Consider the following 144,179-nt stretch of genomic DNA (forward strand, 5'->3'; position numbering starts at 1 on the left):
AGTGCAATTTAACGATTGGGGAACACCGGTAGTTCCATTGCGAAAATCTCCATTACCAGGTCGGACATCTGGTAAAGTGAGTTTGTGCGGCGATTACTTGGTGACGGTTAATCCCCAACTAGACACACACCGCCAGCCGCTGCCGTTACCAAGTGCAGCAATTGTGTGGAGGTCACGGATTTACCAAGATATACCTGGCAGATGCATACAACCAGGTTAGGCTTGGCCCCGAAAGCCGAAAGAGATTAGCGCTTAGCACTCATCGAGGTGCTTTTTTTCAAAATATTCTGCCATGCAAAGCGTCGAATTCCTTGGGCATTGCCAAATGTAGTAAAGTCGACGATGTCATTAAAATGCCCCCACCAGAAACTGTTTCGACGCTTAGATCATTTTTGGGTGCTGTTCAGTTTTACAGCAAGTTTCAACAGTCGCAGAACCGTTGTACAGGCTAACGAAAAAGGCAGTTAGATCTTCTTCAGACAATGTTCTTACACATTTTGATCCAAACCTTCCTATTGGAATAGCATGCGATGCAGGAATTGGTGCAGTTTTATTTCATCGTTTCTCGGATGGAAATGAAAGGCGTATCGCAAATATTTCATAAACACCTACTGAATGCCAGAGAAGGTACAGCCAGATGCCCGCGGACGCGACAGCTATTTTCAAAGAAACGGCCAAAGACCGGATTCTGTCCGACATCATGAGGTATACTCAAGTAAAGTTCGCTCAATCGTTACAATTAGATTGCGGGCTACCTTAGCATCAGTCATGGTTGCTTACTGTACGGTTGCAGAGTTGTGAGACCTGCAAAACTTCAACGTGAAGTTCTCAAGTTGTTTCATCAAAGTCACTTGGGTATGCAAAAGATGAAGCAACTGGCTAGAACAGCTGTATGCTGGCCAAATATCGAGGATATTATGGACATGTGTCGCTAATGTAACAACTGTGCTGAGCATCAAAATGCTCCTTCCAAAGCTTTATTGCATCCTTGGGTCTTACCCGAAAAACATTGGTGTCGGCTACATGTGGATCATAAATACCATTCACTTTATGGGTCAGAATTGGTTCGTGATGGTTGACGCTTACTCACGGTATCCATGCATCCACGCTACACAGTCTATCACAGCAAAAGCTACTGCGGATCTTTTGGAGAAAGACTTTTCTCAATCCCTATACACTAGTCACTGACAACGCCCCGGCGTTCACCTCTGACGAATTCAGAAACTTTTGCAAGGAGAGAGGGATAGTTTACCTCACCGAAGCTCCATACCACCCAATGGCAACTTGCGCACCTGGCAGCATCTTGGCTGTTGAGTGTATCTTATACTTAACTCAGGGAGTTCCAAGAAACGGTGTTATTACCTGGTCGATAAAAAATAGCAAGTCATTCCATTACATCATAGCATAAACGTTACAGGTGCATTGCCGCTGTTTTGAGCAATCTCCTAATACTTGTGGAGTGTGTTTCCCGTTGCAACGGGGTTTTCGCGCCATTTTTGCTGTTTCGAGTGAATTCCTTTGCTATTCTTCCGCCCCTCGAAGTATGTTTTTGTAGGCTTTTGCAGAAAAACCCGAGGATAGGTAGTCTTTATCAATTTCATTTGCACTGACCGTTCTGGGAACATAGTCTGACTCCTACGTTGCTGTTTAAACAAAAACCATGGACCTTTAAGATTTTTCCTTCAATTAAATTCATTGAAACAAAAAAAAAAACGTCGACAACTTTTAAACAACGCACCAAATCGGTTTCCAAACAATAGCTCGTAAATATTTTATATAACAATGCAGTAAAATTGACTGAAAAGCACACAAAACTTAAATCCACAATACCTTTACGACAAGCTAAAGAGCACATCGAAAAAAATTGTTTCTTTTATTTCAAGAAAAGTCTGATCGAAATTTGTTATACACGATGTATCCTAAAACATACAAAAATGCCTCAAACAGTTTTGACATGCCCCAAAGCCAAGCAGCAATGCTATTTTTAATCACTTCAGCAAAGAAAGCCATCAAACTACGACTTAATCTGGAATCAACACGTGACACAGGTTGGTGAAATTTCGTTCAGTCTGTGATACAAGTACATGCACAATGTTCCTTTAACCATTTACCTGTTTTTAGTTATCCTGGAAAATATTGTGAGGGATTTCTTCGCAGGGGGTTTAAAAAATATAATGAAACAAAGCATGAGGATCTGTTTCAGGCACTATGCCAGGAAAAAACAAACGGGAAATTTTTGTGGAGAAAAAAAAGAAAAAGGTTACTGTGCCCTTTTCAAATTGTATCAGAAAAGATTCACTAAAAATTATTATAGAGTCGCTAACTGATAAGATTACTTTACCTAGAGAAGAAATGTTGGGTCATAATTTTGCAAAACTTAAATATAACTTCCTCATCCTCTAAAAATGTGGGGTTAACAAAACAGTGTATCTGTGATGTTGTGGTGATATTTTTTTGTTAAGTGCATGTATTATTTATTTACTTTGTGAATTGGTTCATGGCAAACTTTGGCCCATGCATTTTTTATCCAATAAGTTGTATTTCCACCATGAACTCTTTTTATGGCTTTTCTTGTGTGATGGTGGTTATGCCAAATGCAGCTTGATTGATGTCTGGGTTCATATTCCTGTGCATCAAAGCAACAAGAAATTACAAATGAAATTAACCAAATTGCCAAACACTGCCTCCAATACATCTTGTGTCAGCATTCCCAAACACGCGGGCTTTTTTGTCGTTGCACCTGTCTCAAACCAAAAAAACTTGCTTGACATGGTTATTTCTCTATCATATCAATAAGTACAGTATAGCTATAGGTGGGAATTCCCACCTACATCGGTGTTTCACCGATTCTACCCAATGCACCTTTGCATATGGTGGATTTGCTTTTCCACCTCTCCTGTGGGTAGTTTGTTGTTTTCACCTCGACTTCATTTGTAATTTTTCAGGTTGATGTCACAATGGTTCACATATACTGACAAATTGCAGGGAAAAAAATATTTTGGGGCAACATTTTATGGAACAGAACAAAAACACTTTGAAGATAACGTTTTGGAACAGAACAAAAACAATAAAGTGCATGTGACATTGTTATGTTTAAACCATTGTGAACAAAATTTTGTATGATGTCACAGCTTGTGCTGAGCTTTCGAGAAAACATAATTTGTGGGTCCCATGTTTAAAACTATTCAATATCTACAATATAAGGCGCTTTTTTACCCTAACTTTACCCAAAGTTGTCATAGCCGTGTCACATGCAAGAATAGACCAAAAATACATTAAAGGGAACATCAAACACAACACTTTCACAACTTGTTAATGACATGCAATACTGATGCAAGGCATTGCCATGTTTTTGATATTTGCAACAAATCCAGCTAAAAATGACTGGGTCCTGTTTCCATTGGAAGGGAAGCAAATGTTAAATATCCAGTAGCACGCCAAAATTACCGTGATCCCTGTTTTTAATGTGTATATGTCTGTTACGATATTCCCATCAACATGTACATTGAATGTGTTGCTGTGGGAGTTACGCAAAAATGTCAAGTTTTACCACTTACTTGTCTGAAACAAATGTATGAGTTGTAAAGCAATTTAGATATTGACATTCAAAGCATTTAAAGAATATAAAAAAGTATTCTTAAGAACTGCAGCGGAAAGATATTGTGTTTAAGACTTACCTATTAATTCCATTACTTGTTTAGGAAGTATTTTTTCATTTTATCAACCTTCATGCTCTGGTTAGTATTTCACATTGACTTTTTTTCAACATCAATATTGCTTCATGTCGTTCAGTCCGGCATATTCGCTGACCAATGCATAGGCTGAACCTTGTCCGTTGTTTCTGCGTAAAACTGCTACATGAGCCCGGCCACTGAAGGTTGAGTTACTGCTTTCACACTTATTTGTGTCCAGTCCAGTTCTCATTCTGGAAACATTTACAGTGGAGAAAAACTTGTGGACTGTTTTCTTCCACTTCAGTCGGTCATCATCAAACCTCTGTTTCGAGCAAAGAAGCCTTGCTTTCGTACATATGAGTCGACCTTGCAACCTGAATGGTTTCCATGGAAGCATTCTGAAACAGCCTTGGCACCTGCATTCATTTTTCTGCTGATATCAGCATGGTCTGAATCACACTGCTTAAACCAGCATATTCTGCCATGTGGCGGGTTTGTGTTTCCTCTGCAAGCCTCTTGAGTCTTGGTTGCTGGTCAGGAAAGAGCTGGTTGAACTTGGTCTTGCAAACAGCGCGGTACAGAGATATTGCCCTGTGGACAATGCAGTGCCTTTGAACAGGGTCTTGCATTTGTTGCAGTGATGTTGAAATACCATCAAAAAGTTTGCTGTTGGTGTCAGTGGTGACTTCTGCTACTTGGGAGGTATTCTTTCCTCTCACAACTTGCAAGTAGCAGAAGTCACCAAGATCCCATTCCATGTTGCCAACCAGCAGGTGTTCATCAAAGAGTGGTTGCCTTGATTTCTTGTGTTGAAACAGCCAGGATGTCCTTGCTTGGAGTGCTGTTATCAGCTACAACACCCACAATTTGGCCTAGACGAGCTGATTGCGCAGTGCTTGCATGTTGCTCTCGTTGACATGTTCAGACTTGGGTCAACGCCAACAACGACGATATACTGGAAATAATACACAAAACAACGCGTTAGTGACATAACAATATACCTTTATGCATCGTTTCATGTTTGGCCACTCGCAAGCTTTGTACCTCAGCTGCAAACTCAAATTGAGTTTTTCACATGGTGAGGACTATTGCCCACCAGAGGGAAGTTAATTTTTCCTTTATTAATCGCTTGAGAAAACACGCTTCGCTTTTGAACAGTATGTTTTGCACAAAACACGACACCACCTCACACACAAACAAAATGTATTCAAAGCGCCTGAGAAAATAGTTAAGGGCCTCGGCTAAACCTTGACCGCAGTAAAATAATCCAGATGGGTGTCCCCATAGTCAGCGCTTAGCATATTCCAATTGTTGTTCGAAATTGCTGAATGTTGTCAAACAAATGTTTCAAGATTATGTTAGACACACACAGGTATTGCAATAGTGTCAGTCACCTTAGATTATTTTGGTTTAGTCTGCAAAACAAAATAGGACTGGTTAAAATATTGTTTAATCCTTTTAAGTCGACTTATTTGTAGTGAATCCTTGATATGCATTATTGTTGGCATAACCCTGAGGAAGTCTCGCCGGATGTCAGACGAAATGTCGGAAACTTAAGTGCCAGAAGAGCAATTCCCATTAAATAGTGAACAATCATGATGCTAAACAGGTAATAAAGGTCAGTGATCGGCGCACCGATGGTTGTTTGTTTACGACCTCTCGCTGCGTGTGATTGGGAATTTGGTCGGAGGCCGGTCATAAACATCGGAGTGATCGACGTCAGAAAATCAAACATTCAAAATTGTGTCGGTGTTTATCATAGCGGGTACACGAGTAAATCAAGTCCTCCAAAACAACACGCCTAATTTATGTTTCACTAGGACTAGTGTGCTATTGAATATTTCGTGTCGTTCCGATATAGCACAGTGAGCGGAACACACTTGCTGCAGGTTTGTTGTTGTTACTGCGCAGATTACAAAAAACGTGTTCTTTTCACGTGTGTTCTGTGTTGCCTGAAATGTGTCACAAATTACAAAGCCATCAAACGAATTAATTTATTGCATGAATTAAAAAACAAATCCAGCCCCCTTCATTTTTTGATAAAGGTCCTCAGTTTTTGTTGACCTGGTGGTCTGCCGCAGCATGCTGGCGGAAACAAAATGTGCAAAGGTCTTGTTGCGTTTTGCATATTCGATGTTGAAGTTGGAATGTGCAGCTATCCACAACTGTATTGTCTGGAACAAGAGTTTCCGAGAATAACTCTTTGTCAACCGCAAGGAATGTTTGACTAATTGTGTTTCCAGAACCGCTCACTACAAGGTTGCTTGGACAATTCCTACAAAAATATATAGTTATTTTATCTTGGCTTAAAGCCAATGCACTTAAATTAAAACGGTTTTCACAGTCCGATTTTGAATAGACGGTAATATCACGTTGCAAAATTTGCTTATAATTGCTGTTAACGTGTTTGTTCTTTGGTCACGACGACCGTCGCCACGCCGCATGGAAAGCAGCGATTTGAAACACGCCTATTCGTTGGCTACTTTAAAGAAAACGGTTTTCACAGTCCGATTTTAAATAGACGGCAGTAAAAAAAGCAGTAATTTAAACAAGACTTTTATTACAAACTTTTTGGGTTATTCCTTTGACATTCTTGTTTACCAAATGTACTTCGTAAATATTTTATTCGGGCAACGTAGTAAATACAACGGCCACGAAGGAACACAACATAGGTCGCAAGCGATAAAGGAAAAACGGATTTGGGAACACAGGGTTGCACAAAGGGACACATTACAATGTCACGTTGAAGTCCTGCGGGATGCGGATACCGCACGTACACGTCTGCGGTTCCGCGATCGCGTGGTAGCGTCCGCACGTGCACCGTATATGCAATCGTTGGCAATTGGTGTTGGGGCATCTAGCGCCTTTACAAGATGCGGCGGTGCCACATGGGCATCGACGGTGAAGTTTTTCACATTTGCAGGTGTGGGTTGTTTCCTCGGTCGGAAACATAGAGCGGCAGCACTTTGTGTGTTGTTTCCTCGGTGAGGAGCTTTTCTTGCGTTTCTGCTTTCTTGTCCCCACCGACTTCCACGGGATAGACGTTGTGGGTAGTGGTGTTTCATCGCTAGGGTGATCTGGTTCCATGTCTTGGGCTTGGAGTTTTTGACGTGCTTCTAGAATAATAGGTATGTACTTTGCTGGAAGCATGGCTACAGGTACAGCTGAAGATGTAACTGCTTGTCCGACTTCCATGTCAGTTGGTGAGTCTTCGTCGGAGGAAGATGAAGATATGCCTCCATTATCTTCAGTGGAGTGAGACTTTTGGTCGTTGGGTTGGTCCTTGTTTTGGTCTTTTGCGGGGTTCTTGTTAGTATCCTTCTTCTTTCTTTTTTCTGCAAGGATTGCGCAGTTTTCTTTGTCGTGACCATCGGCCTTGCAATGGTCGCAGTGCGGTGGCTGCGATACATGGAAGGCCGATACCATGTGTTCAGGGGCGTATCCAGGAATTTTTAAAGGGGGGGGTCCAAATTTTTTTACGGAATTCCCCGATTTTCAGGTATAAACTATTGTGGGCGAGAATCGCAAAATACGAACGCCGGTGTTCGCGCCAATCGTCACATAAACAGTGGCTTTCTGGCTTCCGCAATTGTGTAACGCTATGGAAAGTTTACCAACTAAACTAATTGACTTTCACGCAAGTAAACCGCTTGTCATTACAACGTGGCCACTAAAAAACGACGTTTCGTCCGTGAACTGACGAAAAATAACACTTGTTTCGTAACAATGCAACATGTTTGGTAACAATGTCAAGTGTTCGGTAACAATGCTCCCTGTTTGGAAACAATGGCGAATGCAACACGATGCGGTTTTTAGGTCAACGTCAAAGAAAATTTCTGGTTTTCACGCGGATTTTGACAAAAAAATACAGTGGCGTTTGTTTAGTTATTAAAAAAGACCAAAATATTTTACAAAAGGGGGGGGGTCCGGACCCCTCGGACCCCCCCCCTGGATACGCCCATGCATGTGTTCCCCGAGCTTGAGCTCTCTGGGGATGGGGTTATGTTGTAGGATGGACCTCTTCATGATGAATGCTCTTTTACCATTGCTGATGCGGTACTGATCGTAGAGTCGCCAACCCCGTGACACTGGCGCATAGTTGCTCAACAGTGCCTGGATCGGCTGCTGTTTGATCTTAGGAGGTACATAGCTGATGACGACCTTCTCCTCGTCTAGCCAATTGTTTCGCTTACGCATCATTGATGGTATAAAATATTACTTTTCCATTGGGAAGAAGGTTAATACCATTTAGGTTTCTTGTTGCAAAGTTCATTGTTTTGAGGAGGTTATAGATCGCCTCCCGGTTCAGCCCGGGATTAAATCTCGCTTCTACCTCTCCATCTCGTTCAATGCGGAAGGGGTCATCGTTAAGGTTATCAACGTTTTGGGCCGCTACTGCAGCGTAAGACGTGCCTGCAGGGTTTGTAGCACCTGCCATACTTCAGTCCGCAATATTATAAGACCGCTTGTCTAGCTTCTCACCTTGGGTTTGTGGTCCTGGAATATGTTCCGGAAGATCCCAGATGATATAATCCAATGTCTGTGTAATCCAAGGGCTAAGAGCCAGATTCTAACTTGCCTTCTTTGCTGTTGTACGTAACGTAACTGAAGTAAAAAACTGAAGTAAAACCAAATGTACTTCAAATGCGCAAGACAACAACATAGTCTACTATGCAGCGCAAAAAAAATATGTTTTGAAACTTTTAGATATACCTGGTTATTTCTTGCTTGGTGTGGCAGCTGAAGCAGAATCTGAGTTTCTGCGCATTCTTTTGATTGGAGACACTAGAAAAACTATTTATTTTGGCTAAATTAGAGTATCAAATCCAAAAGGAGTAAAAGACGATCACACCAGTATAAGATCTTTATCAAAGAAATATTAATTTTGCCTATTGGCATCTTATTGTTTTATGCATTGGTACTTTCGTATTTTTCTTTTTTTTTTTGTGAATAATGTGGCCTGTTTATTACATTTTGGTGTGGATTTTGGAGACACAAGGTCGTTCTTGCTGTTTTTAGTTTTAAAACCAGTGATCTAAAACGTTTTGACCAATTTTAGTGAAAAGTTTCAATTTTTCAAATATGGTTTGCCAACAAAGTTTCTGATATACCTAGTAATTTCTTGCTTGGTGTAGCACAATCTGAGTTTCTGCGCATTCTTTTGATTGGAGATACTAGAAACACCACAAATATATTACATATGTTTCAGGCACAACTACACACCATCCTAACTCTAAACAATTTACCTTCACAAGGGACTACTTTTGCCTCATAAAAAAGGTGGTTCTTTGGCCATCTAGCATAAACAAGGTCTCCTGGTTCAACTACGGTGAGTGCTTTAATTTTTTTTCGATTCGACATTTTTATGTCCTTGGGGTGGTAAATATAACATGTCAAGTTATCATCAACAAATTCCACTTTGATGTATTCACGTTCTGCAAATTGTTGGAAGGAAATAAGTTCCATATTCTGTGTTTTGCAGTCAGATTACATAAAATTTATACTTTTTATTAGTAGTAAAACCACAAGAAACTGATGACTGACTTACTGCGTTCATAGCAACTATTAGACCATATAAGCTATGAAAACAAATCCGAAAATTGCGTACCCATTTGTATTATGTTGGTTTTGAAGAGTTCAGGTTCACCAACTGTGACGGCAACACCTCTGGTTCACATGATGATGATGTTGCATCAACAGCACCAAGCTTTACTTGACCACTAGTTTCAATGTCAGAATAACTTGGCAAACCCCAAATACCTTTTGGTCCATTTGATATAGTTGGAATTTAAAAACAAAATGTACAACGTAAATTTGTGAGAAAAAATGTTATTACAACATTCGCTTGTTTTTTCGACTGGTCTCTGCATGCGATTTATATGCTAAGACATAGCCAACCCGATGCTATTCTATCCAATACAATTCGTGCAGATTCAACAATTTTCCCTGGGTCTGTAATATCATAGAATTTATCTTGAACCTCCACTGAATGGCCTTCAGCTCTAGCCACAGCTCTTTTTTGCTAGTTTCTCTAGCAATCAATTTTCTAGTTTCAGTCACTGTAATTCGTCTTTCAAAACATCTTGCAGATACTTCCTTATAGATTCATCTCTTCCCCAATATTTTTTCCAAAAAATGATGGAAACATTCTTGGTTCAGTATGCCCATATGCTCAGATAGTTTTAAAGCATCTCCACATTCTGGTTTAGTGAAAACAATGCAACCATGGCGCCTTTTCTCTTTTTGTTCACTGATCAAAACTGAGAAGTTTCCTTGTGATGTAGTTTCTCGGTTTTGGAATTCACTTCCAACATTCCAGTGAAAAGAGATGACCTGCACCCTTGGTGGCAGATTACCCTAGCAAACAAATTACCAGAGAGCAATTTTAGTTCACTGCATGAAAGTGAACCAATTTCTTTTTGTCGCAGGGCCTTCATCTCTTTTCCATTTTGCTTTACGCATTCCAAAATAACTTTTCCTGGAAAACTGCAGTGGGAAAGTAATCTTCTCGATTGGTCTTTCTTGGTTGGAATATTTGCTCACTCAAACCCTTCCCGTTAAGAAAAGCTTTCTTTCAGGATTGTTGTACCATCTGAATGGTACGAGTGACAACTGTTATTCCTGCCCTTCTTACCTCTTCTCCAATTTTCCTCGAAATTATATCAATAAATTCGTTCTGTGTTTTCCAGTTTGAATAGGTCGCATTTCTAGGAGCCTGGTTTACATATGCTGTAATCTTGGAAACTCCTCTTGCTGTTAGTAAATTAAGAATTGCCTTCGTTTTGTTTATGGGGAGACGTCAATGAAAGTGGGCCACTGTCACGATTACCGCGAAAGGCAATGTTTAACAAGAAAATGTATAACGGAGGCAAATTCCCCAAGTAGTCATTTTTACTCTTAACGCCTTCCAACCGCGTAGTGTTGTGCCCCGGAAAAAGCTATTTCCACAGGCCAAGAGTCGATCCACCGAGAGATTTTGGTTCAAATAGCATACACAAATTATAAAAACTATCGTTTTTTGCGTGAATATACACCAACCAATTAAACACTCGCGTTGAAATGTTAACAGGGGGTGTCCATGGTTTTCGAAACAGTTCTGAAAGACTGAACCTTGTTACATTAGAACTACCAATTTGGTGGTACCTGCATCTGATTTTTGAGCCTGGAACCATCACTTGTTGAAGCAACGTAAATATCGAAGCACCATTTGCAAAGTGGTCGAAGGATTTATGAAAGTATTGGCTTCGGAGGTGTCCACTTCAGCAGCTTGTGGTAAATCGCCAGTTAAACCTGACTTTTAAAAAAATGACGTAACTTTTCTCATTTTCTTCGGTAGACAAGACATTGTTATTGAGACACGAAAGTTGGTCAAGCAGAGTATACTGTAGTAACCTATATAGACCCGTCGAAAGAACGACATGCGAGAAAATATGGTCAAGTGTGCTAAAGTCTAATTGTGACAAAACAATACCTCTAATGATAGAACTGTTCCAAAAAAATGTTTCTGGCTTACAACTGAACTATTATTTTTACGCAAAGTGGAGCTAATAATAATGATATCTGTCTCCGTTGCCTGCCCTTTAAATTCCGCTAGTTGTACCCACTGTGTACAACATACAGTTTTCACAGCTCAGGTACGTATTACACTAACTTTTGCCTAAGCTTTTCCCTGTTAAGAACTTATGAATGCAGTTTTGAATCACATCATCATCCAACCATTTTGAAGTATTTAAGCACTCAACTGACATTTTAATTGACGTAACAAGACTGTCGAGCCTGGCATAAATTTCAACGTCTGCGCCATGCGTAAAATAGGATATATTCATATCACCAAACTAGCCGTGACACTAACCCTGTTTACATGGCCAAGTCGACTCGTGACCGGGTCACGTGATTTTCAAATTCGACGCGCGCAAACGACGAATTTACATGGGGCTTTTAAGTCAGCTTAAGACTCTTCTGATCTAAGCATGCAGTTAGTTTAGGCAAATGCTTGCTGAAAATTGGTTCTTGATTATAATGTGAGTTTACTTTGCCAGATATAATAGATGATTTAACTAGAAAGCCTGCTGCAACCCATATTTTTTTAATTTCTGATTAAACTAAAAGGCTGCATTTTCCTGGAATGTGTTCACAACAACACCATGGTGAGTATTGAAGTGAAAATTTCATGTTTAGTGGTATTAATTATCTCTGTCCTTCTTCACAGGATCCTTTTCAGAAGCTGTCTAATCCCGTAATCCCATGTACAATTGAGTGTCAGAAAAGACTGAATGGAATGTTTCATACCAGCCCAATGTTAATTAATTTGAAACGAATATACAGAAGATGTGATAGTTACATAACATAAACTTGTGTCATGGCATTCTTGTCATATTTGTTTGTGTTTTTGACAAACAGAAAAGGTTTACATAAGCCTGCTTTTGTATTTTATGGTTGATTGTTGTTCACATAATCCTTGCATAAATAAGATGCAGTAGCCTAAATATGAATAAACAACCAGTTTGTATTGACTTGTTATATTATAGCACATCCAGCAGCAAATGAAAACAGTTAACACAAGTGCAAGCATTCCTGCAATGCATTTGTTTCCTTCAGGTCTCCAAAATGCAACTTAGGTCCTCAAATAAATCTTGCTTTTTTGTATCTTGATGTTTGCACAATTCATTTACCACTTGCGCAGTATTTATCAAAATTAACTCGAGTAAGCACATCCTTCTCTCCGCTGCAGCATAGAGCATACTCACGTAGTTGTACTAAAACTCGTTTATTACTTTTAAGGTTTATTGTAAACAGCAAACCCTCAACGCACAACCTCCTAAACAAATTACCTAATCCTAACTTCTTCGCGGCACTTGTCGCAACTGGGTTTAAGCTGACTTAATCGCTTGAGCTGTCCCGTAAACCACTCTCCGCGTTAGATCGAAGGCCGAGACGGCTTAAGACGCTTGCCTTTTTCTCTTCGCCGAAAACGAGAGAGTCGGATCGGCGAGTCAGCTTCGCCGTCTTAAACCGTCATGTAAACGGGGTTACTGTTGGCCCGCCCTAACACGCCTGGTGGACACCTTTCGACTTGTGCTATGCTTTAAATGGGCCACATTGGCTTGCACTCGTCATTCCATTTCCTGTGGTTTCAATTGGACTACTGTCGTACGTATTGTGTCATCTTCAATAAAATATTGTGATTTCTGATAGGTGTCAGATATACGGGGATTAAAAGGAACTTTAAAGCACAGAAAGAAATGTGTTTATTGTAGCTTAGCAACCCAATGACGAATAACAGACAAACCTTTTTGTACCACCATCGCATCCTAGTGGTCACCTACACCATTTATTGCATTATGAGTGGTAACTTATTGTTTCTACACTTTAATAAGTACATGACAAACATCATATCATTTTAGCAACTAAAACAGCCGAAATTATAACAAATGTACCATTGTTTATCAAGTAAGTAAAGATAAAGTACTGCGCGGTTGTCGCGTTGCAAAACAGGCTACAATTACCGTTTATCGTCATGTGAAGGTAAGCATTCACGCAGCGATGGACCATCATGGACGTCGTCCACCGTTAACCTATGGGATCATACGCACTAGAGCGAATATGAAAATATGTTTTGCGGATGGTAAACATGGTGCTGATGAGTGTGGATGACATTTTTTGGTACGCGGAAGGCGACAGTGGAAACCAAAAGCCATTATAACCCAAAGAGCTGTATAGGACAGTCCAGCAAACCTGCCCTTGAATGCTATCGTCATTCCATCAAGAGAAACATTTTGTCCCGTTATGTAATATTTTTCAATATGTGGGAGAATGATGTTCAGCATTGGCCTGATTTTAAATAGCCGGTTCTAGACATGTGATATATGTTGACTACCAGTAGTCTTCGAAGTTCGGTTTTTGACACAGCCATCGCAAAACTACGGCCGAAAAAAAACCTTAATTCGTCGTATGTGACTGGACGCCATTTCTGGTACCTGGGCTCAATTTATCAACAAAGGAAAGTTAATTTTTCCTTTGCAAGTGAACGGATGCAGAAAATTCATTTGAACAACCGCGTGTACACAGTGAAATTGTCACAAAACACGCTTCTCTTTTAATCAGATTATTTTGCACTACACACGACACCACCAAACACACAAACAAAATGTATTAAAAGCGCCTGAGAAAATAGTTGAGTGCCTTGGCTACTTCAGGTGTTGTTACAAAATCTTGTCCATTGTTGCGCAAAAGAATCTCGCATCGAGGTGAATGACGGGCGTGCTCCACCCACGGGGAGTCGATTGTTTCCCAATGCAATAAACCTCGACCACAGTAAAAGCATTTCACTTTGTCATCACGACCGGTGAAGTAATAACTCGTGGTGATATGGAAGGGTCACAGCCAGCTTTGACACGACCGCGAGCGCCTTCTTTCGTCCGCCATACACGGCAATCGTAGATGTAGAGAGGGGATATCTTCTTGCTCGTTTCCAGATGGGCGAGTAATTAAGTCAGCGCTCAGTATATTCCAATTGTTGTTCGGCATTGCTTTGTTGGTCGTTATCTGTGTTTTTTAAGAGTTTATGATCCTTGTCGCTTTTAGGCCTGGGCCTTCAGTGTCATAACAATATGACCTGTACGCATTAATGAATTTCGTTGATTATAAATTCGGTTGCAGCATACGCAAGCTTTCCTTCTACCACGATGCTTCAGATGCGTTTACCAAGGCGACTTGCTGCTTAACCGTTGGTAAGCCCGTTTGTTCAGCAACACTTCAGGCATGTGAACCGAAATGACTAACGATAACTAATCTAAATTATTTGCAGGTTTGCCATCAGCCCCGAATGTAAAAAGTTGTTTTTTTCCTTACGAGTGAAGCATGAACCGACAACCGAATCATTGTTATTCTGCTACTGAAATAACGCGAACATCCCAATTGATTTTTAAATAAACCAGTTGTTAACCTTGTGTCCACGCGACGTTTGATTGTACGTAAATACTCACACTACAATTCACGAAAAGAAAAAAAAATGGAGAAAGTTGACAGTTTTGCAGCAGAAGCTAAAACACGTGGTAAAACAGCAAATATTTAAGTTCACGCATCGGTAATAGGGACGGGGCAGCTTTTGAAGTTATAACAGTGTTTCTTCCACGTACATGCCATAATTTAGGAGGAGAGTTGAAAGCACTGTGTTAACAGGGCCAATGCATACGCAACATTCCGTCCCCCGCAAATTCACACGACAATGCAAGTTATTGTCTCAGACTCCGCAATTCTGAGGAAAGGAATATTTACTGATCATCCAAACCCACAACTTCCAAGTGAACAAAAAAATTCATTTCATTCAATTGAAAACATATTTCCATGTAAATATAAATTTAATAAAATTCTTACTGGGTTTTTCAGTTTTTTTATCTCTTCTCTCAAGACACGAATAGATTCGGAATCGAATCCGCATCCAAACAGCCACAACAACGTATGCACTTTAGGGAGGATACGACAAATATTTCCAACATCTTTTCGTTCAAACTTGTTATCACCCAGGTTGAGATTTTCCAACTATTTGAAATATAAAAATGTTTATAAAAAGCATAGATCTCCCCCTGACAACTTGGATTGGTTTTGGAATGAAAGAACTGAAATTCTTGCAAAAAAGTGATTTCTAGGACTGGCCTAGATTGCTGTTAAATCATCCAACCAAGATATGTTTTTTTAAAATATATATATTTCACCTATACGGCATCATCAGTATTCTAAAAGTTCAAAAGCACACATCTGTACTATCATACATTTAACATCCAAATCACATTCCTGCACGAAACCAAACAAAAAAACAATCGTTGCGTCAGGGGCTTGCTCACGAGTATAAAAATACCATTTGCAGGCACTTCACCAGTGGCTCAATGGCTGGATTGATAAAAACAGTTCCAAAAAATGTAAACGTAAATATAAAATAAAAAAAGAAAACGTTGTATTTATCGCACCCTGGGTAACACCATGAGTTGAATGTTAATTGTTGCTTTGGTTATGGCTTGCTAGATGTATTGATTCTAATCATTACGATTACTCTTGTTTCATTTGTTGCTTTTAGAATACTGACAATACCGTACAAGCAATATATATCTATATTCTAAAAAACAATATCTTGGTTGGCTGATTTAGTAGCAATTTAGGCCAGTACTAGGAATCACTTATTGAGATTTTTTTCTTGAAACCGAATTAAAATTGAAACTTCATGTTTCTTATCCTTTAATTTTAAGTAAGGTAAGTTTTATAAAAAGTCCGTGAATATGAACAAATCCTTATTCTTAAAATAATGAAAACCAACCTTGGGTCCCATCTTCATAATCGCTTCACAGATTATGTTTAAAGCTTCGGAATTTAGTTCGCATCCCTCCAACCACAGCTCCAAACCGTTTTTTCCAATCCAACCAGGTTTTGGAATCCAACCGGGTTTTTGAATCCGTTGGAGGAAATCCGCGAGAGCGAAAACATCTGAAATCTTCAGTGGGATTCTGATTAAATGCAACTCCCCAGGACAAAAGAGGGCGATTTCATCCCTGAACATTTCGTCAACTTCTTGTATATCTACGAGGAAATCTGAAACAGGCACAAGTTTATTAAAACAAGCATGGCGAATTTTTTTTCGATAAATCACTAAAACTTTTTATTGAAACTTCCAAACAAGATTTCTTCACTCTTAATCGGATTCAAATAAGACAAGATCAATCAAAAACATTGGAAGGGAAAAATAAACATTATTAGATAAAAAATATGCGACCTTCCTCAAAAACTTTTTACTTGAACTTAACACTTTTATTCCATTTTCATTCCACAAACTGAAAATAAATACAAACCTCGTAACTCGTATCTACTTAAATAAAATCCGTCCGACCTTTTTTCTTGCAGGTATTTCGAAAGTTTCTTCAACAACTTTTTCGCACGTTCGTCTGAAAATAACACAAGATCAACATTTACGGCAAAAATAGAAGCCACGTATTTGGATGGGAGAATTATTTAAACTCCCAATGTGCGTTTTCCACAAACATAACCTGCGTATATTAGATGCGCAATGAGGTGTGAGACTTTCTAAACCACGATGCCCGTTTACCCAATATAACGGTAACTTACTTTGCTGGTTACAATTATTACAGCAGAGTGATTTTCGTATGTTAGATAAAGATTGTTTTTAATGTAGCTCATGGCACGGTTTTCAGACTGGAACGGCGAAGGCCTTACTTCATAATTTTGACAATAAAAATATTAGGCTGTGGCTTAACCACCAAGCTGGACTTGGGCATTCCAGGCCACTGCTGTCTATGGTAGTTCGCCGGTTAGACTTTATCTATAAATAAGGTTCTTATTGACTGCATCAAGTACAACAACGGCAAAATCTGTACTTGTAAAATTGGGTAAAATGCATACTCTTTACATGTCCCAGCTCACCACCATCAATTTGATGTATTCTTGTTGCCTCAAGTTCAGCTGCAGCAGTGGAAGTTTCATCAGCTGTAGAAACATGTGTATTACAAAGCAGAAACAAGATATACTGGGCTATCAAAAATTGAAATATTGGGATCTACCCAAAACTGCAGATGCAGGCCTAGCGATCACTGTAACTTATTTTATAATACTAAAAAAAGCAGTAGCTTTTTATACAGGATCAGCCTGGAACTGAAGATGCCCATGGGGCGAAATATATATTCCTGATTTATAAGCCAGGCTGATCCTGTATAAAAAGCTACTGCTTTTTTTAGTATACTGGGCTATCATCTGTTTACAAGTGCCTTGATGAAACAGCGTACAAACATTTGTTGAAAATCTAGTAAAATACTACATATTGTTCCTGTGTTTTTCAACCTGTGAAGGCTTTTCTAGTGGTGTGCAAGTGTCTTTTGACTCGTACAAAAATTCCAATGAAAACTGTTTTTGTTAGCATTGTTGTGAAATTGCATGCAGCGACATGCGTCATGAACTTTCAATGGGCATTAAATTCTGGTTCTTGTCGTTATTTAGCATTTTGATATTCAGTATCATCATCGTTCAGCAAACTACTTATTGTCAAACACCAGATCAAGCACAGTGACAATAAAAAAATCACTTTAGGAAACTAAGAAAAGCAAAAACACACAGTTTCAAAGTCAAACACGATCTAGCTTTAACACATAATACACTCAAGTCTATGCAGCGCATTTTATAAAGGGAAGCATTGTTGTTATGTAATGTTTCGCTCAAACGGTATTCTGCTGAAAACATTTACTACCATTTTTCGGCGACTGTTTTGAATGTCGGGCCTCAGAAGTTGTTGCGCCACCTACTGTTTTGGATGAAGTCGAATTTACATTTGTTGATGCCAAACGTGTTACAGTATATAGTAAAGCTTATATTATTATGTTTATTTCAATTATATTTTAGTTTGATGCTAAGTAATCTGAAAAGCTTTGTCTGCAAAAAAAACAGAATCACATTTTTAACACAAATATCAAATAAATACAGTACTGACGGAATTTATGCGTCTAGGAAATTGTCATACCGCTGACAGCACTATTGACAGGATCAGATTCCGAACTGGTTTCTCTACATCCACTTCCAGAGGCTTTGATTGAAAATTATAAAATAAAAATAATGGTCATTAAAGCACAAACTTTCCAATGCGCTGCACATACCTGGTTTGTGTCCGAGCAAAAGGCCACACACAAAACGACGAACCATTGCCCAATGGGGTTCATTAATCAAATCGTCCACGATTAGATCAAATTCTTCATCTGACATGAACATAGAAATGTAGTATGCACCAAACATTTCCTGCAAAACTTGATGAAGGTAGTAGAAGAGAACATCTCTCCCATCAAAGACTCTACGACTGGGAAGCCAGGAGAACTTTGCCATTTTGAACACTACATCCTGTACTTTTACATCTTCTAAACCTACTTTTTGAAGGTCGTCATGTGTGAACACAACGGTTTTACGAAACATGCCTTCATATGCCATTTGGCTAAGTGGCAATTTGAGGTTATCTAATTTCTCTCCTTTTGCATGCTGAGAGTGACCAAGTTGTTGCAAAACGGCATCAAATACATTAGTTATGGTGGAAATACTGTGTACCTCACCAAATAACCCAGCATAAACAATAAATTGTAAAAGCATTGGATTGCGGCATAAATCAAGCAATTGTGGAGATTTAGTTTCAAGCTTATTCCACAGTTCAATTGCTTTATCACCCGAGTAAGTATCACACAGTGTCTTTGCATCCTCAGGAGAGAGTTCACTGACATAAATTGTTGGCTTAGGTCGAAGTCCTAATGGTATTGATAGCAATGAGTGGGGTCGAGAAGTAAAAATCAATGTAGATTTTGGAAAAAATTGCCTGCTGCAAAGGTTAGCAACAAGTTGTTGTACTGGCAAGGAAGTGTCATACTTCACATTTACAGGTGCCATTTTTTCTAGTGTCCAGGTTGCCTGATCTAATCCATCAAAAATAAAAGCACACTTTTCTGGGTTCTTTATCATCCATTGGAAAACCAAACTGAGTGTTTCCTGTGAAACATGGTTGAACTGGTTATCCAGCAGAAGCTCCTGCAAAGTAAGCTTTCTATCGCCATAGTTTAAATACATGAGCCGAAAATGAAGCACCAAGTGATCTTCTGTTTCTAGTTGCCTGCATAATCTCTTTGAAAGAGTAGATTTTCCGCATCCAGCCGGTCCAAGAAAAGCTATAAATTTGCCTTGCTTGTATGTTTCTTTAAAGCTTGAAACTAGTTTCTGAAATTTAATGTGTTTGCCAACAAATCGATCATTGTATCCCTTGCTTGTTGATGGCTGAAACTCAGTTTCCTTTTTAGGATCAATTCCTTTGTAAATATCAGTTTCTATCAGTGTTGGTTGAACCTCCGGTATTTCAACCTTTTGCAACTCTTCACTGTAAGGGACAACATCTGGATCAAGATTTTCCAGTTGATATTTTTTGATTTCATCAACTGCCTGTTGCAACTTTTCTTCTTCAACTTTAAACAAGTTTTTCAGATAATAAATCTACAGTGAGCTCTACCATCTATATTTAGCTGGATCATTTTTAGTGCAGCATGCTACATAACCATAACGCAAATTGAGCATTAGCGTTTATCAGTAAAATAATATTGAGTTAGTTAAGTTTAATGCCATAGAAAAATTCAAATAAAAATTTCGTCTGCTGTTGTGTGCTGTTTATCTTCAAGTAATCTAAATCTTATTTTTCGTCAATTTGTGGAATTATTTTGTATAATTTCAGATGACATCGATAAACATCACAGAGTATGTTTAGTTGTAATACTTTATGGAGGATAAAAAAATATCTGCTAAAGGACGTATTAAAGCGGTTGATGCTTTATTGCGAGAGTCAGAAAGGGGCGAGCAACACAATAAACACGTGTATATAAGGCGGCAATCGCGACACGGGAAAAAGGCAATAGCACGCTTCAATGCACAGGCGAACACTACAGTTCGGTCGCCACAGTATATTGGTATTTCTATTGAAATAAGTTTGCCGGCAATTTTACGGTTGAGTGAGAACACGCTGTTGTTAGGGTGAGCCAGTTTTGGGCGTTTAAGATCAGGTAGCTACTTGGTGCCAGGTGCTGTGAAAAATTAATCTAAAATGGCGGTTCAAACTTCTGGCCTTATTTACAGAATATTGGAGAAAGAATTACAAAATTGAAATTTGTTGTATGAAGTGACATGCTTAAATACACATTCCATATGGTGACGTTGACAAAACAATGGAATATCGCTATATGTAGCAGAGTGATTTGAAAATTTCTTTATGGAAAATTCGACATAAATTCCACAAGCGGTCTGTGGACAGTTCAAATGGATTTTTATTGAGAAAAAAATGTATTTCGCGCAAAAAGGCTTCATCAGTTTGTCCAACTGCGAAAAGGAAAAAAAACAGAAACAAAAAAGTTAAAATTAAATAAAAAAAAAAATAATAAAAAGTTTGAATTAGCTGCATAGGGCTAAACCCGTCTGTACTCCTGTACTAATAAAGCACTCGCGCTGACACCGAGTGAGAAACAGAAACAACTGGATGAAAACAGAAAAAAACACAAGGTAGTGGACGTCGCGAACTACAGGCATGTAAGCGAACAGGTATGACCGATTAGACTCGGTGAATAGTAATTTGATAAAAACAGGTTAACGACAAACAACACAAGTAAAGACATCAACCCGTTGCGACAAAAACAAGCGCAAGCATAAGCCTACGGGTGTGAAATAGTGAATCAAGCTATTTGCATGATCGTGTTACCATATTTGGCACATTGATTTGAGCCCGTATTCTGGGTCTTTGCTGAAAGGTTTGGCTGTGCTTGTTCAGGTAGTGGTTTCCTAGTGCCGAAGCATCACTGTCTAGCGAGCACTCGAACTGGTACCACGTAGACCCGTGAGCATTTCAGTGGGTGGAAAACTTGTTTTTTGTCTGCCCAACATGCTGGGCTCTGCATGTTTCGAGGCCACATATAGTCGTGACATTTTAATCGCTGACGCAACATTATTGTGCCGTTGGGGGTACACAGGAAGGTAGTCGTAGGCACCATTTGCTCGTGGTTACCATAGTGCCCACATGGCGCAGAGTAGCCACAACGGGCCGACTGGCCAGTGTCCATAGGCTTGGTGTGATGTGCAAGCTGCTTGTAGTGACATAGTTTTTTAAATGTTGTTGGTCCTTTCCGATAAACGATGAAAGCATTGGCCTGCTGGCTCAAATCCTTAGGCGAAAAAAATCTAGAAGTGCAAGTCGTATGGTTTCGGAAAAAACAATTGATTTAATTGGGTGGACGGACTTCCCATTAAGAAAGCAATGGTCAAGTGCTGTGGGCTATAGTTGGTAGTTTTGAAGCCCGCCAGTGACATGGCGTCGGTGATGCGGCACCCATCGCGAAATTCAACACTGGTGCATGGCTTTTGAAGAATAAAATACTGGATCAATCTGGCAGGCTGTCGATCGAACACCGTATCCGTAGCAAATTCGGCTTGTCATAATTATAAACTTTTTAGCAAGTTGTAATAGGAAACTATGTCTCCTTTGTGCCGTAGTCGCAGAAATCATCCCTCTGTTTTGCATCGTATTTGATATCGCCCTATATATTTGCGACTCTTTTAACAATTAAACAGATGAGAACATTTGGTCTCACACATCATCAATTTAAATGTCGGCTTTGGTCTCAGATCTCGAAATTCTGGGTCCAAGAACAGACCATCGGGACCTGCATTTTCAGCGATTGTATGAGAGTGTTTCTGTTCCACAGTCAGCAAAAAAGCTTCAAGGTAGATAGACCTATGGTGTTTGCATTACATGTTTGCCAAACAAGCGTGAAAATTCCTTACTTTCCAAGCTTATGTGATCGGTGTGAGTATGCCTTGGTAACTTACTTGCACCGAGGCTACATAAAGTGGAATATTCCGACACGGAAAAATAAAACATAATAATAAAACCAAAAGATAGTCATAACTTTAAATCATTTTGGGCAAAAAAGTAGCTTGATACGGCGACTGGTTTCTGAAATACAGCGTAAAATTTCTGTTTAAACCGTTGCGAACCAAATCGTACCAAAGCGAGATTATTGTTGCGTGACGTCGTAGAAAGCACTTAAATCGTGCGAGTGCTGGCAGCAAGCCTTATGCGTAGAATGGAAAACATTGTAAAACTGGTTTAGTGTAGTTTTACATTTAACAGGGCACAAAAAGTGCTACAAACTAATTTTGATGTTGATTTGAGATGCAGACAGATGGCCGCTGTTTCGACCTATTAAGTCCTATTTACTTGCGTAATAACAAAACGTTTACGGGGACAGGGTGTTCATGTGGTTAAAGCATTTATGATCGCCTACGTGATACATGAAAAGTCAATTAAGCATTGTCGTTTTGTCCCCTCACAGCAAAAGATTAAAGTAATTAAATTTTGAGCCTGGCAAAGACCACCGAAAAAGCCGACCAAATTAGCTGAATATGCAACACAGTTATTCTGTCGTTGTACCACGTTTGTCTGGCAGCGATTCCTACGAGTTCGTGTCATAAATTATTTAAATAATTCGCCATAATCAACCACTAATCTATTTTTTGATGTTAAAGTTTGACGTAATGTAATGTCACTGAGCTAAGAATCGCACCATCACCGTCTTATCGAAGTACAGAGTAATGTACGTAACTTGTATTCACTAACGTTTCATCACTCAGGGAACACAAGTTACGTTTTAATGTGCCAGAAGAACAGACTATTAAAATAAAAATCTGCATGGCAGCAACAGCAACATTATAGCAGTAAAACATTATCTGCAGTGACAATTTTAGTCAGAGGTTAACGGTCCAAGTCACTGCATGTTGTCGCTGGGGCAAGACACAAACATTATTAAATGAGTCGCATTAAGCTAATAATTTTGTCATCTCCTAATGATCGAATATAAATGCGATATCAGTTGGGGTTCGACTTGAATGCAAGTATTTGTGTTCCAAACTTCCTTAGTAAAACTCCCATACCTCGTTTATCTTCGGATTTTGTAATGGTTGATTGATGATAATGGGTGTGATGATGATGTTCTTCCACAGTCTGATGACAATGTACGTCACCAGTATGTAGGTGTAAGTTCTGGAATGGAACCAGCAAAAGTTACCAAACACACAAATATTAATCGTAAAAAAAGACAGCATGGTCGTTGAAATATTCTAAAATAAAAAACTGTTTCCAAACATTTTGTGAAAAAAAATCTGTCAGTCACAAATTATATTCTCCAGCCCCTACCACCAGTATAGCAAATCTTAATATTCAAGAGCAACAAGCTTACCTCGGCAACAATGTTTTGTGAGTTTTCTCCTTCTGTTTGTTGTTCGGCCATTCCTGGATTAGCAGGTGTAGCTTTGTATCGCAAGTACAGTATAGAAATATATTAACATATATACAAACTGTGTGAAAAACAAATTAAGCAGTTAAGATATAAGGATGATGTGAATTGTTTTTTCTCCAATCCATTGTTTGCAAGATATAACACGCAGCAAAGGAGTGTCGTAGAAATGCAACACTCTGTGCAAAATGTCTGATGCATGACTCTGTGTACTGCATTGTATGCCGCAATAGGTAGCGTTTGGTATTAGCATAGAGTTCCCAGGTGAACCTCACTTTAGAGTTTAGTGTAAAAAAAAACTATAAAAAGGCCTGGGCCTTGGGGCCAGAATTTGGTAATTTCCTTTCTTCTGGTTTCGAACTAATCAATCTTCCAATTTGTATGTACAATTTTATTCTTACCAAGTGCCAATATGAAGACACATGGCAAGCAATGTTAACTTCGATTCTTTTCACAAAAGCAGTTTGAGTGGCAACCGATAGAGTTTTGAATAGAATGCCCCATCCTGGTCCTTACGGTGAACCGTGACAGGCAAATCGTGCACTTGTCAAGGGACATAGACAGACACAATATAAGTGTTCGGCGAAGTCTGGTTCAAGAAAACACAATCAATAACATGAAAAGACGCACATACGTTTCAGGGAAGATCAACTGAAAACGTTACACATTGATGCACACGAAGGAATGCAAGCAACAGAAAGCACTATTTTAAAGTTGTAATTTAGCTTTGGTTAAGCTCATGTCAATGAATAATCTTTACCAAACTTCAAAACTATACGCAATATTGTGCAGTCAGAAGTGGCATGCTTCAGCAAGCCAAACCCTAACTATAGTGCAAGGCGTTTTTCCTGGGACAGTAGTAAGACAGTATGTGACTCGGAAACGGAAAGCCAAAGCTAGAATGCTATTGATCACATTAAGTTAGTAAACGTTTCGTACTCTTACTAGGTTCATCATCAGTACTAAAGTCCCAGTAAGAGTTCGAAACGTTTACTAGCTTAATATCATCCATTGCATTCTAGCTTTGGCTTTCCTTTTCAGACTCATTAACTCCAGATATTTTGCTCCCAAGTGTGTGACTCGATTCGTAGGAGAGATGACCTTGCAGCACCAAAATAACACAGGTCCTTGTCTGTAGGCCTCTATTTGAGGGCGAGTTAAGGCTTTTTGCGCAGGAAGAAAAATGTACTAACATTTCTGTGACCAGACTCAATAAAATGTAAAAAAACTTTTAAAAGGTGGTGAAGTAAAGCCACGAAATGTTGTACATTTACAGCGACTGCGTGAGTTTGTTAAAGCTAAAAAATAATAGTCATCAGGCTAAACTATTAGGTCGTTGCAGTACCCATGCAAACGGTTAAATTTCGGTCCATATTATTCCGCAGTAGTTATCAAATATTGTTACTATATTATATGTTTGTTAAAAAAGTAATAGTTTCCAATAACAGATCTGATGTTACAAAAGAACAGGTAAAAACTCATCACATATAACAATTTAGACCCTTGTCTATGCTTTCTCCTATATAAGTAACACAACGCTTACTGGACTTGCACAAAACTTTCAAACAATTCACTCATTTCTTACTCGCGTACATTCACTTGTGCACGACACGAAACACAGACAAAATTACGCACGCATCTGCATGGCATCCACGTAACGGAAACTGATCAGCAGAGTGACCTGAAGTAACCCCGACAGACCGTACAGTTGCGGGGGTGGTTTTGGATAAAACGTCCCGTACGAATTTCCTGGTTGATACAGGGGCTGAAATTTTCCACAACGAACTAAGTGGGTTTACAATTTTATTTTGGATAACAAATCATATCTTTAGCACTGCCGTTTAATTTGTATAATTAAACGGCAGTGCTGAAGATGGATTTGTATTTAAATATACTTTGCCCCGATATACTGTAGTGTAGCGACTAAACTTGGTCAGAAATGAATAATCACTTGTTCGCAGGGCTGTTTTTTGCTTCGCTTGTAAATCTATCCATAGATCTCAAAACTATTGAACAATAGCGTATACCGCCACTGAACAGCAACTTACAGCTAGGTTTAAGGCAAGGAAAATGTTTAAACCCCTCTGGACTCATGCAAGCAAAGAAAAGCGTACAGAGCATTATGGATTAGCGATCCATCGCCTTAACCACTCGGCCACCTCGCCGTCCCAAACCTGTAGTTAAATAAAATATTTATGTGAGAATTGTTAGAAGTAGTTGTTTTTTAAGGCGCAATTACGCCTACACTGACAAATAGACATTCAATTTTGAAACGTGTTTGAAAAAAAGCCCAGCATTCCAGTTTTTACCTTTGTGACTAAACCTGCTGAAAGTATAACAACAAAAACAGAACTTTTTAACAACCAGTTTGTGGTGAATTAACATCATGTACCAACACTTTTGGTTCCCAGTTGATTGCTTGGCCATAATGTAATTTCTACTGTGGTTCGTCACCATTAGTTCCTACCTAGTTTGAATGTCACGTAGATTCGTTAGGGAGCAACTAAACAACAAATTGGAAAATTCCCTGCTTAGTTGAGCGGCAAGACCGTATCGCAAGCTACAATTGGGACGATTACGCCTTGTTCTCTTTGATTACGGTTGTAGAGATCCCCTACGTAGATGTGAAGGTTGTCTTGCAAGTTGTGCGCTAGCTTACCAGTGTATCCTGACAACATTACGCGCTTCGGTTTCAACAAAAATTCCTCTCATTTATTCAGAGGACAGCTGCCGGAAAAGGAACATTAACGAAGCGACGCTGGTTAGTGCATACCGGCTCTTCTGGCATAAAATATACGTGCTGTATTTCTTTAACGTTTCGTCTGCCTTGCGGCAAGACTTCATCAAGTATGACGCAATTTCAAAGTGGACTACACTAAAACACGCAAGGGCACTAAAAGAAAAAAAGGGGCACACTGATACCGCTTATCAAATTACGTGCTAGAGGCAAAAACACTCGGCCACCTCGTCATCCAAAACCTGTAGTTAAATGAAATATTTATGTGAGATTTGTTTGGAAAAAATATTATCATGTAAAAACTACTTTGGTTTGGTTTAATATTGTCGGATGCGATAAATTGCACCTACATAAACTTGTTGGATGGTTTGCAACATCCTTCGATAGTTCATTTTAAGTAAATAGTACTTTTGTAATAGAACGCGCCAGAATAACAAGTTTTACATGATTTGTTTTTTCCTGAGTATTACAAATGCCTTCACTATTTTTTGTAAATGGAATGCATGAAAGCTTTTCCATTCAAGGTTAGCAATTGTTACGGGCGAGAAAAAATCTTGATGTTATGTGAATATCACATATCTTACACACTTGCACAGAATGTCACCATCAGTTAACTTAAAAGTGTTACGTTTGATGTTATAACACATAAATAATTTTAACCTGCTGACATTTTAGGCAAACAAGTTGCAGGATTTGTTAACTTTAAAATTGGTTTAAAACATATATTTATAAATCAAAACCTCACTGTTTTGTAACAATTAAATAATAATGACTTATATCAATGGTTGGAAAGGCCAACTATAAAAACATAACCTTGTCTCAGACAATTTATAAAATATTGTTTCATGTAAAACTTTTTGTATTCATAAAAAGCAATACTGCTGACCGTATGTTTGTCATCTTTCATTGTCATTTTTTGTTATGAATAAGATTGCACTTCTAATATTACAATTTGGGTGTTTTTTAACCAGGATGTCCTTGCAGAGAAGTATTGGTGTTTACAACAACTCCATTATTTCCAGTCGTTATTTTCCAATCCTCAGGTTGGCATCGCTCTGAATCACAGGTATTTCATGACTTTGCAATTAAAGTGTCTGTGTTTGTAAAATAGTTTTAGAAAAAGACCTTTTTCTTTATGGTTCTATTGCTTTTAAACACTGGTAAACATTAAGTTCTTTCGTGATTTTCTTTCAGAAACAACAACTACAGTCAGACCTTTTTAATCTAAACTACTTGAAATTCCTGTTGCTGCCAGGCATATTGCAATTTAAAAATGTACTGCTCTTCTGGCATAAAATATACGTACTGCATTTGTTCGACGTTTCGTCTGCCATGCGGCGAGACTTCATCAAGTATAATGCAAAAAGTAAACCACACCAACACACGCAGGGGCAAAAAAGAAATAAGGACACGCTGACAACGCTTGTCAAATCACGTGCTAGAGGCAAAAACCAAATACTGCAGGAGACGCAACAGTTACAACATATTATTGTAAACTGCCGGAAAGAAAACACGTTGTTCTTTATTTGACGCATCCACTATTTTTGTGAATGTAAAGCGACTCAAGGAATAGCCGTTTGGCGTGGCCCAGCTCCATTTCCAGGACTTGGGCTTTATAGAAGGCAACTTTGTGTCTCAATGTCACCTCATGGTTGGCCAACGCAGTCTTGCTGGCATCTTTCGATGCGATATCACAGCGATGCTCTTTCAGTCGCGTCTTAAAGGCCCTTCCGTTTTCGCTGATGTATATACCATTGTAATCCTTGCATGGTATTAAATAGACCACTACCTTTGGCTCGGAAGCCTCGTAGCAATAGGTCGTGAAATTAGATTTGCCAAGCGTTGTGTGAGACTTGAGACGTGTAAACTTTTTTGCCGTAATCCGACATCAATCTTCGCAATGTTTCGGTAAGGCCAGAGACGTAGGGAATTACAACTGTACCGCTAGTGGGCGTTTTATGCTTCTGGGTTTATGACGTTCTCGCGCTTAACATCCAGGCAGGATGTTGCTTTGTTCGCAGCGCATTTTTGACGACACTAATCTCTTTTGCTTGGTCTTCTACTTTCGAAATGTGGGTCTTGGCTCCATCCATTAGTGATCTTACAACCGCCCTTTTATGTTCTATCGGGTGTGCCGACAGAAACGAAAGGTAGCGATTCATATGTTTTGGTTTTCGATGTACACTAGTATTGCATTATACCTTATGAAGTCTCGCCGCATGGCAGACGAAACGTCGAACAACTACAGCACGTATATTTTATGCCAGAAGAGCAGTACCTTTTTGAATTCCAACCACAAAGCTTTTTTACCATTTTGCTTTAAAGTTCGGTTTTATTCGGTAAATATTATGTCGTTGCAGCTGCCAAGAATAATATGATCAATCCGTTATTCTGGCACAATTAAACGTACATTTTTATTCACTGACGTTTCACCTGCTATCCAGCTAGGCTTACGTTTAATTGTGCCAGAAGAATGACTTTTTGACAAAGGTTTGGGACAACTGGCCACCAGCAACTAGAGTACCACCGAAACTCGGTAAATCTCAAACAAATACAAAATTATGACAGGCAAACATAAGTACTTGTGTTAATACAAGAAAATTTATGCAGCAAAATAATGGTATCCAAGCATAGTTACACACACACTTGTGATAGTATATTAATATCAACACATCTAGGTAAAAGTATCACAGAAGTTTTCTGTATTACGTTGGTTGAAATTTACGTACAACAAAGTTAAATACCACTTGTGGGGCAACCCAACTTCTTTGCTTGCGACCTTTTTTTTCAGATCAAAATATCCTGGAATTCGTTGCGTTGGTCAATCATCTGATTCAGTGGCTCTAGACGTCTTTCTCCTGGCATGTATAGCTGTCAGAAAAGTCATTGACCTCTTTCATGTTTTGATAAATCTGTTCCTCCTGTCAAGATTAAAGTATGAAGTGAAAGTCACAATGTGTTTTCCATAAAGCCAGGTTGTTACTTGCTTCTGCTCATGTTGTAAACTGCACAAACATTTTTACAAAAATAGGGGTTTATAAATCACTCGAGTGTAGAGGTTATGGCAGACTCCCTGGCAACGCTCGAGGGGTTAACAATCCCTGGCTAATGAGGTTAAAATTCATGGCATGCTAAGTGATTTATAAGTTCATACTTCAGTACTTTACCGTGCGCTCGGGATTGGCTTGCGTCGCAAAGATATGCCATAGAGATAAAATGTTGAAGAATTGCACAAATTTACAAAATAAAATTAATATGTTGATATAAGTAATGAGGCGGTGGCAACACAGTGGTAACATGATAAGGGCAACATACTCTGGTTTGCACATACAAAATTCAAAGACACACATGTAATGGTTAAAATGTTGCCGACCCCTGCTGCACTGACACTGGTTAAGAACCACTGGTCTAAGTTTAGACTTCCCAACAAAATTTAGCTATTTTTTGCAGAAAAATTCACAAGCCTTACATACAAATATAATTTACATGGACATAGGGTTTTCACCTCAATTGTCTTCAGAGGTTTGCACCCAGGTTTTTTGGCGAGCAAGATTGTCAAGAGCCAACATCTAGTTGCACTGATGATTAAAACATTGTCCGGTCGTCCAGTCTGCAACTCACTTAATGTGATTTCTGTTGATGAAAGTTACGAATTAATTTAGTTTGGGGTCAGCATGATGACTAGCACTTCTTTCAGCAACAATTCATTGCATGGATTAGTGATGTTTTTCAGAGCCAATAACATTGTTCTCATTATTTTTTTATTCGGATTTCCAATAAAATTTATTCTGGGATTTTTTTTTAATCGGGTTTGACTCAAGGATTAATTTTTTGAAAGAAACCCAGCAAATATCTTTTTCACAGCGCACAACTAAACTGCAAATAAGTATTTGTGTACAACAAACCAATACAAGAACATATTCTCTTTTAACTTGATTCATGGACGTTGTAGGTTTGTGGGAGTTGAACTCTTCATATGCAATGAGATTCATTGCATTTAAAACCAATACATTCAAAAACCAGATATTTTGAGACAGTTAAAGTTTTAATTTGATTTCCAATACCAAGTAGATCCGTCTGTTACGTTCCTACAATTACAAACAACTCCTGGTATTCTTTTTTCTAAAAACTGGAATAAAAGTGTCGGAAAACTATCGTCTCTCTTTCTACTCCAGACATATTTCCCTTCATATATTTTGTAGCAGTTTGAAAAACAATTATTTTCAACAACGCAGTAATATTACACGCAATGGCATGATCGCCCCACTGCGCAGGTCCTTGCTTGGCGATCACAGCTAACGTATCGCGATCATGAGGTTTTCGGGTTTGGCAGCCTAGCTAGAACAGCCACTTATTCCTGACAAGTCGGAGCGAGATTTGAAAAATCATGCTCTCGGTGAGGTTTGAACTCACGACCCATGAGGTTTTCGGGCCTGGCAGCCCAGGCAATGCAGCCCGAAAACCTCATGATTATTTTGAACAAATCACAAAGAAAACAAATAGTCTCGCGTTTTGATTCAATCCAGACCACTGGAGTCTGTATCGGATAGGAGGAAGGACTGATCATCCAAATCCTGAACTTTCGGCTAAAAAAAATCGCAAAACTTTTAATTTCATCAAAGTTAACGAAACCATGTTTTTTATGCCCATGTAAATTAAACAAATTTCTCACCGGGTTTTTTAGTTTTTTAATCTCTTCTCTCAGGACTCGAATAGATTCAGAACCAAATCCGCATCCAATCAGCCCTAAATCCTCATCCACATCTTTTCGTTCAAACTTGTTTAAATTCAAGTAGAGATTTTTCAACTATTTAAAATATAAAGATTGGTCGGAAATCTTGTTTCAAAAGTTTTTCTAAACAGAAAAAGAATAATTCCATGTATTCAATTTTAATTAAAAAAAGTAAGTTTTTTCAAAAATATAATGGATTCTAAATCTTTCTAAATATAAAATCGCCAGTTGACAAAAGTTTGAATGCGGGTTACTCGACCACCTTACGAGGTAGCGACTTACTTTTTTCACACAAAAATAAATCACAGGCTGAACTTTCCAACGATAGAAGAATTAAAAAAAATTAGCATTAATATTCGAATATGAATATGATAAGTATGCTGTGTCATAACCATAAGTAAACATCGATTTCCGCTGAAATCCTTGAGGGTAGATATTCTTTGACGTCCATACTATCTAAACATATTAAACTTTTTCGCGAGAACCCCCCCCCCCCCCACACACACACACACTCCACAAAAGAAGTTTATCCAAATAATTAATGTTCGTAGTACCCATTGGATAACAGTTGCAAATATTTTCTCTTTAAATAACCATACCATTTAAGTATATGACAGTCAGCCGGCCAAGTATAAATCGGAAGTTCAGGTAACTGTGGGGTGTACGCCATTGCGTTTGCGGTCGCTTTATGTTATAATCACCATCCACAACATCTAAATTTTAACGAGCCATCGCTGCGAACGGATATAGAAAGCATCATAAGTGTCCTTAAGTTGACCTAACAAATCGGCGCTTTAGATTCGCCGTGCAGGCAGCGTGTCTGGCAATGCGACTTACGCCTGTGGATTTACTGCGCACCTCAGTATCTAATAACTGCGCTCCTGGCGTTAATTGCGTGTTTGCTTTGGCTATAAAACCTGCGCACCACTTTGTAGGAATACACTTGAACTGTTTGCGACTGAAGAATACAACAGTTATTTGGCAACGAGGACGGGATTTCTGATCATGGAGAAGCTTGTGGAGATGATAGTAGCAATTCTGGGGAAGCCTCACTCGAGTGAAGGATCGACGGAAGAAATGACATCAACAGTAACTCAATTTTTTCGACTTTAGAGCTGTGGGTTGACTACTGGTCCCGGATTTGCACGTTTGCCAAAGCTCATTTGGTACCCGACGATCGACTGGCAGAGGCAAACTTCAGCTGTGTACAAGATGCTTTTTGATTTGGCTGCACAGGAATCGCCACCAAGAGATATCTACGAGCTCACGTTAGAAGAAATCGTCCAACACATGAAGTTTCAGTTTGACCCCAAACGTTTCATAGTCCGGGAAAGGTTCAAGTTTTGGACTTGCATGAAGCGCAAGCCGGGTGAAACCATTCAAGAGCTCACTGTTCGCATTCGACAAAGCGCAGCAATTTGCTACTTTGCATCCATTACAGATCCATTGGATGAAGCTTTGCGCACTCGTTTTATCTGTTTAATTGAAAACGAAGGGGTTTTGAAAGCTCAGGATGACGAATTGAATTTTGCTCGTGCAATTGACATTGCGGTCGAAACCGAAGATGCTGCCAAAGTGGCTAAAGAAACTGTTCACGGAACGCAGCCATCGACTTCGCTGTTCAAGGTACGTGCTACAGCTAAACCGTTGGAAAAACGTAAAGTGGATTCGAGGACAGTACAATTACCTGATGGGAGGAAATGTTATCGATGTGGCAAGACTTCCGAATGTCGCATCAAGCTTCCGAATGTCGTTTCAAGAATGCAACATGTTATTTTTGTCACCTAACTGGACACTTGGAATCCGTTTGCCGCAAAAAGGTTCGACAGCGCACGTCCCATGGCGTTAAAAGAATTGAGAAACTGAATTGCATTTCTAGTATTGAAGCAGCCACGCTCAAGTTGGAAGTTTCAATTTGTATCAATAATCATTCGCTGACCATAGAACTTGATACTGCTACCGGCGGATATTTTCTGTCAAAAGAAACATGGAAGAAGATTGGTTCTCCAAAGCTGCACAAAGCAACGTCGCAGTATCAGTCTGCAAGCAGCACATTTACGTCTGTTACCAGTTATGAAGATTCCGGAAAGGTAGCTTACCTTCATTTCAACGTCTGCGACATTCCAGGTTTGAATTTGGAAATGGCATGTTATTGAGTTGAAAATATGATTCGCTGTGCTGTTCAGAAGTGTTTTAGGATTGTTTTAATGCTCACTACTGGTGAATAATGATTTAAGTTTATATAAAAAAAAATTGTTTCTCATTTTTATAATATTTACAGCAAATTTTTAATGATTCATGTGTGATTAGTGAACATTTTTCATATTAAATCAATCTAAAAACCGATTTAAACGTTTTCACAAACACATTTACTTCCCGTATGTGTCCTCGAATGGTTTGTAGTAGGGTTACGTAGGTTATTTGTGATGTCACGAGGTTGTGACTATTATATCAATTCATGGCTTGATGCCACATTATCAAAATGTTTGCAGTGGCAACATATAAGCGCATGTGTAGAATGGTTTCATTATTGCCGTCGAAACTCTTTCATTTTTCGCGGCACCAACAGTTTGCGAAACCTGTTAAATGCATTTTTCTGACAAGCTGTAAAGTGCACTATTCGTTCAAGTAGACAAAAATGATCGCATGCTTGTCATGATTCTACAAAGGAAGTGAGAGCTCCCGGGCATCTGGATCCAAACACAAATTACTACACACATAAAAGTGTCTGAAAAATTAACTCCCACGCAAAAAGGTCACGGACAGCATGCTTTCGTCTTAATCATGTGCATTCTTGTAACCAAAAAACAATTTACTTTTGGATGTAAATTGTTTCCAAAAAAGATAGGCGCCGTTTTCCTTCAATCCGTCCAGGGATGGTTGGGTTCTTAAAGTCTATCTTGTGTGTTGGATTGGCCACAAGATGTTGACAAACATCCGAAGAAGGGCTCGTCATGTGCTCCTTGAGCCTCGTGACAAGGTTTCGTCTTGTCTGGCCAATGTATGTTGAACCACAGGAACATGTGATACGGTGAAACAACGTTAGATCGTGTTAGCGTTGGTTCCCGGTGCTTTAGAGGAAATAAGGTGCCAAGTTCTCTACCATTGTATGGGCGATCTTGTTTATACAAATAACATGACCTTGTTGCAACTAAGAGAATTTAACTTGTGTCACTTCTCAAAGCAGGCACCGCATGTAAGTAGATGCTCTTTGACCATCTCACAGACGGGCGATATGGATTTTTCCGTTTTATGCGTGGCTACTTTAAGAATGGTCATCGTCCTTTCAAGTAAACGAGACGGGATATGAGTCATGCGATTGGCAACATTCAGTCACAAGTAAATACATGTGGAGTTATCAGTTGTGTTGGTTGGGTAATCCCCCGCTCGACCCACGTATACAATGTCGAACAAAAATGCGCAACCTGAATATTTATCACAAAATCTATTCCCCAAGGTGACAACTCTATGTATTAAAACATTAACAAACTTCTGTCTACGGCACAACACATGCTTACATCACAAATTCGTTCCATTCCCTAATGACGCAACAAACAAAAAACTACAGCACGCCATACAAAAACATAGCAGTGGTGACGTCACAAAGCGCTACGTTTCGCTTTCAGTTTGTCGTGATTCGAATTCCATTATGAAACTGAATCTGACGACGAAAGGGAACGAATAAATTTAATATCTTTATGCATGGACTAAACTATACTTTATACCAAATACTGATGGTAGTTTAGCATTAGAAATGTTTGTGCGCAATCTGTCAGGATGTTGTTGAGCTTGCATATTATAGCTGAATACTGAGTTTAAAACTGGTCTACCATCTGCACGGACAGTGTGAAGTTCTTAACAGAGCAATTCACAAACAACATAAATTTCGGACACAGCTATTTCAGTTACGTTAATAAATTTTGACTACAAAAAGGCATTAAAGACCTTTTAGACTCTCGATCGTCACAACTAAAGAATGATACTTAGTTCAGATGTTATTATAAGAGGTTGAGAGGTACCGTCTTCAAAATTCCGGGAATTAAACCGCCAATTTTCGTAAATGTCCGGACGACTGGGAACTCTAAACATACAGGCTACACAATTCCTATTCATGGTTTCGATTATGCGTCATCAATGGTTTAAACATCACAATGCTGTAGGTAAAGATTGGCTGAAAATGCATTGGTTTTATTTACTAAAAGGCGTGTAGCGCAGCCCTAAATCGTTTTTGATTAGGCAAAGCAGGAATTTGTCGAAGAATGTAAGTGCCAAGAACCAAAAACAAAAAATTTCCGTACAGGCGAAGAAAAAATATCATCACTTAACGGCAACCAGCGCGCGTGACACCAACTTTCGCTGTTGTATGCGTTTTTACTGCTGTGAATAAATCTTAATCGTATTGAAACTAAAAGTAGACGGGCACTAAAGCTTATCTGTTATGTTTTTTTGTTGGTGCGTACAACTAAGTTAGGAAAATTTCGTAAATTTTAAAATCTTTTGCAAAACGTTCTTTAGTAACCTAGGGCAGGGATTACCAAACCGGGGTCCACAACGACTGCACTGGGGTCTGTAACGATACCTCAAAAAACAATTGCCACGTTTTATACAGTGCGTAAGCAGTAATCACTGCAGTGATCATAACTGCGGTTTCGTAAGCTTTACAATACGTACATTTCACAATTACTCCACTTTAAAATGGATCTTACACTATCCTTGTATCTTACGATTTCAAAGTTGTTTTCTTTCTTTCGTTTCTTTTACTACGCATTGTTGACGTAAGAATTCACCCTAATCGCTAGTGTTGATATTGTTTGTGGTATTCTCAACGCTGATTACGTTGCAAAATGAGGTGACGAAAGACAGGGGGTCCGAGAAAAACAGGTTCACAAAATGGGATCCGCGGCCAAAAAAGTTTGGGAAACCCTGACCTAGAGAATTAGGAGAACACATTTATGATTTTATTTTCAGTCTTTTGTTTCATATGCTGCGATTTTGCCAACTAACCACACAGTAAACGTGCACATCAATGCAATGCAGCTGCTAGATGCGCTAGTTGCGGTTAATTTTTTCGTCGACTAAACAGAAATTTTTGTTTTTGGTGCTTGACACTTACATTCTTCGACAAATTCTGCTTTACCTAAACGTAATAGTTTTCCCACAAAAAGGTTTAGGGCTGCGCTACACACGTTTTAGTAAATAACTCCTATCTAAACCATGCGTTTTCAGCTAATCTTTACATGTTGTGACGTACATCCAACTGCAAATTAGTAAAACCACTACGAGTAGCAAATCTACTCCTTCCTAAACAAGTTTCTAAAAAAAGGGGCTTCTGTAGTTGCGAGATTACAGCGAAGAAAACTGTTTCATCGCCTACATCTGGAACTGCCAAGTGCCTGTGGTTTTATTATTTGTAATCCAGAATATAGCTGGTCGGTGTTGCCCATGCACCTTGCTACTTATCAGGGAAACGAAACGAATCGGCCCGACCGCATCTAGCTGCTGTAGCTTCCGACATAAGTAACAGCCTGTTTTACTTGTGGGACAAAATGTCACGTACGAAATTCCTCGATGATACAGGCTGAAATTAGCGTTTCACAATAGACTACAATTTTGTTTTGATGATAATTTTTTCAGCACTGGCGTTTGATTCAAATACAATTGGTCAGCAGCCTGGTATTTCAATATATACTGTAATGTAGCGAATGAACTTGGTCTGAAATTAACAATCACTTGTTCGAACGGCTATTTTTTGCTTCGCTTAAATTTATAGGCTACCAGTGGTTCTCAACCTTTTAAGTTTGCGGACCGGTAAACTTTCAAAACAAATTTTGCGGACCGGTAAACTTTCAAAATCAACCCAAAATGTAATTACGAAAAAAATATGCAATTCAAAAGAAGTATGAAAAATTCAATTTAATGAGAAGTTTGGTCTAAATCAGTTTAAAATTGGATGTTTTATTACTTTAATCAATGGACAAGCCTTCAACTTCTTTCATTTTGCAATTGAGATATAAAATTGTAATATATATGGCGGACCGGCAGAAAAGTTGGCGTGGACCGGCGGTTGAGAAATAGATGCCAAAACTATTGAACAATAGCGTTTTCCGCCACTGAACTGCAACTCACAGCTAAGTTTGAGGCAAGGAAAATGTTTAAACCACTTCGGACTCGTGAAAGCAAAATAACAAACTTTAAACGTTTTAAGGTTGGTCATTTGCGAGTCCATTCATACGTCGCATAGTTCCACAAATTTCCTGGTGATATCAATGCTTGTGAATTTTCGGAACAGGAAATCCGTGCAGAGCCTAATGGAATAGCGATCCATCGCCTTAACCACTCGGCCACCTCGCCGTCCAAAACCTGTAGTTAAATGAAATATTTATGTGAGAATTGTTAGAAGTAGTTGTTTTTTAGGCGCAATTACGCCTACACTGACAGATAGAAATCCAATTTTGAAACGTGTTTGAAAAAAAGCCAAGCATTCCAGCTTTTACCTTTGTGACTAAACTAAAAGTTAACAACAACAACAGAACTTTTTTAACAACCAGTTTGTGGTGAATTAACATCATGTCCCAACACTATTGGTTCCCATTTGCTTTGCTTGGCCATAATGTCATCTCTACTGTGGCTCGTCACCATTAGTTCCTACCTAGTTTGCATTTCACATCGATTCGTTAGGGAGCAATAAACAACAAATTGGAAAATTTCCTGTTTAGTTAAGCGGCAAGATCATATCGCAAGCTGCACTTCGGAATGGGACGATCACGCCTTGTCATACAAAAGCATAAAGCGTTGTCTGATTACGGTTGTAGAGATCCCCTACGTATATGTGAAGGTTGTCTTGCAAGTTGTACGCTAGCTTACCAGTGTATCCTGACAACATTACGCGCTTCGGTTTCAACAAAAATTCCTCTCATTTATTCAGAGGACAGCTGCCGGAAAAGGAACATTAACGAAGCGACGCTAGTTAGTGCATACCGGCTCTTCTGGCATAAAATATACGTGTTGTATTTCTTCAACGTTTCGTCTGCCTTGCGGCAAGACTTCATCAAGTATGACGCAATTTCAAAGTGGACTACACTAAAACACGCAAGGGCACTAAAAGAAAAAAAGAGGCACATTGACACCGCTTATCAAATTACGTGCTGGAGGCAAAAACACTGCGGGAGGCGCCACAGTTACAACAAATTTTTGTAAACTGCCGGAAAGAAAACACATTGTTCTTTGTCGTTGACGCATTCACTGCTTTTGTGAATGTGAAACAACGCAAGAAAGAGTCGCTTGGTGTGGTCCAACTCCTTATCCAGAACTTGGGCTTTATCGAAGGCAACTTCGTGTCGCATGTCACCGCATGCTTAGCCAACGCGCAGGTGTTAGAGATGCTTCCATATCGGTTTGTGGAAGGATTTGGAAAAAGGAACTTGAAGTTTTTAAAAACCCTTGTCTAGGTACAAAATACTGAAGTGATAAGCTAAAATGTTAAACAGACATTTCAAACACGACATGTGTTTATCATCAGTGTTGTACTACATGATTATAAACTGCATCGAATGCATCGCCTACATTGGCAGGCAGTCAGTTGGAAAGACAATTTTGAAACGTGTTTGAAAAAAGTCCAGCATTCCAGTTTTTACCGTTTTATTCAAAAACCCTTATCTAATGACGTAACTGTCGATAAACAGAAAAACATAAAAAACTTACAGTGTCTGGGACCATGCGCCCCCCACCCAGATATTCCACATCGAGATTGTGGCGAAAACTGGTTTTGTCCGAGAGGCAAACATGCTGGCCGCACAAATCGACTGCAACCATAGAAATAAGTTTAAAATGAAACACTGATATCTCCACATGATATTTAATAACTCCTTGCTTCGGGCGTATTACGTTTACGTTGTATAAAAACCAAGGCAATGCCTTCGAATTTGGAATGGACCAGGTCTCTTGCGAATTTATCTTACTTGAATGAAACGCATTGTCTCAATTTAATCAACGCCAAGTCGTTGGTTGGACTCGAATGATACGAGTAGTAAGGATGTCTGTAAACCTCTTCAATATCTAGGTCACGAGAATTCTCTACGCCCTCTGATTGGCTGAATTGGAGTCCGTCACGGTTGTAGTAATCGCCCACCCGAACGATCGTCTCATTGGTGAACCTGTAACCATGGAAATGGTTCCCATGGTAAATTGTTTTAACTCTATGGCACTCCATACCAACAATGAAATTTTTTAAGACCTTATTTCATGATATCCTATGTACAAAATGAACTTTATAGCTGAAAGCATTATTGTTTATAGGAGGTCTGTGGACCCCAAATGGAAAACTATGTTGTCGGAAATCAATCTTAAAATCGACACCAAATTCACACAACGTGCACCGAAATGCAAACTTTATACGAGCCTGGATCCGTCTGGAACTTTGCGCTAATTTATTCCAGCATGAAAGAACTTCGGAAATTACTCACGATTTCGAACTGGATTCGACACAATGTGCGGCTGTGAGGACGTAACATCTGTTGATGAGAGTTCCTCCGCAAGAGTGAGGAGTGCGGCCTCTTAATGGATACTTCTTACGTATAGAAACCTGTTAGAAAGACCAAAATACCTCGTACACTTGATGTAAACATGAAGATAATAAGGTTATAGTGGTTCTTAACCGATGAAAAAATTACTAGTAGGGGGAAATTATGGGTTTGTGGGTGATTAGTCGGCACCGAAATATACAAAAGTAGTTACAAGAGAAATATTATCATCTGTATTCACTGTGTGTCGTGTAGTTATTGACAATTGGTCATGCCATGTGGCCGAAACAGTGAAAAAAGGATAACAGATATAGCGAAAAAGCAAATCATTAAATTCTACATTTAAAAATTTGAATACTGGTGGGAAAAAGGGATCCCGATTAAATTTAAGCTGGGAAATGAGATGAAAAATGGTTAAGAACCAGCACTGTTACAGACACACGTGCACATGGAAGTAAGCTTTTATGAAAGCCGGCATCTGACTGACAGCGAATATACGACATGGATTTAAATGAGCTCTCCTATAATTGTACGTTTCTACATAACTTTGCAAATCTCCCATAAAATCATTTACCTGCAACGGCTGACTCCCGGGGTTGGCGTTGACCCCTTCCACTATTCTCAATCCGTCTTTGACCTCAGGACAGAAAGCCGGAACAGGAATATCGGTGGTGGCTCCTTGCAGTTTGCTACCTGGGAATATACGAACAAAATGTACTAGCTGTTGATAAGACGTTGAATAAAGTTGACAACACAAATGACACATTTGACCGAGTTGTGCATCCCCGTAATAAATTGTGGAAAACTTCGTACAGCTAACCTAAATCTTGGTCAGTTAAAAGCCGAAAATGTTCCGTCCTTTGCGAGTTGTAAACAGCAATGTGGTTGGTTTCTCTAATGGAAGGCAATCTTCACGTAATTCTAAACAGCAGAGAGCAACTACATGAAAATCTTTTAAAATCTCAAACTTTTTCCGAAAAGAGTTAACATTGTTGAATATTCATCAATTAGTATTAGAAGTATTGAATATAAATTGTCTTTACACATCACAAAGCCAGTTATCTTTTGGTAGAAAGCATTATCCATTCTTTTCTAGTTACAAATGCATTACTTTTTCGACCCAACATTTAGGCATAGGCAATACATATATATTTTGCACTATATTGTATACAATAACAAACTAATGTTAGCTTACGGTAAGACGTAGGTAAGAGCTCCGTTGTAATATATCATGATCGATATGGTGTGAATACGAATAATGATTTGAAACTTAGTTCCTCTGCTTAATCTTGCCCTGCCCAGACAACAAAAGGGCCTTGCACTCCATTCATTTCCAGTTGGTCCGTTCTTGATGATTAGCTGTGTGTTACATACAAAGCGAAACCATTACAACCAGCAAGTTTATCCAATTCAATGTTTTACAGTAAGATAGTTTGTATTATCAAAATCTCCTGATAGCAATATACCCAACAGAAACACATTCTACTTGAATAAGCTATACTTATGATGTTTAGAAGCATAGGCGATACATATACATATATGAAATATAGCAATTGAAAAGCTTGTGAAATAACGATTCAGGATTTATTACAGAACTTGCTACAGTAAGTTGAAAGTTCGTTCAATTTATTGTAACCTTTTCCACCGACCAATGGCATATTTAATTTAGAATGGCTTGACAGCGCCGTCTAGCGGATGAACCAAAAGAAGGCACTAAAACATACGAACTTTTAATTCTTGCTGATTCTTTTTGAAAATGGTTTGTTCATACCAAAATAATGTTTTTGAGAAGTACATTGTTAGTTATCTAGCGGAAATTTAAATTCCCAAGGTTCATTAGAAACTTTTCCAGCGACCAACGGTATATTTAATTTAAAATTGCTTCGCAGCGCCGTCTAGCGGATAAATTGCCCGATAGCACTAAATGAATTTATGTTCTTGTAAATTCTTTTCAAAATGGTTTCTTTATGTCAAAAATATTGATTTTGTGAAGTACATTGTTAGTTATCTAGCGGAAATTTAAATTCCCAAGGTTCATTAGAAACTTTTCCAGCGACCAACGGTATATTTAATTTAAAATTGCTTCGCAGCGCCGTCTAGCGGATAAATTGCCCGATAGCACTAAATGAATTTATGTTCTTGTAAATTCTTTTCAAAATGGTTTCTTTATGTCAAAAATATTGATTTTGTGAAGTACATTGTTAGTAGTTATCTGACTTAATCTTGCATGCCTCGTGTTGTGACACAAGTGACCTGGAGCAACCCCGACGGACTGTACCATTACAGAGGTGGTTTCAGTTTCTTCTCACTAAAAGATATGCTGGGGTGATAGTTTGCTTATCAAGCTATTAACGGTCGTTATATTGCTGCTTTTCTATGTCGCGTGTTTAATTTACTAGTGTAATAACACGAGGCATGCAAGATTAAGTCAGATAACTAACGTGATTAATTTACAAAACTATTGAACAGTAGCGTATACCGCCACTGAACCGCAACTCACATCTAGGTTTGAGGCAAGGAAAATGTTTAAACCCCTCCGGACTCGTGCAAGCAAAGGAAACTTTCGGCACAGGAAATGCGTGCAGAGCATAATGGATTAGCGATCCATCGTCTTAACCACTTGGCCACCTCGTCGTCCAAAACCTGTTGTTAAATGAAATATTTTTTGTGAGATTTGTTTGGAAAAAATATTGTCTTGTAAAAACTACTTTAGTTTGGTTTGATATTGTCGTATACGATAAATTGCACTTACATAAACTTGGCCATCCTGTCTATGCACTGTACTTTGTTATATTATTTAGAAATGTTCAGAAGTAGTTTTTAGGGCGCAATTACAAACCTTGTAAACGATGATTTGTTTAAAATTATATCATCCTGGTCAATTAAATGCCTTGTTGGTTTTTGAAACTATAAAACTGTCAAAAGCACAACAAAAAATTCAAAAAAAAACACACAAACCGGCGCAGTCTCCATCAATAATGTTGGTAATATTTACCAAGAATCCAATAAGATCAAACATAGCTTGACACCTTCGTGTAAATCCCAGGTTTGTTTACGTTTCCACAACCGATTCCCCAACTTGTAATATCCCAGATTGTGTGATGGTTTATGTTAAGGTCAACGCATAACAAGAACCCCCACTGTTAGTGCCGTCGTTCTGAAAAACAAGATTGGAAATTGTTTGTGGAAATATGTTTAGATAAACAAGAACGACTCGATTTAACCATACAGTAGCTAACAGTGGAAAAAGAAAATTTCCACTCTTACTGCAGTAAACATTGTCAGGCTCAAACAGCCAAGTAGGCGACTGCAATTCTCATTGACGAATATGCTCACAGGCGCCACTGGTGGCAATTTATTGGAAAATAGTGATTAGTTTATTTTCGTAAAAATGAAATACGATTTTTCCTTTCATTACTGTTGTCATGGATGTCACTTGTATCTTGGGTAGTGTTAATACATAAAGTTAAAAGAAATAGGGTAAGTTTGTACCACACCGAAAAGTTTTCAAGTAACATGTGCTTTGTATTATTTCATCTTTAGCATTACCCCAATAAATCATTATATCCAGAAACATAGAAAACTGCAACCCACATTCCCCAACCAGATATTCCATACTCATATTGTGATGAAAACTGGTTTTGTCCAAGAGGCAAACATGTTGACTGCATAAATCCACTGCAAACATTGAAATAGGTTAGTAATGGGACAGAAAAGTCCATGGATTACATTTGAATAAAATTGTGATTCTGTACTAAAATCCAAGCTGACATACTGCTTATGTGGGAGAATATTCAAATTTAGAAAAAGTGAGATCTTGTGAAAAACGACATTGTCCCCTGGACTTTCCACTTGAATGATTTGCAACAGTATATAGTTGGGAATAATCACATAGTGAGGTTTTCCTCTTCAATAATTAGGTCATGTGAATCCTTTGATTTGTAGTAACCTGTAACCACCCACCCCAGGCCCCGATCGCTGGTTTCATTGGTTAACCTGTCACCATGGAAACAGCTCAATAATACTATTTGTTGTTTCAAAAGATAATCAAGAAAACATGAGCAAATCAATGCTCTTTATGAAACAGATTGCACACAAGAAACACTTACATTTGAGCTGAATTTAACATAATGTGAAGCTGTAAGAAGGTAATGTCAAGTGTGGGGTTTACAGCATCTTAATAGAGGTCTCCAATGTATGGGAACCTGTTGAAATTGAAAAAGTAAAAATTTAGTTTTCTTGATGTTATGTGAATATCACATATATTGCACACTTGTACAGAATGTCAAAATATAATCAATAATATTATTCATCAATACTTCATTATTTTGTAACAATTAAATAACAATGACTTATATCAATGGTGGGGAAGGTCAACAATAAAAACATAACCTTGTCTCAGACAATTCATAAAATATCATTTATGCAAAAGTTTTTGTGTTAATTAAAAGCAATACTGCTTACCGTATGTTTGTCATCTTTCATTGTCATTTTCTGTTATGAGTAAGATTGCATTCCATCGGAGTGTGTTTAACTTCTAATATTACAATTTGGGTTTTTTTACCCAGGATTGCAGAGAAGTATTGGTGTTTACAACAACTAAATTATTTCCAGTCGTTATTTTCCAATCCTCAGGTTGGCATCGCTATGAATCTGCAAAAACATCACAGATATTTAATGACTCTGCAAAAACATCACAGATATTTAATGACTCTGCAAAAACATCACAGGTATTTATAGGTTTCCAATCAAAAACGTTTATGTTTGTAAAAGAGTTTTAGATAAAGACATTTTTCTTGATGGTTCTTTTGTCAATAAATTCGAGAAACAACAACTACAGTCAGACCTTTTTAATCTAAACTGCTTCGTTTCATCTAATATGTTTTAGTCTGCATAAAGAGCCATCCAGCACATACTTTTATTAAATTCCACTTAACATATGTAGGGGTCAACATAAAATCAAAAATGTGTTTGCTCTTTCTTTATTGACAAAGTCAATCTAACCTTTTTTGCACCAACTACAAGGATTCAATGTAGGGCAGGCATGTTGTTGGTGACCTTATGAAAATTAGAGGTCATGACATTCTTTTTTTGTGTGTTTGTTTTGACCACACAGGGATTTGAATATTTTTGATGTTGCCTTGGTGATGTTTTATTCTTCAGTGCAACCTGGTGGATAAATGAAAAATGAAAGGTTTTGGGACCACTGTCGACCCGCAACTAGAGTACCACTGAAACTTGGCAAATCTCAAACAAATGCATAATTATGATTGCCAAACATAACATGGTTTTAATGTAATAAAACTAAAAAAATAGTTGTCTAATAATGCTACAAGAAATTACTGTTGTAAAGTTTATGCAGCAAAATAATGTTATATAGGCATAGTTACACACACTTGTGATAATATAGCAATATCAATACCAAGGAAAAAGTATCACATAAGTTTTCAGTATTTCTTTCATTGAAATTTACATACAACAAAGTTAAATACCGCTTGTGGGGCAACCCAACTTTTTTGCTTGCGACCTCTTTTTCAGATCAAAATTTCCTGGGATTCGTTGTGTTGGTCAATCATCTAATTCAGTGACTCTAGACCTCTTTGTCCGGGAATATAAAGCAGTCAGAAACGTCATTGACATCTTTGATGTTGGTAAATCTGATCCTGCCAAGATTAAAGTACGGGGTGAAAGTCACAATGTGTTTTCCATATAACCAGGTTGTTACTTGCTTCTACTGTTTTTACATATATCCATGCTCATATTGTAAACTACACAAACATTTTTTTGAAAAATAGGGGTTTATAAATCACTTAGAGTGAGTATTTGGAGGTTGTGGAAGACTCCCTGATAATGCTTAATGGAGGGGACAAGAACCCCTGGCACATTAAGTTAATATTCATGACATGCCAAGTAATTTAGAAGTTCATACTTCAGTACTTTTACATGCATTCGGGATTGGCTTGCGTCGCAAATATACGTCAAAAAGATAAATGTCAAAGAATTGCACAAATTTACACAACAAAATTTATATAATGATATAAGTAATGTGTGGTGGCAGCACACACAGTGGTAACAAGGTAAGGGCAACAAACTTTGGTTTGCACGTATATAATTTAAAAACACACATGTAATGTTTAAAACGTTGCTGACCCCTGCTGCACTGATACTGGTTAAGAACCACTGGTCTAAGTTTAAATTCCCTAAAAAATTTAGCTACGTTTTGCAGAAAAATTCACAAGCTTTGCATATAAATATAATTTACTGTGACATGGAGCCCGACGGCACCACTTTTACAAGGACATGGGGTTTCACCTTCGGAGGTTTGCATCCAGTGTTTGTAAAAATCTTCCACTGGTTGTTTGGCGAGCAAGATTGTCACGAGCCAACACCAAGCTGCACTGATGTGATCTAACAGATCAAAACATTGGCCCACTCGTCCAGTCTGCAACTCACTTAATATGATTTCTGTTGACAAAAGTTATGAATTAATTTAGTTTGGGGTCAGCATGATGACTAGGACTAATTTCAACAACAATTCATTGCGTGGATTAGTGATGTTTTTCGGAGCTGACAAGATTGGTCTTACTAATGTTTTGTAAATTTTACAACAAAATTTATTCTGGGATTATATTTTTTATTTGAATTGACTCGAGGATTCATTTAAAAATAAACCCAGCAACTAACTTTTAAACAGAGCACAACTAAACTGCAAGTAAGTATTTGTGTACAACAGACCAACACGAGACATACACTTACTTCATTAACCAACATATTCTGGGTCTGGTGTACTTTTAGCACCACACCTAATATCTCAGCTATCCGTAGCACTACAAACCTGAAACTTCACACGAATGTTAAATGACACCTTACGAGTTACCATGCCAAAAATGACGTCATCACCTATGACGTAACGAAATTTACAACACTTCGAAGTTTACCTCTCTATACGCGCTACGCCCGTCAACGAACTGCAATAGCATACTCCCTAAGGTACAACACCCACAAAACAAAAATTTTGTTTGATGAAAATTTAAAACTCTCACAAGTAACCTGCTTGCGTTGTGTGACTATTACTGATTTGTTAAATGCCTTCTTAAGCAAACACGCCAAAGTAGACCGTGGTTATTACGAAAAAACACAACAAACAACATGTACTATTTTTACCACGACAAATTGTCAGGCTCATAGAGCAAAAACCACTGGTCCAATAGTGTCCATTGTGGGATCATCAGAAAGGTCTGATCCCATACTTTACACCAAAGTTAGGTTTAAAGACATATTTCGATTGTGCGACACCTAGTGTCGTTTAGAACAAGGACGATTTACGAAACATTGTGACGTCACAAGCAAATTACTTATCGAATCGAAATTTGGAGCGATCGAAAGACATGTCCTTTGTGAAAAAGCGTACCAAATTTCAGCTTGCAGCAGCCTTCACTTTTGAGTTGGGAGCCCATCAAAGACCCCCAGTTATTTAGCTCGTATACACGCAAAAAGGCCGAAACCGACCATGTGTACTTTTAGCACCACATATTCGATGGGTCGTAGCGTGGAAAGTAGAGACCCCATAGGGTCGGTTGATGCATCGTGTGGAAGGTCTATCTTTCTACTTTACCGTCCACCGAAATTCAAGTACCTACTGTGTTTGTGCGACACCTAGTGTCGTTTAGAACAAGGACGATTTACGAAACATTGTGACGTCACAAGCAAATTACTTATCGAATCGAAATTTGGAGCGATCGAAAGACATGTCCTTTGTGAAAAAGCGTACCAAATTTCAGCTTGCAGCAGCCTTCACTTTTGAGTTGGGAGCCCATCAAAGACCCCCAGTTATTTCGCTCGTATACACGCAAAAAGGCCGAAACCGACCATGTGTACTTTTAGCACCACATATTCGATGGGTCGTAGCGTGGAAAGTAGAGACCCCATAGGGTCGGTTGATGCATCGTGTGGAAGGTCTATCTTTCTACTTTACCGTCCACCGAAATTCAAGTACCTACTGTGTTTGTGCGACACCTAGTGTCGTTTAGAACAAGGACGATTTACGAAACATTGTGACGTCACAAGCAAATTACTTATCGAATCGAAATTTGGAGCGATCGAAAGACATGTCCTTTGTGAAAAAGCGTACCAAATTTCAGCTTGCAGCAGCCTTCACTTTTGAGTTGGGAGCCCATCAAAGACCCCCAGTTATTTCGCTCGTATACACGCAAAAAGGCCGAAACCGACCATGTGTACTTTTAGCACCACATATTCGATGGGTCGTAGCGTGGAAAGTAGAGACCCCATAGGGTCGGTTGATGCATCGTGTGGAAGGTCTATCTTTCTACTTTACCGTCCACCGAAATTCAAGTACCTACTGTGTTTGTGCGACACCTAGTAGCGTTTAGAACAAGGACGATTTACGAAACATTGTGACGTCACAAGCAAATTACTTATCGAATCGAAATTTGGAGCGATCGAAAGACATGTCCTTTGTGAAAAAGCGTACCAAATTTCAGCTTGCAGCAGCCTTCACTTTTGAGTTGGGAGCCCATCAAAGACCCCCAGTTATTTCGCTCGTATACACGCAAAAAGGCCGAAACCGACCATGTGTACTTTTAGCACCACATATTCGATGGGTCGTAGCGTGGAAAGTAGAGACCCCATAGGGTCGGTTGATGCATCGTGTGGAAGGTCTATCTTTCTACTTTACCGTCCACCGAAATTCAAGTACCTACTGTGTTTGTGCGACACCTAGTGTCGCCTAAAACGAGAACGATTTATCAAACATTGTTTATTTTTATCCAACATTGTTTCACTGTTTACATTGTTTATCAATCCCACCTAATACGCTCGTGATCAAAATGGGGGTCTAACTTAAACTTACGAATGAACTTCTACTTCTGTGATTCAATATTTAGATGCATCCCCTGTAACATTTTTATGTTTTTTAAAATTAGTTACGTGCCGCCTTTGTTTGTGACGGAGGAATACAGGGTGGGCATTCCCCGTAAACAAAACCTTTTTTATTAGAAATGCTCATATGCGTTGTAACGGTTGCTACGAATGGCACCTTTTTTAAATGAAAGGAATATTGCTTCAATTGACCATCTTAAAACGGTACATAATATAGATCCACCCCACAGCTAATTTGTCATGTGTGGCTGTGTGAGCCTCACATAAGCTGATGAAACATAGAAATCTATGCTAAAACGTTTGTTGTTAACAAACAAATATTTGAGTTTAAATACTGCACTAAATTGTGCACAATTTGTACCGTCTACATTCGCGCATATTTCTTTGTTACAAAATTATATTGAGGATCACAAATGCTGATCCAGCTGTAAGGTGGTTCTTTAGCATTCACCTCTTAAAACCGAAGACCTGTAATTTCTATGAGCAGTAGCAATTAAGATATCAACCTCAATTAAGCCATTTCCTCACTTACCTGTTGTTATTTTGTATGTTGTCATTCTCTTGCCGTGCCGAGGTGGTGGAGCGGGTGTTTGTAACACAACCCTAGGTTTTTTCAACCCTAACCCTGGTTTTTGGTTAAACCCACTATTTGACAATATTTACCCTAATGATTTGTTTTCGATTGAAACCACTCACTATAACCTTTTTGCAAACGTAACTCTAATGTATTTGTGCCTGTGCAACTGATGAATGACGGCCGTCTTGCCCAGTCAGACAGAGACTTTCTACTGTGTAGTGATCGTCGTCAGCCACCACCAGCAGTGATGACGGGTCGTTGCTCTCACATCTCACTTCAATCGAACAGAGAAATGTCAAAAACAACACGATGGGATTAAATCGCTTACAATATGTTTTCATTGAAAGGGTAAACTCTTTACAATTGTGTATTGAATACCAATTCATTCTGACAGAGTTGTTGTTTCGTTTAACCCAACCCATGCGGTGGTGCGTCCATTGTACGATAGCGCGAAGATTTGAGGTTGGTCACGTGGATAAAGATCTTTTGACAAACGGCTTATCTGATCGTCGAGATGTGTTGTGTCCTAGCATCCCCGCCTGATACTTTCCTTGATATTGCATTTCTTGTACCGCAGCGTTCAATACGAGAGTAAGACGGGCCGTGACCGAAGAACAAGTGCGATGACATCAATTGCGAGACGACATTGTTTCAACCTATTATGCCATCAGTGCTGCAGGTGACTGACGACAGTCACCATAAAGTAGAAAAGTCTCTGCCTGATGTTGCACAATCCAAAGCTTCGTTACGGTTGTAAAATGATTATGATTAGGACTTTCAACTGAAAATAACACATTAGGGTTATGATTTTCAAACAAAATAACAGGGTTAGGGCGAAAAAAACGAGGGTTAGGGGTTTTTGGCCCAAACTTCAGGGTTGGGATTCCCAGACAGACGGCAGCGATACATTAATGAGTGAATCCAACCGTAATGTCCTGCAACCGGTCATTTACACCTGCAGCTGGAGCCAACTTCTACCAGTACGCATGCATCCCCCAATTGTAGATTTACCAGGCCACCATGGATACCCCCTCTCAACCCTCAAAGAAATTTTATCACACATCCACCAATTCTTCGTAACCCTTTACACCGACCAACATCTCCCTGAAGACATTGTACTGTACATTTTTCGGTTCGATTCGTTGTTGGGGGTATTGCACTCATGTTTCCTTAGCCTTGATCTGAAAGCATGACCTTCCTCACAGTGTGGGTATGTAGAACAGAATATTTTGCTTTTGGGAAAATCGTCCTCAATGTCTATTTAAAATGGAATCCATTGGACTTGTATTACCCATGTTTGAACACATCACCTGCACAATACTTACGATGCAAAATCAGGGACTGTAGAAAAACATACAGGCGAAAAATCATGACAGCGGTCGAAAAAAAAGCAATTTGCCTAAAGCGCTTTCCTCACTGGAGAAAAAGAAATTATCCCCACAAAGGATTACGGCACTCCCACCATCTTTGACATTGGTTTTGGAATGAGTAAATGTTATCTTTCCTTGTTACTAATAACCTTTGCTGGAGGCTCATTTACTATCATCAAACCCAATAAAGGCGCCTTCTACAGTTCATGTGATAGCGTAAATTGTTTCGTCTAGCCTGCCTGCGTTTCGGTCTAGCGTTTGGTCATTAATTCATTCAATATATTCTATTCTGATTTAATTGTATACGAGACTCATGCAATGCTAGCTCTATAGCACTATACTGTTTGGATTCACAAGGCTTAAAAAGAAGGGACAACTGAGAATTTTTTTTCTGGTTTAAGTACAAGGGAGCCGGGTCTGCTGACTCGAGGCATATTTGCCTTGACGGACGATAAACTAATGTGAGGTTCACCTTAGGGTCTTTAGCCTTCATCATGTCGTGTTGAAGTGTACGAACAGCGACTCCACGCTTACATTGCATAATTACAAAGGGTTGATCTACACAACATCAGCACGTACGACTAATATATAAACAATATATTTTCCGTGTAAGGTACAAACAGGTCTCATCAGTGCAGTTCGTGTGACTATCAGACGAATTTGCTGACCGAATATGTTGATGACGGTGATCACCACAAAGTGGAAGTCTTTGCTTGGCCGTTTGGTCAGCAAAGTCGTCTGATAGTCACACCAGCTGCACTGATAAGACCTTCCAGATCGAAACACTGGCCATCTGTATTTCCCGAAACTACCCCAACACGATACCCCCTACTCGTCGACCCTATCCGCTCTACTGAAAACCTCTTTAACCCACATAATTTGGAAGACAAGAAACCGCATCAAACACGACCAGCGCCCTCTGAAATACATCCCTAATCACCTCATCCGATCATTTAAATCCTCTATTGCTTTAAGACTTGCTATCCAACGTCACAAGGAAAACCCCTCTCTCGAAAGCGTCCTGGCCGACGTCAAGAATAATATAACCCAATTTTGGTAACCCTCTCTCCTCCCCCCTTTGACAAACAACCAAAATGCGTTGTTAGATGTAAATCTACGCGAGCTTGCTCGATTAGGGGTTTTGCATGATTTGGAAAAGGGAATTTTATTTTGTAGAGAGCAGGGAATTTTATCCACCGAGGCTACATGCCCGCAATGTCATTCACAAATGCGGGAAGTTCAGTGGGAGCGTTGCAATGACAGACGAATTTGGAGGTGTCCAGTCAGGGTAAGATGTGTTTTAGGATTATGGTAGTGTTCTTCCTAGGCAATCAGTAAAAATTTATTTTTAACCTAAACTATTTCAAAGGACTGTCGACGAACAAGTTCTATAAGAAAGGGCTCATTTCTTGAAAAGAGCCACCTATCCATTAATCAGGTTATTATCATAATGTACTTTTGGACGTTAGAAGTACCTCAAGACGTGATCATGAAAGAGGCTTCGATTTCAAATAAAGTGTGCATTGACTGGTGCAACTTTATTCGCGAGGTAACATTGACAATGGAATTGTGACATGGCTGCTGGCAGTTATACTGTGGTATTAACACACAAACAGATTTGTACGGAAGACCTGCTACGGCAACCAAATGTGATTGAGGGCCGGGCCACATCGTTGCTATAGACGAAAGTCTGGTGGCCAGAAGAAAAGCAGGTTCGAACGCCCAAGCGCGACCTGTCAGGGAGCAATGGTTTTTTTGGGGGGTAGATCTGACAACCAAGTAAGACTACCATACATTCACCCTTCTTTGCTTTAAATGTTTCTCCTGTCAGGAACTGTTTCATTGAGTTGGTGGCTCAACGCGACCGGGCTACGCTTGAAGACGTAATTACCAGGAAAATAGCGGCTTGCACCGAAATTAGGTATGACCAGTGGGCTGCCTACAACAACATATCTCGTATGTTACAAAAAAAAGACCTCTTGTTCAATGCACTTACACTAAGTTTTATCTTGCAGACTTGCCTCAGCAATATGTACATCGCACGGTGAACCACTCGTATTTGTTTGTGGCGCCTGACGGGGTTCATACTAATGATATTGAAAGCCTGTGGTGCGATTGCAAAAGAAAATTGAAGCGTATGAATGAAGCTTATCGGGACTTCATTCCTTCGTACATTGATGAGTGGCTTTGGCGACGAAAAAGGGACAAATCTCTTTACTTCGCTGATTTAATTCGTGCCATCGCATCGAACCCACGTTACCAAGTGTGATTCTATATCACATTTGCTCTATGGAGCAACATTAAACTCATCCTTACAGAAAGAAACATAAATACTTAAACTAGTTTTTTTTCGTCAAACATTTACGTATTACATTGCTTTAGGTGCAAGAAAAAGACGAAGAAAATGAAGCAGCAGGCAACGGCAATTGACCAAGAAGATATGCAGGCAGATAAAAAATCGTACTTTTTAAAAAAAAAATAAATAAATAAAATCGAAGTCAAGCATTTCAAAAAATATATATCGTGATTAGTATGAGATGAAGGGTATTTACACAGGAGATGTCGCCGATGTAAAACCGAAAATTAGTCACCAAAAATGATTTTCTGCGATGCAAGGTATTTTCAAAATTTAGTGTAAATCCTAAGCCAGTAGATGTCGCGCAAAACAAAGCCAAAAGGCGTTGCCCCAAAACAACTAATTGCGAAGCCCCATCACTGTATTTCTATGCAAGCAATTGTCTTTATCGGGAAATGCCCTTCTCGAACTTTTGCGTAACAGAGCATATTTGTGTGCAACAATGCAAAGGGTGCCGGGGTTTCGTTGCGCAAATCGTCCTTGTTCTAAACGCTACTAGGTGTCGCACAAACACAGTAGGTACTTGAATTTCGGTGGACGGTAAAGTAGAAAGATAGACCTTCCACACGATGCATCAACCGACCCTATGGGGTCTCTACTTTCCACGCTACGACCCATCGAATATGTGGTGCTAAAAGTACACATGGTCGGTTTCGGCCTTTTTGCGTGTATACGAGCGAATTAGCTGGGGGTCTTTGATGGGGTCCCAACTCAAAAGTAAAGGCTGCTGCAAGCTGAAATTTGGTACGCTTTGTCACAAAGGACATGTCTTTCGATCGATGCAAGTTTCGATTCGATTGGTTGTTTGCTTGTGACGTCACAATGTTTCGTAAATCGTCTTTGTTCTAAACGACACTAGGTGTCGCACAAACACAGTAGGTACTTGAATTTCGGTGGACGGTAAAGTAGAAAGATAGACCTTCCACACGATGCATCAACCGACCCTATGGGGTCTCTACTTTCCACGCTACGACCCATCGAATATGTGGTGCTAAAAGTACACATGGTCGGTTTCGGCCTTTTTGCGTGTATACGAGCGAATTAGCTGGGGGTCTTTGATGGGGTCCCAACTCAAAAGTAAAGGCTGCTGCAAGCTGAAATTTGGTACGCTTTGTCACAAAGGACATGTCTTTCGATCGATGCAAGTTTCGATTCGATTGGTTGTTTGCTTGTGACGTCACAATGTTTCGTAAATCGTCCTTGTTCTAAACGACACTAGGTGTCGCACAAACACAGTAGGTACTTGAATTTCGGTGGACGGTAAAGTAGAAAGATAGACCTTCCACACGATGCATCAACCGACCCTATGGGGTCTCTACTTTCCACGCTACGACCCATCGAATATGTGGTGCTAAAAGTACACATGGTCGGTTTCGGCCTTTTTGCGTGTATACGAGCGAAATAACTGGGGGTCTTTGATGGGGTCCCAACTCAAAAGTGAAGGCGATTATTTTATTCGAGGCACCAATAGTCCCCACGAATATCGGACGATATCGAAAAAAAATACAATAGTAATAAAAAAGTTTCAGGTACTTGATAAAGAAATGTCGATTAACAATAACAGGCGATAGAAACAACAAGTACAGGTGTGTAATAAAGAAATATCGTTAACGAACGTTAACAAAAAATAAACAACAACACAACGAGTGCATGTACGTAGCAACGAAAAGTCGAACATTAACAGAAGATAACAATAACACAACAATATACAAAAAACAAGAAAGAAAAAGGGGTATCGATCATTAAGGAAATTCGCAATGACACAACAAATACGGGTACACAAAAAAAATTGACGGGTACTGACATAAGGTGGTCAAATGGCTCTTACAATAAGGTCCGCAAGTGGGCGCTGAGGCGAGATTTTGTCCATTTTGCCGGGAGAGTAGTTTTCATGTAGGTACAATTTACAATATATACAATATACAATACAAAAGAACAGGGAGGTGTAATTTTGGGGTGTCATCCGGGAGAGGGCGGTAGAGCACGGTTTTTGCGATTCATTGGTTGGGTATGGCGTTAACAACATCAGCCAAGACTTCCTCGAGAAAAGGGTTGCCCCTGTTCCGTTGGATAGCTAGCTTAAAGTGTACAGAGGTTTTGAAGGATGATACCAAATGCCGGGAAATGTCGTTGATGGGTCGTATGTCGTGTTTAATTCTGTTCCGTGTTTTCCAAATAGTGTGTGTAAGTGAGGTGTTAAGAGAAGAGGTTGAATAGAGCGACAGTTGTGAAAAAGGTGAGAGAAAGTTTCTAATAAGGAATTACAAAGGTAGCAGTGGGGTTCTTGATCCAGGGCAAGATAGGTTCGTTGGCATTTTAGCGGAAGAATTTTAAGGGTAAGGCGATAATTAAAAGTTTTAAGGTAGTTGGGGAAGATAGGGTGGTGGATTTGGGACCAGTCGTTGAAATGATGGGGTGTGGTGGATTCGTCCACGATACGGTGATAGAGGGGCTTTAGTTTATGGGTCATGAGTTCAGTTTCGGTAAGGTTTAAAGATTTGAGGAGGTTTAGAATATATAGATAGTGGGGAGAAGGTGTTGTTGCGTGTGGTAGGTAATTCCTAGTACGAAGGTTGAAAAGTTTGCTGAGGGGGAGTCCAAGATTATAGAAAGATAGACCTTCCACACGATGCATCAACCGACCCTATGGGGTCTCTACTTTCCACGCTACGACCCATCGAATATGTGGTGCTAAAAGTACACATGGTCGGTTTCGGCCTTTTTGCGTGTATACGAGCTAAATAACTGGGGGTCTTTGATGGGGTCCCAACTCAAAAGTGAAGGCTGCTGCAAGCTGAAATTTGGTACGCTTTGTCACAAAGGACATGTCTTTCGATCTCTCCAAATTTCGATTCGATAAGTAGTTTGCTTGTGACGTCACAATGTTTCGTAAATCGTCCTTGTTCTAAACGACACTAGGTGTCGCACAATCGAAATATGTCTTTAAACCTAACTTTGGTGTAAAGTATGGGATCAGACCTTTCTGATGATGCCACAATGGACACTATTGGACCAGTGATTTTTGCTCTATGAGCCTGACAATTTGTCGTGGTAAAAATAGTACATGTTGTTTGTTGTGTTTTTTCGTAATAACCACGGTCTACTTTGGCGTGTTTGCTTAAGAAGGCATTTAACAAATCAGTAATAGTCACACAACGCAAGCAGGTTACTTGTGAGAGTTTTAAATTTTCATCAAACAAAATTTTTGTTTTGTGGGTGTTGTACCTTAGGGAGTATGCTATTGCAGTTCGTTGACGGGCGTAGCGCGTATAGAGAGGTAAATTTCGAAGTGTTGTAAATTTCGTTACGTCATAGGTGATGACGTCATTTTTGGCATGGTAACTCGTAAGGTGTCATTTAACATTCGTGTGAAGTTTCAGGTTTGTAGTGCTAGGGATAGCTGAGATATTAGGTGTGGTGCTAAAAGTACACCAGACCCCATATTCTCTTGTAACTTGATTCATGGGCGTTGTCAGTTTCAGTTTCATTCTTCATTTGCAATGAGATTTCTTGCATTTAAAACCAATACATTCAAAAATGAGATATTTTGAGACAGTTGAAGTTTTAATTTGATTCCAAGACCAAGTAGATCCGTCTGTTACGTTCCTACATGACAACATTCTATTCCACAAACAACCCCTGGTATTCTTTCTTCTGAAAACTGGAATAAAAATGTCGGAAAACTTTCGTCTCACTTTCTGCTCCAGACATATTTCACTTTATATATTTCGTAGCGATTTTATTTACAGCAAAAAACATTTATTTTGAACAAATCACAAAAAAAAAAATAATTCTGAAAGTCTCGTGTTTTGTTTCAATCCGGACCACTGAAGTCTCCATCGGATGAGAGGAAGGAATATTTACTGATCATCCAAACCCGAAACATTCGGCTGAAAAAAAATCACAAAACTTTTAATTTCATCAAAATTAACAAAACCATGTTTTAATGCAAATATAAATTAAACAAATTCTTACCGGGTTTTCCAGTTTTTTAATCTCTTCTCTCAAGACTCGAATAGATTCGGATTCGAATCTGCATCCATTCAGCCACAACTTCTCATCCACTTTAGGGAGAATCCGACAAATATTTCCAACATCTTTTTGTTCAAACTTGTTGTCACTCAGGTCGAGAAATCTCAACTATTTAAAAAAAATGGGTCGGAAATATTTGTTTCAAACTTTTTTTGAAACAGAATTTTTTTCTTAAAACCGGATTAAAATTAACTTCATGTTTTTACTTTTGATTAAAAAAAGGAAGTTTTATAAAAATATCATGGATATATTTATTCTCAAAATAAGGAAAACCAACCTTGGGTCCCATCTTCATAATCGCTTCACAGATCATGTTTAAAGTTTCGGAATTAAGTTCGCATTCCATTAACCCCAGCCACAAACCGGGTTCTCGAATCCGTGGGAGGAAATCCGCGAGAGCGAAAACATCCGAAATCTTCAGTGGGATTAAGTTTAAATCCAACCTCCGAGGACAAGAGAGGGCAATTTCATCTCTAAATATTCCGTCAACTTCCTGTAAATCTACGAGGAAATCTGAAACAGGCACAAGTTTATTAAAACAAACATGGCGGAAGTTTTATTAAATCACTAAAACTTTTTATTGCAAACTTCAAACAAGATTTCTTCACTTTTAATCGGATTTAAACAAGACAAGATCCAACAAATTACCGTATTTTACGGACCATAAAGCGCACCCGATTACAAGGCGCACTGTCAATAAATTGCTTTGATTAGTTTTTTGTTCATACATAAGGCGCACCGGGCTATAGAACGCAACGTATTTTAAGGAGTATGGGTTACCGTATAAAGCTCATTAAACAAAAACTTGTTACGTAATAAATGTAAGCAAGTCACAATAGTATGAATATCACAGTTGTTTTTACCGTAGTTTATTGTGTAAGGCGGTGGTTTATTTATAATAGTATCGGTACTGGTTTTGAGTGTAGGCAATAAAGCACTACTTGATCCATACATTAGGCGCACCGGCCTATAAGGCGCACGATCAATTTATGAGGAAAAAAAAGGATTTAAGTTGCGCCTTATGGTCCGTAAAATACGGTAATCAAATACAAAAACATTAACTTACTGGAAGGAAAACATAAACTTTATCCGACAAAAAATATGCGACCTTCCTTTAAAACTTTCAACCTGAACATTTTTATTCCATTCTCTTCTATAAGAACAATGGAATTGCGACGTCACAATACTTACTGTGACGTAACAGTTACGTTTACAAACACAGACTGGAAATAAATACTAACCTCGTAACTCGTATCCACGAAGCCTTTTTTCTCGCAGGTATTTCGAAAGTTTCTTCAACAACTTTTTCGCACGTTTATCTGAAAATAACAAGATCAACATTTGCGGCAAAAATAGAAGCCATGTATTTGCATGGGAGAATTATTTAAACTCCCAATGTGTGTTTTCCACAAATATAACCTGCGTATATTAGATACGTAATGAGATGTGAGACTTTCGAAACCACGATACCCGTTTACCCAATATAATGGTAACTTGCAGTGGAAAGTATGTGAAAGTTCAACAGCAAGCTTTTCGCGTAAAGCAACGTTGTGTAACAAATTGTAAACATGGTTTAGCAAATCGTTCAGGGCCTGTCAATGCAGACAAGTGAAACAAAACAAATATGTTACATAACAGCAGCATCTTAACTTTGGCAATAGTTTCTTTGTCCCAGCTTTTTACACCTAAATGCCTTGTATTACTTTGCTGGTTACAATTATTACAGCAGAGTGATTTTCTTATGTTTAGATGAGAAAAAAAGGAAAGATAGTTTTTAACGTAACTGACTACCATGCTTTTGTTCCTCATTGTTAAGTGTGGAGGATGCTGGATCACTGAAAGCAGTCTTGACTGCGGTTGATGGCAAGGTTTTTGGACTGGAATCACTTCCATCACCTGTAAAAAAACACCATCAAGGTGATAACTGCAATTTAATGCCACTTATGTACACCATAAGGGTTAACCCAATGCAAAGGCCTTACTTGATAATTTTGACAATAAATAAATTAGGTTACAGCTGGACCTGGGCATTCTAGGCCACTGCTCTGTCTGTGGGAGTTCACCAGTTGGACTTTGCAGCAGGGATGCACAACACGAAAGTCATATTTGGCTTTGGAAGTGGCTTTGCAAACAGGTTTTCACTTTATAAAAATACATTTCTCTTTGAGTTGTGCATCCTACTTTACTGGGAAAAGGGGATTTAATTCAGCTATGCTGTGTTCATAGGCTAACCACTGCTTTAAACCACAACGGGAGTCCATTTCAAAAGCAAATAAAAAATGAGGCATTTTTGGAGCCATTGAGATCTATAAATATTGTTACTGACTGTTTCAAGTACAGCAACAGCAAAATGTTTAAAAAAAGCTATAATAATTGAGAGCTGCAGACAGGGTGCACACTAGTAATGTGTTGCGCCGGATCCGGGTACCCGTACCCGGCCGGATATTGACCAATTTTCAATACCCGGACCCGGCCGGATAATACACTTAATTTTACCGGATAGTTGGGAAGGCATTTTCGTCCTAAAAACGCACAAACATTTCGCAAATTACTCGTTTTTGGGACCCAGTCTGTGATACTCGCCGACGTAAGATTTTTCTGTTATTTGTTATTAAGGTTTTTCGTGACGTGTTATACCATATTAATAAATGCCCACGTTTATTTGTTTCACTCATGACAGGCTAACCTTAACATAGCATTCTGTTTGGCAATCAAACATTTTTGTTATACCGATAAAATACACGAATCGGTGTTAACAAACTGCCGGATCCAAATTATCCGGCCGGATTTGATTGATAACTATCCGGATCCGGCCGGGTCGGATAATTTGGAACTGGGAACATCACTAGTGCACACGCACTGTTTCGGCCTATGAGGTCTCATCAGTGCAGCTGTTGACTGTGGCACTGTGCTAGCTTTTACACAAGCAGGCACATTGATTTTCCAAACCACCGGTGGTTTGTCTATTTTGTTTGGTACCCAGTATAGGGTACCCAATGGATTGACGTTGACCGAAAGGTACCACAAAGTGGAAATCAGTGTGCCCGCTAGTGTAAAAGCTAGCACAGTGCCACAGTCAACAGCTACACTGATGAGACATCATAGGACGAAACAGTGCATGTACACCCTGTCTGCAGCTCTCAAAATGTTTACATATGTGAAATGCTGTAATATTCATACCATTTGACAATTAATTTAAGTGCCCAAAACCACAGGTTTATGCAAAACAATGGATATAATAAATACGAAAGTATTTTGTGTTACAAAAATGGAATAATTCAGTACTTGCACTAAAAATCAATTAAGCAATGTCGGTATATAGGGCAGAACTTACTTTTTAAATGTCCTAGTTCACCACCATCTATTTGAGGTATTGTGGTTACCTCAAGTTCAGCTGCAGCAGTGGAAGTTTCACCAGCTGTAGAAACATATGTATTACAAATCATAAACAAGATATACTGGGCTACCATCTGCTTACAGGTGCCTTGATGAAACAGCGTACAAACATTTGTTGAAATTCTAGTAAAATTTTTAAATAATTGTTCCAGTGGTTCTCAGCCTGTAAGGGCTTTTTAAGTGGTGTGCACAAAAAATTGTAACATAGACAAATTCTATTCAAAAAATGCAAATTAAACCTGTGGTTTGTTAGCATCGTTGTGAAATTGCATGCTACGGCATATGCCTTAAACAGTTCCAAAAAGGAAGAATTATTGATATGTTATGTTTCACTCAAACAGTTTTCTGCCTTGAAAACTTTCCCACCATTTTCCGGCGACTGTTTTGAATGTTGGGCCTTGGAAGTTGTTGCGCCATCTAATGTTTTGGATGAAGTAGATTTTACATTTGTTGAAGCCAAACCTCCTCTGCAAGCTGTAAAACAATTAGTCACAATATATAGTATATAATATATCTTTCTTTTTCTATCACTTATATTTAAGTTCAATGCTATGTAATCGGCAAAGTTTTGTCAGCAAAAAAGATAACAGAAACACATTTTTAATACACAAATAAATATAGTACTGACGGATTTTATGCATCTTGGAAATTGTCGTACCGCTGACAGCACTATTGACAGGATCAGATTCTGAACTGGTTTCACTACGTCCACTTCCAGATGCTTAGATTGAAAATTATAAAATAAAAAAAAGGTCATTATTTTTCCAATGCGCACAAACTTTCCAATGCGCTGCACATACCTGGTTTGTGTTCGAGCAAAAGGCCACACACAAAACGACGAACCATTGCCCAATGGGGTTTGTTAATCAAATCGTCAACCATTTGATCAAATTCTTCATCTGACATGAACATAGAAATGTAGTATGCACCAAATATTTCCTGCAGAACTTGATGAAGGTAGTAGAAGAGAACATCTCTCCCATCAAAGACTCTACGACTGGGAAACCGGGAGAACTTTGCCATTTTGAACACTACATCCTGTACTTTTACATCTTCTAAACCTACTTTTTGAAGGTCATCATGTGTGAACACAACGGTTTTACGAACCATGCCTTCATATGCCATTTGGCTTAGTGGCAACTTGAGGTTTTCTAATTTCTCTCCTTTTGCATGCTCAGAGTGACCAAGTTGTTGCAAAACTTCATCAAATACATTAGTTATGGTGGAAATACTGTGCACCTCACCAAATAACTCAGCATAAACAATAAATTGTAAAAGCATTGGATTGCGGCATAAATCAAGCAATTGTGGAGATTTAGTTGCAAGTTTGTTCCACAGTTCATTTGCTTTATCCCCTGAGTAACCATCAAACAGTGTCTTTGCATCCTCAGGAGAAAGATCACTGACATAAATTGTTGGCTTAGGTCGGAGTCCTAATGGTATTAATAGTAATGAGTGGGGCCGAGAAGTAAAAATCAATTTAGATTTTGGAAAAAAATGCCTGCTGCAAAGGTTAGCAACAAGTTGTTGTACTGGCAAGGGAGTGCCATACTTCTCATTTACAGGTGCCATGTTTTCTAGTGTCCAGGTTGCCTGATCTAATCCATCAAAAATAAAAGCACACTTTTCTGGGTTCTTTATCATCCACTGGAAAACCAAATTGAGTGTTTCTTGTGAAGCATGGTTGAACTGGTTATCCAGCAGAAGCTCCTGCAAAGTAAGCTTTCTATCGCTGTATTTTAAATACATGAACCGAAGATGAAGCACTAAGTGATCTTCTGTTCCTAGTTGCCTGCATAATCTCTTTGAAAGAGTGGTTTTGCCGCATCCAGCCGGTCCAAGAAAAGCTAGAAATATGCCTTGCTGGTTGTGTTCTTTAAAGCTTGAAACTAGTTGCTGAAATTTGATATGTTCACCAACAAATCGATCATTGTCTCCCTTGCTTGTTGATGGCTGAAACTCATTTTCCTTTTGAGGATCAATTCCTTTGTAAATATCAGTATCTATCAGTGTTGGTTGAACCTCTGGTATTTCAACCTTTTGCAACTCTTCACTGTAAGGGACAACATCTGGATCAAGATTTTCAAGCTGATATTTTTTGATTTCATCAACTGCCTGTTGCAACTTTTCTTCTGCAAATTTTAAACAGGAATTTCAGATAATAAATCTATGTTACTGTGGTTTCTTGAGAAACAGTGGGCTCTAGCATCTATGTTTGGCTGGTATATTTTAGTGCAGCATGTTGCATAACCACAACGCAAATTGAGGATTAGTATTTATCTGTCAAATTATATTGTAATGGTAACGTCTAATGTCACAGAAAAATGATAAAATCCCAAGTACAAAAACGGAAACATTTTGTCTGCTGTTTAGTTTTTTAGCCATCCGTATTATGTATCATCATATTTTCATTTCACATGCTTGTTTACAAAGTTTTAGTTGATCTAACTCTTATTTTAGGTCAATTTATGGAACTGCTTTGCTTCGTAGGAGTAGGAACAAACATAATTTCAGATGACATCAATAAACATTGCAGAGTATATTTAGTTGTAACCGGCAAATTTCGAGTTGTAACTCTCTGATTGGTTGGATTTTTACCTACAATGCAGTGTACATTATGGAGGATAAAGCAAAATCTGCTAAGGACGCATATTGGAACTTCTATTAAAATAAGTTTGGCGGCCGAAAATGTCCACTTGTATTTAATCCTCTGTCACCAAAGGAGGACGTCACAAAGCAATCAGTAATGCATGGGGTTCAATTTTACGGTTGAGTGAGCACATATGCAAGTGCCGTTGCTAGGACGAATTTGAGCCAGTTTTGGGCAGTTTTAAGTAGAGTTTTTGGCGTTTTAATTCAGGTAGCTACGTGGTGACGGGTGCTGTCTAAAATTGAGCTAAAAAGACGGTTCAAACTTCTGGCTATATCTGCAGAATAATTAAAGACTTATGTCTGCGATGAATTACAAAAAATCTGGTCCAAGAACAGACCATTGGTGACGGGACCTGCAGCCAACATGGTGTCTGACGGAAATCAATGTTCATAACGACAGTGATGTTTCAATCCTGCTATAACTAACAAATCGCATCCTAAAAGCATGAGTAATCAGTCATGTTGTGTAGCAGCCTACTGTTAATGCCACAGTTCTAACCCGCTTTATAGCCAAGTTAAATAATGTGAGTGATATTTTTTATTATTGTTGAAACTTTCTACTAGTTATGTTCCCAGTTCTAAACTATCCGAAACCTACTGTAAAAAAAGAATAGAATAAAAATTCTGGGAATAGAGACTTACTGATAATTGTAACTGATTATGGCATTATAGCACTTGACGTTTCAAAAAAAACATGTCAATCTTTTTAACAGGATGGGCCAGTCTCTTTATTCTTAGAAAATACACAAAAATGTAAATGTACGTGCCCCCTCTATTTTGTGCATCACAAACAATTCTCTGTTTATGTTAGATACAACCTAGAAATGTCGTCCCTTCAACTTCCAAGTACCCAAGCTCTCAGCTATCTGGCCTACAAATATGACGAATCGGAAGACTACGTGAGGTAAATACAAAACTCTTGTGCACATAATACTAAACACAGTGTTACTCAACCCGCCGGTACCCGTTGTTTTTTTACTACATATTTTTCCACATGGAACTCCTCTGGTGCGCGGTGCATTCTTGTGTTGTATTAAATTCCTGTCAATATCTTCCGTTCATTACATTTTAGTGTCAATTTTAGAAAATCACCCGGCCGCAAAAGTTGTTTATCTTGCTATTACATAATGATAAGTAATGCACAAAGTCACAAAAACAAGATGATGCTTTAGGCAAGGGTGATTGGTTTTTCTGAAGCCACTCATTTACCAACCGTAAATATTTAACACACATGAAGCGTTGCGTGAATTAGCAACCGAATTACAAAGCGTTTGCCTCACCGCAAACGAAATCAGCATATTTGCAAGTACAATAATTGCACGACTAACAATTTATTATTGTTTTAATCACAATCCGTAGAACACAGACTCAAACGTCGATATAATTATTCATGTATTAAAACATCATCTGAAGTTGAAATAATAGTGTAGATATTTTCCTTGTTTTTGCACCAATATACGGAAAAAAGAACATAACTGAAATGTCCGTTTGCAAACCGCATGTTCAGTCAAAAAGGTCGGACGCCCCTGTTTAAGGGATTCCCAGCAACAGCAAACGGCTACTTTTTAAAGGCCACATACATTAAATCAGTCCAGTGCCACATCAGTCCTAATAGACCTTAATGGAGCAAGAGTTACGCAGATACCTTAATTCCCCTAAAACTTTTAAAGCTATAGTGTGAAGAAAGTGGGCAGAAAAAGTGGACGCGAACACATGAGCGGGAAGTAAAACAATCGAAATCATAATCACTCAGCAAAACATGTGTTTTTGTAACAAAGTTGTATATTTTCTGTTTTTTCAGAGGAAGAACTTTTAACGATTGTATGAGAGTGTTTCCGTTCCACAGTCAGCAAAAAAAGCTTATATAGACGAATTGCAGCGTACAAATAGGATTCCCTGTCGTTGCTTTGCTGAATCTAAAGTCTGCTTGCGTGTTCTTGCTGTTAATACTACTAAATTTTAAAACTCCGTGGCAGACTTGTTTATTATATTGAAAGTCACGATTGCAATACCAGGAAGTTTAATTTGTTCCAAGCGCGTCAGTGACGGTCTGTCGTCGAGCCGGATCCCAGAAGGCTGTGCGATTTCTGCCGGAAAGCCTAACACCGTCTGCAGCCTTCGGTCCGTCCGTGTTTCAAATGTGTGAGTAATTAAGTAGGGAAACATGCGTGTTGCTACAGTATGGTGTTTTAGCTAAAGTGTTTGTTTTACATGTTGGCCAAACAAGCGTGAAGAAAATTCCTTACTTTCTAAGCCCATGTGATTGGCGTGAAGATGCCTTGGTAACTTACTGGCACCGTAGCTTCATTTGACAGTTTGGCTCAACACTAGATACGGTAAACTGGAATCTTCTGTCCACTGTAATCCATATTGGACATAACTGTCCCTGTACTGTCGTATCTACCAACTGATTTAAACGTTTTCACAAACACTTTTACTTCCCGTATGTTTGCACAGTTTCGCTTGTCACAGCTACAAAAAAATGTGCCACAATTGTCCTCAAGTGGTTTGTAAAATGGTTACGTAGGTTATTTGTGATGTCACGAGGTTACGAGTTGTGAGCAAACTATTGAAACAATTCATGGCTTTATGTCACATAACCAGAATGTTTGCAGTGGCAACATATAAGCGCATGTGTAGAATGGTTTCATATCTCCGTCGAAACTCTTTCATCAATTTTTCGCGGCACACACAGTTTGCGAAACCTGTTAAACGCATTATTCTGACAAGCTGTAAAGTGCACTATTCGTTCAAGTAGGCAAAAATGATCGCATTCTCATCATGATTCTACAAGGGAAGTGAGAGCTCAAGAGCATCTGGATCCAAACACAAATTACTAAACACATAAAAGTGTCTGAAAACTTTTTTACACCTTTTACGCAAAAAGGTCACGGACAGCATGCTTTCGTCTTAAAAGTTGAAGTCAGGCACATTCTTATTTCAATCGGAATATTACTTTCTTTAAAAACAGAGGTCGGTGCTATGACAACCAAGACATGCACGCCCACAGCCTTCAACAACTGCTGTAACTGGAACTCAAGGGCTCTGCAGAGTGTAACATGTACACCAGACGCAGCTGATATTCATGTACGGAGCGATTACCTACGATATATGTACTATTTGGTTCGCTTCTACTGTTGGAACAGCAAATGACAATGTAAATGGCACTGATCTATAAAATTTTGTGATCTACAACAAATTAAACTTTTTCCAATGTCCAAAAATTAGTTACCACAAAATAAATTGCGCCATTGTCAACAATAAATATCGGATAATTTCAGATACCTTATCACCAAACACTCAATATACAAATTGAATTACTAAAAACCACCTTAAATAAATCATATCCAGCTATAAACCCTACGAAAACAAACTTCGGTTCATTGTGGCTGATGGCAAAGTTAAATCAGATTTAACTCCGCCGTCAGACGCTTCGAACGAGAAAATCACGCCGTCACGGCCAGCGTTTGGTGTGAATCATGCTACAGGCAGTCACTATCTCCGTGGTATATGTTAATTTCTCCTGGTCAGTAACTTAATACATAAAAGCCAACGATGTACATTTACATGAACTTGCGTTTCGTGACATAGAACCAGATTTCCATAGCAATGCATCATGCATGGCAACCTAACTGATCATTGGTAGCAAAATTGCTGACAACCATAAACAAGAATGTAGAATTCAGTGAAACATTATCTGTAGTGACAATTTTTATGTGAAGATGTCCACGTTATTTAATCAGAGTCTAACGGTCTAAGTCACATAATATGTTGAATTGGATTCTATGTTATTGTCGCTGGGGCAAGACAAAGATTAGTAAATGAGTCGCATTTAAGCTAACAATTTTGTCATCTTCAAATGGTCGAATATAAATGCTAAATCAGTTGGGTTTCGACTTGAATACAAGCATTTGTATTCCAAACTTCCCTAGTAAAACTCCCTACCTCGTTTATCTTCTGATTCTTTAATTGTTGATTCATGATAATGGGCATGATGGTGATGATGATCTTCCACAGTCTGATAGTGGTGATGTTCTTCCACAGTCTGATGCAGATGTTCTTCCACAGTCTGATGCAGATGTTCTTCCACAGTCTGATGCAGATGTTCTTCCACAGTTTGATGCAGATGTTCTTCCACAGTCTGATGCAGATGTTCTTCCACAGTCTGATGCAGATGTTCATGATGATGTACGTCACCAGTATGTAGGTGTAGGTTCTGGAATGCAACCAGCAAAAATTACCAAACACACAAATATTAATCGTCCAAAAAGACAGCATGGTCGTTGAAATATTCTGAAATAAAAACTGCTCTAAGCTACCCACATGCGTTTTGTTACGTGTAAACAAAACCTGTCACTCACAAATGATTTTCTCCAACCTCTGCCACCAGTAAAGCATACCTTAATATTCAAGAACAACAAGCTTACCTCGGCAACAATGTTTTGTGAGTTTTCTCCTTCTGTTTGTTGTTCGTTTCTACCCTAGTTTATTGTTTGCAAGTAATTACACGCTGCAAAGGAGGATCGTAGAAATACAACACTCTGTGTTACATCACCACGTTCATTACGCGTAATTGATAGTGGCGTAACAATGATCTTAATGCGTAACACTTCTTTTCGAATGCCATTGTTGTCTGTTACTGCTGGTAGGGTGAAATACTAGTTTGCGTCAGTTATATTGTTTATTTACCAGTTTCAGGAGATAATTTTAGCTTAAATGTTAATGTTCTTTTGTTGGCTACAAATTAAGCTGTCATAAGGAAACGTGACCAGCTAAAAAAACACTTGGTAAGTGGTTGCTAACGTTCATTGTTGGCTGTGGTGTTGATCGTAGATTTTTTATAGATAACTGTCGTTACTGCCTGTGACGTCAAAGGAAAAAGGAGTGTTTCAACAAAAGTAGGCTCTACCCTTTACTTAGCCCTCGCAGGCATAGGCGTCGATTTAGATGACTGGGGTGACATGTCACCCCTCACCAACAAACAGGGGTGACAACATATGCATTGTCACCCCTGGATTTCGTTTAAATTAAAAATTGTTGTCAGAAAAACCACATACATTATACTATGTGTTAAGCTAGTTTCAAACGACCTGTATTATCACCGTCACAATCATGACAAACACAAGTGCCTCGTGGATTGTTGCATAGCGCAGCAATTGTTGTAGCAAAATGGTAGGAATCGGCATTGTTACGTAATAGATTTATAAGTTTGCAAGCTGCAGACAGGGTGTGTGCGTGTACACACCGTGTCTGCAGCTTGCAAATATTGTTGCTTTTTTTGCACATAGGTTTATAAGTCATTTTATAATTACTACATCTGCATTAGACCGAGTGAAACAAAATGTGCCGGTTTCAGTAAGGGGTCCGTAATTAGTGTTTAAAACTTGCTACAACGACATGATTCGGTGTAAAAATAAAGTGACACGAAACGGAATTTGCGTCGTTTGACTATGTTTAAGGCGATACGACTGACGAAATGTTTTGTTGCGTGTTTCTGAAACCTGAAAAAGTCACCCTTAATATGTTACAAAACGTTAAAAAATCGACGCCTATGCTCGCAGGCCAGGAGTTCAGAGTCTACACTCCATGCAAAATGTTCCATGCATGTGTGCTTTGAGCAAACCTTGTTTACCCATGCGAACGGTTAAGTTTCTGTCCATATTATTCCACTATAGGCATCAAACATCGCTACATACACGTGCCAGTAAACAATATTACTAAAAGTAGACAAGACATTTGCAAAAGTTTTCCGAAAAAGCAGTCATGGCCTAGGGGAGTTAGGTAGTTGTCTAGCAAATACCTATGCAAGGCGACCAATGTGCTTGGAAATTAATATCACATTGGAAACGAAATCGAATCGCGTGAGAAAACAATTGGCAGCATCTGTGTACTTTGAAATGAGATACATCGCCCTAAACAAAAATGGAAACGGGGTTCCGAACGTCAATCACGTGATCTGACTGTTTCTGTTCCAAATATGCCATGTCACGTAGCTGCGTAACAGATGTGTAGGTTTATTTTCCAGTAGAAAACACTCCTGTCAAATGTTCTCGCTTGCGCCTGGATGCCTTTCGTCTACTATTGTGGTTCGCGTACCACTGGTTGGGAACCACTGGCGTAGATGAACCGCCAGAATAACAAAAAAAAACTTAAATGATGAAATGTCCTGTTGTTCATTTTTTTACACAAAATTTCCCTCAATATTTTGTTACTTTTTCAGCAAATTTCCAACAACACTCACCAACACCAACTGACTTGTAGACTAAAAACCCTGAAACATACTAAAACTGCCTGAAGGTCGCTCAAATTTGCCTTAGCAACAGATCGTACATCTATTCAACCTTAACATCGCCACCCATGCATAAGTAATTGCATTCGGATGAGGTTATAGTGCAAACTGCTCACCTCCGCACTAATATTGTTTGAATCTTCAGCCATCCTTGCTTTACATTCCAAGTTCAAAGTAAAAATATATTACAGACATACAAGATTAAAAGTAATCCAAACTGTATGCAGAAATCGGTCACTGTTATATGTTTGTTAAAAAAGTAAGCATTTCCAACAACAGATCTGTCGTCACAAAAGATCTGATGGTAACGTATTCCACGCCAGTGGCCCGTTGCTAGGCAACAGTAATTTACGGAACAAGGACCTTAGGGAATTTGACACTGATTTGCGGCAAAAGAAATGCTGAAAGCTTTGCCGCTTGTTTTTAGCTATTGGGTACCTTTTTGTGTTTAGATAGGCTGTAAACATTTCATTATATAATCACTTCACATTTTAATCAGGTTTTGTGTAGTCATGCTCGTGTCCAAACTATTTTGTCAGCACTACTGATTTATGCTCCTGTTTTTAGATGGAGATTTTGGTCAAGATTTATTCACGTATGATCAATTGTAATTTACATATTTTCTTGGATTTGGTCGAGTATAAAAACAACTTTCGAACATTAGATATTGACGTTTTCATCTTAATGCCAGGTTTTTAATAAAATATCACGCGTGATGTACATGCTTTAGTTTTTGAAGCACAAATAAAAATCTTAATATTCTATGGGTAAAATATTAATACAAGAATAGCAACGCACACAGACACAATCAGTAATGTTGGCAATATTTGTCAATCACTCGGAAAGATCGAACGTCGCTCATAAACTGTTCATCAGTTGGTCTCAGTCGCATTTTGAGGTAAAGCCAACGAACATAGCTTGACACCCTCGTATAAATCCCAGGTTTGTTTACGTTTCCACAACCGATGCCCCAACTTGTGATATCCCAGATTGTGTGATGGTTTATGTTAAGGTCAACGCATGACAAGAACCCCCACTGTTAGTGCCGTCGTTCTGAAAAACAAGATCGGAAATTGTTTGTGGAAATATTTTTAGATAAACAAGAATGACTCGATTTTACCATACAGTAGCTAACAGCTGAAAAAGAAAATTTCCGCTCTTACTGCAGTAAACATTGTCAGGCTCAAACAGCCAAGTAGGCGACTGCAATTCTCATGGACGAATATGCTCACTGGCGCCAACTGGTGGCCATTTATTGGAAAATAGTGATTAGTTTATTTTTGTAAAAATGAAATACGATTTGCCCTTTCATTACTGTTGTCATGGGTGTCACTTGTATCTTGTGCAGTGTTAATACATAAAGATAAAAGAAATAGGGTAAGTTTGTGCCACCCTGAAAAGTTTTCAAGTAACATGTGCTTTGTATAATTTCACCTTTAGCATTACCCCAATAAACAATTATATCCAGAAACATAGAAAAGTTCCTGCATCCCTCATGCACCAACCAGATATTCCATACTCATATTGTGACGAAAACTGGTTTTGTCCAAGAGGCAAACACGTTGACTGCATAAATCAACTGCAAACATAGAAATAGGTTAGTAATGGGACAGAAAAGTACATGGATTACATTCAAAATTGTGATTCTGTACTAAAATCCAAGCTGACATACGGATTATATAGAGAGAATATTCAAATTTAGAAAAAGTGAGATCCTGTGAAAAGCGACATTGTCCCCGTAGACTTTTCACTTGAATGATTTGCAATAGTATATAGTTGGGAATGATCACATAGTGAGGTTTTCCTCTTCAATAATCAGGCCCTGATCGCTGGTCTCATTGGTTAACCTGTCACCATAGAAACAGCTCAATAATGCTATTTGTTGTTTCAAAAGATAATCAAGAAAATATCAGCAAATCAATGCTCTTTATGAAACAGATTTCACACAAGAAACTCTTACATTTGAGCTGAATTTAACACAATGTGCAGCTGTAAGAAGGTAATGTCAAGTGTGGGGTTTACAGCATCTTAATGGATGTCTCCAATGTATGGAAACCTGTTGAAATTAAAAAAGTAAATTAGTTTTCTTGATGTTATGTGAATATCACATATCTTGAACACTTGCACAGAATGTCACCATCAGTTAAGTTAAAAGTGTTACGTTTGACGTTGTAACACTTAAGTCGTGTTAACCTGTTGTCTTTTTTGACAAACAAGTTGCAGGTTTTTAACAACTTTTTCACAGTTTTTAAACTGGGTCAATAATTTTAATAATCAACACTTCATTATTTTGTAACAATTTAATAATAATGACTGGTGGGGAAGGTCAACTATAAAAACATAATCTTGTCTCAGACAATTTATAAAATATCATTTATGCAAAACTTTTTGTGTTTATTATAAGCAATACTGCTTACCGGATGTTTGTCATCTTTCATTGTCATTTTCTGTTATGAGTAAGTTTGCATTCTACCAGAGTACATTTAACTTCTTATGTTACAATTTGGGTGTTTTTTGCACAGAATCTCCTTGCAGAGAAGTATCGATGTTTACAACAACTCCATTATTTCCAGTCGTTATTTTCCAATCCTCAGGATGGCATCGCTATGACTCTGCAAAAACATCACAGGTATTTAATGACTTTGCAATCAAAAGCATCCATGTTCACAAAATAGTTTTAGAAAATAACTTTTTTACAAGGGTATTTAAATATGTTTGTAAAAGAGTTTTAGTTAAAAACCTTTTTCATTATGGTTCTTTTGCTTTTGAACACTTGTAAACATTAAGTTCTTTCAGGCATTTCTTGCAGAAACACCAACTTCAGTCAGACCTTTTTAATCTAAACTACTTGGTTTCATTAAATATGTTCTAGTCTGCATAAACAGCACATACTTTTTTGAATTCCACTTGACAAATGTTGGGGGTTCTTTGTACCAAGTTATTGTTACAAGGATTAAATGCAGGGCAGGCATGTTGTTGGTGACCTTGTGAAAATTAGAGGTCATGATATTCTTGATGTTGCCTTGGTGATGTTTTACTCTTCAGTGCAACCTGGTGGACAAATAAAAAAGGGTTTTTCCAAAAAGAAATATAAACAATGACTTTTTGACAAAGGTTTGGGACAACTGGCAACCAGCAACTAAAGTACCACCAAAACTCGCCAAATCTCAAACAAATACATAATTATAACAGCCAAACATAACATAGTTTTGATGTAATGAAACGAAAAAAATTTGCTGTCTTTATAATACTACAAGAAATTAGGCTAATACTTGTGTTAATACAAGAAAATTTTATGCAGCAAAATAATGGTATCTAGGCATAGTTACACACACACACTTGTGATAATACAACATCTATGTAAAAGTATCACACAAGTTTTCTGTATTTCATTCATTGAAATTTACATACAACAAAGTTAAATACCGCTTGCGGGAACCCAACTTTTTTGCTTGCAACCTCTTTTTCAGATCAAAATTTTCTGGGATTCGTTGTGTTGGTCAATCATCCAATTTAGTGACTTTTTGTCCTGGGTGTCAGAAAAGTCATTGACCTTTTTCATGTTTTGATAAATCTAAACTGCACAAACATTTTTTGAAAAATAGGGGTTTATATGGCAGACTCCCTGACAACGCTCTATGGATGGGTCGACAACCCCTGGCATATGAGGTTAATATTTATTGCATGCCAAGTGTTTTAGAAGTTCATACTTCAGTACCTTTCCGTGCGTTCGGGTCGAGATTGGCTTGCGTCGCAAAGATAGGTCAAAAAGTTAAATTTCGAAAAATCGCACAAATTTACACAATAAAATTTATATAATGATATAAGTATTGTGCGGTGGCAACACAGTGGTAACAAGATAAGGGCAATATACTCTGGTTTGCACGTACATAACTTATAAAAACACATAATGTTTACAATGCTGCTGACCTCTGCTGCACTGACACTGGTTAAGAACCACTGGTCTAAGTTTAAAATTCCCCAAAAAATTTCGCTATTTTTTGCAGAAAAATTTACAAGCCTTGCATATATATATATAATTTACTGTGACACGGAGGCTGACGGCAGCACTGGTTTTAGCTTTTACAAGGAACTGGGGGTTTCACCTTGATTTTCTTCGAAGGTTTGAACCCAGTTTTTTTTTGGAAATTTTCGCCTGGTTGTTTGGAGAGCAAGATTGTTAGGAGCCAACATCAAGCTGCACTGATGAGATCAAAACCGTCCAGTCTGCAACTCACTTAATATGATTTCTGTTGATAAAAATTACAAATTAATTTAGTTTGGGGTTAGCATGATGACCAGGACTTCTTCCAGCAACAATTCATTGTGTGGATTAGTGATGTTTTTCAGAGCCGATAAGATTGTTCTCATTCATTTTTTTTGAGATATTGAATAAAATTCATTCTAGGATTTTTTTCTTATCTGGATTCATTTTAAAATAAACCCAGCAACTAACTTTTCCACAGAGCACAACTAAACTGCAAGTAAGTATTTGTGTACAACAGACCAATACGAGACATACACTTACTTCATTAACCAACATACTCTCTTGTAACTTGATTCATGGGCGTTGTCAGTTTGTGGGAGTTTCACTCTTCATTTGCAATGAGATTTTTACATTTAAAACGATATTTTGGGACAGTTGAAGTTTCAATTCAATTCCAAGACCAAGTAGAGATCCGTCTGTAAAGTTCCTACATGACAACATTCTATTCTACAAACAACCCCTGGTACCTGGTATTCTTTCTTCTGAAAACTAGAATAAAAATGTCGGATAACTTTCGTCTCACTTTCTACTCAGACATATTTCACTTTTTACATTTGGCAGCAATTTTATTTACAGTAAAAAACATTTATTTTGAACAAATCACAAAAAACACAAATAATTCTGAAAGTCTCGTGTTTTGTTTCAATCCGGACCACTGGAGTCTCCATCGGATCAGAGGAAGGACTGATCATTCAAAAATAAATTCTCGGCTGAAAAAAATCATTATCTATCATCTTCGAAAAAATTATCTACGTTAACGAAACCATGTTTTTATGTAAAATTTAACAAAATTCTCACCGGGTTTTTCAGTTTTTCAATCTCTTTTGTCAAGAATCGAATAGATTCGGAATCGAATCCGCATCCACGCAGCGCCAACCCCTCATCCACTTTAGGGAGAATCCGACAAATATTTTCAACATCTTTTCGTTCAAACTTGTTGCCCCTCAGATCGAGATTTCCCAACTATTTAAAATATAAAGATTGATCGGGAATCTTTCTTTCAAATTTTCTTCAAAACAGATTAAAATCAACTCCATGTTTTTACTTTCAATTAGAAAAAGTAAGTTTTATAAAACTATTATGGATTTGAACAAATATTTATTCTCAAAATAATGAAAACCAACGTTGTGTCCCATCTTCATAATCGCTTCACAGATCATGTTTAAAGTTTCGGAATTAAGTTCGCATTTCCCCAAACCCAGAATCAAAACGGGTTCTCGAATCCGTGGAAGGAAATCCGCGAGAGCGAAAACATCCGAAATCTTCAGTGGGATTCTGATTAAATTAAACTCCTGAGGACAAGAGAGGGCGATTTCATCCCTGGATATTTCGTCAACTTCCTGTAAATCTACGAGGAAATCTGAAACAGGCACAAGTTTATCAAAAACAAACATGGCGGTTTTTAAGATTTATTAAATCACTAAAACATTTTATTGCAAACTTCAAACAAGATTTCTTCACCTTTAATCGGATTTTGAACTAAACATTTTTATTCCATTCTCTTCTATGAGAACAATGGAATTGTGACGTCACAATACTTACTGTGACGTCACAGTGAAGTTTACAAACACGCATCACACCGACTGGAAATAAATACTAACCTCGTAACTCGTATCCATCAGACCTTTTTTCTCGCAGGTATTTCGAAAGTTTCTTCAACAACTTTTTTGCACGCTTTACTGGGAAAGACCAGAGGGATGTTAGTTGACAAAAAAAATCGCCAGTTAACAAAACTTTGAACGCGAGTTACTCGGCCACTTACGAGGTAGCAGCATGATTTTTTCACACGTAAAAGTTCAATTCTGCCAACCTTTTTTATTTAAAGTGCATATGACACGGCCATGACAACTTTGCGTAAAACTAAAGGTACATCTACAACAAACACATATCCAAAGTTTTACGGTTCTACGTCAACTAAAAAATGTAGAAAACTGCACGAAAAGTAACGGCGACCAAAAATCGTAAATCTTTTGCCCTGAGGAGAAAAGGACATCACATAAGGCGCTTGCGTCGAAAAAATGCATTGTTTAGATAGGAGAAGGCACCTTTTTTTGCAGATATCGAATAGTTTCAAACATAGGAGAATGTACAGATTACGCTACCTTAAAGGTCAGAACAGGGTTTTGCATGACAAAAAAATTGTCATTGTGACGTCACGAATCAAAGGCCCTTATCAGCGGAAGACCATGGGGTATAGCAGAAACGACATAACTGTGAGTGGGCAAAACGACAATGCTAAACTAACGGTTTGTCTCTGTCGTGTTTTCAAAAGTTCATGTATCACGTTAGCGATCATAAATGCTGTAACAACAAGAACATCCTGTCCCAGTACCGTATTTACTCGATTGTAAGCCGCGGCTTATAAAGTTTTTTAACCTACCGTTTGTGCGGCTTACAATCGAGGGCGGCTTACAATCGAGTAAATACGGTAACTGTTTTATTATTACACAACTAAACAAGACATAATAGTTTGAACTGCGGCCATCTGTCTTCAGCTTAAATTAACATCAAAATCCGTTTATTGCACTTGTTCACTTTTTGTCCCCTGTTTAATGCAATATTATGATTAAACCAGTTTTACAATGTTTTCTATTCCTGCGCATAAGGCTTGCTGCCAGCACATAAAGTTATGAACATCTCTTAGTTTGATTATTAACATGTTTTATTTTTACGTGTCATATGCACTTTAAGTGTCCAAAACCACAGGTTTATGCAAAACAATGGATATGATAAATACCAATATATATGTTACAGAAATGGTATACTTCAGTACTTGCACTACAGAGCAGAACTTACTTTTTACATGTCCTAGCTCACCATCATCAATTTGAGGTATTCTGGCTGCCTGAAGTTCTGCTGCAGCAGTGGAGGTTTCACCAGCTGTAGAAACATGTGTTAAAAAGCAGAAGCAATATGTACTGGGCTACTGTTACATCTTACAAAAGTTACCAAAAAAAATACAGCAAACAAATAAAATGTAAGGTTTTGAAAATTTGGTAAGACATTTCTGTCAAAAAAAAGTATGAAATGTGTATTGTAGTATGAATATAAATTAACATACAATTTTTTTCATTAACAATACATGATTGTTTAGATTAACACACCAAATGGATTGATCTACTGTGGCATGCTTACAGCACTAAAACGTTGCACACCAAGTAACAGCGGCATCACAGCCAAGCCGGGTAAAGCTTCCTTTCCTGAAAGCTCAAGAGATAAAAAAAGCACTGCAGTTTGAACTCATAACCCTTGTCATTAGGAACCATAGTTCTACCAACTAAGAAAAAATGGAAACACCCAGTTTGGCTGCGATGTCACTGCCAATAAAACTCAATAATTTAAAAATTTAACCTTTTTCTGCATGTTTTGGATATTTCTTTGAACGTCTTGAAAAAAGTCTTGCAAAACCTGTACGTTTTTGTGTGGCAGAATTGGAATAAACTAAAGAAAAGCAAAAATACTGAGTTGATCAGCTCAAGCATAACCATGCTGTAACACATAATACACTGTCAAATCTTATGCAGCGCAGTATGAAAACAAAGGATTGTTGTTATGTTATGTTTTCTGCTTTGTAAATATTTATCACCATTTTCCGGCGACAGTTTTGAATGTTGGGCCTTGGAAGTTGTTGTGCCACCTGATGTTTTGGATGGAGACGATTCGATACTTGTTGAAGCCAAACCATCCCTGCAAGCTTTAAAACAATGTGTTGAAATATATAGTATAGCATATATATATACATATATATATATATATATATATATCATTTTTTTTCCATTTTTGTGGACTTTAGTGAAGTGTTGCAACATACATACCATTTAACAATTAATTTATGTGCCTTTACCACAGGTTTATTTAAAAAAAACGATTATAATAAATATCAACAAATATATATGAATGCAAAACATGGTGGCAACAATACACTCCAGTTTGTGTTGTAAAAATGTGATACTTCATTACTTGCACTAAAGATCAGTTAAGCAACGTGTGTATGTAGGGCAGAACTTACTTTTTACATGTCCTAGCTCATCACCATCAATTTGAGGTATTTTGGTTGCCTGAAGTTCAGCTGCAGCAGTGGTGGTTTCACCAGCTGTAGAAACATATGTATTACAAATCAGAATCAAAATATACTGGGCTACTATCTGTTTACAAGTGCCTTAATGAAACAGAGTACAAACATTTGCTGAAATTCTAGTAAAACTTTAAATAATTGTTCCAGTGGTTCTCAACCTGTAAGGGCTTTTTAAGTGGTGTTGTTGCGTTTGAAGTGTTCGCTACAGTGTGCATAAGAAATTACAACATAGACAAATTCCACCCAAAAATGCCAATCGTTGTAAAATTGCATGCTGCGATATGTGTCATGAACTTTAAATGGGCATTTAATCCTGTTTCTGATTGTTATTTGGCATTTTGATATTTAGTTCAAAGTACAACACAACCATGCTTTAACACATAATACACTGTCAAATCTTGTGCAGCGCAGTTTAAAAAAGGAAGCATTGTTGTTGTGTTATGTTTCACTCAAACAGTTTTCTGCTTCGAAAACATTTACCACCATTTTCTGGCGACTGTTTTGAATGTTGGGCCTGGGAATTTGTTGCGCCATCTAATGTTTTGAATATAGTAGATTTTACATTTGTTGAAGCAAACTCTCCTTTACAAGCTTCAATTCAGCAAAGTTTTGTCAGCAAACAAGAAAACGGAAACACATTTTTAAAACACAAATACCAAATAAATATAGTACTGACGGATTTTATGCATGTTGAAAATTGTCATACCGCTGACAGCACTATTGAAAGGATCAGATTCCGAACTGATTTCACTACATTCACTTCCAGAGGCTTTAATTAAAAATTATAAAATAAAACAATGGTCATTAAAGCACAAACTTTCCAATGCGCTGCACATACCTGGTTTATGTCCGAGCAAAAGGCCACACACAAAACGACGAACCATTGCCCAATGGGGTTCATTGATTAAATCGTCCACGATTTGATCAAATTCTTCATCTGCCATGAACATATAAATGTAGTATACACCAAACATTTCCTGCAGAACTTGATGAAGATAGTAGAAGAGAACATCTCTTCCATCAAAGACTCTACGTCTGGGAAGCCAGGAGAACTTTGCCATTTTGAACACTACATCCTGTACTTTTACATCTTCTAAACCTACTTTTTGAAGGTCGTCATGTGTGAACACAACGGTTTTACGAACCATGCCTTCATATGCCATTTGGCTAAGTGGCAAATTGAGGTTATTTAATTTCTCTCCTTTTGCATGCTCAGAGTGACCAAGTTGTCGCAAAACGGTATCAAATACATGAGTTATGGTGGAAATGCTGCGTACCTCACCAAATAACCCAGCATAAACAATAAATTGCAAAAGCATTGGATTGCAGAATAAATCAAGCAATTGTGGAGATTTACTTTTAAGTTTGTTCCACAGTTCATTTGCTTTATCACCCGAGTAACTATCAAACAGTGTCTTTGCATCCTCAGGAGAAAGATCACCGACATAAATTGTTGGCTTAGGTCGGAGTCCTAATGGTATTGATAGCAATGAGTGGGGTCGGGAAGTAAAAATTAATATAGATTTTGGAAAAAATTGCCTGCTGCAAAGGTTAGCAACAAGCTGTTGTACTGGCAAGGGAGTGTCATACTTCACATTTACAGGTGCCATGTTTTCTAGTGTCCAGGTTGCCTGATCTAATCCATCAAAAATAAAAGCACACTTTTCTGGGTTGTTTATCATCCACTGGAAAACAAAACTAAGTGTTTCCTGTGAAGCATGGTTGAACTGGTTATCCAGCAGAAGCTCCTGCAAAGTAAGCTTTTTATCGCCATAGTTTAGATACATGAACCGAAGATGAAGCACTAAATGATCTTCTGTTGCTAGTTGCCTGCACAATCTCTTTGAAAGAGTAGATTTGCCACATCCAGGCGGTCCAAGAAAAGCTAGAAATATACCTTGCTGGTTGTCTTCTTTGAAGCTTGAAACTAGTTTCTCAAATTGGATGTGTTCACCAACAAATCGATCATTGTCCCCCTTGCTTGTTGATGGCTGAAACTCATTTTCCTTTTGAGGATCAATTCCTTTGTAAATATCAGTATCTATCAGTGTTGGTTGAACCTCTGGTATTTCAACCTTTTGCAACACTTCACTGTAAGGGACAACATCTGGATCAAGATTTTCAAGCTGATATTTTTTGATTTCATCAACTGCCTGTTGCAACTTTTCTTCTGCAAATTTTAAACAGGTTTTTCAGATAATAAATCTATTTTGCTGTGAGAAACAGTGAGCTCTAGCATCTATGTTTGGCTGGTTTATTTTTAGTGCAGCATGCTGCATAACCACAACGCAAATTGAGGATTAGCATTTATCAGTAAAACTATATTGTGATGGTAACGTCTAATGCCACAGAAAAATGATAAAATCCCAAGTACAAAAACGGGAAAAAATTTGTCTGCTGTATGTATCATTATATTTTCATTTCAAATGCTTGTTCCCAAAGTTTTAGTTGATCTAAATCTTATTTTACGTGAATTTATGGAACTACTTTGATTCGTATGAGTAAGAACAAACATAATTTCAGATGACATCGAAGAAGGTTGTGTATCTGACGTCACATTTCTCGTATGTTATGTTGTGTTTACGTGGCATCTGTACCATACGGCGCGCTGTTAATTGTATGCACGGAAGACAGTCTAATATCCGGTCAGCCTATTTCGTGACACTTCGAGCAACAAGCTGTCTTTTCAAATGAGTCACGGATCGGGCTGAACCCAAACGACCCTGTATGCATTTTCTATATAAGTCACACATCTTGGGTAAAAGAATATATATACAATTCAGTCTTTGAAGAGGGCGATATTTCAGTCTATAACTCTATTCCATGATTTCTTTGTAGACTCACAGACAGAGACTTTAGTACGCGTGGTTTGTAACGTTTTGTTGTAATACTTGTGCGACTTTTATTTATGCATTAAACTGTCAGATTAACTTTGGTTTAGATAGTAGCCTTTTTATCAGGAGTCAGATATACGGCAGTTTTAATATTTTGTGTAGACTTTTAAACAACGCCCTACAGTTGTAATCGGCAAATTTCCAGTTGTAACTCTCTCATTGGTTGTATTTTTACCCACAATGCAGTACACTTTATGGAGGATAAAACAAAATCTGCTGAAGGACGCAGATTGGTATTTCTATTACAATAAGCTTGGCGGCGGAAAATTTTCACCTTGTATTTAATCCTCTGTTACCTTAGAAGGAGGAAGTCACAAAGCAATCAGTGAAGCAATGGGGTCAATTTTACGGTTAAGTGAGCTCATATGCAAGTGCTGTTGCTTGGGCGAATTTGAGCCAGTTTCGGGCAGTTTTAAGTAGAGTTTTGGGCGTTTTAATCAGGTAGCTACGTGGTAACGTGTGTTGTATAAAATTGTGCTGAAAAGACGGTTTAAGTTTGAGGTTATATCTGCAGAATAATTAAAGACTTATGTCTGCGTTGAACGGTGTTTCAGCTACAGTGTTTGTTTTACATGTTGGCCAAACAAGCGTGAAGAAAATTCCTTATTCTCTAAGCCCATGTGGTTTACGTGAAGATGCCTTGGTAACTTACTGGCTCCGTAGCTTCATTTGACAATTTGGCTCAACGCAAGATACGGTAAACTGGAATCTTTTGTCCACCGTAATCCATATTGAAAATAGCTGTCCCTGTACTATCGTATCTACCAACTGATTTAAACGTTTTCACAAACACTTTTACTTCACGCATGTTTGCTCAGTTTCGCTTGTCACAGCTACCAAATGGTTTGTAAAATGGTTACGTAGGTTATTTGTGATGTCACGAGGTGATGAGTTGTGAGCAAACTATTGAAACAATTCATGGCTTGATGCCACATTACCAAAATGTTTGCAATGGAAACATACAAGCGCATGTGTAGAATGGTTTCATATCTCCGTCGAAACTCTTTCATCAATATTTCGCGGCACACACAGTTTGCGAAACCTGTTAAACGCATTATTCTGACAAGCTGTTAAGTGCACTATTCGTTCAAGTAGACAAAAATGATCGCATGCTCATCATGATTCTACAAGGGAAGTGAAAGCTCCCGAGCATCTGGATACAAACACAAATTACTGAACACATAAAAGTGTCTGAAAACCACAGCATGCTTTCGTTTTGAATGCTAAAGTCAGGCACGACAGCCCCCAACAACTATCGTAACTGGAACTTAGACATTCACTATCTGAGTGGTATATATGTTAATTGCTCTTCCTCAGTCGCTCTCTCTAAAGGACTCGGTTACCCAGTTTTAAATTCCATTGATATGACGCGTGTATTATTATTTATAAACGCATTCTGTTCACGGAGTCTAATTAGTTATATTTCAGAACACACCCCAGAAGATCAGAACTTAACTAAAACAGCCAAGTTCACACCGCTGGGTCTGACCTATGCTCCGTAATGGAGTTTTGGTGCTTGATAATTTCGGAAATTACATTTTCATAGCAATGCATCATGCATGGCAACCTAACGGATCATTGGTAATTTGCTGACAACCATAAACAAAAATGTAGAATTCAGTGAAACATTATCCGCAGTGACAATTTAATGTGATGATGTCCACGTCATTTAATCAGAGTCCAACGGTCTAAGTCACATAATATGTTTAATTGGATTCTATGTTGTCGCTGGGGCAAGACACAGATATTTGCATTTAAGCTAATAATTTGGTCATCTTCAAATGATCGTAAATAAAGGCGAAATCAGTTGGGGTTCGACTGGAATACAAGTATTTGTATTTCAAACTCCCTAGTAAAACTCCCATACCTCGTTTATCTTCTGATTCTGTATTGGTTGATTCATGATAATGGGCATGATGGTGATGTTCTTCCACAGTCTGTTGCAGATGTTCATGGTGATGTACGTCACCAGTATGTAGGTGTAGGTTCTGGAATAAAACCAGAATATTTACACAACAACAAGGTGGTTTTCTTTTTGGAGTAGCTTCACTAAACTAAGCATCGCCGGTGTATGGTTGTTGAAAGTAAAGTAATAAATTACTGAGAGCATTTGTCAACGTCACAAAGAGACCACTATGCATATTAATAATAATCAAATTAAAGTGTGATATCTTTGATGTAATATAGCAGATCACTATAAAGTGACTAATCAACCACGAATAAAGTCTTTACATTCAAGCTTACCTCGGCAACAATGTTTTGTAAGTTTTCTCCTTCTGTTTGTTGTTCGGCCATTCTTGGATTAGCAGGTGTAGCTTTGTATTACAAGTACAGTATAGAAATAATACATGCAAAATCTGTGTGATCAACAGTCTCAAGTTACATGCCTTATTTAGAAACAAATTAAACGTTGCTTATTTTGTCGACCTATGACAGGAAATAAACCGCAACATATTTGACAGTAACGGATTTCATATGACTTTACTGAACTAGTAATCAACGGTGATAATTCAGATAAATACAAAACCCGCGAAATATACTTTACCGTCTGAATGGAATAAAGCTGATTAGAAGAGATGCATTTACTTTTTGCTATTTAACTCCATCAACGCGTACGGCTCCGTTAACCTGTGCGGTATTTCCAATTGCCTGTGGTGGTAAATAACCGTCAACCTGTGTGCGCCCGTGCAAAACACGGAAATTACGTTTGTTTTTATGTGTAAGGCAGTTTACTTATTGTGCGTCATTGCGGAACATCTACAGTCCAACAGTTAGAAGATATATGCATGAGCACATGTAGCTGATGAACATAGTGGGCGATTCTAACGTAGACGCCGTGCTGCGGAAATCAGCCTACCAGTGGGTGTTGAAGGTATGAATGACTAAACCTGCTTTAAGTATAGCAACAAAAACAGAACTCTTTAATCAACAAATTCGTGGTGAACTAACATCACGTCACTATTGGTTCCCAGTTGCTTTGCTTGGCCATAATGTTTACTCTACTGTGGTTCGTCTCCATTAATTCCTACCTAGTTTGGCCCATAACGAATCGACGTCAAATGCAAAGAACCACAAAGTATAAAATTTCCTGTTTAGTTAACCGGCAAGACCATATCGCAAGCTGCACTTCGGAATGGGACGATCACGCCTTGTCATGCAAGAGCATAAAGCGATGTCTGATTACGGTTGTAGAGATCCCCTACGTCAGGGGTTCTTAACCTGGGGTCCATGAACCCCCAAGGGGTCCGAGAAGATGCATTAAGGGGTCCATGAAAGGAAAAACAATTATTCCGAAAATCCACGTATTTTCCTTTGTCCATAAGGTTTCGCTGTCCACGAATTTTAATTTTTTGACATTTGCAATGTGTTTCTAGTAAAGGGGTCCATAGCTTTTCAAAGAATGTTTTAGGGGTTCGTGATCCAAAAAAGGTTAAGAAACACTGCCCTACGTATATGTGAAGGTCGCCTGGCAAGTTGTGTGCTAGCTCACCAGTGTATCCTGACAACATTACACGCGTCGGTTTTAACAAAAACTCCCTACATTTATTCAGAGAACAGCTGCCGGAAAAACAACATTACAACAACGAACGGCTGCTGTAGTGCATCTAGTGACTGTTCCGCTTGTTTCCTAATGACCGTTGATGGGTCTTGTGACTTACATAGGGACCTAGTATTCTTCTAAGTTATAACAAAAAAATTTGCTCCTGGATGAAACTGTACAGAGGAAGGAATTGTTGAGCCTCTTCGAAGATCTGATGACCAACAGGGGGGTATAAACAGCCCTGGGGGGAGGGCTTTGACACTTTTTCAGCAACTAAATTTGATGCCATTGCATAGAGAAGAGTTGGGACTTACAAAAAGTTTTTGACAATTCATTTTTCTGCAACATCCAGTTCCAATTTTTGTTACTTTTTTTGTCAAAATATTGTCTAACCAGGGGGGCAAATGCCCTCAGGGGGTGGCTAAACCATTTTTCTATTGACTAATTTTGATCAAAATTTTTTGATCTGGGATGGATCTTTCATAAAATTTTTGTCTGAGAGGCAAACATGCTGACCGCACAAATCGACTGAAACTTTAGGTTTAAAATGATACACTGATATCTCCACATGATATTTAATAACTCCTAGCTTCGGGCGTATTACGTTGTGTAAAAACCAAGGCAGTGCGTTCTAATTTGAATGTACTAGGACGCCAAGTCGTTTGTACTCGAATGATGGGAGTAGTAAGGATGTCTGTAAACCTCTTCAATATCTAGGTCACGTGAATCCTCTACGCCCTCTGATTGGCTGAATTGGAGTTCGTCACGGTTGTAGTGATGGCCCACCCGAACGAACGTCTTATTAATGAACCTGCAACCATGGTAATGGTTTCCATGGTAAATTGTTTTAACTCTATGGCCCTATGAAAAACTCTTATTTTTTTTCGTGATATCCTTATGTACAAAATGAACTTGATAGCTGAAAGCATTATTGTTCATAGTAGCTCTGTGAAGTGGAAAACCTTGTTGTAGGAAATCAAACTTAAAATCGACAAAATTTTGAATTAAAAATTGTGACATTGATACATGAGAAGAAAATGCATTTTAGGAATAATGGACTGATACGGAAACAACACTTTAAATTCAATGAAAAACTCCTGAAGGGCAACTTCTAGTTCAGTTATAGTGGTGGTGGTACTGTTTCTTGGGGAACAACATATGTCCAATATATCTAAAAACAGTACATACAATTTCCATGTGGGATCATCTTCTGGTATAACATTGGCAATTTTAGGCACAGACACAAATACTGAGAAGCTGGGCAAACAAACTTTATAAATTTAATTGTTTTAAACAAAAGAGTAACATAATCATATTACTAGTTTGTTTCAGGTTTTTGGATAGGGCATTGAAAAGTTTTCTGTGTGAAAGAGCTGTTGGTTTGTTTTTAAAATCAACCCTGTACTCAAAGCAAGTCATCTTTGCATTTAACGACTCCAAAGTAAAATATTTCTTTTCGCCTATGATGTTCTACAACTCACTGTTAAAAATGTCTTCTTTGCAAGGAACACAAAAACTACCTGTAGCATTAGCTTTAATATATAGGGTATGACACCTTCGAACAAATCGGGATGCACATCAGCAGCAAAATTGTCAAATGGGTGAAAAAAAGTTGCCAATATAGGATATCTAAACTTGATACCCTGCTGGTTTTTAACAGATGTTTCAATGGCTTTGATGCATTTCTCATATGAAATTTTTGTTCTTATGTGGCATTGCTTTTAAGTGTTCTACAGAAAACAAGGAAGTACAATAAACATTTTAACAAACACAAAAATAAATAGTACACATACTTTTGTTTCAAATTATTAAACTTGCCGTATCAGTCTATATGTGATAAATTCTTTCTCTGATTGGCACTCTTTTGCAAAAGACTGACTTTTGTATTGTAAACGGTACACAAGCTTTCGCGATTTTCCCTCGCTTCGTCAGGTGTAAATGAACACAATGCGATACAAAAAAAACAAGCGCAAGGCGGTCGAAGAAAAAAGGCACTGTAAACGATAAGCTGCCGTTAGTTAGCGTCGTCGTGTTGCTGCATCGTTCCTGCGGCATCGTCGTGTTGATAATGGCTCAGGAATCCCCAACCTCTGTTGAGCCCATCTTTGATGGCGTTGAAGCGGTTAATGTGGTGTTGCTCGGCCGTCTCCCTTGCTGATCTTGATTTCCCTTTAACTTTTTGCAAGACCATTACCCGCATGTCGTCGACGCTATGCTTGGGCTCGTTGAAGTGTGCCCCCACTGGCTTTTCAGTGTTGTTATGTCGGACATCGTTCTTGTGGCCATTCATTCTCTTTCGTAGAGTTTGCCCTGTCTGTCCAATGTATAGAGCGCGGGGGCAGCGTGCACATGTTATTGCGTACACCACGTTCGTTGATTTGCAACTGAATGATCCATTTGGTGTAAATTTGTTGCTTTTATTGCTGACGGTGATGTGGTTCTCCGAGTTGATCAATTTGCACAGAGTACACCTGGTGCTTTTACACGGACGAGTTCCCAACTGTTGTTTGGTTGCATTCAGTGTCGAGGCAGTTAAAAGTTTCTTAAGATTAGGGGGTTGCCGATAGGCTATTACTGGCAGGTGTGGAAAAATTTCACTTACTGCTTTGTCTTGTTGAAGAATTGGTTGCAGGTCTCTTGCGATCTTTTTGAGGCGACCAACCGAATAGTTGTAGGTGATTGCAAGTGGTATACGCGTTGGGTTCTTCCTTTGGTTGTTGTATTGTAGAAGACGGTCTCTTGGGATCTTTGCTGCTCTTTTCATTTCTTTATCTACCAAGCTAGCCCGGTAGCCATTCGCCAGAAATACATCCCGCAAAGCACGTAAACGTGTGTTGCAGTCGTCGTAACGAGAACATATCCGTCTGTATCGTAGCGTTTGGGAATATATTATGGACCGATACACATGTCTGGGGTGGGAACTCGAAGGGTGTAGATACGTGCCTCGATCGGTCGGTTTATGATAGATAGAGGTGAAAAGTTCATCGTTTTGCAGTGCGACCGTTACATCCAGGAAGTGGACACATGTGTTAGACCACTCCACCGTGAATCGTATGTTCGGGTCCACTCGATTAAATTCTTGCACGAATAGCTGGAGGGGTCGTTCCCCCGCAGTCCAAATCAAGAAAACGTCATCGATAAACCGGTGGTATGTTTTTGTCGATGACTCGTATGGTTGTATGAAGCGTTCCTCCAAACTTGACATAAAGATATTGGCGTATTGTGGTGCCAGGCGGGTACCCATTGCCGTACCTTTAATTTGGATATAATTGTTGCCGTCGAATTTAAAATTGTTGTGTTCCAGAATAAAACGGGTTAGTCGTAGGGCCGGTTTAGACCGGATATCTTCATCCGGGAGTGCTTCTTGTACAGCCTTCAGTCCACGCTCGTGGTCAATGTTGCTGTATAGCGATGTCACGTCCAACGTGACCAATAGAGCGTTGGAGGGAAGGTTTTTAATGGTTGACAAGCGCTTAATGAAATCTGTTGTGTCTTGAATGTAGCTTTTTGCTGATTGAGCGTGTGGCTTCAAAATTCTTTCGACGTATCCGGATATTTCCTCCGTGAGCGTTCCCAGGCCACTTATAATTGGACGTCCTGGATTGTTGGGTTTGTGCACCTTAGGTAGCAAGTAAAATACGCCTGGTGTCGGATCTTCAGGAACTAGAGACACAATCTCGTTCCTCACACCTTCCGGAAACGATTTTATCAACTTCATGAGTTCCTTCCTGAACTTGTCAGTTGGGTCTGTTTCCAGCTTCTGGTAATATTCCACGTTGTCTAACTGACGGCAAGCTTCTTGCATGTAAGCTTCGGTGTCCATAACAACTATAGCGCCTCCCTTATCAGCAGGTTTGAAAACGAGATTTTCACACTTCTTTAGTTGGTGGACAGCTACCGATTCTTCTCGTGATAAGTTCGGTCGATGGTCACGTTTATGGTTGAGAATTTCTGTCTCAACACGATTGCCAAAAAAAACAACTGATATATAAATCCAGATTTGGGTTACGTCCTTCTGGAGGTGTCCACTCACAAAAGTGCGGCTTAGAGTTTACTTTGCCATTGTAGCTTTCCTGTGTGTTGGTTTCCTTGCCATGGAAATATTCTGCCAAGCGCATTCGGCGAAAGAACGCCTCTACATCTGCGCATACTCCAATTTTGGGCCTCTCCGCAGAAGCGATGTTTGACCACTGCTTAGGTTCTGCCAATATAAGTTGATTATGTTCGTATCCCCTTGTTTGTTGATATGTGAACTGGGGTGCGCCTCCTCTCGCAAGTAGTGTAATTTGCGATTCTTATTGTTAATTAATTTCTGCAAAGTGGTGTTGTATTGGCTTCTGGCCCACAGTTTTCACGTCCTCGCCAACTTCAGCACGAATGTTGTCAGTTAATTTATTCTGTTTGCTGTACATTATTCTTAACAGATGGTTACGCAGTTTTACTGATGCTTTTTGGCACAAAGCATGCGACCGCCTGGTGTTAAAAGTGTGTTACAACGGATTTTTTAATCTGAGGCCCTTCGGTATCAAATTCTCTTGTTTGCATTTGGCAAGAAAATATATGTTCGACCTAACTTGCGCAAGTTCCTGCATCAAATGGGCAAAGTGCCATTGCTTTCGGCTGTATTTGGTAACCGGCCCTACGACTAACCCGTTTTATTCTGGAACACAACAATTTCAAATTCGACGGCAACAATTATATCCAAATTAAAGGTACGGCAATGGGTACCCGCCTGGCACCACAATACGCCAATATCTTTATGTCAAGTTTGGAGGAACGCTTCATACAACCATAGAGTCATCGACAAAAACATACCACCGGTTTATCGATGACGTTTTCTTGATTTGGACTGCGGGGGAACGACCCCTCCAGCTATTCGTGCAAGAATTTAATCGAGTGGACCCGAACATACGATTCACGGTGGAGTGGTCTAACACATGTGTCCACTTCCTGGATGTAACGGTCGCACTGCAAAACGGTGAACTTTTCACCTCTATCTATCATAAACCGACCGATCGAGGCACGTATCTACACCCTTCGAGTTCCCACCCCAGACATGTGTATCGGTCCATAATATATTCCCAAACGCTACGATACAGACGGATATGTTCTCGTTACGACGACTGCAACACACGTTTACGTGCTTTGCGGGATGTATTTCTGGCGAATGGCTACCGGGCTAGCTTGGTAGATAAAGAAATGAAAAGAGCAGCAAAGATCCCAAGAGACCGTCTTCTACAATACAACAACCAAAGGAAGAACCCAACGCGTATACCACTTGCAATCACCTACAACTATTCGGTTGGTCGCCTCAAAAAGATCGCAAGAGACCTGCAACCAATTCTTCAACAAGACAAAGCAGTAAGTGAAATTTTTCCACACCTGCCAGTAATAGCCTATCGGCAACCCCCTAATCTTAAGAAACTTTTAACTGCCTCGACACTGAATGCAACCAAACAACAGTTGGGAACTCGTCCGTGTAAAAGCACCAGGTGTACTCTGTGCAAATTGATCAACTCGGAGAACCACATCACCGTCAGCAATAAAAGCAACAAATTTACACCAAATGGATCATTCAGTTGCAAATCAACGAACGTGGTGTACGCAATAACATGTGTACGCTGCCCCCGCGCTCTATACATTGGACAGACAGGACAAACTCAACAAAAGAGAATGAATGGCCACAAGAACGATGTCCGACATAACAACACTGAAAAGCCAGTGGGGGCACACTTCAACGAGCCCAAGCATAGCGTCGACGACATGCGGGTAATGGTCTTGCAAAAAGTTAAAGGGAAATCAAGATCAGCAAGGGAGACGGCCGAGCAACACCACATTAACCGCTTCAACGCCATCAAAGATGGGCTCAACAGAGGTTGGGGATTCCTGAGCCATTATCAACACGACGATGCCGCAGGAACGATGCAGCAATACGACGACGCCAACTAACGGCAGCTTATCGTTTACAGTGCCTTTTTTCTTCGACCGCCTTGCGCTTGTTTTTTTGTATCGCATTGTGTTCATTTACACCTGACGAAGCGAGGGAAAATCGCGAAAGCTTGTGTACCGTTTACAATACAAAAGTCAGTCTTTTGCAAAAGAGTGCCAATCAGAGAAAAAATACTTTTGTTTGAATATCTTTTCATGTGCATAAACAGTATCGGGAAACAAAAGTGTTGGAACCAGAAAAACTTTTATGTAAAGCCAATGATTAAATGTGCAGCAAGATTGTCAAGCGCCGTTTGAGCAATGGTGCCCTTCAAGTTTATTTCCTTGTTTCCAACAAACATGTTGGAAAACATTAATACAAACAAATTACAACATATAATACACAAATGCACATTGGTCGTACTGTTTCCAAGATGAAAAGGTCATCATTAAGAGGTTTAAGTATTTGTTTCCACCAAATCTGTGAATTTTTTAAATCCTTGGAGTAAAACAATGTGTTCAAAAAAATTCGATTGACAGCCGACATAAATTTGGAATGTGTGTTCAACACCATAAAATAAATGGCACCTGCAAAAACATCATGCAAAATTTGTTTCTCATTGTTATTACAGGTATGAAAATATAACCACACACTATTTATTCATCTTACCCATATTATGAGTTCCAGTTTTGGAACTCAGTGGATTAGTCACTTCAAAGCCGTCATAATATAGTAGAAGTTGGATATCATGCTTTTTTTGATAAAACAAAAGTGTCCATCCATTTCCAAGCTTTTGCTTGATCGATCTGTAAACTATGTTAAAAAAACCTTGATCAAAGGAATGCCAAAGCAATTTTATTTTAAAGTGTCGATTTAAGGATACATATTGTAGTAAATGAATTACATTTCCTTGATGCGATCCATTTTTGGGAGTTTGCAAGAGGACATGAGTTCTAGGGGGCTGCAGAAATATACTTTGTCACAATAACATTGTCAACTTTGCCAAAAAATATGAACGCAACAGTTAAGGTAGGAAGGCAAATACTCACAACAAAGCAAGGAAGTAGTTTTTTCCATTGGTATTCCGAGTCAACATCGTGGAAAGGATCAACCAATCCCATACCCAGGGTAAAAACTTCTTTCACATTTAGTGTTATTTCTCAATTATTTTGACTCCTCCAATTATTGTTCTCGCACACTCTTCCAACAGCCCCTCTGTCCAAAAGACCATTGTGTCTTTTCTCTTTGCAATATTGGCAAGAGTATTTTATAAGCTGTGATATGAGGATCAGATCCGAAAATCAAATCATCGGTTGTTTTTCTGCCCTTGGACGAACATGGAATCATGTCAGAAGCAAGCTCATCTAAACTTGGCGGTGGATCATCACCATCAACCACAGTATCATTAGGCAAATCAGTGGAAGTTTGGAGAATGTCTTGTTGGCAATTAAATGCAGTTTTTGGCGAATTTCTGTACCAGGATGTTGGCAATTTCCAAGGCTTTGATTTGTGATGTTTTTTTACGTGCTTTCTTAGTGAGAATTCATCATTTAAACGTTCGCAGCACCCCTCAATATTCCAAACCAGCTTAAAGTTGCGACTAAATACATATGCCTTTTAACCGCCACAAACGATTTGAAATTTTTCAAAAAAGATGGATGTTAGTAACGCAACTCGTCATGTGTTGTGCATTTGCAAATAATTTGTACATTTTTCCTGTGTAATTTAATCCTATGTCAGGGCGTGATTTAAGTGAAGCTGGAAAAGTAATACTGCCTGCAAACTAAAATGGTCTCTCAGACACTAAAATCGGAAGATGGTGATTGCTTGGAATGTGAAACTGTGTGCAATGCCTTCAAAGGTTTGTTTTGTCAAGTATATATTGTAATCTAACGTTTTCCTATGCCTCAATTTTATTAAAACATATCTTGGTGAGGTAAATCATGCCCCAATTATGTGAGTGAGGTCGGTCAAGCAGTTGAAAGAGAAATGATACTTTTTATTTATACAGATGCAAAAATTGACGGTCAAGCAATGACAATGATAAATAGCATTGATGTTTTTGCAAAGCTTTTGCCCAATGTACTATGTGGTTACATGATCAAGATATTTACAGCATTTAAGGCACAAATAAGTTTGGGGGATTATACTAGATCATTGTCTAGTGCTAACACAGAGTCAGCATCGTGTGCTGACACAGAACCAATTTTTTCAAGTTCAGATACAGAAGATGAAATGCCTTCAGATATAGATAAAGATAGCAATTGGCCCATAATACCTAATGAAGGCGCCAAAATTGATGAAAGCCTTGAGGAATATTCAGATTGCAGTTTTGTGTCTAGTGATTCAGTTAAACCAATCCCAAAAATGTTTCCTAATGTAACTTTGGCTATCATGCAAAAGAATTGCTTCGGACAAGAATAATGGGAAAAGAGAAATAACTTCTGAATTGATCAGAGTAATGAGAGAGTTTGAAAGGTGTGTTGATGCAGCCAAATTTTAAATTTAATAAAGCCTTCAATAAAAATTTTTCAGGCATCCTGAAAGAAAAATACGCCAAATGGCTGTCTTGGCACTTATACAAAGAGTTTCCTCTTTGCAATCCCGCGCCACATCTATAAGCAATCCCTTTCTCACTTTCGATTCCTCCAAAACTTTACTTTTACCCGAAATTTCTTACTCGGCTAAAATTTACCCCCTACCACCCAAGCAACGAGAGCGGGTCGACGGCATTGTGGCAAGCTTTGTCGGAGGCCCAAACGTACCAACTTTGCCCATCAATATCCTGGCACCGCGTCGTGACCTTGGTGGTTACGGCGCGGCAAATCTCCCTCTCTACGCTGACGTATCCATTCTCTTTTCCGTCAAAAATTACTACAAACATCGAATCTTGGACACCCCAACTCTCCCTCTTGGAATACAATCTCGGCCTCCCCCTATCAAATCTATACAACCTCAGAATAAGAAATAACCTCCCCCACGCCAAAATCCAAACCCCTTTGTACCCGATTATTAAATGATTCCCAGCACCCCCTTTTCCACACCGACTGGTAGCAAATTCATCACCTCATCTTTCCAAATTACCTCGGAACATTCAACTATAGATTAGTACACAAAATCCTCCCCCTGAAATGCCAGAAGTCCTACCTTCCCCTGGATTTAGACCCCCAATGCCATCTATGTAATTACCCCCTAGAAACATTCAGTCACCTCTTTCATACCTGTCCATCTATCCAGCCAATTTTATCCCTCGTAAAAAACACCTTCACATTTTTCGACACCCCCAGCTTTTTAACTTTTCCAAAAACGCCCCTGTCAGACGACCCATACTCGTCAACCCTTGTAGCCCTATTAAATACGTCCCTCACCCACACCATCTGGAAGACCCGTAACCGATTAAACAGGACCCTCGCCCTTTACTTAACATACCCCAACACCTGACCCGGACCCTGAAACACACTATGCGCTCTCGCTTACCTTTGCAACGGAACAATTCAAATGCCGTGTAACGGCAGAATTTGCGCGTCTGGCAGCGCGCCGTCGTCACACCAAGGAATGTCAATTCCCGAAAACGCGTGTATTTGCCACACGGGCACAAGCACTTGACAACACGTACGAGGTACACGTACAAGAATAGGAACACGAGCACAGACACGGACACGAGCAAGAACACGGTTTTCTTTGAAGAAAACGTACACTATGATTCCAGTTAAGCAATGTTAATAAAATTACCCTTACCGGAGTTTTGAGCCAGATCACGCGAAACATCAACAAACCAATCCGATTAATATTTCTTACAGCAACTTATTCAAATAGAATTAAGGCAACTCTAGCTTGAATAAAATAAATTTGACATTAAATTCAGCACGCTACACGTGGTACCTCACAACTCAGTTTTAACAAGCATGGCAGAAGGATAAAGTTCTCTTGCATTATGATGTCACATACAAGGCAAAATTGATATTGTGTTGAAATTCAATTATATGTTTACTGTGTGACGCAGGTGTGGTTCACTGCAAACACATTTACAAATAAACAAAGAAAACATTGAAATCACGAAACAACGAAGTAAAGAAAGCAACATGCGTGCCGCCGGCGAGCAAGCTCCAGCCTGGCATTTGCAATATTCCGCATTTATAAAGCGGCAAACAAGATCGACATAGCGTCCATGATCTATCTTCATCAGTGTTGGATCCTGTGCACCGCAATTCAGGGTCAGTTCGACGACTGCGTGGCCTGAATGCGTCGGATGCACTTATTCGTTTGTCGTGCTCGCCTCACAGAGCAAGCACAATTTTGCAATCGGCCGTTTATACGTGGAGCCGGATTGCGTTTTAACTTCGACCTGACGGACAACACCGTGACCGTCCGGGAACGCACGCAGAACCCGTCCCATCTCCCAACGACGTCGGGGTTGTGTCTCATCTACGATCATCACCACATCTCCGGGTTAAAAATTGCGTTGTCGGTCGGGCCACTTCTGACGCAAGGCAATTGTGGTCAAATATTCTCGTGACCATCTTCTCCAAAATTCGTCGGCGAGGTATTGAATGTGTTTCCACCGCCTTCGACTGTAGCAATCTTTGGGATTGATAAGCCCGACTGGAATGCTGTCGCAAGCACGACCCAACAACAGATAATTGGGCGTAAGTGGCTCATCTTCTGTACAGGTGAAACTGATCGGCGTTAGCGGCCTCGAATTTAAAATGCCTTCCACTTCGATCATCAAGGTTTGCAGCATGTCCCCGCCAATCGTTGGGTTCCTTGTAAGCATCGTGTTTAAAATGCGACGAATCGATCTGATCATTCTCTCCCACGAACCTCCCATATGTGAAGCAGCAGGACAATTAAAGTTCCACTTAATTTCTTGTCGTTTGAAGTATGACTCTAGGCGGGATTGCTGGAGTCCTTGCAGTCCTTCACGTAGGACCCTTTCGGCACCTACAAAGTTGGTTCCATTATCGCTGTATATTTCTTTTGGTCGGCTTTTTCTTGCAATAAAGCGACGCAATGCGTTAATAAACGCGTCCGTAGACAAGTCGGGCGACACCTCAATGTGTACGGCTCGCATAGTCAAGGTGAAAATGCACCCGTAGCTCTTTTTTTCACTTCTTCCTCGTTTCACCATGAATGGACCAAAGTAGTCGATGCCGACGTAAGTAAACGGCGGCTCGTCGGGCTTCAGTCGGGCAAATGGCAAGTCAGCCATTTGTTGTTGTCCACGTCGAACATTTCTTTTGCGACACAGCATACATTTGCTGAGTTCCTTCCTCACTGCGGCGCCACCCTTTATGATCCAAAAGCGCTGACGCAGCGAAGTCCATGTGTGGCCAGTCCCGCAGTGGCCAACCTTGTGATGGTGGCACAAGATAATAAGTGCTGTCAAGTGGTGATTATACGGCAGTATGATCGGGTGTTTCGCCTCGAAGGCAATCGGCGCCTTCTCCAACCTCCCCCCAATCCGCAGAACTTCATCAAATAGCTGGTTAAGCTTTGCCAACGAACTGGCATATTTCGACTTCTTCAGTTTCTTCTGCAACTCCCTTTCAGACCTTCCGACCTGTGACAAAATGTCAATCACGGGAGCGAAGCACTAACGTTGTACGTACTTGATTATTTCCAATTCCGCTTTCTTTAACTCATCCACTGTCAATTTGCCAGTGTTCGCTGAAACCTTTGAAAGCAGGAATGACTTGAATCGTAACAGCCACGCGACCGATGTCTTTAATTTATGAAGAGATGAATAGTGATTCATCAGTCGATCGGTTGACTCCGACTGTGTGCAAACGTTGACGACAATTCTTTTCCTCTCAGCTGGCGTGAACTCCTGTGGCAGCTGTGTTGTGTTTTCATTTCTGGTGGGGTGGGCCATTGATCTTCTTTCTGCCAGAGAAACTTCGGACCTGTCAGCCATCGAGAGCTGATAAGCTTACGTACCGACAAACCACGCGAAGCATCGTCCGCGGGATTCTGCTGTGATCCAACGTGTCTCCATTGTTCAGGGTTTGTCTGTCGATGAATTTTAGCCAACCTGTTTGCAACAAATGTACCAAAACGTTTACTTTGGTTGTATATGCTCTGCCGGACGGCGCACGAGTCCGTCCAAAAAACGGACGTACAGTTATCCAACTTCAATTGGCGTCGAAGCCACTTGTCGGCCTTCACCGCTAGAACAGCAGCGGCCAGTTCAAGCCTGGGAATGCTCTCGGTTTTAGGTGGTGTTACCTTTGCCTTGCCAAATAAAAACGAGCAATGTACTTTACCATTAACGTTTACCAACCGGAGGTATGATACGGTTCCGTATCCTTGAGTAGACGCATCCGAAAAGTGATGCATCTCGGACTTCGCCACTGAGCCGAATGTCGCCGGCTTGAAACAGCGGGGAAGTGTTAGCTTTTCGAGCTCCGGCAGCTGGGAAAGCCAGCATCTCCATTCCTCAACATCATTTTCTGACAGCTCATCATCCCATCCCAATTTCTGTCGAATTATTTCCTGCTGCAACACCTTAGCAATCAAAGTAACGGGTGCCGCAAAACCCAACGGGTCATACAGCGTATTAACAGCAGATAAAATATTGCGACGTTTGAATTTTTTGCCTTGCATTGTATCAGCTATGCTGAACCCAAATTCATCATTCTTTACACGCCAGTAGACGCCAAGCACACGCTCCTTCACGGAGGCGTCCAAATTTACATCAGTTACCGATTTAGCCCTTTCTGTCTCGGGAATTTGATCCAAGACGTTTTGACTGTTAGACATCCACTTAGTGAGGCGAAATCCTCCCATTTTTAGCAAGTCACATACCTGCGCTACAATTCCAACAGCGTGTTCGACTGTATCGGTTGAAGTCAAACAGTCGTCAACATAAAAATCGTTGCGAACGATGTCCCCAACGTCTCTGTCAAATCTGCTACCGAATTTTTCGGCCGTCTCCCGCAAGCAGAATGTGGCACAGCTAGGCGACGACGTGGCGCCAAAAATGTGCACCAGCATTCGATGAACCGTAGGAGTTTTAGATAAGTTTCCCCCCGGCCATCACAAAAATCTCAAGGCATCAATGTCCTGTTTTTGAACGCGGACCTGGTGGAACATTGCTTCCACGTCCGCCACTAAAGCGATACTGTTCATACGGAATCTCTCCAGAACGCCGATTAAACTGTTTACTAAGTCGGGCCCTTGCAGCAACGCGTCGTTAAGCGACAGTCCATTATGCTGCGCTGCGCAATCAAAAACGATGCGTACCTTTTCCGGCTTTCGTGGATGCCGAACCGGGTGGTGCGGCAAGTACCAATGCACATTGCCAGGGGAACGTCCTTCTTCTTTGAGCTCCTCTGCGCAGCCCTTGTCGATGTAACATTGAATATTCTCTACGTACTTGTCTTTTAACACGAGGTCGCGCGACAAGCGTTTCTTCAGCGACCAAAGCCGTCGCTCAGCCATAGAACGGCTGTCCTGTGTCAGACTAACTTCACTTCGCCATGGAAGCGGCAAATAGAAATGTCCATCGGTATGTTTAACCGAGTCCTTCATCATGTTGAGCACGTTCCTATCCTCAACTGACGTTGGGAATGAAATGTCATCAGGCTCTTGCTGGAATTCCTCTCTCCATGATTCACATTTAAGGAAGTTAACTGAAAGATTATCAACGGCAGGATGACAGATAGACGGGCCGACGAGAGACCACCCCAGCGGTGTTCTCGCAGCAAATGGTTGTTTGCGGTCTCCTGTTCTCATCTCCAATACTCTATGGGCATACGGAACGTCAGTGCCAATAAGTAGCAGCACCTCACCATTACACAACTGAGGAAATTCCAATCCCTGAAGGTGTGGAAGACCATTCAGTTCCCTATTTCTTGGGGTTGGATTAGGCTCGACTGGAATAGAGTCAATAGACAAGGCATTGTCTACACTGATTTCTTCATCTTCACTCAACGACAAAACGCGAAAATTTGCGCTGATTCCGCTGTAATTTGCGGGCCTTCTCCCGACGCTGGACATGGTAACTTGTCTCGGACTTCCGTTTATCGAAAGTAGATCTGCTAACCTTTTGTCGTAAAAACTTGTATCGGATCCCTGGTCGAGGAACGCGTACGTCTTGACCTCTCGACCATTGGCTCGAATTTTCACCGGAATAACCGAAAAGTACGGCGCCAAAGCCTTTGCGACTCATACGGTAGCTTGTTCGCCAAAGCCACCAAACGATCTATAGTGTTTAAGTCAGCAAAATTTCCAAGTTGGCGGAGTACCAACAAGCATTTTTTCATAGTCTGTGCATAGGCGTGTATACCGGCTGCATCATCAGGTTTCAAGTTAGGGCCATTAGTCAACTCCTCTACGAAGGCTCTAGCGACTATATAAGGCTTACCGAAGTTCTCGTAGAGAATGTTTCTTGCCTCTGGATAGCCTTCCTTTGTCTCCAGGACAGAACAGTGTTCAATCAGAGACCTCGCGTTTCCTTTGCATTGATTGACAAGCAATGTCAGGCGCATATCGTCACTTCGAGTCTTGCATTCGAGATTCGATTCAAAGTAACGCACAAACATCCAATAATCCGTGGGTTTTCCCGAGAACGTCATGTGGTCGGGCTTCGGCATACTCATGCCTTCTCCAACTGCCTTTACGATGCACGGTAATACAGCTGGGCTCTCTTTCATTTCCAAGTCCGGGTGTGTATTCAATACAGGAGCACGTACAAGAGGACTAACATTGTCACGTGGAACTTCCCCATTTAGGACAAGGGACGCACAATCTCTGGGAGCAGAAGGCGTCGTCGGAATTTCTTCGACAGCCAGCACCGAGGAAGTCAATTCTACTTCTGGGCTCTGACTATGGTTGGGCCCTTTGTCCGGCGATGTCAGATCATTGGGTTCTTCATTCAATATTCTAGCCCTTGCATCGGCAGCCTGGAAATCGTATTTTGCCTTTAACTTCCGCCTTTCTGCTTCCAAAGCAACCTTTTCCAAATCTGCCTTCTGTTGCAGAGCCACCCTTTCAAGTTCTGCCTTTCGTTCCAGAGCTGCTTTTTCAAGTTCCGCCTTTCGTTGCCCTTGAACTAGATCGTTTTCTTCCTCGACCTGTTTTAGACGAATCAATGCCAACTCTCGCTCCACCTTTGGCTCTAGACGACTTCTTTCTGTCGCAGATAAGCTCGCCACAGACGAACGTGAGCGGCTGGACCGTGAGGATCTGTGGCTTGACGCCACAGTTGGTGCCCTATGCTGTGGGCGTAGCACAAGTTCGGGCAATGCATTTGGTAGTTCAAATGGCGTTAACTCCGTTTCGAACTCCTTCTTACATTGTTCGACGGACTTCAACTCGTCCTCGCATACAACGCGGTTCTCGGAGTCTTCGCAAGAGGCAATATACATTCCGTACATATTTTGCAATTGTGAGTAGCATTCGTTAATTTGGAACTTAGCTACTTGCAGTAGGGAGTGGTCCTTATTTAAAATGCCTGTCTCAGCCACTGCATACCAACTGTTGAGCTTGTCGACATGGCGGTGTATCTCGTCATGGGACAGTACGACTTGAGCGGCGAGAGGTCTCAACCGTGTAGGCTCCGGCGATTCAAGCGGAGATATAGTCTCATCCATTTCTTCACAGATCGTCAAAAAGTAGAACTTCTTGGAAACTTTGTTTCAAAAAGACTCCGAAAACTTTAATGTAACGGCAGAATTTGCGCGTCTGGCAGCGCGCCGTCGTCACACCAAGGAATGTCAATTCCCGAAAACGCGTGCATTTGCCACACGGGCACAAGCACTTGACAACACGTACGAGGTACACGTACAAGAATAGGAACACGAGCACAGACACGGACACGAGCAAGAACACGGTTTTCTTTGAAGAAAACGTACACTATGATTCCAGTTAAGCAATGTTAATAAAATTACCCTTACCGGAGTTTTGAGCCAGATCACGCGAAACATCAACAAACCAATCCGATTAATATTTCTCACAGCAACTTATTCAAATACAATTAAGGCAACTCTAGCTTGAATAAAATAAATTTGACATTCAATTCAGCACGCTACACGTGGTACCTCACAACTCAGTTTTACCAAGCATGGCAGAAGGATAAAGTTCTCTTGCATTATGATGTCACATACAAGGCAAAATTGATATTGTGTTGAAATTCAATTATATGTTTACTGTGTGACGCAGGGGTTGCGCATGAGTGATTTTCGATGTTACAGCCGATTTCGAAAGTGTCTTGGCCGACGTCGTTAACCACAACTAATTTCATATCACGTGGGGTAAATCTGTATCTCACGTCACATACCTGCGCTACAATTCCAACAGCGTGTTCGACTGTATCGGTTGAAGTCAAACAGTCGTCAACATAAAAATCGTTGCGAACGATGTCCCCAACGTCTCTGTCAAATCTGCTACCGAATTTTTCGGCCGTCTCCCGCAAGCAGAATGTGGCACAGCTAGGCGACGACGTGGCGCCAAAAATGTGCACCAGCATTCGATGAACCGTAGGAGTTTTAGATAAGTTTCCCCCCGGCCATCACAAAAATCTCAAGGCATCAATGTCCTGTTTTTGAACGCGGACCTGGTGGAACATTGCTTCCACGTCCGCCACTAAAGCGATACTGTTCATACGGAATCTCTCCAGAACGCCGATTAAACTGTTTACTAAGTCGGGCCCTTGCAGCAACGCGTCGTTAAGCGACAGTCCATTATGCTGCGCTGCGCAATCAAAAACGATGCGTACCTTTTCCGGCTTTCGTGGATGCCGAACCGGGTGGTGCGGCAAGTACCAATGCACATTGCCAGGGGAACGTCCTTCTTCTTTGAGCTCCTCTGCGCAGCCCTTGTCGATGTAACATTGAATATTCTCTACGTACTTGTCTTTTAACACGAGGTCGCGCGACAAGCGTTTCTTCAGCGACCAAAGCCGTCGCTCAGCCATAGAACGGCTGTCCTGTGTCAGACTAACTTCACTTCGCCATGGAAGCGGCAAATAGAAATGTCCATCGGTATGTTTAACCGAGTCCTTCATCATGTTGAGCACGTTCCTATCCTCAACTGACGTTGGGAATGAAATGTCATCAGGCTCTTGCTGGAATTCCTCTCTCCATGATTCACATTTAAGGAAGTTAACTGAAAGATTATCAACGGCAGGATGACAGATAGACGGGCCGACGAGAGACCACCCCAGCGGTGTTCTCGCAGCAAATGGTTGTTTGCGGTCTCCTGTTCTCATCTCCAATACTCTATGGGCATACGGAACGTCAGTGCCAATAAGTAGCAGCACCTCACCATTACACAACTGAGGAAATTCCAATCCCTGAAGGTGTGGAAGACCATTCAGTTCCCTATTTCTTGGGGTTGGATTAGGCTCGACTGGAATAGAGTCAATAGACAAGGCATTGTCTACACTGATTTCTTCATCTTCACTCAACGACAAAACGCGAAAATTTGCGCTGATTCCGCTGTAATTTGCGGGCCTTCTCCCGACGCTGGACATGGTAACTTGTCTCGGACTTCCGTTTATCGAAAGTAGATCTGCTAACCTTTTGTCGTAAAAACTTGTATCGGATCCCTGGTCGAGGAACGCGTACGTCTTGACCTCTCGACCATTGGCTCGAATTTTCACCGGAATAACCGAAAAGTACGGCGCCAAAGCCTTTGCGACTCATACGGTAGCTTGTTCGCCAAAGCCACCAAACGATCTATAGTGTTTAAGTCAGCAAAATTTCCAAGTTGGCGGAGTACCAACAAGCATTTTTTCATAGTCTGTGCATAGGCGTGTATACCGGCTGCATCATCAGGTTTCAAGTTAGGGCCATTAGTCAACTCCTCTACGAAGGCTCTAGCGACTATATAAGGCTTACCGAAGTTCTCGTAGAGAATGTTTCTTGCCTCTGGATAGCCTTCCTTTGTCTCCAGGACAGAACAGTGTTCAATCAGAGACCTCGCGTTTCCTTTGCATTGATTGACAAGCAATGTCAGGCGCATATCGTCACTTCGAGTCTTGCATTCGAGATTCGATTCAAAGTAACGCACAAACATCCAATAATCCGTGGGTTTTCCCGAGAACGTCATGTGGTCGGGCTTCGGCATACTCATGCCTTCTCCAACTGCCTTTACGATGCACGGTAATACAGCTGGGCTCTCTTTCATTTCCAAGTCCGGGTGTGTATTCAATACAGGAGCACGTACAAGAGGACTAACATTGTCACGTGGAACTTCCCCATTTAGGACAAGGGACGCACAATCTCTGGGAGCAGAAGGCGTCGTCGGAATTTCTTCGACAGCCAGCACCGAGGAAGTCAATTCTACTTCTGGGCTCTGACTATGGTTGGGCCCTTTGTCCGGCGATGTCAGATCATTGGGTTCTTCATTCAATATTCTAGCCCTTGCATCGGCAGCCTGGAAATCGTATTTTGCCTTTAACTTCCGCCTTTCTGCTTCCAAAGCAACCTTTTCCAAATCTGCCTTCTGTTGCAGAGCCACCCTTTCAAGTTCTGCCTTTCGTTCCAGAGCTGCTTTTTCAAGTTCCGCCTTTCGTTGCCCTTGAACTAGATCGTTTTCTTCCTCGACCTGTTTTAGACGAATCAATGCCAACTCTCGCTCCACCTTTGGCTCTAGACGACTTCTTTCTGTCGCAGATAAGCTCGCCACAGACGAACGTGAGCGGCTGGACCGTGAGGATCTGTGGCTTGACGCCACAGTTGGTGCCCTATGCTGTGGGCGTAGCACAAGTTCGGGCAATGCATTTGGTAGTTCAAATGGCGTTAACTCCGTTTCGAACTCCTTCTTACATTGTTCGACGGACTTCAACTCGTCCTCGCATACAACGCGGTTCTCGGAGTCTTCGCAAGAGGCAATATACATTCCGTACATATTTTGCAATTGTGAGTAGCATTCGTTAATTTGGAACTTAGCTACTTGCAGTAGGGAGTGGTCCTTATTTAAAATGCCTGTCTCAGCCACTGCATACCAACTGTTGAGCTTGTCGACATGGCGGTGTATCTCGTCATGGGACAGTACGACTTGAGCGGCGAGAGGTCTCAACCGTGTAGGCTCCGGCGATTCAAGCGGAGATATAGTCTCATCCATTTCTTCACAGATCGTCAAAAAGTAGAACTTCTTGGAAACTTTGTTTCAAAAAGACTCCGAAAACTTTAATGTAACGGCAGAATTTGCGCGTCTGGCAGCGCGCCGTCGTCACACCAAGGAATGTCAATTCCCGAAAACGCGTGCATTTGCCACACGGGCACAAGCACTTGACAACACGTACGAGGTACACGTACAAGAATAGGAACACGAGCACAGACACGGACACGAGCAAGAACACGGTTTTCTTTGAAGAAAACGTACACTATGATTCCAGTTAAGCAATGTTAATAAAATTACCCTTACCGGAGTTTTGAGCCAGATCACGCGAAACATCAACAAACCAATCCGATTAATATTTCTCACAGCAACTTATTCAAATACAATTAAGGCAACTCTAGCTTGAATAAAATAAATTTGACATTCAATTCAGCACGCTACACGTGGTACCTCACAACTCAGTTTTACCAAGCATGGCAGAAGGATAAAGTTCTCTTGCATTATGATGTCACATACAAGGCAAAATTGATATTGTGTTGAAATTCAATTATATGTTTACTGTGTGACGCAGGGGTTGCGCATGAGTGATTTTCGATGTTACAGCCGATTTCGAAAGTGTCTTGGCCGACGTCGTTAACCACAACTAATTTCATATCACGTGGGGTAAATCTGTATCTCACAAAATACCGGTTTGCATGCGCAACACTAAATCAAACGATGGCAAAAGTTATTATAGTGACAATTTGTGTTTTTTTTTGTTGCCTGGCGCTGTTTCTCGATCCCGAAATGGTTCAAGGACTCGCATCTAGATCACGTGAACTGTGCCAACAATATTCCCAACACACTGGTCTGGAATGTGCAAATTTTCCTGGTGTCACTATAGATAATTTGCCCAGTTAGGAAGCCTTCTAACACGTTAACATTAATGTCTTTCAGTTAATCAGCAACTCAATTGGCGTAGTGTGGCCCGTTTAAGCGAAAAACGAGAACCGATTTTAAACCTCAAATAAAAAAACATTTTAGTTTGATTACCGACATTAAGAAAATACTGTTCAACCTATTCTTGTTGTGTTTTTTCGACTTCTTTTCCATCTGGATTTCCTCCCTCCGTAGAAGGTCTACCAAAGCCGGCGCCAATGTTTATTAACAAGATATGGTGGACCGTTTTGTTGGATACCTGCACGAAATTAGAACCGTGGCCTCAAATATTATGCTTTGTCATGTTTCCTACGTCATAAAACAGTTGGTAATAAGATTATTGGGGGTCGAATGTGAACTGGAAGACGGCAAAGGAAACAACCACCCTTCGGTTAGGTTGAAACGTGATCTGCTGCGGTAGTAGAAGCCTCATTTGAAATAGCGTACATGATTGCCAAGGCAAAGAAACCCCAAAGTATTGGCGAAACATTGATCAAACCATGCATGCCAAAAGCAGCAAGAAGCTGGAAAAGATTTCACGGTCAGATTCGACTATTAAAATTTCAAGTTCTTGAAAAGATTCAAGCATTGCCTTTCTTCGCTATCCAATGTGATGAGACTACTGATGTTGCTTAGTTGTCCCAACTACTGGTGTATGTCCGTTTTATCGGAACCATTTCAATTGAGGAGGAAATGTTGTTTTGCAAACCCCTTGAAACAACTACCAAAGCAGAAGATGTGTTCGAAGCTGTTGCTTGTTGATGGGAAAGCATTGCAGGTGTTTGCACTCATGGTGATCCTGCAATACTGTTGTCGAAGTGGATTTATTACAGGGATGAAGAAAAAAAGTCCACGCAGTCGGCAGTCACTGCGTAATCCACCGGAAAGCTCTGGCATCCAAGACTTTACCAACTGCATTAAACCATAAGCTGGCAATTGTCATGAAAATTGTCAACTACGCCAGGGCAAGTGCTGTCAACACGAGGTTGCTTGCCAAGTTGTGCAAGGAAATGGATTCGGATCACGAGACTCTTTTGTTTCATACGGCTGTTCGTTGGTTGTCAAAGGGAAATATGTTGGCTCGTGTTTATGAGATGAGAAAAGAAGTGAAGTTATTTCTCGAAGATCACGGGAAACATGATCTATTGCACTCTTTCACCTCGGACGGCTCTCAACTGTCATTGGCATAGCCATGCCTCTTACCGATTTCTGGGTGAAATACGTGCGGTTGTACAAGAATGTTGGCAGCGTGGCATTGCGCCCTCTACTTCTATTTTCTACAACTCATTTATGTGAAAGTGGCTTTTCTGCAGTAAGTGTAAAGACAAAAGCACGCAACAAACTCGACTGCGCAGCCGATCTGCGATGTGCATTGTCGTCCACAAAGCCACGCATTAAACACCTGATTTCAAAGAAGCAACCCTATCCCTCCCATGGACGAGTGATAATAAAAATGAATAGCTTTTGCATCTTTTGTAAACAAACGAAACGTTAAAGTTTTTGCAGTAATTACAATGGCGAACACGTCTCTCTTTGCTACGAAAGCAAAACCTTTTTGAGCTCGGCCAACAAACCTTAACGTCTTGGTCAGATTTTGACTTTTAATCGTTCAAGACAGTTGAAGAGCAGATCCTTGTAATATATTGAGCGATAGGTTTTGAATTTAAACCACCCTCTACGATTGACATATTATTAAATGTAGCAGTATTTGGTACTTTGCCGAAGTGTGTGGAAACGCGACAAAAGCACCGTACGATTGCATATCTGTGACAAGAATTTTACTTAGCGCAGACACGATTAGCATCGTTTGGTTGTTCGAAACAGTTGTTATTATTTGAAGTTTGACCCACGTCATTCCACAATATGAAAGCATGTATCTATCACATCAAAACACCCTTATTGTTCGGCAGTTAACCCCATGGATTATCCACCCTGCCTCCAGCAGGCGCCAGCTGCTCGGTGTTGAGTACCTAAATCACTCTATGATGTGCGCTGCTGTAAGAACAACAGTTTCTAATACCCTTGCTGTTATTTGAAGACATTTCTTGCCTTCCTGTTTAGTTTGTGTCTGCGACGTTTTGTTGATAGTGTCTTTCTATTTTGGACATAAGGTTTTTCTAAAAGACAAATCCCCTTTTTTTCACAAACAATTGCCACTTCTGTATTCCAGAAGGACGGCACTGACACACGTGGAAACCTGTAATTTGAACGAGGGTGTTGTTACGTTTACGTGTTCACGTAACATGGACATTTACACATATTATGAACATTGATCACAAATAGCCAAATTACGACATTAAAGTTCGAGACCTCTAAAATTCAGACAGTATCTCGGTAAAATAGGAATGCGCATTCGTTGGTGACCTCATTTCCTTATTTATGGTAGAATTGTGCTTTTGCAAACATCCCACGCTATTCTCACGCAAAGTTCGTTGTTTTGTTTGATTGACATGTGCTCCTTGTGTTCGCACGCGATCTCTTTTGCTGACCGACAGTCTTTGTGTTCGCACGATATCTCTCTAGTCATTGTTTGCAGAAGGTTCACGTAATTGTTGTAATGCATCTATCGTTCTTGTTTGGTTTTCAAGTACTTGTTTTGTGAGGAAAATTTCTTCGAAAGGTAAAAACTGTCCCTTCCAAATGGGACGAGGCCACCCATGCTTATTTACCTGTCCGTACTCGCGGAAACAAAATATCTCTTGTTCGCGATGGTCCTTTTCGAATTGTTCAAGTGTGACGGTTGATTGGTCTGATAATGAGTTGCGAACACAGCCCAGGGACCAGGTATAGCCACTTGAACGTAAGTATCCAATGGATGGCAAGCCAGTCGGGTGATGTTTTTTTCTCCGATGAATGGCGTATTAATGATAATGACCTCCTTATACGTGACAACAATTGGCAACAAAAAATTCAAGGATGCTGATCCTTTAGGTCACTCTGCTCGTATCCCCTCAACCTTGCCGATGATAGTGACTGTAAAAAAATTCTTCACGTTCTGAATGCACTTCTGTCACGGGTTCCATGGAAGTTGCAATGATACACCGTGTACCATATGCCCTTTTTCATAATGACAGTACCATTCCTGTAGCCTTTTTGCCAACAAGATTTCGTCAAAAGCGTTATTTCATCTTTTCACTGATCGTATGCCTGTTTTCTGAAGCTACTATACATTTTGAAATGAGGACCCTTAAGAACGAGTTTAAGTGCGCTTAAACAAACTGCAAATCGAAATAGACGCAAAATTGGCCCGAGTTGCAGCTCAAATGAATCAATTTATGTCTTTATTACCACAAAGCAATCTTGCCCATTGTTGCGACCTATATGCCAATTATGAGCCTCAATCCGGTACTTAACAATATTATTTATGATCGATGGGAAATCTTATTTGATGCTGGAATCAATTCCCTTGAAGGAGTTGCAATCCATGGCTTGGACGACGTCAAAGATGTCATTGACAACACTGTTGATGTCGCGACAGGACTGTTGGGACAACCTTTATTGGTTCTAGCTATTGCTGGAGGTTCGGCTGCCGGGATTCTTCTCGTAATTCTGGGCAGTTGCTATGCCTAGAGACGGTTTCGTTCCAACCACGACAAATCCACATACAAGCGCGGTTTGCCACGTCTTTGAAAGTTTACACATATTATGAACATTGATCACAAACAGGGTGTCGATTTATGCCTTTTTCGCCATTCTAAGTGTTCGACACGCGACGCCACTGTTCGACACGGGCGGCCTGAATAAATGTTAAGTTATCGGTATACAGTACCACAACAGACCAACGCTATTGTTATCTACAAATGTCCATAGATTGAATCACTCTTCTTGCTACATTCACATCGATCTTACGAGATTTCTTTTCGAAGATTCGGCGCCAACGATTTTCCCATTGACGCGTAGTTGTCAATTTTTTGCCGTACATGCTGGTTGCAAAAGTGGTTCGAAGAGGTTGGTGCCAGTATAAGTCGTTTAATTTCGAAACGCAAGTCTCAAACAACTTTGGAGTCTATATTAAACAACAGCTTTTAACGAAACGGTTGCGTACTGTTGAAAACTTAACCCACCCAAAATAAATTTGTCTGTTTAGATTTCTAAATAAACGCAACCGCAATAAATTTTTGGATAAAATCCATGCAAAAGCCAGCCAACACTTGCTTTAACGTTCAGTAAATTAGCGCGTTAAACCTAAAACTAACCATTGTTATCAAACGTATTGCATTGTTACGAAACAAGTATCATTTTTTCTTTTAATCGGACCTTAAGAGACATAGCAACCTACAACATGCAAGGTTTTAATTGCTTTGTTGTTACTTTGACGTGTATTCTAAACTTATGCAAGTACATGAATCCTGTAATCGAAATAAGCCTGGTCGTTTCCATGCGTTAGATACCAGATACAACATTTTTACTATTCCACACGCACGACAATTTTTCTCAGGATGTTCGACAAGCAGAAAAAAAATCGACGCCCTGATCACAAAAAGCCAAATTACGTAATTAAAGTTCGGGACCTCTCAAATTCGGACAGTACCTTGGTAACATAGGAATGCACATTCGTTGGTGACCTACTTTCCTGATTAATGGTAGAATTGTGATTTTGCAAATATCCCACGCTATTCTCACGCGATGTTCGTTGTTTTGTTTGATTGACATGTGGCCATTAACTGACCACTCCTTGTGTTCGCACTAGGTCTCTTTTGGTCTTTGTGTTCGCACTAGGTCTCTTTTGGTCTTTTTGTTCGCACTAGATCTCTGTAGTCATTGTTTGCAGAAAGTTCGCTTCTCACGTAATTGTTGTAATGCATCAATCGTTCTTGTTTGGTTTTCAAGTACTTGTTCTGTGAAGAGAATGGGTTGCTGTCCATAAATTTCGAACCGACTTCTTCGTTGTGGTCAGGAACACAACGGTTAGAACTCACGAGTGGCCTTATGTCAAATGAAATAGTCGAATAGGATTCTGTTATTAAGGGTTAATTAATCTTGTTAATATCCAACGTCAAGTTCACAACATTTGGCATATAGGTCGCAACAGGTGTCAGGCTATGTTTGTTGGCTTTACCCTTAAAATGCGACCGAGACCAACCAATGAAGAGTTTATGAGCGACGTAAAAAACATTCCAAACGTCTACTCCAAAGCGTGTTGGTTTGTTCATTCCGTGTTGTACAAGTTGCAGATTATCCACTTTCTACAATATCCACACACAAGTTCATAACTTACCAACAAATGGTAAAGCTTTATGGTTGAAGATTGGGCAACATCAATTGAGATTTGTTGGTTCCAGTGTTGTGTATGTTTTTTGTGGCGATGCGTGTCAGAACAACGTGATACAATTTCTGCGTTTTGCTGCTGATCAGTTTCCGTTACAATTTTTGCGGATGCCATGTGAGTGCGTGCGTAATATTGTATATGTTTCGTGTACAAGTAAATTTGCGCAAGAGAGAAATAAGAGCATTTTGTGCATATAAGTAACAACTTTGTGAAAGTGCAGTAAGCGTTTGGTTTGCTTGCACAGAAGAAGCATTGATAAGGGTCCAAATTGTCAAACAAAATGGCAAATCGACCCCAAGGATTTGGTTTAACCAGTGAACTTCCCAGCAGGATAGACTTCAAGTACAGCGATGAGGTGGAAAGGGAACTTTGCCAATGGATTGAATCGGTCACCGGACAAACCAGTCCACAATCAGGTGCTGAAGTAAGTTCATTGTATTCTATTCGTCACACAATAAATACTACTTGAAAATTCATTTTGTCTGATTTTCATCCAACACAACTATATTTTTAAAGGGGCTGCAAAAGTGGCTAAAGGACGGAATAGTTTTATGTAACTTGATCAATGGAATTGGAAGAAAGCCGATCAAGGAAATTAATACATCGGTAAACGTTTTTCTACAATATATATTTGTCAAGGTATTCACAGGCAGTATTTTCTGTTCAATACAGAAAATGACTTTCAAGCAAATGGAGAATATTTCTATGTTTTTAAATGCTTGCGAAGACTACGGAGTAAACAAAGCAGATTTGTTCGAGGTACGTTAGGTTTCTAGTTTACCAAATGTGTATGATTTCTTAACCAACTGGTTGCTGTTACAGATCGCAGACTTGTATGAAGGCACGAATATGCCCAAAGTATTGACCGCCCTTCATGCTTTACGCCGGGTTTCCGTTAAGAAAGGTTACACGGATCCTACAGGTTTGTATTAATTGAAGGAAGTTTGTGGTGGATTTCGTTTAGAAGTTTGTTTTGCATGTTGTTGTTTTTTAAGGTGGAAACTGACCAGACTGCATTACATAAAGAACCGTGTGGTTTGGGTCCACATTTTACAAAAAAAGTTAAATAAAAGAAAGTTTTTAGCATAAATTATATGCAGCATCATATTAGCTTTGGCTTTCTTGTTTAAATTAATAAACTATTTTGCACTCAAGAACTTTTCCAACCACATCATCATAGAAATTTGGTAATGGCATCATGACTTACTTTAAACTTTTTGCCAGTAGTCCTCGGTGTAAAATTTAAACTATACTCTGCATATCTTTGCGTGCTTGTATCATACGTAATAAACACAAAGTGCTTTGTAGGTTTTCATGCTGAGTCACAATAGAAACAAATCAAACTTGAACTATCTTATGGCATGCATATGACGTGTGATATTTGTGATATATTAGAAACCTGGCACTAAGATAAAAACGTCATTGTTTGTGTTTGATGTCCGAAAGGTGTTTTCGACAAAATCTAAGACAAAATATAAATTACAATTGATCGAGGACTTGACTAAACGAAAAAACAAGAGCATGGATCAGTCGCCCTGACAAAATAGTTAAGATATGAGTATCACTGAACAAAACTTAATTACATGTGAAATCAATATAATGAAATGCGTACAGCCTACATTTAAAACAAGAATGGTGTCGAATAGTAAAAAACTTTGCATTAAAACAAGTGGCAAAGCTTTTTTACCGTAAATTTGTGTCAAATTCCCCAAGTTCCTTGTTCCGTAAATTACTGTTGCTCAGCAACGGGTCACTAGTGTATGGAATAAGTTCAACGACAGATCTGTTGTTGGTAATGCTTACTTTTTTAACAAACGTATTAGAGTGGCCTATTTCTACATATATATGTATTACTAATCAGCTGGAATGTATGTAATATATTTGTACATTGGCACTTGCAATGTAAAGCAACATCTATGTGCAGAAATAGCCGAAGATTTAAACAATATTATTGCTGAGGTAAGCATTTTGCACGTTAACTTCATGCCAATGCAATTAGTCATGCATGGGTGCAGATGTTAAAGATGAATCAGAACGGATGTACGAGCTGTTAAAAAGGCGATTTTGAGCCACCTTTGAGCGTGTTGAGTGTTTACAGAGTTAGCTTATCGATGGGTATGGACAATTGATCACATAACAGCCAAGATGTGCACAACATGGTAGGCCTGCCAGAAATCTATTCCACAACCGCTGAACCAAAGCAAGGTATGAATGTTGGAAGTACGCCCGAACACAAAAAACGCTCTTGCATTCAAGTCTAAATAAATGGCAAAAGATTGAGCGCGGAAAAGAAGACGGCTTTTTTTTATTTCTCATGAACGCAATGATTGTACATGTAGAACAGGGCTCTTAACTCGTTTAAGTCTGTAGACATTTACAAGCTCTGTGAGCCTTATTTGTGAAATTCCCTAATATAAAATGAACTTCATCACTCAAAGCATTGTTGTTTGAGAAAGTTCTGCGGATCCCCTAAAAGATTGGTTACTGTTAACCCCAGTCGAGGAACTCTGGAGTCCGGATATTAAGCTTTCACTTTTTTTCAGTTTCCATTAATCGACTTGTACCATTCCTTTTATAACAAAATGTGTTTAGATGCAAAGGTGTTTGTGATTGTGCAAAAACAAAATTTATTTCACAGAAACTGAACCAAATGTTCTCTTTTTTGTCGTTGTCGGATTCGCCGCGTGGGTCTTCATTGTGATGGTAATTTTTGTCGTCATCAGGTATATTTACCACAGACAAAACAGGTACCTGTTTAGGTGTTGGTGATATTGTTTTTTGTAACGAAATTTAACATATATTTTCAGACCCCAAAGGCGAGTGCAAGTTCACTTTTTTGAATAAGGATGAAAAGGTGGGTGTCTACGTTACGGTATATATACAACTTTTCCAAATGCAGTGCTTTGCAGTGGCGAATACGGGTATTAGAGGGGTTTTATCTTACTAAAACTTTTAATTAGCAATAAAACGCTGGTGATGAACGAAAATCAATCTTAAGACAACACTCTTGACTGCCACTGTAGCGTTTTTTTTTCAGTCTTGTAACGTATTAAATAATTATCCGAACGTATTTTCTGTTTATCATGAGTAGGGTTCGTGGACAAGATGTGACAAAACTCAACAAAAATTTCAACACTGAAGATTGGGAGATCGGTTTCTGTCGAATTGAAGTTTCACAAAATCACCCATGGAATTCATTCAGTTCAATTGTGTAAATTTATTCCTTTTTTTCGTTCTTTTTAACTCATTTCTTTCTGTGCCATCATGTACTATTTTCTTTGCTTGCTGCTGTTTAGTGTATTGAATCATGCTTTCCCGCAACAAATATTGCCAGTAGTACATTGGTTTTTCTCTGTAAGCTATCATAAAACGCTCTTACCCAAGTCACACATTAACCTCTGAAAAAAAGTTAATATTTCCAACCAATTGACGGTTTAAGGCAGTGTTTCCCGACCGGAGTAACTCGAACCACTAGTGGCATTCCAGGTGGTACACTATCACCTTTCCGTAATTTGCGAATTTAAGAAATCGTAAGTGATCTCAAAATGTTTGTTGCTTCATCCCCTAGGTTACTTTGTAACACTCAACTAGGTGGTGCGCGTCGAAATCATTTTACCTCCAAGTGCTACGCAACCACGAAAAGATTGGGAATCGCTGATTTAAGGGCCTGACAGCTTCAACGACGAGATCTTTCCCAAATACAGTCCCTTTCACAAAACAAATCACCAAGGTTGAAACACATTTCACTTTAAATCTAGAAAACTGACCATTTAGAAGCACGTATAAAACGGTAGAGGTACTTTTGGGCACATGATCACCGGTTAGACTGCAGAAAAACGATGCGGTTTACGACCTGTTTAACTGCGTGCAGCCTTTACATGCAACTAGTACAAATGTTTGCTTAATGAGCGGTGCCAAGGCCAATGCGCACAAGCCACAGAGTACACTCGTGTTCCGCCTATTTTTTCATTACAGTCTGAAATGCGGACCAGTGAATGCAAGTGGCAGTGAATTGTCAGAACTCTTATCTGAATTACATACTTAGTTTCATTAATTTTCGCTGTAGTATTTCAGCAGGGCAGTAATTTAAATATATCCGAGATAAGGTCACTGTATGGAACATATGCCATTGTTTTGTTGGCAAAAGTGTACGCTGGAACCTCAAACGAGCTCGTCCAACATGTGTTACGTTAGAGAGTTTCATAGATATATGGTGGTTAGATTACATTTAAACAGGGTTTAAATCTGCATTCCCTGTAGACGCAATTCTGCTATAGCTTCACTCCCAATAGCTTTTGACATTCGCGATTGTGCAGTGATTGTAAAATTCAAACATTTTAGCGGCCGGTTCTCTCACTAGCAGCATGCCATAGTAAACGCGGTTGTACAGTACTCGAAGTGAATAGGTCTACATATACGGTTGTAAACAAACCGGTTCGCGGAAATCATTGATAACAAAAACCGGGAACCGACTGAATCACACCAGTGCAATTATACCACATCAAATTGGTGACTAACCTTGCAATTTATATGCACGATTGAATTTTTCAGGGCCGTCAAGTATATTTTGAATTTCTATGTAGACTGGTTTTTAACTAACATGTTATTGACCTGCCTATTTTTTTATCGTGACCAATGACATTTGTTTCAGGTGCTTGTTCTCAACGATATTCCTGACATGCTGAGCATCGTGGGAGCAAGTCTTGTCTTTACAGCCGTACTTGTGATTGGAATTCGCAAAGTTTACAACCAGAAAATGCAGGACCGCAAAACCAAGCTCAATCAGTAGTCAAAGAGAAGATATTTGTGTTGCTGGCCCAGCATGTCAATGAAATTCTAGATGATGATAAAACGTTAAAACAAATTCGTAATCACCAAATTTTTCTCTTCCCATCTTACATCAGAAAATGTACTATTACCATAAAAAAATTAAGTACTATTCTGGTCAGATGAAAACCTTTGATACGTGATTGCAACCTGCAAGTTGGGTTACTTGCTATATTTTCTATGGTATTGGTTGCCAGGCAATCTGCGCCAAATTACACATAAATTTATTGGCATCACTGGTTTATTCGCGTTTAGATTATTTCAGCATGTTTGTCACTGTGATTGCTTTGTAAGTACTTGAGTTTATTTGTATTGACGTACATTGAACTTAATTAAATGACCTGCAAAAGGCATTTCAGCGTGTGGTCAAACTGTTAGACGTGAGGTGAGAGATATTGCACAGACCATTTGGTATTGATCGCCTAAATCCAGCTCATGTTATTCTGACCGTTTCTGTTAGCGGTATGTACAGCAAGGAGGAGACAGAAATTCAACTTACATCCTTCAAAACCTTACCTACCGTGACGTTTGCCCGCTTGCCTGATAAACGCTGGGTGTGTGGAGTTCGCTTCCATACCTTAGCCACAAAGATTTGTAAAACCGCTTCAATAAGATTAACTTCAAAATTTTTGTGGACAGTAAAGGGAAAGCCAAACGGTGTATATTGCACATTGATACAGGATGTACTAGTTTGTAACATGCGTTTTCGCGCAGCAATAAAAAACTAGAGGACATAGTCCAATTTGGTTTTCATTACTCGTTTTGCAGTGGCATCCAGTATTTGTGTGCAAAATTTCAAGTCGCTTGATTTAAAATTGTTTATATTGCAGGCGGGATTTCTCAAAATTAGTTAATTCCGCCCTACCTTTTAGCGACCATAGTTTGTAACATGCGTTTTCGCGCAGCAATAAAAAACTAGAGGACATAGTCCAATTTGGTTTTCATTGCTCGTTTTGCAGTGGCATCTAGTATTTGTGTGCAAAATTTCAAGTCGCTTGATTTAAAATTGTTTATATTACAGGCGGGATTTCTCAAAATTAGTTAATTCCGCCCGACCTTCGCCACCACAGTTTGTAAAATGCGTTTTCGCGCAGCAATAAAAAACTAGAGGACATAGTCCAATTTGGTCTTCTCTACTCGTTTTGCAGTGGCATTTAGTATTTGTGTGTGAAATTTCAAGTCGCTTGATTCAAAATTGTTTATATTGCAGGCGGGATTTCTCAAAATTAGTTAATTCCGCCCGACCTTCGCCACCACAGTTTGTAACATGCGTTCTTGCGCAGCAATAAAAAACTAGAGGACATAGTCCAATTTGGTTTTCTCTACTCGTTTTGCAGTGGCATCTAGTATTTGTGTTCAAAATTTCAAGTCGCTTGAAGCAAATCGACAAACAAAACGTCATGACGAGATCAATAGATTTAATTGGACTCGCAGTTTAAAATCTGATATTGAAAAATTCAGTACTGCAGAGTTCTCGGCTTTCCTGACAATTTGTGTCGGCAATGCTACCGCGATGTGTCTCAATGAAGGTCGGCTGACTTGCTGGCTAGTTGCCACTGAATTGTCTGTTCACCTGCGCTCTCGGCTGAGATGCAGACAGGCAGAATAATTGTAATTATGGTTTATTGATCGAATCGAAATCAGAATGAGTCTTGTTCAAAATAGCATAGCATGGAATAGAATTGAATCAAATAGAATAGAATGGTTAGAAAGACGAAAGCGTTATCGTACAAACTGGAAGCCACGTGACGTGCGATGTAGTGAGAAAAAAGCAGTGTTTGCGTAAATACCATGTGGATATTTGATAAGTGGATAAGTCTCTAGGGCATTATTTAAGATAGAGTGTCCCTGTCAAACAAAAACTCCCCCCTATGATGGAACACTGGAAAAAGTCTTATCAAAACATCTTTACGCATGCGGCTTTGTAAAGCAATTGCGGGCACATTGTCACTCCCTCAAAACAGTTACCAACACTTCAAAGGCGGTTTACATCACACGACGTACAGTACCACCAGCTATGCATTCAATGTTCAAACATAGAGATGTTAAAACAAAAAGCTATAGGTTTAATAGACAATTTGTTGTCACTGATGGTCGGACTTACACTAGACCCCGGAAGAACTTACGCAACCTTGATACTTTTTATAAGAGACTCATAGAGGCTACATGCAATGTTTTCACTGTTCAGTGTTCACTTCCATTATTTTTGTAAATAATATTCATTTATTTTCATCACTGTACGCTCTAACAGCTGTGCCTTGTTGCAACAACGTTGTTCATCACTGTAGTTTATTTCTTTTCTATGTAACTTCGTATTCAATAAATCTCTTCACTATATGTAAATTTATTGATTAAATACAGACTTGAGAATTCCAAACTAATTAACATATCAAATCAATTCAAGTGTGGGATTTCCAACGCCAAAATATATGGACCTCTACCTCCATCTAACGGTTTTCCAATGTTGAGACCCGACTTAACAAATTTTGTTCCGAACAAAAATTGTAACACCAAATGGTCGTTAGGAACCGTTACCAATGCTAACCAAAATTATGTTACAAAAAAAAATCTCGTTCCGAACCGTTACATAGGGAAACTTTGCTCAAAAAAGTAAGAAAACATTGAGGCGAGTTTTGTAAAAAAAAAAGTGAACAACGGGACATTTCCTCATTTAGGTTGTTTGTTATTCTCTCTATTCATCTACACTAGTGGTTCCCAACCGTTGGTACGCGAACCACAAGTGATACACGAAATAGGCATTCAGGTGAAACATTTGACAAAAACGTTTTCTTCCGGAAATTTTACCTATAGGGGAGACCGGGGATAGCTCGGACGGTTGTGGGAAAATTGCTCATATTTTTTTAAATTATGAACCACATTCTTAAATTTTATTTTGTTGTGAGTAGTAAAGCATTGCTCAAAAAACAAACGGGTTTTCGTTCGTTTTAGCTCACTAAAAATGTTTATTCAGCCCATTTTTTAAACAGGTCTCAAACGTCCGAAGTCACCCCGGTACCGGGGTAACATCGGACGTGCATCGGACGTGACTGGGGATATCTCGACGTGACTGGGGATACAGCAAGTTTTAACAGACGTTTTTTTTTGTTTATTTAACAAATAACTGAAATCAAACTTGGCGCAATATCAGCATTGGGGCATTAGCGCATAAAATATCATTCAAGCTTTCAGGAATCGGGGCATGGCCACTTATCGTTTCGACCCTTCCACACGTTCATGCTTTGGGTAAATCGTGTACGTTTAACGGCAGCACGGATATCATAGATTTTAGAGTCAACAAACGATTTTTTATCTTTGGGACTTTTTCTTACTGCCAAAATTCAATCATTTCATCCAGCCTATGTTTATTCTCTACTATGACCGATAATTTTTCATAAAACTCAAAAATTGTTGCCTTCTCGCGATTTTTTGCCATGATGTCCGAAGTATCCCCGACCACGTGACGACATAGAAATTCTTAAACTATGGCCGTATTTTTAAAGGTTACACTAAATCATCATTGGCCTATCCAAGAATACATATTTGATTATACAATCAACCCCAAATTACTGCATTTTGATTAACTTTGACAGATATATAACCTTCCACATACAAATTGAAAAACTTGGTTTCACTGATAAATTGACTTTTTCGATTATAACTTTTTAAGCAGACATGATTTAATTCCAAAGTTCCTATTAACGTTTGATGGATGGAGACATAAAGCTTTTGTAAAAGTGTCTTAACAATACCTAATTGTGACGTAAAATACCTGGTCCGAGGTATCCCCGTGTCCGAGGTATCCCCGGTCTCCCCTACATCAAAAGTTAAAATTATACAATCAACAAAAACAGGCGCGGTTTTAAGGGTTTTTTTCACATTTGTGCCATATTTGTTTTTAATAGGAGGTTCGTTACAATTATACTGGACTTTGAAGTGGTACACGATGTGATTAAGGTTGGGAACCACTGATCTACAGGATCAAAACTATTTGCGAGACTACTACTTTGCAGTCGACAGCTTAAGGTTCACTCAATTGCAAATCAACACGGTTACAACAGTTAGTGTTTTGCCACGCTGTAAATCCAACTCGTTGTTAGTGTCCTTTATGTCTTTTTCTGCTTTTATTAATAATCTTCACGAAGTTACTGGCACGTATATGTAACGACGTATGATGACTACTGCGGAATATTATGGACAGGAACTTGACCGTTCGCATGGGTAGGGTTTGCTAAACGTGCACTAAACAGAGTGTTGCATTTCTACGACCCTCCTTTGCAGCGTGTAATATCTTGCAAACAATGGATTGGGGTAGAAACAAATTACATCATTCTTACCTCCCAATTTTTTTTCACACAGCTTGTATATATGTGCAATATATTTCTACACAGTTTGTAATACAAGCCAACACCTGCTAATCCAAGAATGGCCGAACAACAAACAGAAGTAGAAAACTCACAAAACATTGTTGCCGAGGTAAGCTTGTTGCTCTTAAATATTAAAATTTGCTGTACTAGTGGAAGAGTTTATGAAAATCATTTCTGACTGACAGATATCATTTTTACACATAACAAACCGCACGTGGGTAGCTTACACCATGCTGTCTTTTTGCACGATTATTAATTGTGTGTTTGGCAACATCTGCTGGTTCCATTCCAGAACCTACACCTACATACTGCTGACGTACATCACCACCATCATCATCATCAAACCGTGAATGAACATCTGCATCAGACTGTGGAAGGACATCTGCATCATACCGTGGAAGAACATCATCACCACGCCCATTATCATACATTAATCATTACAGAATCAACCGATCAACGAGGTACGAAGTTTTACTAAGGTACTTTCGAATCGACGGTGGTTAAAATGTCGTCGGAAGAACTGCTTACTTGTCCTTTTAAAAACTATTGCGTCAAATTTTTGGTGATGTTCGAAGAACATAGTTTAGCATCTCAGATTAGAACATTTTATAGAGACTTCTTTTCCCTGTCAAAAACGTTTTTTTTTTTTAATAAGTTTAAAATCCAAAATTTTGTCCTCTTGTTTTGTATCAATGTAAAAAATCCTGAACAATGATTTTTAAATACAAATACTGCTTTGGTCGGAGACCCACGAAGATCTACTGGTACTATTCAAAGAGAGAAAAAAATGCAGATGCATCGGACAAGACACAGCACGCAGTCTGCGCAATCCACGTAATCTGTACACAAACCAGGTTACCATTTTGCCTTTTCATTGGCCCACAGGAAACAATGTAAATATCTATAAACCATAGATCTAGCGCCATCTTTCGACCAACACACGCAATCTACCTTACTCCGAACCAACGCAATCTATTCGAAAATGGCGGTGGCATTAATTCAATTGAGCTGTGACTTTGTGGCATCATGAAGATTAAACTGATACATGTATAACACGCAATACGTAAAATGAACTTTTACCGCCATTTTTCGATCTGTTTGCCGGCCACGCCACGCCGTATCACTTCCTTTTTACCAAATCAACCAACGCAATCTTGTATTGTATGAGGCTTCTAGGCTTACAAAACAAACGTCAAGTTAATTTCATTTGAACTGCAGATTGTGTATATAGTTAACCAATTTATTTTGTACGTTGAATTGATTTTATTGCATCTTATACGTTTAGTTCTATTTAACTCTTTAAATTGTTTTTTTTTTGATAAATTGTTCTTTTTTGGTGAAGTGCCTTGAACAGACCATGGTCGTGCAAACGTTTGGAAATTGATTTCATGCACAGAAGGGAACGTCCATCCAAACGTTGACGAGCAATGTGACAAGTGGTCATAACGACTCAATACAAAACATCCAGAAAACGAAAAAATACATAACACCAAAGACAATATTTACAAAATATGGTAGACACTGATAGTAGTGTTTTGTAGGTCGCGCATGGATTGTTAACATATAGTATTGCTGTGTTTGAGTAGGTAAACGATCTGTATCACAGGTCGAATGGTGTATCGCGACGGACGCTGTCTAAATTGATTTAATGACATTGCGCTGGTCACTTAGTTAATTTTCTGTTGATCGCCATGTTTTGTTTCGTTTTTGTAACTTTCGGGACAAAATACTCATGTAACTGTATGTACCAGGGATGGTTAACATGCCAGCGAATACGATCGTCAGGAAAACGTTCGATTTGTGTCGAGTTTCGCAAAGTAGTTCGCGGTTTGTCGCCTTACGATACTGAAATATATTCGCGAAAATCACAACAAAATCAGACGCGATCGTCCTGTTAAACCAGGGGTTCTTAACCTGGGGTCCATGAACCCCCAAGGGGTCCGAGAAGATACATTAAGGGGTCCATGAAGCGAAATAAAATTATTCCGAAAATCCACGTATTTTCCTTTGTCCATAAGGTTTCGCTGTCCACGAATTTTAATTTTTCGACATTTGCAATGTGTTTCTTGCAAAGGGGTCCATAGCTTTTCAAAGAATGTTTTAGGGGTTCGCGATCCAAAAATGGTTAAGAAACACTGAGTTAAACGATCGGTTGATCAATCTTGATCAACGTATTGTCAAACCGTGATATGTAACGTACATTCTTTTAATGATGAATCCAGATCCAGGGTGACTAACCATGCGGTTTGGCGTTGCTAAGACATTTTGTAGATGCCTGTTGCATTTTACTCTCAATTTACAAGACAATTTTTCAACTTATGCAAGTACATGAATCCTGTAATCGAAATAAGCCTGGTCGTTTCCATGCGTTAGATACTAGATACAACATTTTTACTATTCCACACGCACGACTGTTGTGGTCGTCTATGGAAATAGCAAAAAGTAAATCAGCTGAAATTTTCATTCATAAATCAATAGTGATGTGTTGCGCCGGATCCGGGTACCCGGACCCGGCCGGATATTGACCAATTTTCAATACCCGGACCCGGCCGGATAATACACTTAATTTTACCGGATAGTTGGGAAAGCATTTTTGTCCTAAAAGCGGACAAACATTTCGCAAATTACTCGTTTTTGGGACCCAGTATGTTATACTCGCCGACGTAGGATTTTTCTGTTATTTGTTAAAGTTTTTCGTGACGTGTTATACCATATTAATAAATGCCCACGTTTATTTGTTCCACTCATGATAAGCTAACCTTAACATAGCATTCTATTTGGCAATCAAACATTTTTGCCATAATACACGAATCGGTGTTAACAAACTGCCGGATCCAAATTATCCGGCCGGATTTGATTAATAACTATCCGGATCCGGCCGGGCCGGATAATTTGGAACTGGGAACATCACTATAAATCAACATAGTGTCTTGGTTTGGAGAAGATTTTTTAGCCGTTTTATTTCCATTTACACAATTACCTTTTATCAAAAATATAATTTTGTCGGCTGCCTGAATTAAACCAGGGCAGTTGTATTTTTAAGTCTATGCGCAGAAAGCTTAAACATGTCTCAACTATCTCGATTTTTAACACTTTTTACTTACACGGGATTATACTCTCGTATCAATTTCTGCTCGGATTTCCCATGGTTGTGTCGTCATCATATATAGTAAAAAAAAATGAACTTGACCGAAAAAACTTTTACATGCAACGTGTCAATACAGCACAGAGCTGTGATTGGTGAAAACAAACTACTCTTCGCTCAGTTTTAACCAATCACAGAGTACTGCTTCAATATAATTTTTGACGTATCTGGGGAATGTAAGATCGAGGTTATACGAAGTATGTGATATAAAGACGCTCAATGGCTTGTACATACGTTTGAAACCAGACCACTGTCCTGTGGTCACATGATTTGATTAGATGATTAGAGTCACATGATTGCCGTAGAGTCAAAGTTTGGGATGGCAGATTGCGATGAAAACAGATTAGGTGGAAAGAGAATGCGTGTTATTCTTATCGGCGCAATGTTGATAATGCATCTGTGAGTCTTGTGACAGTTAAATCATTATAGACATATCGTTTCTTGAACCATGTTTGCATAACTCGGTGAACGCAACCACAATGAAACTTGTACAAACAGTTACAATATAGCAGTATTTTGTTGTTACGCGCAAACTAACATAGCAACATACGTACTTCCGTGTTCTGGATCAAAACCGTAGGACGGGTCGATCCAAATATACTACAGGAAATCCCACGTTGGTTGCCTGTAGGCTTCTCTCCTGCATCTGCTGACTGTTTCTACCATGTGTGGTGTTAACGCTTACGTAATAAGCAAAGCGCAGGAAGTGGGGGTCTTGAGTCGTCACAAGTAAAAATCGACTGTGTGTTGTCCAGCCGTACATGGCACGATTCTGCAAACTTTATTGCCATGAACACCTGCTTATGTTGCCATGTACCGAGAAGGTTGCATTGTACAGAGGCGAGTCTAAAAGTTGATTTTATAAACAATGAGTGTTCTTTCAATATCATGTTTATTGCCCTTCGTCGTAATATGTCGAACGAAAACCTTCTCACTGCCACATCCAAATTTTACATCTTCCTGCATTTGCTTCAGGAAGTTGCTTTGCATTAGGCATTAAAGCATTGACATGTTTTGATTGTGGTTGGATATAGTTGGGCGAATTCGTCCTGTGTTGTATTCATGTTATTGTTTCAGTGACGCCGCCCCCTCCCGCTTCCGCAATTGCTGGCACAACAGTATCTTTACTTCTGCTGGTTGTTTTGATTGTGGCGGAAGTGTTAGGTAATGAGCTATGCCTATGCTTTTGCAACACACATATTACAAAACTCGACTAACCACACAGAGATCGTATACGGAAATGGATTAAAAACGCCAGCAGTCCCGAAAAAAAAACGTTCTCGTAAAGGCCAGTTAACCATAAGTTGTTGCGAAATAGCAACCAACCTTTCCTAACAACTAAAGTTCAGTAAAACCCTGCATGATTTTAACAACTACGCCTTATTTACACTCCACTACATGAAGATCACGTGTAAGAAGAAACTACGGCGATTTTAAGAGTTGTTCTTTAAGGAATTCTTCACTGACAACATGGGCAAGGATCACGAAGATTTAAACGAACAATTTAAGGTAGATAACACTGTGAGAAAGATAGCAACTACCAAAAATTAAAGTCGCAAAACATATATACATTGTCAAAGAAGAAAATAAATAAGGGGGTTTCCTGTTTGTATCGACCGAAAAATGTTAACCCTGAGCAAAAGAACCAAAACTTCATGAATAGGCGGCGAGAATATGTAGGCCCACATATTATGTAGCAGGTAAAATAAACGTTGTTGTCTAGTATAATCAGAAATAGAGTAAGTGCGTGTTATCACCTTTAGGTACTTTGTATCGACAAATTACTGCAAAAACACTGTTTGTTAATAATTTGTTACAGTATCACACATTTACAGCAATCAAGCAAAAGAACAGTAAGTAGGACATTCACAAACAACGGCGAAACTTACAACATAGAGTTCTTGCTTGGTGCGTAATCATTTCGTTCAAAGCTATAATTAACAGTAAAACATTTGGAAGAAGAACCACACAATTGATTGGGATAATGTAACTAGAAAAGAAGTTCGCTACGTTTTCATCGTCAATAAATTTTCATTCCTCACTAGTTATTGCATATTGACATCTGAAACAGAACAAAGTAATAAAACCAATCAAAATGTAAAACAATGTATATTCACATGACACAGATGGTGGACTTTTGATCTTTATCGATGTAATTTCCTCATAATTGTAAACTGGATTTACGTCATTACTGTCGTCCACATTAAATCTACAAATATAACAAGTAATACGACCTAAGTACATAAATATGCATCACACAACTTTTGGTTCCGCAGACATTCGTGATCTGGATCAGTCTCATTTAGAGCCACAAAATCAGCAAGAAGTTTGTGCAGAAAGATATATTCCTCCTGAATTACAATAAACCCTTTACAAGGGACAACGATTGTGCATTTGAACAACATTTACTTACTGGAGTATGTACCAGTTCCATTCTTTGCTGCCTCATGTTACAAACTGCCTTGGAAACATCAACCGAACCAGTTTCACTTACTTCCTTAATTAAATAGTCAAAAGCAATAAACGTCCCTGTTCTTCCAGCACCATCACTACGAACAAAGAAAGTGAATTTTTTGTTTAATTGGTTTCAAAACTAGCATTATGTTACCTGCAAAGTACAACAGTAGGCACTTGAACATTTAAGGTTCTTTGCACCTCGTCTAAGTGTATTTCAACGTCTTTATAAAATCTTAGCAAACCGGCGGTAGTTTGTGGAACTTTGTGGTCGGGCCAATCAGTGAAGTGATATTGCGTTACGTGTCGTAACTCCTGATAAACAGTAAAGTTCATATTTTCTGAAAGGAAAATTATTGCAACACTTACCATTAAATATGCGTTGTTTAGCTCTTCAATAATCATTTTCCTGATGATAAAGCTGCCATGATTGACAATAAGCCTTACTTTTATCTGTGTTTGGTTTGTGCATTGTTCAAAATTTTCCGGCCAATACAGCGCACACTTAGACTAATTATTTTATTTGTAATATTGCTTTATTTGAATTTGCAAATGATATAGCGAACAAAACCTTTCCCATTTCGTAAAGATTTGTGAGCATTACGATAACTCGGACATTCTGTTCCCAAACCCTCGTCCAAAAATCATCTACGGTTTTTGGGATCGGTCCTTGCGTAGCAATCCACTTGTTCGGTTTCTTGAAACCCTAAAAGTGCAGAGAACGTTCGTGTTGTTTCGTAACTTCAGATTTGCCATATATTTATATCAAGTACATTTATGTGGGATGCATTGATATATTGGTTTCCCTTTCCATCGCCACCACCAATGATCACCCGGTTGTGTTGATCTAAAGATAGTATGTTTATTAGTGCACAGATGTTTCTCACAGTTTTTGTTTAAAATCGGGAAATTTAATAACTTACATGGGATAATATCCTTGTAACGGTTTCTGTCCCACTTGTTTTCCTTATGGTGACATTCGAAACAGCCTTTTGCTTTAATTTTGATGTTCTACAAAATGTCAACTCGATCAAAAATTTTGTTCATACATTTGATTTGACCTCAAATACCTTTACCTCAAATTGACACTTCAAATCTTGGTGCTCCTTTTTCGTGCTATTAGTGTAAAATTTCCCAAGATCGTGTTTCTGTATCCTTAAGGTTTCTCTTTGTTCACTATCGCCATCTAGTAGAATGTATTAGTGCTTTTATAACGCTTTTCAAGCAATATAATACAAAATGATAAAACGTTTATCCACTGGACAAAGGAAGACAATGTACGAATCGTTTTACCTTTCTTTACAGGGCAGGTTTGTTTTATGCCAGATAAACTTTTGGAGGACAATTTTCTACGTATTCGATCTCTGCAACAGAAAAAATATTGGTTAACCACACAGCTGGAACAAAAGTTGCTTACCTGAAAACCACAGCTGTCACAGTTAGACTGATGAGCAAAAGTGAAGATATTGTTGTGCCAACTATTTCAAATACAGGCGCTGATTTTGACGGAATCACTGAAATAACATTTTGTTGATCCAAGAAATGACATATTTACCGGTCACGCTTAAATATGTGTATTAACTATTTACGAACATAAAAAATGTGCTAAGAGAAAATGTTTGGATTTGTCTGAATCGGGATGCCTGCAGCCATTAGTCGGCGAAATTAGGACCAAATCTTTCCATCTGTTTGACTCAATATTTGCATACCCTCGTTAAGTTCTACTTTGCATTCTCCATTGACGTCATAAATCGTGTTGACGCAAAACTCTGCGATTGGTTGAAACTGGGAGAAAAGTTGTTGGTTTTCACCAACTAAAACACTGTGTTGTATTGAAGTAGATTTTGATTCAAAAAGGACTTCTTTCCAATTGCTCCATGCATTGGGAGCTTTGTTAATTTGTACAATCGAAAAACGAAGCTGCATACAAAAGACCGTTTCAAGTTCGGACAACATTAATGCAGGTACAAAAAACTACTGCGGAATCGCCGTACAGTATTTTTTAAACCAACCTTGACAGATTTGACTTTATTTTGCAGGTTTATCGGTAGTAAAACTTTGATGTCGCAAACACCGGAAGCCATTGACATTTGACCTATCACATCACGAAACAAGCCTGACGTCATTGCAAGAGTAGTAGGTTCTCTTATGTTCCAAACGCTCGGAAACAATTGAATCTAAATCGTTGAATTACGTTTGTTAATTTCAACCACAAAATTAAATATATTTGCCGATATGGTATATGAGATATCCGGCTTCAGTTGATCGATTTTGCTTGTGTAGATGTGGTTGCTTGTTGAAGGTTGGGTAAAAAGTTTGCTGACATTGATTGAGTAACTTTCGTTCATTGCTCTTACAAGGTAAGTTATCGATCCATTGTATTTGGTCAGATCTTCCCATTGAACTGTGACCCGGTCGTTGTAACATTTGCTCGTATATGAGATTTTAAAGGCTGTGCACAGATTTTGTTCATAAATTATTAAGGTTGTCATTGCCGCTTTTATTTAAAACGCGACATTCACCTGAGTAAACGCAAACGTATTGACTTTCTTCTGAGCAAGAAGTATTTTTGACGGACTTGGAAAATGCGTTGTAAAAACTACAGTTTGTAAGATTTGCTGTCATGATATTGAGGTCTGTCAAATGTATTTTTGGACAAGTAGTGTTTTACGCGAGGAAAGTTTATTCCTATTAACACAAACCTTGAATCCACGTTTTTGATGTGGATGGAAGTTTAAAGTGGTTCAAAAAAAACAAGGATGGCAAAAATCCTCCAGTAGTAAAACAGTAACTAGAAGCAGAACTATAACTACGGTTCAAATTTGAACTGATATAATACGTTCCCATGTACATTCTTAGGGCTGTAACACAAAAATAACAAAAAAAGGAATAAAAAACAAAAACATATTACTCCTCTACCTGAATTAAGTGTCATCGTTCTTTCCTTTGCAAGTGAAACAGAATTATTTGACCAGCATTTTATCACAGAACTTTTCCCAAATATAACAGAACTCGAAATAACCAGTTTAGACATTGTTGCATTATTTTGTTGGAATTTAGTTATTTTTGTTGGTGTTTTTGTTTGATGGTCGATAATTTGGTCGTTGATCTTCCAATAAACAGTAGGTGGTGGAATTCCAGCAAATGTACACGTGTAAGTTTGTGATTGGCTGAAACTTGTTGGCGATGTTAAAGAAATAAAATGTGGCCCAACTGCATGCAATGCAAGGATAAGATTTGTTAGAAAACAATATAAAATAGAAGAATACCTCCAACTGTTGCAATAGCAATTGTGCTTCCTACAGAATTGTTTGCGTGACAAACGTATTCACCGCTATCAGTAATAATGCTTGAATGATGCAAATACAGTTTACTTGTAGTTTGAAAATTATTTGATTGGGTTTTTCGTTGATAGAATCCAGTCGACAAATTAAATGGAACTAATTTCGAATTTCTGCAAAGGTGGTCGGTTAAATAGTTTGCCGCTTCAACAAGATTCTTGTTGAAAAGTATTATACTTTGTCCAGTAAACATCATGGCTGAAATATCCAAATGAAGTACATATAATGTTGGAAGTTTCACCTTCACTTATGATGACTTTCTTTGTTGACAAAGAAATGTTAGCTTTCACTAAAACACACAAACACCAGCAGTTAAAATAAAATTTTAGCATTTTTTGGTCAATTTCTAACCCAATACTTGGAATTGAGCTGTTTTCGTTTTGATGTTTGAAGCCACACACTTGTATTCACCAGCATCCTCGATTGATTTTGAGGTGAAATACAACTGTGACGTTGATTTAAATTTACCACTGGTTGTTGTTATTTGGTAAATCGAGTTCGAGGGCGAGAAACTGATTGAAGAGCCGAATCTGGATTTTTACAACACAAATTAAATTTCTAAAGTTTCAAATATTGACAATAAAAAAACGGATTTACAAGGAAGGAGAAAAAATGTGTTTTATGGTATGTCAGAACCTCACAAAATACAACCGTTTACCTCATCCAGCTAGTCGTTGGCAAAGGGTAACCATAAGAAACACAGGTGACAGTAATGGAATCAGAAATCTTTACAACTTTGTTCGTCTGTGTAAGGGAGATATTTGCTGCAACTAAACACGTGAAATAACCATTATAAAGTCGTCCAACCATGTTATTTTAAACGCACTGCACCTAACACCATTCTGGCGTATACAATGCATGCCTATATGATGTACCTTTTACTTGAAGTGTAATGTCGTTTTTATCACCGTTGCTGTTACTCGTATGACAAACATAAGAACCAAATTGTATGACGTCATCAACTGTTAGATGAAGTCGAGCTCGTTGGGAAAATTGACCCTCACTTAAACTCGTGTAAATAGGTTCGCTCGATAAAACACCAATTCGGTTCCCATTTCTGCATTAACATTGTGTGATAATTGAACTATTGTTTATACAAAAACATTATACTTTATTCATTAAAATTCTGGCTATTAGACAAAGAACACAGTATATTGCTAAACAAACGTTAGGACCACTTTTAGCACAAATATAGGATACATGACAACCTTAATACACAGCACCTTTTCCATACAACCGTTGGTTTGGGAAATCCGTATGAAACACAATCAACTTGATATTGCTTCGAACTTTCGACAACCATGGATGACGTCGTGAGGGAAATATTTGGTTTAACTGAGTTTAAAATTGTGTCAACAGCCTAATTTCAAAGATTCTAACAGACGCATATCTTACCGTTTAAGGTTATTTCATTGATTTTTCTGCCACCAGCCACGTTATTTTCCGCACGACATTCGTAAATTCCACTTTGCATTACATCAGTTACTGTGATGTGAAGTCTGTTTGTTTGATGGTTAGTTCCTTGTTGCCAAACTTGTTGGAATATTGACGAACTTGGTGCGTAGGTAACCAAGGAAAAAGACCTACGACAACAATGTATAATGTTTACAAACCTTTAATTTCTTAAAAATGTTTACTAATAGTTTTCGATGATTGTAACCTTAAGGTTCTGCACGATGTATTAAAGTTTGTGACTATTTTTTGATCCATATGACGAAGTAAATGTAAGTTCTACAACAAACAGAAACATTTAAAAAACTAGAACATTAAGCGAAGTGCGCTTAATATTTGCATAGTGCAGGCCTGCGCATATGTTACCAAATGTATTTCCAAAATTTATCTCACCTGTACCAACTAACAATAGGTCTTGGGTATCCATGCGAAGTACAATCAATTACATCCTTGCGTCCGTGTTCCAAGTTGACCAAGTTTTCTGTTACATTTATATTTGCTGGCACTGAAATATGCTATTGTAGTAAGAACTAAACCAAGTGTGTTCTGATACGTGTACAAAACAAATATCATACTTTAAAATGCCACAAGTACAGCGTGTGTTTTTGTATTACAAAATAATAATGTGACCAACTTCATTGGTTAGCAAATCCAAAAATGCAACAACTCCATAAAAAGTCAAAAATGCGGAATAATTTTCCTTGGCATTCGCTTTGCTCTCATACAAAGTCGCAGAGCAAATCAAGCAAATTAAAATAAGTATAATGAATCGCAAACCTTTAATTTGTAATATTTGCGTCTTTTCTCCAGCTCCATTCCAGTTTGTAGCTTCACAAACGTAACTTCCTGATTCAGCAACGTCATGAACTGTTACGTAGAGCGTTGATCGTCCAGCGTAGGAGTTTGGTTGAGATGTGGTTTGGTAAATATTGCGAAAAAACGATGTTGATACTGAAACACCGTTTCTATAACAACCAATTTTATTGGGTAAACTTATTCTTTTTGAGTTAATTTTTATTGCGTGAATGTTAAGTAACTAATAAAATATCGTTTACAATTATAAATACATTATCACACATTGCACCTCGTGTTAAACCACAGAAACACATGTCATACTATATTCCACGAACATTCTATTGCTGCTGAAGTATTCGTATCTTCACTCACCTGACCCACTGGACAGATGGGTTAAGATAACCATTTGCTCCACATACAACTGTTTGTTGTGTTCCGTAGTTTGCCACAACTTCACTTTTATCCAGTGAAATGTAAAAAGACTCTATTTCATACTATTATGTTACAATGGCATTTGCGTGATTGCAGTACTGATCAAACCTGGCAACTGCAGAGACACGGATCCAACAGTTTTACAACTGGTGCTAGTTCCAAAAAGTTCAATCTGTATGTTTCCAACAAGTGATAAAGTTACACTGTTTATTATGTAACTAAAACTGGTTCCAGTGTAACTACTTTCGAACGTTACTCGTTGGTTGTTGTTGTGAATTGCTGTAACTATGATTGGTTCTATGTGCAATCCTAATATTTTTCCACTTATAGTGACTGAGTCACCAATGTTTGATAAATAACTTGATTGATCAAATGAGATTTGTCTTGCCCCTGCCAAGTACGACAGTTTAACTTAATGTTACGTTAATACAAACTGAATAGGCTATATTTAAATGTAGTATTTATCGTAATAAGGTTCGTCATTGTGTGCTAAATACATCTGTTTGTGAAGGAAACTCAGAAAAGCACCCTTGTTTTCACATATGTAATAGTTTGCGCGGTCGCAACTTCCAGTATTCCATCCCCAATTTCCTCCTTCCCTCTGAAGCCCAACACACAAACCTCTTCCAACACCATTCAACCATGAGGTGTATCCGATATTTGTCCATTGGGCTGTGAATAATAATCGTGAATATTTAAGAACATGAGCACGTATGTTACTTCACCTGATGGCGATGTTGATGATCTTTGAGCAAAAATTTTCCCATCAAGCCACTGGCGTCTGTTAAGTAAAAGGATATTAATACTAAATTCATGGATGTTTCATCAATTCTCGTACAAATATTTCCATCACCGTATCCCCACTTTTCTTGTGCTGTGGTAACAAGATAGTTTTGTGTTGCGGTATCCGGGACACTTGCCAGTGTTCCACCATTTTCACCACATTTTATATTGGCGTTATACTATGTTGGACCCGATGAATCGTATTCCGATAAAACGTAAAAGCGACCAACACAACTGGTTGCAATTGTTCCTAATTCAAACAGACTGCAAGTTGGTAAACCGGGCTGTATCATACTTTCAGATTTCAGATAAGGTGTTAACAGCAACATGTTTACGGATGAAATTTAGGAGAATGTTGCTACATTTTGACGAAACCTCAACTACCAACACTTCTTACCTATTACGTTTCCATTTCCGCATACACACAACCAAACTATCAAACACAAACTCCTACCAGAAACTTCCATTGCAGGGAATTGCATTTGTTGATAGATGTAGTCAGACCATTTGATAGCTGTGTAGGTTTGAATCTAAGAATATTATCGCGTGGTATAGATGCGAAAACATTGATACAACACTTCGAAATCCAATCCAATTTTTCAGTTGCTTGGTTAGAGTTATAAGATAAAACCAATATCGTCTTTATTTGTTCATTTACAAATAAATTGAACTGTGAAGAGCAATTCATTATAACTTAAGTGTTTGTTGAACGAAGCCACAGAGTTTGTATGTGATGTAGGACTGTTGACTTCGGAATCTGTAAAATATCCACATATAATTCCCCCATACAATGTAACCACAATACTTGAAATAAAAAAAAGTTTTCTTTAAACGAAGGTATTTATTAACCTCTGTTCACACGCTAATATTGACAGGATTTTGTAACGTGACCTGCAGACAAAACGCAGTTCAGCGACCCGCAGTTTCAAAGCTGCTACAAGCTTTCATTGCGTCAGACGAGAATCTTATGTGCAAGTGCAATAGTAAATGAAGGTAATATGTTTGTTGCTCGTTTATATGGAACCTGTATAGTCACAGCGTGTTAGACGTTAACAAGGACTTCCAACTTAAATATTAGGTTTCTGTGTACATACAAGGCCAGGTACTAGGCCACAATATCGTTTAATAAAAAAATCGGTTTTCTACATAAAGATGGGACATGAATGTGCGCATTTTGGGGGGTTATAGCACAACAACACAATCCAAATACATGCAACGTTTCAGTTCAAACGTTGTGTCACCCGTATTATGTTTCGACTGTTGATTTTCAGATTGACACGAATGTACATTTAACTTTGCGTTTGTGTTAAACTGTGTGGCACCAACGGGTGATATAACGACGTCAAACTCCTTTAATATTTTAGTAAAGAAAAATATAGCGTTCACCGCATACTGATTAGCCCATCACGTGTTATATTGTTTTAATGTAACTGACTACCATGCATTTGTTCCTCATTGTTAAGTGTGGAAGATGCTGGATCACTGGAAGCAGTCTTGACTGAGGTTAATGGCAAGGTTTTTGGACTGGAACCACTTCCATCACCTGTAAAAAACCATCAAGGTAATAACTGCAATTTAATGGCACTGATGTACACCATAAGGGTTAACCCAATGTGAAGGCCTCACTTGATAATTTTGACAATAAATAAATTAGGTTACAGTGGCTTAACAACCAAGCTGGACCTGGGCATTCCAGTCCATTGATCTGTCTGTGGGAGTTTGTCAGTTAGACTTTACAGCAGGGATGCACAACACGAATGACATATTAGGCTTTTTGGCAAACTCTTTTGCAAACAGGATTTAAGACATGAACTTTATAAAAATACATTTGTCTTTGAGTTGTACATCCAGTTTTTCTGGGAAAAGGGGATTTAATTGAGATATGCTATATTCTTGGGCTAACCACTGCTTTAAACCACACCGGAAGTCCATTTTAAAAGCAAATTAAAAAAAAGAGGCATCAGCGCATGGAATCGCCATTAATGCATCATAATAAATTCTGGATAGTAGCAAACCTTGTCCTGCATGTTTTGGTTGTTTGTGAAAAATATTTAAAAACAGCTTCATAAATCCTCTGGGTTTTTCTGTGGTGGAATTAGAAGCAACTGAAAAGAAGTAAAAATATGTTGTTTAAAATGTTTGTGTTCGTCATCAGTGCAAGACTGACTAATTAACTTGTATTACTTTACTGGTTACAAATTTTACAGCAAAGTTTTTTTGGGTTTTTAGACAAGAAAAGAGAAAAGATTGCTTTTGAAGTAACTGACTACAATGCTTTTTTTCCTCATTGTTAAGTGTGGAGGATGCTGGATCACTTGAAGTAGTCTTGACTGAGGTTGATGACATGGTTTTTGGACTGGAATCACTTCCACCACCTGTAAAAAACAATCAAGGTAATAACTGCAGTTTAATGGCACTCATGTACACCATAATGGTTAACCCAATGCAAAGGCCTTACTTGATCATTTTGACAATAAATAAATAAGGTCACAGTGACTTAACAACCAAGCTGGACCTGGGCATTCCAGGCCACTGCTTTGTCTGTGGGAGTTCGCCAGTTAGACTTTAAAGCAGGGATGCACAACACGAATGTTTGGTGTGCCAGTGGTTTTAAAGTGGCATTCACGCCGGGTTTCAGTGACCCAGTCAATATTGCTTCTGCTTTTTTACACATGTTTCTACAGATGGTGTTTAGACCTATTAAGTCTCATCAGCGTGTTGAATGTGGTACTGTGCTAGGTTTTACACTAGCGGCCACACTGATTTTCCAAATCACCGGTGCTTTGTCTCTGTTGTTTGGTACCCAGTATAAGGTACCCAACGGATCGATGTTAACCGGAAGGTACCTCGAAGTGGAAATCAGTGTGCACGCTAGTGTAAAAGCTAGCATAGTGCCACAGTCAACAGCTGCACTCATGAGACATCTTAGGTCGAAACAGTGCATGTACACCCTGTCTGCAGCTGTCAAATTGTTTACATATGTGAAATGTTGTAATATTCATACAATTGGACAATTAATTTAAGTGCCAAAACCACAGGTTTACGCAAAACAATGGATATAATATATACCAAGGATGTGTTACAAAAAATGGTATACTTCAGTACTTGCACTAAATATCAATTAAGCAATGTGTGTATGTATGGCAGAACCTACTTTTTACATGTCCTAGCTCACCACTATTAATTTGAGGTATTCTGGTTGCTTTAAGTTCAGCTGCAGCAGTGGAGGTGTCACCATCTGTAGAAACATGTGTAAAAAAGCAGAAGAAATATTGACTGGGTTACTGTTACATCTTCCCAAATTAACCAAAAGCTATATTGTTAAAAAAAAATACAGCAAACAAACAAAATGTAAAGCTTTTAAAACTTGGTAAGACATTTTTGTTAAAAAAAGTATGAAATGTGTATGAATATAAAATAACATACATATTTTTACATTGACAATACATGATTAACACACTAAATGGATTGAGCTACTGTGGCATGCTTACAGCTAAAACGTTGCACACCAAGTAACAGCGGCATCACAGCCAAGCCTGGCAAAACTTCTTTTCCTGACAGCTCAAGATATAAAAAATCACTGGAGTTTGAACTCATAACCCAAGTCATTAGGAACCATTGTTCTACCAACTAAGGTATAAGAGTTCCAAAAAATTGAAACACCCAGTTTGGCCGCGATGTCACTGCCGAGAAGCAGGGAAATAAAACTCAATAATTCGAAAAATTTAACCTTTTCCTGCATGTTTTGGATGTTTCTTTGAACTCCTTGAAAAACGTCTCGCAGAAAAACCTGTACGTAAACGAAAATACTGAGTTTATCAAGTCAGAATAATCATGCCGTAACATATAATACACTGTCAAATCTTATGCAGTGCAGTTTTCTCAAAAATTGAAAAATAAAAGTAAATAATTTGAATACATGCGTATATAGGGCAGAACTTACTTTTTACATGTCGTAGCTCACCACCTATTTGAGGTATTCTAGTTGCCTCAATTTCAGCTGCAACAGTGGAGGTTTCACCAGCTGAAGAAACATATGTGTTACAAATCGTAAACAACATACACTGGGCTGTAGAAGCACGTGTCAAAAAGCGGAAACAAAACATACTGGGCTACCATCTGTTTACGCCTTGATGAAACAGCGCACAAACATTTGCTGAAATTCTAGCAAAATCACTTTTTAAGTGATGTACACAAAAAATTGCAACATAGACAAATTCCATCAAAAAATGGCAATTACGACTGTGGTTTGTTAGCATCGTTGTGAAATTACATGCTGCAGCATGCGCCATAAACAGTTTCAAAAAGAAAGCATTGTTGATATGTTATGTTTCATTCAAAGAGTTTTTTGCTTCGAAAACACTATTTTACCACCATTTTCCGGCGACTGTTTTGAATGTTGGGCCTTAAAATTTGTTGCGCAATCTAATGTTTTGGATGAAGTAGATTTTACATTTGTTGAAGCCAAACCTTCTCTGCAAGCTGTAAAACAATGAGTCACAATGTATAGCATAGCATATGTCTTTCTTTATCTGTCAATTATATTTGAGTTGAATGCTAAGTAATTGGCAAAGTTTTGCCAGCGAAAAAGATAACAGAAACACATTTTTAATACACAAATACCAAATAAATATAGTACTGACGAATTTTATGCATCTTGGAAATTGTCATACCGCTGGCAGCACTATTAAAAGGATCAGATTCTGAACTGGTTTCACTACGTCCACTTCCAGAGGCTTACATTTATTACATTTATTTTACGTTCGATTACATTAAAATCTGTTACAACAGGTTGTGTTCTTGGAAACCTAAATATTCGGTTAACTTGGATGTGTTTGCCGAAAACGATCCAATAAAAAGTTATTCGTGGTGCATTAAGTGTTTTGTTTCTGGATTCTGCACAATTTGCCATTGTCGATGTTCAAATTTCACCACAATGGGCTTTGTAACGACACAAAAAAATGGAAGTCGACCACAGGTAGAACCTATTTTGATTGCCTTTGTGTTAATTTTTAAGTTGAGTGCATTACCACAGATTTGCCCCGAAGATCATAACCACGTGTTGCATCCTGCACAATATCTGCGAGGGGTTTGCTTTCAAAGAAAGCAGCTTGCTGCAGGGAAGCAACGACGTAGTTGGTACTACAGATCCTACAGCCATAAGGAACGCGCTGTGTAATTATTTAGCTGCTAACTTTCCGCTCCGCAAAACCTTTGCATAAGTTATACAAGCGTGATGACCTGCATTTTGATCTCAAGGAAGGGCCTCTGTCCTGCTTTATCAACTAAACCCTTGAGAAAGGATAAATGCAGATAAGCGCAGCAGGACAGATCGGACTTATTGCTTCCAAACTTGTCCGAGGAAAAAGGCTATATTTGGAAAAATAAATTAATTTGTGACAAAAATTCACAAATGTGGTGGTTCAATGTATTTCAAGGATATATTTAAAACATTAAATAAAAAGTATACATATTTAATTAGAAGTTCAGATGAAAATACAACAACAAAATATAGTAAAACAAATTGTAAACAAGCTAACAAATGATTTATGAAAATGATAAGCCAACAAACAAACAATAACAAATATAATAATTAGAATAATTAGAACATAATTAGTTTCCATTATTTACAAAACAGTTTAAAATATTTTGAACAGCATTTAACAAAGTTGCATTGGCGGCATTTGTTGCATTTTCCAATGCTTTTCTATCTTTCTCTCCTTCTTCCTTTAAAAACTTGATCAATGGATCCTCTTTTTCCTCCAATTTTCTTTTTCTTTTGTTTTGTTGAGTTTCTAAAACACCAATGCCTGCATTTTTTTACTTTTGCCCAAGTAACTTAACAAACAACATCAATATAACAAATTTAACAAAAAGGTTACTCAAACAACTTCACCTTCAGATGAAGTTGGAGTGTGGTCAGTGGATGGTTCTGCAAACAAGTTTCAGAATTCAAGACAAAACTGATACTATTACTGAAAACAATACCTGAATTGCTGCAGCTTGTTTCGAAAATGCTATCTATAATAAAAATAAATTTAAGCAAATTTATATATACCAGTGCAAAACATTGGCCATACTTTCATGGTCGTCGTCTACAATTATTTCAGCTAGAATACATTCTGCATTGCTGGTTTCTGGAATACACGTTGAGTCAATGCCAACATTTGTTTGTGCCTGCAACGAACATAACATTATTTCCCATTTATCGAGCAACAAACAAATTACATCTGCAAACTCACTTGTGTCCGGGGCCGATTATGTAGAATCTCGTCCATAATATTATAGAATTCCCACTGGCGTCCTTGAGAACTTTGCCCTGAACGGGCCAAAGTATGTTTTAACTGCGTAGTATTGTGACTTCATTCTCTTCCATTTAGTTTTAAGTTGCTCGCTACAAATGCAATACTTGTTCAAATATTGGAAAAAAAAGTTTGTTTACACACAAACCTTGTAAAATTAAAGCCCCTTGCTTTTAAAACTTCTGAAAACTTTTTATAGACAGATATAACTTTGTTTTTTCTTGAATCTTGCTTGTTGCAAAGTTCATCGTCTTTTGCCAAATTTAAAAAAACCATTGTCGACGCATAGTCCCATTTTTGAGACATGTTTTTCTTTTTTTTAATATTTATTCAACAATATTAAAAATAATTTCGCTGCAGACAACAAAATAGCGTTACGCAACACTAAACAAAACTGTAAACTATCTTGTAACCTATCGCAACTCCAAGGTTACGGCCTTTATCCAACAATCGCTAGTGCCGCTACAGAGCAAATTTATAAAAGTCCCGATCATGTAAACAGACAAAGTCCCGATCATGTAAACAGGCCTAATGTTTGTGTAACACTAGCTAACCTTCCTTGGACATTTTAGGGTCGTTTTATTCCTTGCAGCAGCAGAGGTTTTAATATTATTTACCTTTTGTTGTTTCGTTACAAAGCTATTTGAACAGGGTATATTTAATATCGACTACCTAACAGAATCTGTTCTGGTGCTCGAGGAGGAAAATATTCCAGGAAGTAATATTGTTTTGAAATTATATGGGCGTGTTTGACAGAAATCGCTTTTCTAATTCACTGATTCGACAATAATGTCGTTTGCGTAAATGTTTCAAGTCCTTTTTTTGAGCACATAAGAAATAAAATGTACATTATGTAACACAAAAAGGCCTACACGTAAAGTTTGGGTTTCCTAACATAGGAAAAATGCACAACAATGATACTAAGAATTGAATTGAATAAGAACAAATAAATTAACGGCGTCTCCATTGCAGCAATTCTACCGACATGAAGGACAAACATAATATGGTGTGAGTTTGCTGCATTCTCCACAAGAGCGATGTATCCATTTGCGACAGATGCAGCACATCAACTGAAGTTCAGCTTCCGTGAAATCCCCTTTGCAACTTTGAGCGGCACACCGAGACCAACCGCATATAGACTGATGGAGGCTTTCGGGAACAAAATCATGTCCAATTTTGGACAGAACCTAAACATGAAAAAAAGGAAATCATTTGCTGCCAACAACAATCAAATGTTGACGACTACATTTCAAAATCTGTGTACTAACCTTGGGCTGGAACATATCTTTTTTCAAAGCTGCTAGAACACGTTTTCTTTCTAGTGAAGTGAAGCGGACTGTGGGTGTGCAATTACTGCTTGTTTCTGAGCTTTTCAAAGTAAACGAAACCCAATTTCTTGCTTGTTTGGAGTTAAAAGAAGTCAAAGGAATTCTGTTCAAAACGCAGTACACGTTTACGATTACGTGTATTCCGCAATCAATGCTATTTTGCTGCTGTGGGGTCGAGTCGCATCGGTATACTTTCCAGGAATTCACATCCCCAAGGTGGCCAGCTGCGACGTAAAATGTTGAAATTGCCTTCAATACGGTTTGGCCAATACCAACCAATCGCGAACAAATCGACCTTGACATTGAGTCAAACAAGTGCACAGATTGGGTTTGAAAAACAGCCACAGCTAAAATCCAATGACAGTTGTTGTGGCAAATTGGAAAAAGCACAACATCCTTGTTGAGAACCAAGTTTCGCTCAATGAACCCAACCAGGCACTCCAAACGGTGATGCTGTAATGCGCAGTACATGTTTGAAGGAACAACTACAGCATTGATTGGCGAGCTATTTATAAGATGCGCAATGCACATGTCCAGCGCATAGTCATCAAGCCACTGGGCATTGTCGACAAGGTTAATGCTGCTTAGCAATTGGCGGTTTTCAATACTTTTTTTTTTGGAATTGAGCCTAGTTCTGTTTCCCATGGAAACGATGCCTTATCAGTGTCGTGTGGAATGATTTCCCTGGCACTGTTTGTTTCGCTTTTGTACCTCTTCAAAATCGGAGATAAAGGAGGTTCAGGCGACACGTGCATTGGCATATCATCCTTTGTCGGCGTTGAGTGCCTAGCCATGGTAACAAAGGTGGAATCTGGTGCAGGGATTGTACTATAATCATAGTCCTTGGTTCTTGGCTTTTTTCGACCAGACTTTCCCTCGCCTCTCAGAGCCCTTTTCCGCAAAAGGGGCAGAGAATAAGTTTTGTTGTCTCTTGTCCGTATTCCAATTGACATTTCAGCAGCAAAAATGTGAAAACATTTTCCTGTGCTACTACAAGAGCATTTTGGTTTTGGGAATAGTTGAACCGCGTGTAACGAGTTTGCAAATCTGTTGTATACGGTAAACGTCTGTATGGAAGAGCTAAGTGCCACCATATTGTGTTCAACGCAGTCAACTGCCATAGCTTTTTGAGAAGCCCGATGTGTTGGACTTTTTCTGTGGAGTGTGAGACGGGTTTGAAGGTTTTTTTTATTTCTGCCACAATTGACTTCGGTGAAGCTACTTTTTGGTTCAGCCACTGGCAGTCGGATACTTCCCTGAGGGTAAATTCACCTTTAAGTGTATAGTTCCCAAGTCCGCAGTTGCTCCTTTCAAACTCGTACAAAGTGTAAACTTGGTAACGATGTAATGCCAGGACCATGCAATCTACTGGCATTTCTTTCCATTCATTCCATTCTTTTAAAACTTCGTTAAAGGACTCGGAAATATTGTTAGTGCACGCGATTTGGCCCTCAAATGCGGCGTACTTCTGTGTGACGAACCGACATGAGTGTGAAAAAAGGTCATTCTTAAGGTGTTTTTCGAAGTATTTGCAAAATGGACCTGACCAGTTGACCCCACGCTCGGCCAAAATTTCATGAAATTCTTCTTGGGATTTGAAATTTATTATTTGTTCGACGTCGTCTTTGTATACTTTGATGTCATCCATCTTGCCTCCACTTTTTTCACCCAGTTTTCGACGTCGTGCAGTATGTGGTTTGTGCAAAACACAAGCGAAATTTTGGGAGAAACTTGTCGGAATGCATTAACAATGCCCGCTTCCCTATCGACAACCACAGGTATGTGCAACACCCTGTCGAAACCGATTGCTCCGAAAATTCCTTTTAAAAACTCGTTATGAAAAGTTTGAAATTTTCTTTCATGCAAAAGAAATCCAATTGGAAAAATAGGATCATTTCTAATGCGAACATTTCGTCCAACAAGAGGTGAAATATAGAAGTCGCCCAAAGAGAATGTGGTGTCGTATGAAATTAGATGTTTGTACTGAGGACCCAAAAGGAACAGTTTTTTAACGTAAGTTATCATCTCTGGCAAAAATAGAATTATTGTTAAATCTGGTGTGAACGAAATTTCGCAAATGAATCCACCCAGCTGACCTTGGAGTTCGCAAAGGCTAAAAATTTCGTCGTGAGTTAGACGTTGCTCCTTGCGTTGCTCATATGCAATATTAGCGCACTGTTTCGTGTTACGTGGCCTATTCACTGGCATTGACTCAACCTCTGCCTGATCTTGTAGCAGGGCAAAATTTTTATTTTTGGCTTGTGTAGGTTGCCTAGAGATTTTATATCCTGCAGCACCTCTTTCTTGACAGGAACAAACAGTCTATTCCTGGATTTGCTGTTTCCATGAGGTTGTGACTCATAAACGGTGTGGTCACCCATATAATGAACAACATACGTTGGTGGAGCATCACTTTCCATGTCGTCAATTGAGCACACGACGTGTTTTATAAAACGGTCGCTTGAATTTTTTCCGCCAAGTTTTGGATGCTGGATATGGAAATACCACTTTCTTAGTGACTTTCCAAACCTTTTATTTCCCCGATTAACCCATCTATATTGGTCATAGTGAAAATCTTTTCCTAACTTTTTTGTTTTTCCTTTGTATAAATCTCCTCCTTTCGGTTTTATTGGTGGTTCGTTTACAACTGTCTCGTGCTTTAGTAAAAGTAATATTTCTTGATGTGTAAGACACTCAGTCACACCTTTTTGAATTGGATTTGCACCCATGATTTTTCAGAGAGAACGCTGATAAAAACTCGCTACTTTCCCAAATACACTTTCAGCAGCAATGCTCCAATCCACGCCGTCTTGTTGCTATTTAACGTACAACACGTGATTGTGACGAAAGAATGGATGGACAATTGCTATTCGATTGAACCCAAAAGGTCGCAATAGAAGTTTGTAATGACAAAAAAACTTACACACCGACCAAACAAATTCCAATCTGTTCGCCTTGGGAGTTAATTCCACCGGATAGTATTTATCCCTTGTTAGAACCCACAAAACAACTTAGTGCTATAGTTAGCACAAACAGTACAACGCACAGCAGTCAGGTGGCCAAGGTTTATTTACATCAACACAAAAATTCAACAAACAAAAATAACAATCGATACAAAAAAAGGATGAAGCTATATTACACAGGGCAAGATTTTTTTTTGACAATCACGAAAGGCAGGCAATTCCAACACACAATCACGAAAGTCAGGCAATTCCAACACACTATCACGAAAGTCAGGCAATTGCAACGCACAATCACGAAAGTCAGGCAATGACAGCGCACAATCACGAAAGGCAGGCAATTCCAACACACAATCACGAAAGTCCGGCAATTCCAACACACAATCACGAAAGTCAGGCAATTGCAACGCACAATCACGAAAGTCAGGCAATGACAGCGCACAATCACGAAAGTCAGGCAATTCCAAAACACAAAAGTTAGGCAATTCCAACACACTATCACGAAAGTCAGGCAATTCCAACACACTATCACGAAAGTCAGGCAATTGCAACGCACAATCACGAAAGTCAGGCAATGACAGCGCACAATCACGAAAGTCAGGCAATTCCAAAACACAAAAGTCAGGCAATTCCAAAACACAAAAGTCAGGCAATTCCAACACACAATCACGAAAGTCAGGCAATTCCAATGGACAATCACGAAAGTCAGGCAATTGCAACGCACAATCACGAAAGTCAGGCAATGACAGCGCACAATCACGAAAGTCAGGCAATTCCAATACATATTCACGAAAGTCAGGTAATTGCAACTCATAATCACGAAAGTCAGGCAATTTCAATACATATTCAGGGAAGTCAGGCAATTCCAACGTACGATGATTACATGGCTATTTTCCCTGAATTTTTTTTTGGAAACACTGGTGCTGAAGTCAGGCGAGTCAGGCAGTCAGGATTTTAGTCATGCCCATCATCAACTGCCTGTTGCAACTTTTCTTCTGCAAATTTTAAACAGGTTTTTCAGATGATAAATCCATGTTACTGTGTTTTTTAGACAAAACAGTGGGCTCTAGCATCTATGTTTGGCTGGTTTGATTTTAGTGCAGCATGCTGCATAACCACAACGCAAATTGAGGATTAGTGTTTATCTGTCAAATTATATTGTAATGGTAACGTCTAATGCCACAGAAAAATGATAAAATCCAAGTACAAAAACGGGAAAAAATTGTCTGCTGTTTAGTTTGTTAGCCAACCGTATAATGTATCATCATATTTTCATTTCAAATGCTTGTTTACAAAGTTTTAGTTGATCTAACTCTTATTTTAGGTCAATTTATGGAACTTCTTTGCTTCGTAGGGGTAGAAACATACATAATTTCAGATGACATCGACAAACATCACAGAGTATGTTTAGTTGTAGCAGGCAAATTTCGAGTTGTAACTCTCTGATTGGTTGGATTTTTACCCACAATTCAGTATACTTAATGGAGCTTTAAAAAAACTGCTGAAGAACGCATATTAGTATTTCTATGAAAATAAGTTTGGCGGCGGACAATTTGCACCTTGCATTTAATCCTCTGTCACAAAAGAAGGACGCCACAAAGCAATCAGTGATGCATGGGGTTCAATTTTACGTTTGAGCACATGTGCCAGATTTAGGCAGTTTTAAGTAGAGTTTTGGGCGTTTTAAGTCAGGTAGTTACGCGGTAACGGGTGCTGTATATAATTGAGCTGAAAAGGCGGTTCAATCTTGAGGCTATATCTGCAGAATAATCAGAGACTTGAATTACAAAAAATTTCTGGTCCAAGAACACCATCGGTGACGGGACCTGCAGCCAACATGGTGTCTGACGGAAGTCAATGTTCATAACGACAGTGATGTTTCAATCCTGCTATAAATGACAAATCGCATCCTAAAAGCATGAGCAATCAGTCATGTTGTGTAGCAGCCTACTGTTAATGCCATAGTTCTAACCCGCTTTATAGCTAAGTTAAATAATGTGAGTGATATTTTTTATTATTGTTGAAACTTTCTACTAGTTCTGTTTCTCAATCGAAATCATAATCACTCCGCAAAACATGGGACACAAGCCAGGTTTTTTTACAAAGTTTGTATTTTCTGTTTTTTCAGAGGAAGAACTTTCAGCGATTGTATGAGAGTGTTTCCGTTCCACAGCAAAAAAAGCTTCATCGTAGACAAACGTAGGTGTTTTAGCTACAGTGTTTGTTTTACATGTTGGCCAAACAAGCGTGAAGAAAATTCCATACTTTCTGAGCCCATGTGATCGGCGATGCCTTGGTTACTTACTGGCACCGTAGCTTCATTTGACAGTTTGGCTTAACACTAGATACGGTAAACTGGAATCTTCTGTCCACCGTAATCCATATTGGAAATAGCTGTCCCTGTACTGTCGTATCTACCAACTGATTTAAACGTTTTCACAAACACTTTTACTTCCCGTATGTTTGCTCAGTTTCGCTTGCCACAGCTACAAAAAATATTCAAACACTTGTCCTCAAATGGTTTGTAAAATGGTTACGTAGGTTATTTGTGATGTCACGAGGTTATGAGTTGTGAGTTAACTATCAAAACATTTAATGGCTTGGCCTAATGCCACATAACCAGAATGTTTGCAGTGGCAACATAAAAGCGCATGTGTAGAATGGTTTCATATCTCCGTCGAAACTGCTTCATCAATTTTTCGCGGCTCAAACAGTTTTCGAAACCTGTTTAATGCATTATTCTGACAAGCTGTAAAGTGCTCTATTCGTTTCGTTCTAGTAGACTAAAATGATCGCATGTTTATCATGATTCTACACGGACAGAATGCTTTTAGCTTAAATGCTGAAGTCAGACACATTCTTATTTTAATCGGAATATTGCTTTCCTCAAAAACAGAGGTCGGTGTTGTGACAACCAAGACATGCACGTCCACACCTTCTAGTATCATGCTGA

At 39.1% G+C, this 144,179-nt stretch overlaps 2 protein-coding genes, 1 long non-coding RNA gene and 1 pseudogene across 3 annotated transcripts; 1 reads left to right on the forward strand and 3 right to left on the reverse strand.

Annotated features, from left to right (window-relative positions):
- Nucleotides 1–71,983: 71,983 nt before the first annotated feature.
- Nucleotides 71,984–73,282, reverse strand: LOC145908061 (uncharacterized). Its single transcript, XR_014402939.1, has 3 exons — nucleotides 73,192–73,282; nucleotides 72,512–72,664; nucleotides 71,984–72,136 (listed from the first exon to the last, which is right to left on the reverse strand). It is a non-coding gene; the product is annotated as an uncharacterized LOC145908061 (long non-coding RNA).
- An 11,225-nt stretch (nucleotides 73,283–84,507) lies between these two features.
- LOC145909634 (uncharacterized) lies at nucleotides 84,508–90,152 on the reverse strand (annotated as a pseudogene).
- Nucleotides 90,153–94,241: 4,089 nt separating this feature from the next.
- LOC145909635 (uncharacterized) lies at nucleotides 94,242–96,784 on the reverse strand. Its single transcript, XM_082996997.1, has 3 exons — nucleotides 95,823–96,784; nucleotides 95,397–95,694; nucleotides 94,242–95,351 (listed from the first exon to the last, which is right to left on the reverse strand). Exons 1-3 carry the CDS (start codon nucleotides 96,782–96,784, stop codon nucleotides 94,242–94,244), a joined length of 2,370 nt encoding a protein of 789 aa, XP_082853123.1.
- Nucleotides 96,785–109,323: 12,539 nt separating this feature from the next.
- LOC145909636 (transgelin-2-like) lies at nucleotides 109,324–110,261 on the forward strand. The gene is made up of 5 exons (XM_082996998.1): nucleotides 109,324–109,467; nucleotides 109,560–109,649; nucleotides 109,716–109,802; nucleotides 109,866–109,965; nucleotides 110,039–110,261. The coding sequence occupies exons 1-5, from the start codon at nucleotides 109,324–109,326 to the stop codon at nucleotides 110,047–110,049; spliced, it is 432 nt and encodes a 143-aa protein (XP_082853124.1). The 3' UTR covers nucleotides 110,050–110,261.
- The last annotated feature ends 33,918 nt before the right edge of the window (nucleotides 110,262–144,179 follow it).

This window comes from Ascidia mentula, chromosome 7 (genome assembly GCF_947561715.1).
Source record: "Ascidia mentula chromosome 7, kaAscMent1.1, whole genome shotgun sequence".
Lineage (NCBI taxonomy): Eukaryota > Metazoa > Chordata > Ascidiacea > Phlebobranchia > Ascidiidae > Ascidia > Ascidia mentula.

Coding starts and splice junctions, on each gene's coding strand:
- LOC145909635 (XM_082996997.1), bottom strand. CDS start 96,784: ATGCTGGTGCACATTTTTGGCGCCACGTCGTCGCCTAGCTGTGCCACA. Junction 95,695..95,822: donor GGTACATTTGTTGCAAACAG/GTTGGCTAAAAT, acceptor GATGGCTGACAG/GTCCGAAGTTTCTCTGGCAG. Junction 95,352..95,396: donor AATTGGAAATAATCAAGTAC/GTACAACGTTAG, acceptor ATTTTGTCACAG/GTCGGAAGGTCTGAAAGGGA.
- LOC145909636 (XM_082996998.1), top strand. CDS start 109,324: ATGGCAAATCGACCCCAAGGATTTGGTTTAACCAGTGAACTTCCCAGC. Junction 109,468..109,559: donor GTCCACAATCAGGTGCTGAA/GTAAGTTCATTG, acceptor ATATTTTTAAAG/GGGCTGCAAAAGTGGCTAAA. Junction 109,803..109,865: donor ACAAAGCAGATTTGTTCGAG/GTACGTTAGGTT, acceptor TTGCTGTTACAG/ATCGCAGACTTGTATGAAGG.